This window comes from Symphalangus syndactylus, chromosome 13 (assembly GCF_028878055.3).
Source record: "Symphalangus syndactylus isolate Jambi chromosome 13, NHGRI_mSymSyn1-v2.1_pri, whole genome shotgun sequence".
NCBI lineage: Eukaryota > Metazoa > Chordata > Mammalia > Primates > Hylobatidae > Symphalangus > Symphalangus syndactylus.
The window spans coordinates 116689365-116831182 of NC_072435.2; the positions used below are offsets into that span (position 1 = coordinate 116689365).

Sequence of the window (141818 nt, forward strand, 5' to 3'; positions counted from 1 at the left end):
GCAACAGGCAGTGGTGATCAAATATGGGAAAATAATATGCAGGTGATACCAGATTCTTGCCTTTGGGAAATGCAGACCCAGGTCCTTTTGTCTTTAGAGCTCACTGGCAATTCGAGGTGTTTCAGGTAGAAGGAACAGCATCAATGGGGTGTCAGCTAGTGTTTAACAACTGGCTCTCTGAAGAAGCAAAATAAAACACACACACACCAAATCTGATGGTCCGTTTCCATGATGTGAATACCCCCAGCTGGGCTGAACTGACATCACTGAACACAGTGGAAAGTGATGACTGCAGTTGTCTCTCCTGGGAGCTTCAACACAGTACAGGCTGACAAAAGCGGACAGGGAGTAAGGGCAGGTGGTGGGAGTGGCCTCTACGCCAGAGAAGGGAATGGAGAGGTCAGGCTGGCTAGAGAGTGGGGTTGAGTTGTCCACGCCCTTTAATGCCAGGATGAGGGCTAAAGGGTCAAATGGAATGGGTGACTTCATATGCAGAAGTTTTTACAAGAGAAGAGAACTCAGTTTGGCCAAGAGGAGTGGGGTCGTCTGTTGGTAATCACGTAACAGTGATCGTTCAGTCATGCGGAATGCTTTCAAGGTACTGGACACTGTTCATTTTTTATTTTTAGTTTTTGAGGCAGGGTCTCACTCTGTTGCTCAGGCTGGAGTACAGTGGTGCAATCTTGGCTCACTGCAACCTCTGTCTCCCAGGTTCAAGCGATTCTTCTGCCTCAGCCTCCCCGGTAGCTTGGATTACGGTTGTTTGCCAATTTTTGTATTTTTAGTAGAAATGAGGTTTCACCATGTTGGCCAGGCTGGTCTCGAACTCCTGACCTCAAATGATCCACCTGCCTTGGCCTCCCAAAGTGCTGGGATTGCAGGTGTGATCCACCACACCTGGCCGCTTGCAGGGTATTGGATACTGTGGATATCACCTCATTCATTCTCCTAACAACCCAAAAGAAGAGGAACTGAGGCAAAGAGAAGTTAAGCAAGTTGCCCAAGGTCATACGGCTAATAAATGGCAGACCAAGGCTCCAACCCAGGCATTCTGGCTCTAGAGTCTGTGTTCCTAACCACTGTGCTCTAGCACCTCAGAACCTTAGTCTCTTCATCTGCAAAATCAGCACTGAGGTGACAAGGCCAATGAGCAGGTTGGAGTTACCCAGAACAACAACAACAACAACAAAAGTAATAGTAACAGATATTTAGTCAAGGCTTAGATTCTGGCATCACGGGGATCTGGGTTCAAATCCTAACTCTGCCTTGGCTGATTAGGTTCCCTATCCTCTTAAAGCCTCAGTTTCCTTATCTGTAAAATGGGGCTACCATGAAGCTGTTAGATGTTAAATGAGAAAATGAATGAGAAAATTGCATGTACTGTCCACAAAGTTGAAAAGATAATAGGGGTGGGAAGGAGAACAGTCCGAGTGTGAATGCAGGTGGGCCCTGGGGCATTGTCTGGACTGAAGGACAAGGGTCAGTTGAACTGCCAAAGAGCTCTGAGACTGGCTGAAGGGACACTCGTCTTGTGCTGGCTGCTAAGACCAAGGGGAAGCCTGTGCCTCGCCCGAATTTTAGCCTTGCAAACAGCTGCTCACCCAGTAGGAGAGAATTGTGATAAAACTCACAGCCATCATTTATTGAATATCTACTATGCCCTGGGACACAGCAGACTATTTTAGAGAATTTACGAAGGAAACACAGTGACATCTGTTGGACACCTTGCAAACTACCAGCTCAGGACAGTTAAGTTTGAATGTTAGATGGAGGGAGCTTCCTTTCCACAATGACATGATTTTGTGAAGCTGAGCGTATGGCAGTTGTCATGATTAAAAGCAAGTGCCATGCAAAAGTTACTGTGTAACAGGAAATGAGGGTGATAGCGTCCAATCTAATTTCAAGGTTTGAGTAGCTGTGGGCAGCCCAGCAGGCACAGGCCTCCCGTTAGTACATCCTTACAAGAAGTTAAGAATGAGTGAAAATATATATATATTTTAATTTATGTGCATTATTTTTTTTCAAGCAGCTACTAAGTTGATAGGACATACTTAGTAGTTATCTTGGCCTACCTACTGCACTTACTAAACATAACTGTTCATTTTTAATTTTTAATTTTCAAAATTTTTTGAGACGGATTCTTACTCTATCACCCAGGCTGGAGTGCAGTGGCGTGATCTCTGCTCACTGCAACCTCTGCCTCCCAGGTTCAAGTGATTCTCCTGCCTCAGCCTCCTGAGTATCTGGGACTACAGGTGTGTGCCACCACACCCAGCTAATTTTTGTATTTTTAGTAGAGATGGGGTTTTACCATGTTGGCCAGGCTGATCTGGAACTCCTGACCTCAGGTGACCCACCTGCATCGGTCTCCCAAAGCTCTGGGATTACAGGTGTGAGCTACCGTGTCTGGCCGTTTCTTTTCTTTTTTTTTTTGAGACGGAGTTTCTCTCTGTCACCCAGGCTGGAGTGCGGTGTCATGATCTCAGCTCACTGCAACCTCCGCCTCCCGGGTTCAAGTGATTCTCCTGCCTCAGCCTTCCGAGTAGCTGGGATTATAGGCGCCCACTGGCAAGCCTGGCTAATTTTTGTATTTTTAGTAGAGACAGGTTTTCACCATGTTGGCCAGGCTGGTCTCGAACTCCTGACCTCAAGTGATCCGCCCACTTTGGTCTCCCAAAGTGCTGGGATTACAGGCTTGAGCCACCGCACCCGGCCACTGTTCGCTTTTTTGCTCAGTGATTCTCTAGTCCATTGCCTTAACCACTCACCATGACTACAGCTCTTATTTGCAGTGACTCTCAAGAATGCAAACGCCATTCCTGACCTTGAGTTAATTCAGCTTTGTCCCCTGAGTTTGGGGGAAAGGCAGGCTGGGGGCTGGAACTTTCTGCTTGTGTACCTATCTCTTTAGACTCTCTGGAGGCTCCTCCTCAGTCTCTGTCATTCCCTCTCCAACCAAATCCACCTGCTGTCCCAGACTCAAATGCTCAGCCACCTAACTGCCTGAGGACCCAGCAGTTAATGAGTTTACATGCTGGGGGCAGGAGTCAGGCCCCACCCTCCTTGGTTCCTCTGGCTCCCTGGAAAGGGAAAGTCACCAAGAGGCGGCTGCAGGCAGCAAAGAAATAAGCAGGAGAACCTCAAAGCCACAAAGGGACAGCACACAGCATCTTCCCTGTTTAGCCTGGACTTGAGAATGCTGTCCCCAGCAGTAAGCTGCCCAACCTCAAAGCAACTTGCGCGGGGGTTTACAAAAAAATGCACTAGGCCGGACATGGTGGCTCACGCCTATAATCCCAACACCTTGGGAGGCCGAGGTGGGTGGATCACTTGAGGCCAGGAGTTTGAGACCAGCCTGGCCAATATGGTGAAACCCCATCTCTACCAAAAATACAAAAATTAGCCGGGCATGGTGGTGTGTGCCTGTAGTCCCAGCTACTCAGGAGTATAAGGTAGGAGGATTGCTTGAACCCAGGAGGCAGAGGTTACGGTGAGCTGAGATCGCACCACTGTACTCCAGCCTGGGTGACAAAGTGAGGCTCTGTCTCAAAAATAAAAATAAAACATAAATGCACTGGAGGAAAGACGGTACCACTCTCAAGGCGGGGGCTGCCAACTTGTCGTGCACAGCCAGTCTGCCTGGCTCAGGGGGACTTAAAGCCCAGCTCTGAGGGACTCTGAGCAGTCATTTAACCTCTCTGAGCCTCTCTTTCCTCCCCTGCAGAAGGGGGATTATAAAGGTTCCTAATTCATGAGTTGTTCTTAGAGTGAAATACATTACTGGCCAGGTGAGATGGCTCATGCCTATAATCCCAACACTTTGGGAGGCTGAGGTGAGAGGATTGCTTGAGCCTAGGAGTTCGAGACCAGCCTGGGCAACAAAGCAAGACCCCCCCATCTCTATGAAAAGTAAATAAATAGGCAGGGTGCAGTGGCTCACTCCTGTAATCCCAGCACTTTGGGAGGATGAGGTGGGCTGATGGCTTGGGCTCAGGAGTTTGAGACCAGCCTGAGCAACGTGGCAAAACCTTGTCTCTACAAAAAAATACAAAAACTAGCCAGGCATGGTGGCACGCGCTTGTAGTTCCAGCTACTGGAGAGGCTGAGGTGGGAGGATCACGGGAGCCCCAGAAGTATAGGTTGCAGTTTGCCAAGATTGTGCCACTGCACTCCAGCCTGGGCGACAGAAGGAGACCGTCTCAAAAAACAAACAAAAAAGATAAATATATATATGAAGCTGGGCATGATGGTGCGTACCTGTAGTCCCGGCTACTTGGGATGCTGAGGTGGGAGGATCGCTTGAAGCCAGGAGTTCTAGGATGAAGTGAGCTATGATCATGCCACCGCACTCCAGCTTGGGTGACAGAGTGAGAATCTGGCTCTTAAAAAAAAAAAAAGTAAAATGGAACAGGTGAAGTTATTTTAATTTTTAAAATAAAAAGTTATTTTTATAAATAAAATTTTAATTTAAACCAAATTATTTAAAACTAAATATAACATTATGTTAATATATAATATATAAAAATATAATTTTAATTAAATCTAATGTAAAATTATTCTAAATGTTAACTTTTTTTTTTTTTTTTTTTTTTGAGACAGTCTCGCTCTGTCGCCCAGGCTGGAGTGCAGTGGCATGATCTCAGCTCACTGCAAGCTCCACCTCCCAGGTTCACACCATTCTCCTACCTCAGCCTCCCAAGTAGCTGGGACTACAGGCGCCCGCCACCACGCCTGGCTAATTTTTTGTATTTTTAGTAGAGATGGGGTTTCACTGTGTTAGCCAGGATGGTCTTGATCTCCTGACTTCGTGATCCGTCCGCCTCAGCCTCCCAAAGTGCTGGGATTACAGGCGTGAGCCACTGCGCCCGGCCCAAATGTTAACTTTTAAATTGTCTTTTTTTTTTTTTTTTTTTGAGACAGTGTCTTGCTGTATCACCCAGGCCACAGTGCAGTGGCATGATCTTGGTTCACTGCCACCTCTGCCTCCCAGGTTCAAGCTATTCTCCTGCCTCAGCCTCCTGAGGCTATTTTTTGTATTTTTATTAGAGATGGGGTTTCACCATGTTGGTCAGGCTGGTCTTGAACTCCTGACCTCAGGTGATCCACCCACCTCAGCCTCCCAAAAGTGCTAGGATTACAGGCGTGAGCCACCGTGCCTGGACTAAGTTTTCTTAATTAAAAAATTTAACTCAATTTTTTTTTAAATTATCATTTCAAGAAGTGACATTAGCCATCTTTCAAGTGCTTGGTAGCCACATGTGGCTGGTGGGTGAGGGCAGGGCTTTTTTTTTTTTTTTGAGACGGAGTTTTGCTCTTATTGCCCAAGCTGGAGTGCAATGGCGTGATCTCGGCTCACTGCAACCTCCACCTCCCGGGTTCAAGCGATTCTGCTGTCTCAGCCTCCTGCATGCATCACCACGCCCAGGTAACTTTTTATTTTTAGTAGAAATGGGGTTTCATCATGTTGGCCAGGCTGGTCTCAAATTCCTGACCTCAGGTGATTCACCTGCCTCGGCCTCCCAAAGTGCTGAGATTACAGGCGTGAGCCGCTGTGCCTGGCCACAGGGCCTGTCTTTATTTAGATGTTTGCTATTTTGTCCATTGCAGATTATTTTACATTAGTTAAAAAATATTTTTTGAGGCCGGGCATGGTGGCTCACACCTGTAATTCCAGCACTTTGTGGGGCTGAGGTGGGAGGATCTCTTGAGTCCAGGAGTTTGAGACCAGCCTGGGCAACATGGCAAAACTCCATCTCTACCAAAAATACAAAAAAAAAAAAAAAAAAAAAATTAGCTGGGTGTGGTGGTGCACACTTGTAGTCCCAGCTACTCGGGAGGCTGAGGTAGAAGGATGATTTGAGCCTAGGAGGCGGAGGTGGCAGTGAGCCTAGATCATGCCATTGCACTCTAGCTTGGGCAACAGAGCCAAACCCCGTCTCAAAAAATAAAAATAAATAAAAATGAAAAAAAAAATCAGGATTGCACACATGAAATGGGTGAATTGTATGGTAAGTTATCTCAATAAAGCTAAAACAATATTTTTATTGCTTTACATACCATCAAACTCGCCCTTTTAAAATGTGCAATTCATTGGGTTTTAGTACAGTCACAGAGGTGTCCGATATCACCACAATCAACTGTAGAACGTTTTTATCATCCTAAAGAAACCCGGCACCATGGAGCGGCCACTCCCCATTCCCTTCTCCCACCCAGGCCTTGACAACCATGAATCCACTTTCTGTCTCTATGGATTTGCCTGTTCTGGACATTTCATATAAATGGACTCACACACTATGTAGTCTTTAGTGACCACTTTTTCACTTAGCATCATGTTTTCAAGGCTCATGCATGTTGTGGCATGTACTGGAACTCCATTCCTTTATATGACCAAATAATATACCATTGCATTGGCTGGATGTGGTGGCTCATGCCTGTAATCCCAGTGCTTTGGGGGGCCAAGGTGAGCGTATCACCTAAGGTCAGGAGTTCGAGACTAGTCTGGCCAACATGGTAAAACCCCATCTCTACCAAAAATACAAAAATTAGCTGGGCGTGGTGGTGCATACCTGTAGTTCCAGATACTCGGGAGGCTCAGGCAGGAGAATTGCTTGAACCCAGGAGGCGGAGGTTGCAGTGAGCCAAGATTGTGCCACTGCACTACAGCCTGGGCAACAAAGCGAGACTCCATCTCAAAAAAAAAAAAAAAAAAAAACAAAGAAAAAAAAATATATATCTATACCATCGCGTGGTCAAGCCACATTTTTTTTATTCATTCATCAGGTGATGAATATTTATGTGTTTTCCACTTTTTGGCTCTTGCGAGTAATGCTGCTATGAGCATTCATGCACAAGTTTTTATATAGACATCTGTTTTTACTTCTTTGGGGTTTTGCATTAATTTTAATTTTTAAAATATATTGCATAAAAATATTATTCACCTTGATGACTGGGTTTTTTGGCACTCCCTTAAAATTTGCACCTGGGGCTGCCAGGCATGGTGGCTCATGCCTGTAATCCTAACACTTTCGGAGGCTGAGGTGGGTGGATAGCTTGAGTCCAGGAGTTTGAGACCAACCTGGGCAGCATGGCAAAACCCTGTCTCCACAAGAAATACACACACAAGGCCGGGCACAGTGGCTCATACCTGTAATCCCAGCACTTTGGGAGGCCGAGGCAGACGAATCACTTGAGGTCGAGTTCAAGACCAGCCTGGCCAACATGGTGAAACCCCAACTCAACGAAGAATACAAAAAAATTAGCCAGGTGTAGTGGCGTGTACCTGTAATCCCAGCTACTCCGGAGGCTGAGGCAGGGGAATCGCTTGAACCTGGGAGGCGGAGGTTGCAGTGAGCCAAGATCGCTCCACTGCACTCCAAGCCTGAGTGACAGAGTGAGACTCTGTCTCAAAAACACACACACACACAACCCAAAACACACACAACACACACACACAAAATCAGTTGGGTGTCGTGGTGCGTGCCTGTAGTGCCAGCTACTTGGGTACTTGGGTGGCTGAGGCGGGAGGATCACCTGAACCCAGGAAGTCAAGGCTGCAGGAAGCTATGATCGCGCCACAGCACTCCAGCCTGGGTAACAAAGTGAGAACCTAGCTCAAAAAATAAAAAAATAAATTTGCACCTGGGGCAAGTGCCACACTCATCTCAACTCAGTCTCACCTTGCATGTTTTGTGCCTTGCTGGCTGTATGACCCTGTACAAGTTACTTAACCGCGCAGAGCCTCGATTTCCTCCTCTATAAAATGGGGATAATCTCTGTACCTACTCACAGTTGGTAGCAGAATGCAATGAAGTGAATTTGCCCTTACAGAGCCAGCACTGTTCTTGGCACATGGTAATCTTAACATATTTTTTCCTACAGGGAGGCCTGGTGTCAGGCCGGGAGTGGGGTAGAAGGGTCCCAAAATGGATGGAAGGGTCCCAAAATGGCCGTGAGCGTCCTCTGCCCTTGAGAAGAGCTAGCCCAGCTGTCTAGAGCTCCCTGCTGCTGCTGCTCTCGTAAGCAGCAAGCATTTTTGGCTCTCCTGTCTCAGCATGATGCCCCTACAAGGTTCTTTCGGGGGAGGGACCCAATGCTGCACTCTTGATGGCCTCCCTGGCTCCCAGCACCTTCCATCCCAGCTGCTCAGGGCCCCTCACCTGCGCCTCCCCCACTCTCCCCTCTGCCCACTCCCATCGCAGGCCATAGCTCCCTGTCCCTCTCTGCTGCCATGAGGCCTGCACTTTGCAGGGCTGAAGTCCAAAGTTCAGTCCCTTCGCTAAGCACACGGATAAATATGAACCTTGGAGAATTTCCCCAGCTCCAATGTAAACAGAGCAGGCAGGGGCCCTGATTCACGGGCCGCTGGGGCCAGGGTTGGGGGTTGGGGGTGCCCACAGGGCTTGGCTAGTGGGGTTTTGGGGGGGCAGTGGGTGCAAGGAGTTTGGTTTGTGTCTGCCGGCTGGCAGGCAAACGCAACCCACGCGGTGGGGGAGGCTGCTAGCGTGGTGGACCCAGGCCGCGTGGCCCTGTGGCAGCCGAGCCATGGTTTCTAAACTGAGCCAGCTGCAGACGGAGCTCCTGGCGGCCCTGCTCGAGTCAGGGCTGAGCAAAGAGGCACTGATCCAGGCACTGGGTGAGCCGGGGCCCTACCTCCTGGCTGGAGAAGGCCCCCTGGACAAAGGGGAGTCCTGCGGCGGCGGTCGAGGGGATCTGGCTGAGCTGCCCAATGGGCTAGGGGAGACTCGGGGCTCCGAGGATGAGACGGACGACGATGGGGAAGACTTCACGCCACCCATCCTCAAAGAGCTGGAGAACCTCAGCCCTGAGGAGGCGGCCCACCAGAAAGCCGTGGTGGAGACCCTTCTGCAGTAAGGAGCCCTTCCCCGTCCCAGCTCCCAGGAAGAGCCTAGAGGGGCCCCTAACGAGCCCCCCTTCTGAGTTGAGTCCTCATGAGCTTTGGCCTTTAGCCTAGTTGCTGGGAAGGGGGACAGGGCCCATGAGAGCCCAGGGGTCCTTGCTTGGAGGTTTGATCCTCCAGCCCCTGAACTGCTCCTCTGCAGAGTCCCAAATCCCATGAGCCGAGGCCTTTAACCCAGTCCTTGGGCAGGGGGGACATTTCCCAGGGGGGTCCAAGACGGGAGAAAAAGCAGGTGAGTTCACAACTCAAATGCCTGGAGAACTGGGGGGTGGTGGAAATTTTTAGCCACTATGATCATTTATACTCTCCAGACCCTAACTCCTGCACTGAGCCCTCAGTGGGTAGGTTCTGGGGATCAGGAAGCACTGCCAGGGAGGAGGGCCGGAAGCTGGGGTTTGGGGGCTTTCCTGGCCTCCTAGGGACTCATGCATTTAGCCAGGGAAGCCCAGGTCTTTCTTACCTGAGGCAGACAGAGCCTCGAGGTGGGAGCTTCTCCCCTTTGCTGTATGGCCACAGGCACCCCACCTCACCATTAGAGGCTCCCCATTCTACATCCCCATCCGCTGGCGGACTCCCCGTCTCCTGGAGAACTGGGTGGGTCCTGAGCTCGATGCCTCCCCTCTCCTCAGCAGAGCAGACCTAGTTACTAATTACCCACGTGCTTTATTATTTCTCTTTTGTTTTATAAATTTATAAACGGCAAAAGGCTCTGATAAGGTCTGTGATCATTAACTTGTAGGAATGGTGGCCTGGAAAGATCTGGGCCAACCCACCTCCCAGCTAGTGGGGGTGGGGGATGGGGGTGCGGGGGAGAAGGAAGGATGGCCTGGGGGCTGCAGGGGCCACCCCTCTCCAGCGGTTCCCTGACCTCCACCCTACAGCGCCTGCTTGAGGAGGTTCACTACTTCCTGGGCGCTGTGCTGAGGTTTCACGGGAATAATTTTCCTTCATGGTGATGAGTCCTGGGCAGAAGCTATGAGTGACTCTGCTTCTTCACAAATGGGGAAACTGGGGCTTAGAGCCGGGAAGGAGCTGGACTAAGTTCACCCAACTGAGGCCCCAAACCTACTCTGTCTGGTGCTCTCAATTGCTATGACCGGGGACCAGAGGCCTGCAGGGGGTGGCCAGGGAGTCAGAGAGAGATCGAGCCCCAGAGATGCTCCAAAGGGGCCCATCTCTTTTCTGTCCAAGGTCCTGATCCCAGCTGGGGTGGGGGAGGGCTGGTGAATTCCTGCTTTCCCAGAGGCCTCAGGGAGCCTCCCGAGGGCCTGGACAGGGGGCAGGGGAGCAGTCAGGGCCCACTGACTTGGCAGGAAGAGGAGGGCAAAGGACTCCAGAGCTGCAGGGGAGGGGCAAAGAGTCAGGCATCCCAGACCCAGGGCGAAGGCAACCCGACGGGGTGGGGCTGGGCCTGACCTGCCCAGGGCCCCAGATGGGATTGGGGGCTTTGGGGTGAGGGTGGGGGCAGGGGATGCTTTCTTACCTGGCTGAGTGAGCTCTCTCGGTCAGCAGCCCCCTTTGGTGGGATGGTGGGGTTGGGGGAGGCTTCATCCACAGCATTTGAAGGGGAAGCAGAGGTCAAAGTGCTTCCTAGGGACCAGCAGAGACCTGGAAGCTGAGGCAGAGAGTGTAGAGAGAGGCCATTGCGGGAGATGGAGAGAGAAGCTGGGAGAAGCAGAACGGAGGAGCCAGGGGGCGGGGGGCTCAGACCCAGCTGGGAGAAGGGGCACGGGAGAGAATGAGGCGCCCCAAGCTTGCAAGGAGGCTGGAGTGCTTCCCGCCTGCCCCGATTGGGTTTTCTTTAATGCTAACAGCATGCTATTTACTTTCCATTTAAATTTGAGATGTTGCTATAAATTATCAACCAGCTCCTTGTTCCTGCAGAGTTTATAACTAACTACCTGGGTTACTTATTGTTCAGGTAACAAAAGGGATCGGAAAACGCCCTGAGTGAAGAAAGTGGGGCCTCCAGCGTCAGGGTCGGGGAAGGAGCCAGGGAGAGAGGGGCGGGGGACCCCTATTGAAGGCCCGGGCCATCGGGGAGGTTGAGGCTGGGAAGACGGTACAGAGGCAGAATGTCTAGTAGAAGCTGTTTCCCGGGAGAAGTCAGTGTCTGGGAAGAAGCCGGGGTGGGTCCTGGGTCCCAGGCCTCCCTGGGGTGCCCCATGTTTGGGGCCACAGCAGGAACCTGAGCTCTTTCTTCAGATCTCCCCCTTAGTTCCCTGAGTGACCTTGGGCAAGTCTGTTCCTCTCCTTCTGCCTCAGTTTCCCTCCCTGGCCAAGGAATAAAATCCAAACTCCCTGCCATGGTTTCGTTCCCCTCCCTCCACCCCACCAAATTCCCAGATCTCTTCCCAGGTCTTTCTCTTTCTTGCTGCCTTTGCTGCAGTCATTGTGGCTTTGCTGTTCCTCAGCACCCCAAGCCAATTCCCACCCCAGGGCCTTTGCATGTGCTCTTCCTGCTGCTCAGAACCCCTTTTCAGATCTTCCCATGGCCGGTTCCTTCTCCTTCAGCTCCCTGATTGCTCCATCCAAAAGGGGGCCCCACTCCCCATCACTCTCTTCCACTGCTGTCATTTACTTTCTCCGGTTCCCTGTCATGACTTGTGATCATCTGATTTATCTGTTTGTTTTCTATCTCCTGCCACGAAAACAGAAGCTCTTCAAGGACAAGGCCTGCGTTGCCTTATTTACCACTTGTACCCACATCCTGCCTAAGTGGCTGATGCGCAGCAGGAATGAGTGAGTGACTGGGATACTCTGACGCCCTGAAGACATCTGCTGCCCTGTTGGTCAGGGCCCAGCAGCCTGAGACGTGGCCAAGGGACAAACTGGGACCCAGGTTTCCTTCCTGGGTGTCCTCCCGGGTCCTTTCTGTCCCTGATCAGCTCAAATCCCAACCTGTTTCTTTTTTGTTGTTGTTGTTATTTTTGAGATGGAATCTCGCTCTGTCGCCCAGGCTGGACTGCAGTGGCGCGATCTCGGCTCGCTGCAACCTCTGCCTCCCGGGTTCAAGTGATTCTCCCACCTCAGCCTCCTGAGTAGCTGGGATTACAGGCATGCACCACCATGCCTGGCTGATTTTTTGTATCTTAGTAGAGATGGGGTTTCACTATGTTGGCCAGGCTGTTCTCGAACTCCTGACCTCAGGTGATCCACCCGCCTCGGCCTCCCAAAGTGCTGGGATTACAGGCGTGAGCCACTGCCCCCGGCCTTCAAACCCCAACCTTGAAGTGCTCTGATCCTGCCCATCAGGCAGGATCAGTGCACTGAGACTCAGTAAGCCAGTAGCCAAGGGAGGACAGAGGATCTGACGTCCCCGACAAAAGCCAGACTGCCTGCATCCTGATCCCAGCTCTGCCCCTTTTTAGCTTGAGCACATGATGATTTTATTTTTCTGAGCCTCAGTTTTGTCTGCAGGGTAGAGATGACAATAACCCTTGTCCACAGGGTTAAGTGGCATGGCACATGTAGAGTCCACGTGTAGTAAGTGCAATACACAGCAGTTATTATTAGTGATCCCATTTTACAGATGAGCAAATTAAGGCTGAGAGAGGCAGTGCCTTACCAAACGAAACTCTTCCAAAGGACTGAAGGCAGGCCAAGACTTAGACCTGCATCCTCCTACCTCACGCTCCATACAGCAACCTCGAGGTCGCACTTTCCCCTCCCCAGTCATTCCTGCTGTTCAACTTGACCATCAACTTACTTCCATACCATGCTTCAGAGTTCACAAAGGGCTTACAAAATGGGCTAAGCTCATTTTTCTCTCCCCATCTCTGAAGTCTGAAATATCATTAGCCCCGTTTCACAGATGAGGAAACTGAGGCACACGAAGGTTAACCAAAGAATCAAGGCCAGATCTAAAGCCCCCACACTGAGAAGTCAGTTCCCCCTCCAGATGTGGAGAGGAACACCACAACCTTGCATGCCCTGAAACCCCAGGGGCCAGAGGGCAAGAGGCTCAAAGCCTTGGACATCCGATTGACGCCGGAATGGGTAGGAGAGAGAGGAGGAAGATGTGGGCGGGTCTTCACTTCTCCTGGGCTCTGCTGTGTGGGGCCAAGAGTCTCCAGGGCTGCATTGTTAAAATGATGATGATGACAATATTATTGCACAAATTCAGCACTTACTGTGCACCAGGCATTGCCCAAAGTTCATCCTCCCTATTTGAAGCTCATTTAACTTTCCCAGTAGCAGTGTGGGGTAGGGGTGGATTTACCCCGCGTTACAGGGCAGGTGTGGGTCATGCAAGAGCACGCGTGGCCAGGTTGCAGTGGCGGGATTTGAACCCATGTTGGTTTGACTCAAACCCCTTAGAGTCAAAGCAGGAGATGCCTGGAGACTTGTCCTCTTAGTTCTTTTTTCTTTCTTTTTTTTTGAGACGGAGTCTTACTCTGTTGCTGGGGCTGGAGTGCAGTGGCACAGTCTCGGCTCATTGCAACCTCCGCCTCTCAGGTTCAAGTGATCCTCCTGCCTCAGCCTCCTGAGTAGCTGGGACCACAGGCATATGACACCACACCCAGCTAATTTTTGTATTTTTAGTAGAGACAGGGTTTCACTATGTTGGCCAGGGTGGTCTCTAACTCCTGACCTCATGTGATCCACCTGCCTCAGCCTCCCAAAGTGCTGGGATTACAGGCATGAACCACCGCGCCCAGCCTTGGCCTCTTAGTTCTGAGCTAGGACAGTTAGAGAAGCTGCCCTCAAAAAGAGTCAGGCCCTTGGAGACTGTGTGTGTGTGTGTGTGTGTGTGTGTGTGTGTGTGTGTGTGTGTGTGTGTGTAAGAGACACACAGAGAGACAGACAGAAGAGAGAGAGTGATAGCAAAGGAATGGGGGGTGGGGAGAGAGAGAGAGAGAGACAATGATTCAGTAGGTTCTAGAAAAAAGTGGCACAGGTGGCTTCTCCCAGAAAAGGGAAAGACATGCCCTCTTGGTTCTCTGTCTCCTAACTGGCATTTAAAATTCACTTTTTTGTTGTGGATTTTTTGCCCAACTCTACTAGGAATTTTTTAAAAGTGGAACATTCGTTATCAGCTCACTTTAACAGTTTGCTTTCCATTTTCACATTCAAAATCCTGTCTTCTGTTTCTAAGGGTTGCACATGTATTTGTGCAGGGTGGCTGCCCTTTGTTTTATTTTCAAGTTCAGCTTAAATTTGACCTGGCATAGGAGAATGAGAGAGAGAGAGAGAAACAGACAGACGTGGAATCAGATGGACAGGGGCACATAGCAAATCTTTGGTTTGAGCCCAGGAGAGGCTCTCAAAAGGTGAGAGGAAGACTGACCCTATTCTCTTTGTGGGAGAGAGAAAGGAAGGAGGGAGGAAGGGAGGACACAGGAGGACACGGCACAGGAGGGTGGTGGCTACAGATGGGGGAGGGGAGGCATCGGGCAGCCTGGCTCTAGGATCAGATAAACATGTTTGCCACGGAGCACCAGGCTGGACTTTGTACTGCCCTTTCCCTCTGAGCTCTGACTGGCACTCAGCGAAGCGGGGAGGTGAAGGAGAGAGGATCCTAGGAGCCCTGGAAGGAAGGGAGAGAGAGAAGCTAGGGAGAGGCCTGGTAGGGGGTGGTCCTGGCAACATGAAATATTTTTGAGTCCCAACTAGATCACCTTGCACAAGTGAGTGAGCCTTTCTGAGCCTCAGTTTTCTCTCTGCAAAATGGGCACAGCGTCTACTTCCTAGGGTTATAAGATGTAAGTGGCCAGCCCTTAGCACGGTACCTGGCTCAAAGTAAACTTGAGTAAATGTCAAGTAAAATTTCAGAATTTTTTTTTTTTTTTTGAGACAGGGTTTCACTCTGTCGCCAAGGCTGGAGTGCCGTGGCGCGATCACCACTCACTGTAGCCCCGGCCTCTCGGGCTCTAGAGATTCTCTTGTCTCAGCCTTCTGAGTAGCTGGGACTACAGGCTTGTGCCACCACACCTGGCTAATTTTTCTATTTTTTGTAGAAACAGAGTCCCATTATGTTGTCCCAGGCGGGTCTCAAACTCCTGGGCTCAAGGAATTCTCCCACCTTAGCCTCCTGAGAAGCTGGGACTACAGGTGTGCACCACCATGCCTGGCTAATTTTTTTTTTTTTTTTTTTTTTAATAGAGACAGAGTCTCACTATGTTGTCCAGGCCGGTCTTGAACTACAGGGCTCAAGTGATCCTCCCACCTCGGCCTTTCAAAGAGCTGGGATTACCAGCGTGAGCCATCATACCCGGTTTACAATTCAGTTTTAAATATTATATATGCCAAGGTGGGAGGATCGCTTGAGCCCAGGAGTTTGAGACCAGCCTGGCCAACATAGCGAGACCCTGTCTCTACCAAAAAAAAAAAAAAAGTACAAAAATTAGCTGGGCATGTTGGCATGTGTCTGTGGTCCCAAGTACTTGGGAGTCTGAGGTGGGAGGACCAGTTGAGCCCAGGAGTTTGAGGCTACAGTGAGCTATGATCATGCCACTGCACTCCAGCCTGGGAGACAGGGCAAGTAGCCTCTAAAAAGAAAAATAAATAAGTAAAAATAAATATTGTCTGGGCGCGGTGGCTCACACCTGTAATCCCAGCACTTTGGGAGGCCAAGGCGGGTGGATCATCTGAGGTCAGGAGTTTGAGACCGGCCTGGCCAACATGGTGAAACCCTGTCTCTACTAAAAATATAAAAATTAGCTGGGTGTGGTAGTGTGCACCCGTAATCCCAGCTACTTGGGAGGCTGAGGCAGGAGAATCGCTTGAAGCTGGGAATCGGAGGTTGTAGTGAGCTGAGTTCGCGCCACTGCACTCCAGCCTGGCCACACAGCAAGGCTTTGTCTCAAAAAAAACTAAATAAAAATAAAAATATCATGTATGCGTATATAGTATATTATCTATTACGTAATTTACAAAGTACACAAGGACAACAGAGAAAACTGTCCTTCTCACTCCTGTCCCCAGCACCCCGTTCTCCTCTGGAAGGAACCAGAGTCCCCAGTTCCTTGCGTGCCCTCCGGTATTTTACACGTGCACAGATATGTAGAAATCCTCTTTTACCTCACTTCAAATTTTTCATAAATAGCAGCACAGCAGACACACCAGATAAACTCCGCTCCATCTGGGCACACAGAGCTTCCTCAGTGGGGTTTTTTCAGTGGTTGCATTGAACAGATGCACCTCCATTTGGTTAATCAGTATCCTTTTGCTGGGCTCCTTGGTCGCTTCCAATCTTTTGCTATGGCAAGCAACGTGGCAAGGAACTGCCTTCTACTTGTGCCATTTGTCACCTGTGCCAATATTAGAAGCCTCAAATTCTAGAAGCGAATTGCTCAGTGAGGCAGGGGAGAGCACAGGCTGTGGAATCACGCAGACCCACAGGTGGCATCAGGTCCCTTGAGTCTCTCTGGTGGGAGAATCTCAGCCCACAGAGTAGGATTCCAGTGTTCATATGCATTTTTGGTACTATGAGGCCTCTGAATGTCAACCCTGTCACCTGGGACTCTGTTGAAAAACCAGCCGCAGCCGGGTGTGGTGGCTCACACCTGTAATCCCAGCACTTTGGGAGGCCGAGGCGGGCAGGTCACGAGGTCAGGAGATTGAGACCATCCTGGCTAACATGGTGAAACCCTGTCTCTACTAAAAATACAAAAAAATTAGCCGGGCGTGGTAGCGGGCGCCTGTAGTCCCAGCTACTCGGGAGGCTGAGACAAGAGAATGGCGTGAATCCGGGAGGCGGAGCTTGCAATGAGCCGACATCGCACCACTGCAGTCCAGCGTGGGCGACAGAGTGAGACTCTGTCTCAAAAAAAGAAAAGAAAAGAAAAACCAGCCGCCTGTTCTGGTGCTGTGGGGAAACTGGCCTGGCCATAGCCAAGGGTGCAGATTTTCAGGAAGCTTTTTTTTTTTTAAAGATAGAGTCTCACTCTATCACCCAGGCTGGAGTGCAGTGGTGAGATTTAGGCTCACTGCAACCTCCACCTCCCACGTTCAAGCAATTCTCCTGCCTCAGCCCCCCAAGTAGCTGGGATTACAGGCTCCCACCACCATGCCCAGCTAATTTTTGTATTTTTACTAGAGACAGGGTTTCACCATGTTGGCCAGGTTGGTATCGAACTCCTGACCTCAGGTGATCCGCCCACCTCAGGCTCCTAAAAGTGCTGGAATTACAGGTGGGAGCCACTGCACCCAGCCTCAGGAAGCATTTTGACTTTGTGATTTTTTGCCCGAAAGGCTGTCTTAGAACTGAATCCTTTCAGGTGGATGGGACTCTGCTTGCCCTGTGACCTTGGGCAAGGGATAAAATGATGCAAATTCTGTGGGCCTCAGTGGCTTCTCTCTCTCTCTATATATATATATATATATGTGTGTGTGTGTGTGTGCACGCGCGTATGTATGTGTGTATATATGTGTGTGTGTATATATATGTGTATATATATATATATATGTTTGTGCCCTAATCACTGGCAGTAAATGCACTTTTTTTCTTTTCTTTTTTTGAGACAGGGTCTTGTTCTGTCACCCAGGCTGGAGTGGGTGTAAAATTGGAGAATCCATATTTCTTTCCTTGTTTCCAGATTCAATGCTTTCCTTTTTCCAGCAGGTCTCCTTCATCCATCCATCCATCATCCATCCACCCACCCATCCACCAATCCATCCATCCATTCATCCAACCAACCATCCATCCATCCATCATCCATCCACCCATCTGTCCATCCACTCTACCCTACCATCCATCCACCAGTCCATCCATCTACCAATTCATCCACCCATCTGCTCATCCATCCATTCACCCATCCGCTCATCCATCCATTCACCCATCCATCCATTTACCCATCCATCCATCCATTCACCCATCCATCCATTTACCCATCCATCCATCCATTCACCCATCCATCCATCCATCCGTCCGTCCACCCATCCATCCATTCACCCATCCATCCATCTATGCACATATCTTCATCTGTGTTGTGTGTCTGTGTATCCATATTTCTAAACCTTCATCTGTTCCAGTGTCTGTGTCCGTAGACCTGTGTCCACATGTTTGTCATGTGTGTGTGTCTAGAAGTCTCTGTCCTCATGACCATGTGTCTGTGTCCCTGTGTCCTGGCATAAATGACCATACCTCCCTGTCCCTGAGTCCAAGTGTAGGCCCCTGGGCTCCATAACTGCTTTCATGTACAGTCCCCACCCTCAGGGCTGACAAGGTTCCGGCACCCAGGACCCCAGCTCCACCTATGGGGAGAGACACCCCTTGCTGAGCAGACCCTGTCCTTGCCCTCCTCCCAGGGAGGACCCGTGGCGTGTGGCAAAGATGGTCAAGTCCTACCTGCAGCAGCACAACATCCCACAGAGGGAGGTGGTCGACACCACTGGCCTCAACCAGTCCCACCTGTCCCAACACCTCAACAAGGGCACTCCCATGAAGACGCAGAAGAGGGCTGCCCTGTACACCTGGTACGTCCGCAAGCAGCGAGAGGTGGCGCAGCGTAAGTAATGACCCTACCCTGTGTCTTCCCTGGGAGGGCCCACGACTCTCCCCTAACTCATAGGTGGGGGCTGGAAGCTTCACCATCCCCATTACATAGACAGGTAGATGGAAAGGAAGTCAGTGGGATTCAACCGGCATTTATTACCTATTCCGCACCAGGCACTCTGTGGGACGGGAGTAGGCTTGGTCCTGAACATCCAAAGATGAATGAACTGGGTCCCTGCTTTCTTTTTCTTTTCTTTTTTTGAGACAGAGTTTTGCTCTTACTGCCCAGGCTGGAGTTCAGTGGCGCGACCTCAGCTCACTGTGACCTCCTCCTCCCAGGTTCAAGCACGGTGGTGTGCCACAATCTCAGCTACTGGGGAGGCTGAGGTGGGAGGACTGTTTGAGCCCAGGGGTTCGGGTCCAACCTGGACAACATGGCAAGGTTCCTCCTCTAAAAAAGAAAGGAAATATAGGAAAGGGAGGAAGGGAGGATGGAAGGAAGGAAGGAAGGAAGGAAGGGAGGATGGAAGGAAGGAAGGAAGGAAGGAAGGAAGGAAGGAAGGAAGGAAGGAAGGAAAAGAAAAGAAAGAAAAAGAACGAGAGAAAGAAAGAAAGGCAATACACATTCGGTTTAAAAAAAAGAAGAAAAACAGAATTTATAAGAAAAATTAGATGCCTTTCTCCTAAAACGGCCACTGGAATTCCCAGACTCTTGTGTATCCTTCCAGAGAGATTTTCTGCACATAGTAGCAATAGATATGTTATTTTCTTGCACTTTTTCTGATTAACGGGAACATACTAGACACACTATTTTACACGTTGTGTTTTGTCTCTTGGCAATAAATCCTGTACATCTTTTCATCTCGGCACTGAGAGATTGATGGATCTCATTTTTATAAGGGCTGCTGGCTGTTATTTGTTTAACTGGCCACCTACTGAAGGACTTTTAGGGATTTTGCAATCTGCAAATACAACCAACTGCAGCAAAAAACATCCTTCTTTATATAAGTGTGTGTTCACATGTGACTGTCTGTAGGATAAATTCCTAGAAGTGGAATGCTGGAACACAGAGTAGCTGCTTTAAAATCTTGGGTACATATTGGCATAGTTCCTTCCAAAGAAGTTATATCAATTTACACTTCCACCAACAGTAAAAATCACTGTTGAAAAAAAAAATGTATGCAGGCCGGGTGTGGTGGCTCATACCTGTAATCCCAGCACTTTGGGAGGCTGAGGCGGATGGATCACTTGAGGGCAGGAGTCTGAGACCAGCCTGGCCAACATGGTGAAACCCCGTCTTAACTAAAAATACAAAAATGAGCTGGACATAGTGGCACACGCCTGTAATCCCAGCTACTTGGGAGGCCAAGGCAAGGGAATCCCTTGAACCCAGGAGGCAGAGGTTGCAGTGAGCCAAGATCACGCCACTGCACTCCAGCCTGGGTGATAGAGGGAAGCTCTGTCAAATAAATGCATGTATGTATGTATGTATGTATGTATGTATGTATGTATGTATGCAGGCATGCAATAGACAGCTCTAGTCCTTACTCTATAGCTACCCCTCATCCCAATTATTGGGGTGTTCACACTCTACTGTGCTGTAATACACACTTGGAAAAACAGTACATTTTAATACTATTTTAATTTGTATGAGAAGAAACAATAAAGATTTATTTTGAAAATCTGTTAGAACTAGATTTAGTTTCTGAGAGAAATCGTGTTCCCCTAAAACCATCACTAGATGAAATTTTACAATATTCGATAAAATGCATTAAAAATTTTCTAACAGTTAGAAATGTCATCAAGGACTTCAGCCTAGAGCTGAGAAGAGATGCAAACTGTGGCCCAAATAGCTTTCCCTGGGGGATTTTTAACTTTTAAGGAGAAATTGGAGAATCTGAGATGCAGAGTCAATATATGACTGAAGTATTAGGACTCTTTCAGTAACAGGGGACAGAACCCCAACTCAAATGGATTTAAACAGAAAAGAGAATGTATCAACTGAAGCAATGTGAGGAGTCCAGGGCTGCTTCAGGCATGGCTGGATCAAGGGGCTCAAATGAGGTTCCCACAGCATTTCTTGACTCTTTTCTGTTTTGTTAGCTTCATTCTCAGACAGACTCTCCTCATATAGGCAAAGATGGGTTCTGGAAGCCCTGGGCTGCCATCCTACCAGCTTAGTAACCTCGGAAGGAAAAGAGCTCTTCTTTTCAGCTACTTTCAGTTGAATGACTCTTTTTATACTTAATAATGTAAACTTTTATTTATTTCATTTTTTGTGATGAGGTCTTGCCATGTTGCCCAGGCTAGTTTTGAACTTCTGGACTCAAGTGATCCCTGCCTCAACCTCTTAAGTAGCTGGAATGGCAGGCACGCACCACTGTGTCTGCTCTAACAGAAACTTTTACATGACGTCTAACATAAAAAGTGCACAAATCCAAAGCACACAGTTCAATGAATTTTCACAAAGTGAACACACGAATACAGATAAAAAATAGAATACTGCCAGCTCCCAGCTTGGTGTGGTTGTACCCACCTGTAATCCCAGCACATTTGGGAGGTAAAGGTGGGAGGATCATTTGAGCCCAAGAGTTCAAGACCAGCCTGGGCAACAGAAGGAGACCCCATCTCTACAAAAAATAAAAATAAAAATAAATGAGCCAGGTGTGGTGCACCAGGTGTGTAGTCCTAGCCACTTGGCCCACTGCTGCTTCTTGGCACTGAGATGGTGAGGGCCCTGCTGCTGCTGCTGCTGCTGTGCTTCTGATTCAGAATCTACCTTCCTCTCTTCTCATAAAGTGCTGTCCTAGCACTTGTGTGTCCCAGTCCTTCGGTGGCCTGCTCAAGGATAATCCAGTAGACTAGTTTCCAGTAAAGTGATACCAGCCGATGGCGGCTGGCTGGGTCTCTTCCTCTAGCTAACATTTGCATTTTAAGCCTGATTTTCAAGTCTGGAAAGCTGAATATAATTCTGAATCTACTGAGGACATATGGCTAAAGTTTTTGCTCTCCTGCATGACCCTGGAAAAATATGTAAGCTCTCTGAGCCCCAGCTTCCTCATCTGTAAAATGGGGATAGTAAATGTGCCAAATCAGAACAAAGGCTAATGCTTACCTGCAGTCTTGTATTGAGAAGGATGGTGAGATCATATCTTGGGTTGGTAGGAAAGCATTCAGGGATTGATTAGTGATGTTTGCCTTGAACACAGATTAAGAAAGTGATGGCATGTGTGCTGTGTGTTTGTCATCACTGGATTAGATGATTTCTAAGTTCTAGCTGTAAGCTCCTCTGGTTCAGCACTCTGGCAATGAGAAAAAGTCAAGGGCAAGGTCAGGGGAACAGACCTGGGAAGGTGAGAGTGGCCAGTACCCCACTCATGGCTTTCTGTGCCTGCAGAGTTCACCCATGCAGGGCAGGGAGGGCTGATTGAAGAGCCCACAGGTGATGAGCTACCAACAAAGAAGGGGCGGAGGAACCGTTTCAAGTGGGGCCCAGCATCCCAGCAGATCCTGTTCCAGGCCTATGAGAGGCAGAAGAACCCCAGCAAGGAAGAGCGAGAGACGCTGGTGGAGGAGTGCAATAGGTACAGCAGCCAGTGGGAAACAGTGCTGGTTTGGTCTGGGCTGCGGCAAGGCCAGGAAAGGGGAAGGTGACTCTAGGTCCTGTAAAAGGCTGTCCAGTCGCCAAGAACTCCTGATGTTGGCTTAGCCTGGCCCAGAAAATTGAGAATACTTGAACCTAAACCCATTCCTCGCAGCCCCCTTGCACCCTGGACACCAAGCAACCCCTTCCATGGATGCTCACCTAATTGATTCCCTCTACAATCCTATGGCTCTTTTGCCCACTTTATTAATGGAGATACTGAGGTCAGAGAGACTGTCACTTGCCCAAGGTCACACAGCAGACCTGGCATTGGAACCCAGATCTGCCAGCCTCAAACCCTCCAGCAGAGCTCAACTTCTCAGAACACTCCCCCTCATGCCCAGGACAGGGTTCCTCTGAGCCTGGCCTGGAGGCTCATGGGTGGCTATTTCTGCAGGGCAGAATGTATCCAGAGGGGGGTGTCCCCATCACAGGCACAGGGACTGGGCTCCAACCTCGTCACAGAGGTGCGTGTCTACAACTGGTTTGCCAACCGGCGCAAAGAAGAAGCCTTCCGGCACAAGCTGGCCATGGACACATACAGCGGGCCCCCACCAGGGCCAGGCCCGGGACCTGCGCTGCCCGCTCACAGCTCCCCTGGCCTGCCCCCACCTGCCCTCTCCCCCAGTAAGGTCCACGGTGAGTGCTATGTGGGGACAAGGGACACGTGAGAAGGTGGGAGGGTTGGGGAGGACTGTCCCAGTGACAGCAGTCACTTAAACCTCTTACTCTTAGCACTTCAGTTTGGTCCCATTCCATTCACGCCACTCCTTATCACTCTACTTCACTCTGTTCATTCATCCATTCCACTCTATCTCCATTCCATTCACTCTACTCCTTTCCACTCTATTCAATCCATCCACTACTACATCCACTACAATTAACCCCATTCCATCCACTCCATTCACCTCCACTCCATCCACTATCTTCGACTCCACTCCATCCATTCTACTCCATCCACACAACTCCACTCCATCCACTCCACTCCATCCTTCCATCCAACTTTATCCCATCCACTACATTCAACTCCACTTCATCCACTCTACTCCTACTACCTTCAACTCTACCCTTTCCACTCCACTCCATCCATTCCATCCAACTTCATCCCATCTACTACATGCAACTTCACTCCATCCACTCCACTCCATCCTTCCACCCAACTTCACCCCATCCACTACATTCAATTCCACTCCATCCACTCTACTCCATCTACTACCTTCAACTCTACCCCATCCACTCCACCCCATCCATTCCAGCTAACTTCATCCCATCTACTACATGCAACTCCATTCCATCCACTCCACTCCATCCTTCCACCCAACTTCATCCCATCCACTACATTCAACTCCACTCCATCCACTCTACTCCATCTACTACCTTCAACTCTACCCCATCCACTCCACTCCACCCATTCCAGCCAACTTCATCCCATCTACTACATGCAACTCCACACCGTCCACTACACTTCATATCATTCCACTCAACTCAACCTAAGTTGATTTGGGTTAATTCAATTCAATTCATTCATTTCAGATTGTATCAATTCAATTCATTTCAATTCAACTAAATTCAGTCAAATTCAGTTCAGTTGTCTTCTACTGAGCACCTACTGCATGTCAGGTATAGCACTCGGCAGTGGGGGGAATGGAGCTAATAAATGCAGTCCTAGCCTTCAAGGAACTGGGAGCAGCTGACCCAGGGCTTGGTAAAAGGTAGAAACACAGGCGGATTTGCTGGCTGCATAAAGGCAGACAGGCAGCTGGCCTAAGCAAACCAATGGAGTTTGAAGTGATGAGGGCTACGGAGGCAGGGGAGGGCAGGGCAGTGGGGTGCTGAGGCAGGACACTGCTTCTCTCTCCAGGTGTGCGCTATGGACAGCCTGCAACCAGTGAGACTGCAGAAGTGCCCTCAAGCAGCGGTGGTCCCTTAGTGACAGTGTCTACACCCCTGCACCAAGTGTCCCCCACAGGCCTGGAGCCCAGCCACAGCCTGCTGAGTACAGAAGCCAAGCTGGTGAGCGTCCCTGCTTGTAAGGAAAACCCAACCTCATCTTTCCTTGGCAGGGAGATTCTGGAGCAGTCCCTAGGGAGGCCCTGTGGGGACCCTGGCCCCCCACTCCCCGACTCAGCTTGGCTTCCCCTCGTAGGTCTCAGCAGCTGGGGGCCCCCTCCCCCCTGTCAGCACCCTGACAGCACTGCATAGCTTGGAGCAGACATCCCCAGGCCTCAACCAGCAGCCCCAGAACCTTATCATGGCCTCACTTCCTGGGGTCATGACCATCGGGCCTGGTGAGCCTGCCTCCCTGGGTCCTACGTTCACCAACACAGGTGCCTCCACCCTGGTCATCGGTAAGCTGGTGGGGATGGGTGGGCACCTGGGTGGGAGGCTCATGGGGCAACCACAGAATCCAGGAGCTGGAAGAGCCACTGGGACTCATTCATTCATTCATTCATACAACATGTATTTATCCAGTGCCTACTCTGGACCAGTCACTGTGCTACATCAGTGACACGTGGGTGAACCAGACAGACCCAAATCTCAGCAACTCAAGCAGGGAGGCAGGCACTAAGCAGAATACATCAATTCTGTGACACCTCAGAAGGTGAAGGGTCTATGGGCACATTACAGCAGGGTAAGGGGGACTGATGTTTTCTAAGTGTTATATGAAGAAAAATTAAGCCCAGAAAGCCCTTATTTGCAGGTACAATTATGCAGAAGCCCAGTACATAAGATAGATAGGGAGCTGCTAGGAGAGGGGAGCAGAGAGCTAACCCCAGGGCCTTTGCACTGCTGTGGGACCCCAGGGCTCCAGGGAACCTCAGTTTGACAACTTTTGAACAAGTCACTGCCTGCCTCTCCCACTAGCCTAGATAAAGAGCGGAATGACTTGCCAGAGCCACTTAAATTAGTGGCAGGTCCCAGTGGAGGGCTGTTTCCTGACTACCCTGCCCCCTCCTCCAAACCACGGGCTCTAGGAAGGAGAGGTGGTGCCCTTGGGAGGTCTTGGGCGGGGGTGGGATATAACTGGGGGGCCCAGCTGATTCCCGCCCCTTCCACTCCAGGCCTGGCCTCCACGCAGGCACAGAGTGTGCCAGTCATCAACAGCATGGGCAGCAGCCTGACCACCCTGCAGCCCGTCCAGTTCTCCCAGCCGCTGCACCCCTCCTACCAGCAGCCACTCATGCCACCTGTGCAGAGCCATGTGACCCAGAGCCCCTTCATGGCCACCATGGCTCAGCTGCAGAGCCCCCACGGTGAGCGCCCTGTGCCCCACACAGCGGGAGATGATGATAGAGGTTGGCTGTCAATGGATGCAGGGGAAAGGGGTGCCTGGCAGGCACTGCAGTCTGAGTGTGTCTCCGGGACAAGTGTGTTTCCGTGACTGAGGGTGTCTGCAGGCCACAGTGTGTTCCCATGTGAATGCACGTATCCGTGTGTGTGCACATGACTGCTTGTGTGAGCAGATCCCTAGTGCGCGTCTGGGTGTGTATCGGTTGTGCATGCGTTTGTGTGTGTGTGCCTGTGTTTCTCTGAAACTCTTAGGGCCGTATGAATTTCTAAAATCTATTCAGATTTTAGAAAGGTAATCTGGGGCCAGGCATTGTGGCTCACGCCTGTAATCCCAGTACTTTGGGAGGCCAAGGTGGGCGGATCACTTGAGGTCAGGAGTTCAAGACCAGCTTGGCCAACACGGTGAAACCCCGTCTCTACTAAAAGTACAAAAATTAGCCAGGTGTGGAGGCACGTGCCTGTAGTCTCAGCTACTTGAGAGGCTGAGGCAGGAGAATCGCTTGAACCTGGGAGGCGGAGGTTGCAGTGAGCTGAGATTGTGCCACTGCACTCCAGCCTGGGCAACAGATATGCCAGCTATCACAGAACACTCCCAGCAGGGTTTGAGACAGCCCCCTGTGATCAAAGCACTGCTATTTCTGCAGCCAAAGGTAGGATTTCTACAAGGCAGTTTAAACACTCATAACCTCATGTCAGGTTCAGGCTGGGTTTTGCCACCAAATGAGCTCTAGTGCCAATCTTAAGGAAATCTTTTGGTTTCAGACCTTTTTGGAATTTGGGACTGGGTTAAGAGATTTTGGGCATGTATATGTCTATGTGTACGTGGTTGGGAGTGTGTGTGTTACATTTTTATCTGAGTCACTGTGAGAATATGTGGTTTATGTGCCTTTTCCTAGAGTGTGTGTGTCTCTTGTGGGGTCTGTGTGTCTCCTGCGGGGTGGGTGGAGGTGCTGTAGGCAAAACATGGGGTTATATTTGGAAAGGTGGCCTGGAGATGGAAGTACTGCTGTCCTCTGCCTTGCTCTTTGACAGGAGCCACCTGAACTTAGTACACAGCACCAGAGTTTAGCACAGTAGCACCTGTGCTTAGTACATAGCACCTGTGTTTAGTATAGTAGCACCTGTGCTTAGTACATAGCGCCTGCATTTAGTACAGTAGCACCTGTGCTTAGTACAGTAGCCCTGCACCCGCACCTCCCGTTCCCTTTCATACCTGCTGTCTCCAGGTGACAAGAGAAGCTGGAGCTGGTTTCTGGCCTCCTCTAGGCTCCCCTGCTTCAATCCCAGCTGAGCAGTTCCCTGTAATGAGGAGAGGGTCTGTTCCTCTATCCGGAGCCCCCACTTTTCAAAGTCAGCCCTGGATCTCCAACTGCTGCCCAGCCTGGCTGTTCAGCAGGCCCCATGCCCCCCTTTCCCCAGTCTTGAGGCCTGGGACTGGGGCTGTCAGGCACGTCTGCCACGTCTGCCCCTCTCTCCCCTGCGGCCAGCCCTCTACAGCCACAAGCCCGAGGTGGCCCAGTACACCCACACGGGCCTGCTCCCGCAGACTATGCTCATCACCGACACCACCAACCTGAGCGCCCTGGCCAGCCTCACGCCCACCAAGCAGGTAAGGTCCAGGCCTGCTGGCCCTCCCTCGGCCTGTGACAGAGCCCCTCACCCCCACGTCCCCCGGGTTCAGGAGGCTGCTCTGCTCCCCCAGGTCTTCACCTCAGACACTGAGGCCTCCAGTGAGTCTGGGCTTCACACGCCGTCCTCTCAGGCCACCACCCTCCACGTCCCCAGCCAGGACCCTGCCGGCATCCAGCACCTGCAGCCGGCCCACCGGCTCAGCGCCAGCCCCACGGGTGAGAGGCCCTGGCTCCGCCCCCTCCCTTACTGTCCCTGCCCCCCTTCCACGTTGGTCCCACCCCTTTCGTTGCTGTCCGTCACTGTGGGGCTGTGCATGCAGCAGGCCTAGGGCTGCTGTGAGGAAGCACTGGCAGGCATGGCGGGGCGGGGCGGGGCGGGGCGGGGGTGGGGGGGGGGCCTGGGGTTCCCCGCCTCCCAGACACCGCCTATGTGCCCATGAAGCCCAAGAGGCACAGGCGACCCCAGGAAGACGGGGCCCACCTTACAAGAACATCTCAGGGACTGGATTGAGGAAAAAGATGAAGTACTCATTAGAGGCAGTGGAGGGTAATGATAAGGACCAGGTCTGTGAGCCAGAAGCGACTCTTGCACGTGTTTGGTTTGGCTTGGCTCAGGGTTGAACATTCTTTGAATTTGTTGCCAACATTTCAAAATCAGGAATTTTCACATAGAAATCCGGATTTCTGGCATCTTTTGGAAAATTGGAAAAATTCATATTCCCATGTAACAGTGCACCAGGCCTCACTGCATCCACTCACATCGGCTCCAATGACCCCTGGCGGTGGGGCAGTCACCTCAGTTTGTAATCCATGATGTCATTGTCAGGAGTGGGCACTTTGGAGTCAGGTGGCTGGGCTTTGCAGCCTGCCTTTTTGCAAGTTGCCCCCTTTCTATAAGGTTCCTGGACCCGGCCCTGGCAACTGTCATGACAGCCACTGAGGCCATTCTGTGTCCTGGCATTCACCCCAGGAGGCGTGTCCATGATCACCCCCATTTTACGGATGACAAAATGGACACTCAAGGAGGGGAGGGACTTGCCTCATCTCCCACAGCTACCAGATGGCAGGGCCAGGACTCGAACCCAGGTCCAACCTCAAAACCCATTCTCTTAACCATTGCCATCAGCCAGGGTTCTCCAGGAACACAGAACCAACAGATTTATTTGAAGGACTTGGCTGGTGTCTGTGGGGGGTGGCAGGCCTGAAATCTGTTGCTGGCAACTCTGTGGACTGAATTCTGCAGCCTTGAGGCAGAATTCCTTCTTCTCTGGGAAACCGGTTTTTGCTCTTACGGCCTTCCACTGATGCAGGAGGCCCACCCATATTTTCAGGGTAATCTCGTTTACTCAAAGCCAACTGATTGTGGCGTTAACCACATCTACAAAGCACCTGCATTCACAGCAGCGCCTAGATTAGCGTTAGGCTCAGCCTAGCCAAGCCAACACGTACAACTACCTACCTCGGCATCTCACCGGGGCTTCTCCAGTATTCCCACTAAGAGGTACTGAGGCCACTCCCTGAGCGGCCCCGGACCCTGGCTGGGAGGCTCCCTTTGTTAAGAACCGAGGGTAGAAGTATGACTTTGGGTTCCTGTTATCTGCTGTGATCCAGGAGGTGTGGCCCTGCCTCCCCATCCCGAGTACCCCTAGGGACGGGCAGGTGCGGTGGGTGCCTGGTGGGTGGCCAGCAGCCTTGTTTGCCTCCACAGTGTCCTCCAGCAGCCTGGTGCTGTACCAGAGCTCAGACTCCAGCAACGGCCACAGCCACCTGCTGCCGTCCAACCACAGCGTCATTGAGACCTTCATCTCCACGCAGATGGCCTCTTCCTCCCAGTAACCATGGCATCTGGGCCCTGGGGCCTGTACTGCCTGCTTGGGGGGGTGATGAGGGCAGCAGCCAGCCCTGCCTGGAGGACCTGAGCCTGCCAAGCTCCTGTGGCCCTTCCTGGACAGCTGTGCCTTGCTCCCCACTCTGCTCTGATGCATCAGAAAGGGAGGGCTCTGAGGTGCCCCAACCAATGGAGGGCTGCTCGGGTTGCACAGGAGGGGGTCGTGGAGAGCTAAGAGCAAAGCCTGTTCCTGGCAGATGTAGGAGGGACTGTCACTGCTGCATGGGATACAGTCTTCTTACTTGGAACAGAAGGGGGCAGCCTATGACTTGGGCACCCCCAGCCTGGGCCTGTGGAGAGCCCTGGGACCGCTACACCACTCTGGCAGCCACACTTCTCAGGACACAGGCCTGTGTAGCTGTGACCTGCTGAGCTCTGAGAGGCCCCGGATCAGCATGGCCTTGTTCTGTCACCAATGCACCCACCGGGCCACTCCATCCTGCCCCAACTCCTTCCAGCTAGTAACCCACATGCCATTTGTACTGACCCCATCACCTACTCACACAGGCACTTCCTGGGTGGCTACTCTGTGCCAGGGCCTGGGACTCCAATGCCTGAGCCCAGGGAGGCCAAAGCTAACAGGGAAGGCAGGCAGGGCTCTCCCGGCTTCCCCTGTCCCCAGCGATTCCCTCTCCCAGGCCCCATGACCTCCAGCTTTCTTGTATTTGTTCCCAAGAGCATCACGCCTCTGAGACCAGCCTGGCCTCTTGCCTCTACTGGGAAGGCTGCTTCAGGGCTGGGAAGTCGGCCTTACTCCTGTGGGAGCCTTGCGACCGTGCTAAGTCCAGGTCCTGGTGGGGCAGCTCCTCTGTCTCGAGGGCCCTGCAGACCCTGCCCTTGTTTGGGGCAGGAGTAGCTGAGCTCAGAAGGCAGCAAGGCCCGAGCAGCTGGCCAAGCTGAGGTGCCCAGGAGAAGAGGTGACCCCAGGGCACAGAAGCTACCTGTGTGGACAAGACTAACACTCAGAAGCCTGGGGGCCTGGCTGGCTGAGGGCAGTTCGCAGCCACCCTGAGGAGTCTGAGGTCCTGAGCACCGCCAGGAGGGACAAAGGAGCCCGTGAACCCAGGGCAAGCATGGTCCCACATCCCTGGGCCTGCTGCTGAGAACCTGGCCGTCAGTGTACCGCGTCCACCCTGGGATTCAGGAAAAGGCCTGGGGTGACCCGGCACCCCCTACAGCTTGTAGCCAGCTGGGGCGAGTGGCACGTTTATTTAACTTTTAGTGAAGTCAAGGAGAAATGCGGTGGAAATTTCTTGCTTGTACACAAATCATTCAGATGGGGTTTGGGAAGGTAGAGGGAAGCTGGGGCAGGCCAGGGGCCTGCGAAGAGGAGATGGGCTCCAGCACCCACGGTCTCACACCCCACGTCTCTGCTTTTCTTGCTCTGCTGAGACTCTAATGACAAAGCCAGATTTCATCTTAACCTCAAGCTTCTACTTTTTAAAAAAATTTTGTTTTGGAGACAGGGTCTCACTGTCACCCAGGCTGGACTGCAGTGGCATTATACAGCTCACTGCAGCCTTGAACTCCTGGACAAAAGGGATCCTCCCACTTCAGCCTCACAAGCAGCTGGGACCACAGGCGCTCACTACCACGCCCAACTAATTTTTGTATTTTTTTTTTTTTACAGAGATGAGGTTTCGCCATGTTGCCCAGGCTGGTCTGGAACTCGGCTGAAGTGATCCACCTGCCTTGGCCTCCCAAAGTGCTGGGATTACAGGTGTGAGCCACCATGCTTGGCCATGAGCTTCTACTTGGTTTTTTTTTTTTTTTTTTTTTTTTGAGATAGGGTCTTGCTCCATTGCCTAGGCTGGAGTGCAGTGGTGCAATCTCGGCTCACTGCAACCTCCACCTCCTGGGTTCAAGCAATTCTCCCGCCTCAGCCTCCTGAGTAGCTGGGATTACGGGCATGTGTCAACATGCTCAGCTAATTTTTGTATTTTTAGTAGAGACGGGGTCTTGCCATGTTGGCCAGGCTGGTCTCAAACTCCTGGCCTCAACTGATTCACCCTCCTTGGCCTCTCAAAATGCTTGGATTACAGGCATGAGCCACTGCACCCAGCCACACGCTTCTACTTCTTGCAGAATGCCTTTGTCCCATGAAACCTAGTCCATGAGTGCTATGACACTTCCTGAAGTCTTGGGTGGGGTGAATGCACAAATCCTGGGGGTGTAGAGAGGAGGAGGATGTTTACTTAAAATGTCTCAAGGTTCAGCATTGACAGGCAATATCCAAATCACTCTAAGTTTTGTTTTGGGTCCTCTGACAACTGAGTTTCCATAATCTGGTCGGCTCAGAGACACCATCATGTGTGGTATATTCACAAATGCAAAGAAAATTCTAGAAAGCCGGAGGTGAAAAAGCTCTCCTTTTTCAGACAATTCTGTGAAGTCTATTTGGGCTAAGGAGAGAAGAACAAAAGTTTCTTTGGGCCTTGGCCTCTTGGGGATCCCTTCTCTCATTTTCTAAAAACTGTTTCTCACACCAGGCTAAGGAGGTGGTGGGGAAGGTCTCCGTTCCCCTGCCCACCTCAGACAGTTCTAGGGAGATGGAGGTTTCACCACTTGGCCACTAGTCTCAAATAACAGAAGGTTCCTTTTTTCCTGAGGTCATGAAATGTTCTGGAACCACAGCCCCCCCGCCAGCCCTCCGTGGGAGCACAGAGGGGCAGGCCTTGATTGGGCTTCTCACCCTACAGCCACTTTTTTGGCCCAACTCTCGAGCAAGCCCTCATCACCATCAGGGTCCCATGGGCAGTCTGGGTTTGCCAGCTCAGTCCTTGAACTTGGAGAGGGAGGTGGAGCTTGGAAATGCCTTGTCCCCGGGGGGGCACCTTGTCCTTGGAGCTGGCTGAGCCCTGTGCCCACGGCTGAGTTCAGTTTGCAGGTACAGCTGTGGCACTCTTTGCTGGTGGGAATGGAGAGGACTCGCTGGGCTTCTTTGCCTTTTTCTTCTTTTTCTTTTTGGTCCCAAGTGACACCTGGTCCCCGTTGAGCTCGCCTGACTTCTTCTGCTTCTGGACTGTGGCCATGCTGGTGGGGGTGGTGGCGGCTACAGTTGAGTCGACACTGGCCACCTTCTTGGCTTTCTTTTTCAACTTCCTTTTCTTCTTTGCCTCCTTCTCCACCGTGCCAGGGCTGTGGATGGCTGACTCCTGCAGGATGTCGGACGCCGACACAGCTGCCTCCCGGCACCGCCGCCACTCCTCGTCACTGTCTTCACTGCTGCAACGAGAGGGCATCCTTGGTTAGCTGGAGTCAGGACACAGCCCCAGAGCCACCTCTCGCTGTCCTCCCTCGGTCCAGGTCACCAGAAGGTGGCCGCAGAGGGAGGCAGGTAGCAAGTTCAGGCTTGGGAGTGGGGCCAACCTGGCTTCCAATACTGGCTTCTGGGTGTAGCAGCCTTGTGACCTCCTTAAGTGACTTAACCTCTCTGACTGTATCATCTATAAAACGGGGATCTTAACAGAGTCCAGGCCTCCCAGGGATGTCCCAGGAGGCAACTATGATCAAGTGAGGTGTCTGGCCCAAGACGGGTGCTCAAAAGCAGTAAACATCCAAAGCCGCCGCCAAGAGGGCTTTCCCATAGCCCCGGAGCTCACAGTTTCTCCAGCTGCCTGACAGGGCCGCTGCCTTGGCCTGGTCCTGACTGGAGTCTGCTTGGCTATTCTGGGCAACCCACCAAGACAGAAGAGGAGAAAAAAGGAGGGGACGCGAGGAGAGGTGTGAGTTCTCACCTGGAGCTGGAGGGCTGTCGCTTTCGGCGGGGTTGGGGAGACTCTTCCTTCTCATGGCCTCCAGGGACAGACGTGAAGAAAAGGCGGAAACCTAAGATTCAAAGGGGCAGAGTCAAACAAAAACAAAACAAAAAGAAACAGAAAAGAAGTAAAAAATAAAGAAAACAAAAAAGAAAAAAATTTTAAAAAGAAAAACAAAAGAAACAAAGAAAAGATAAAGAGAAACAAAACAGAAAAAAATTTTAAAAAGACACAAATTTAAAAATATTTAAAAAAGAAACAATAACAAAAAAACCCAACCAACCAAACAAAAAAAACAAAGGGGCAGAGTCAGCACCCCCAGATGCCAGCCCCTCATCCCAGGTGCCAGGTGCTGAAGTTGCCCCGCCTCTGCCCTCAGGAGCTCCTGGTCCAGAGGCAAAGACCCGGGAATCAGTCGTCTAACTACAAAGTGATTCTGCATCTGCCAAGAGTCATGCTGATGCCTGATGGAGCCAGTGGAGAGTGCGCTGGAGCAGGAGCCAGCAGCCACATCAGCTCAGCAAGCCCTCAGAGGCTTCTGGAAGTCAGCACTTGAGTTCCTGACCTAAGGCAGCCTTCAAAGTGGCAAATGTGTTGGTACAGGACAGACGCAGATGGGCGAGGCTGTGGAGGGCAGCAGAAAAGTGCTCCTGCTCAGGGTGACACAGACGAGGCCACCTCAGGCAAATGACTTCGTTTCTCAGGGCCTCAGTCTCCTTGTCTGTACATGGGGTTCAATCATAATACCTGCCTCACCACAGGGGCTGAGTGGATGAAAGAATGGTGCGGTGGCTCATGCCTGTAACCCCAGCACTTTGGGAGTCTGCAGCGGGAGGACAGCTTGAGGCCAGGAGTTTAAGACCAGCCTGGGCAACATGACAGAACCCTGTCTCTACAAAAAATACAAAAATTAGCCAGGTGTGGTGGTGCACGCCTGTAGTCCCAGCACTTTGGAAGGCCAAGGTGGGCAGATCGCTTGAGGCCAGGAGTTCAAGACCAGCCTGGGCAACATAGTGAGATCCTGTCTCTAAAAAAAAATAAATAATTAGCCAGGGGTGGTGGTGTGTGTCTGTGGTCCCAGCTACTCAGGAAGCTGAGGTGGGAGGATTGCTTGGGTCTGGGAGGTTGAGGCTGCATTGAGCTATAATCGCTCCATTGCACTCCAGCCTAGGTGGCGGAGCGAGGCCCTATCTCCAAAAAAAAAAAAAAAAAAAAAGAATATACCTAAACTGTTTCTCCCAGCACCAGACACACATTAGGTGCTTAATAAATGATAGCTTCTATTAAGTATAACCACTCACCATCATCCTCTGAAGCGACTTTCTGCACCTTAGCTTTTGTTGGCTCCTTTGCTGCTTCTGAAATGGTAATGAAGCTACGGGGAGAGGAGATGGTTGATTTAAGATGAGATTTTTGGATAACAACAAAAACAACTAAAAAAAATTCTTTTTGAAATGGAGGGGATGGGGCATGTGATTGTAAATGCAAAAGCGAAAGTGTGCTGGCCTCGTAAGAGGGCTGATGGTCTGGTTATAACATGCTGACCAGCCTCTGCCACGCGAACTGCAGTGCTTCATTTCTTTAAAGCCCACTTTACTCCAGTAAGTGTTAAAGAAGTTTTAAAGACATAGTAAAACAAAATGAGGCCAGGCATGGTGGCTCACACCTGTAATCCTAGCACTTTGGGAGGCCGAGGCGGGCAGATCATGAGGCCAGATCGAGACCATCCTGGCTAAAAAGGTAAAACCCCATCTCTACTAAAAATACAAAAAATTAGCCGGGCGTGGTGGCGGGTGCCTGTAGTCCCAGCTACTCGGGAGGCTGAGGCAGGAGAATGGCGTGAACCCAGGAGGTGGAGCTTGCAGTGAGCTGAGATTGCGCCACTGCACTCCAGCCTGGGTGACAGAGCGAGACTCCATCTCCAAAAAAAAAAAAAAAAAAGAATTTAACAAAATGAATGCAATTTCAAAAGGGCAAAGAGATATAAGGCCAAGAGGAACAGAAAGACCTAGAATTATGGTCAGGAAGTCCTATACACTTGTTAGAGAGAGGGCATACATTTTGCTCTGAGCTTCCTAGCAGCAAGCATGAAAAGGGAAATACGATCAATCCAGAAAACTGGTTCAGAGGACAGCTTCTGGAGCAGAGCAGACCTGTTTTAAAAAAATTTTTTTTTAATTAAAAGAAATGGGAGATAATTGTAGACATGCAGTAGTAACAAATAATGCAGGGGTTCCATAGACCCTCCATCCATTTTCTCTCAATGGTAATGCTGTGCCTCACTATAGTACAATATCATAACTAGGAAACGGAAATTGATCCAATTCATGGACCTCATTCAGACTTCAGAGACCTGGGTTTTGAATCCTGGTTTTGTCACTTATTAGCTATGTCCCTTAAGCGAATGACTTTATCTCTCTGAGCCTCTGTTATCCACCTGTCAGTGGGAACGATGAAGGTCCCTACCTCTTAAGGTTGTCACAAGGATTGAAGGGGAAAATGGATATCAAGCACTTGTGGCACACAAGTAGCTGCTCAGTAAATGGTAGCTATGATGATGCAGATGATGACTGTCATCAAGAAAAGCTTCGGCCTTCACAGGATCTCTAACATAAAAATAAACCACATTTCTCTAGAGGCACAAGGCTAGGAAGCATGTGTCTGGTGAGTGCAGATGCAGATGCCACTGTGCATGGCAGAGAACAAGGCTCTCAGCAATGCCCTTGAGGCAGATGCAGCAATGCCCTGGGTGCTTTCCCTAACCTCCCTTCCTATATGCCAAAGGCACCCCCCAAGCCCTGTTCAGGAAAAGCAACCCGGGGAGAGGGAGTAGAGATGATGCCACCCAGGCACCTGTTCTTGACCCCACACAGTGGTTCAATGGTGGCCACCAGGGGCATTTGGCAATGTCTGGAGACATTTTTGGATGTCACAACTGGTGGGGTGAGTGCTACTATCATCTAGTAGGTAGAGGCCAGGGATGTTGGTAAACATCCTATAATGGGAGGAAGGATAGACCCCCAGGACAAATGCTAGTCAAAGATGTCAACGGCGCCAAGGTTGAGAGGCACTGACCTAACGCTAGGGACCAAATGCAGTATCATTTATATTTCTTTTTTTTTTGAGATAGGGGTCTCACTCTGTCACCCAGGCTGGAGTGCAGTGGTACAATCTCAGCTCACTGCAACCTCTGCATCCTGGGTTCAAACGATTCTCCTACCTCAGCCTCCCAAGTAGCTGGGATAACAGGTGCACGCCACCATGCCCAGCTAATTTTTGCATTTTTAGTAGAGATGGGGTCTCACCATGTTGGCCAGGCTGGTCTCGAACTCCTGTCCTCAAATGATCCACCCACTTCAGCCTCGCAAAGTGCTGGGATCAGAGGCATGAGCCACCACGCCTGGCCTAAGGTATCATTTAGATTTCTTTGGAGAAACATTAAAACGCTGCAGGGAATATCCTAACCATAGCTGACTGGCATTTCTACTGCGGAAACATCTCTGTGGCTCAGTGCAATGCCAAGCAGGCCCTGTTCAGCCTGAAGCCAGAGAGTCACAAAGGAAAACTGTTCCCACAGGCTGAAATGCAGCTGCCTTCCTAAACACCTCCTCTACATTCTCCAATTGACGGGAACCCTGTGGGGTTCAGGCTGCGGGGCTCTGGCCCATCATTCTGTCTCAGGAGAATAGCTGGTTCACACCTTGGGAAGGCTCATTTGTCCTTTTTGATATCTACTTTGACTGGAATGACAATGGCCCCAAATCCTGCCTCATCTCCCTTTCAAAACCCTGCCAGGGCTCTGCCAGTCAGGAACAGATCTAGACCAGTGTATCCCCAGACCTGTTCCACAGGTTGTTGACTGGTCTTCCATGAAACAAAGGCACTGTGGCCAAACAAGTTTGAAAAACACTGGGCTAAACAGTTACACAGGTCTCTTCACTACAGGAATTCTCAGAGCCTTGAATATACTACTATGGCTTGCAGTCTGCAAGGACATGTGGAGGTATGTAGACTGCAGTGTTTCTCACACTTCTTTGCTGTTGGACATCCTTTTTTCTAGAGCCACGCTTTGGGCTAGTGCTAGAATCCAAATGTTTGTGTCCTACCCAAATTCTTATGGTGAAATCCTCACCCCAGCTGGGCATGGTGGCTTACACCTGCAATCCCAGCACTCTGGGAGGCCGAGCCAGGTGGATCACTTGAAGTCAGGAGTTTGAGACCAGCCTGGCCAACATAATGAAAACCCATTTCTACTGAAAATACAAAAAATACAAAAAATTAGCCAAGCATGGTGGGTGCGCACCTGTAACCCCAGCTACTCAGGAGGCTGAGGCATGAAAATCGCTTGAACCCAGGAAGCGGAGGTTGCTATGAGCCGAGATCGCACCACTGTGCTCCCGAGGGAGACTCTGTCTCCAAAAAAAGAAAAGAGAAAGAGAAATCCTCAACCCAAGGTATTAGGATTAGGAGATGGGGGCCTTTGAGAGGTGATTAGGTCGTGAGGGTGGAGCCTTCATGAATGAAATTGGTGCTCCTATAAAAAAGGTCTGAGAGAGAGCCCTCGCCCATTCCACTATGTGAGGACGCAGTAGGAAGGCGCCATCTGCACTGGGAAGAGGGCTCTCCCCAGACACTGAATCTGCTGGTGCCTTGATCTTGGACTTCTCGGCCTCCAAAATGCGAGAAACCCATTTATTTTCTTTATAAGCTACCCAGTTTATGTTATTTTGTTATAGCAGCCCATATAGACTCAGACAGGTTGTATTCCTTGACACCTACTTTAGGAATGCCAACCTGAATCCTTACCGACTGGGTTATCAACCAGTGCTGAGAATGTAAGATAGAGACCTGGCACAGTGTCTAGCACACAGAAGGCACCCAAGAAATAGGAACACGGTCCTTCCTTGCCCTCTTGTGGCGGGAATGAGCTTCTCGATGTTCCTCTCTTACTCTCATGGTTGCAGGATAATGCAGGGGTTAAGAACCTGGCACAGTGGCTCACGCTTGTAATCCCAGCACTTTGGGAGGCCAAGGCAGGCGGATCACTCGAGGTGAGGAGTTCGAGATCAGCCTGGTCAACATGGTGAAACCCCCTCTCTACTAAAAATACAAAAATTAGGCTGGTATGGTGGCGGGTGCCCGTAATCCCAGCTACTTGGGAGGCTGAGGCAGGAGAATCGCTTGAACCCAGGAGGTGGAGGCTGCAGTGAGCCAAGATTGTGCCACTGCACTCCAGCCTGGGCGACAGAGAGAGACTCTGTCTCAAAAAACAAAACAAAACAAAAAAATGTGGGCTTGAAGTCAGACGCACTTGGGTTTGAGGCCCAATTCTGTTCTCTCCTGGGTTCTGAATCCTGGCTTTGTCACTTAGTAGCGGCGTCCCCTGGGCAAATGACTTTGCCTCTCTGAGCCTCAGTTACCCATCTGTGGGTAATGATAGTGGGAATGATAACAATCCCTACCTCTCAGGGTCATCAGAAGGATTAAATGAGGAAATGGACATCAAGCACTTAGCACAGAGCCTGGCCACAAACAGTTGCTCAGTAAATGGTAGCTACGATGATGATGTGACTTCAAGCAAACATGTCTCCTTGCTGACAGCCTGTTTCCTCACCTGGAGAATAAAGGTAACAACGGGACCCACATGATAATGTTGTTTATGAATGCAGGGAGATGACATATGCCAGGTGCCTGCCACTGTGCCAGCATGGACACCGTGAGCTCCCAGCCAATGTGAGCCATTACCGTTCATATTAACAAGGGCAGGAGAGGAGAAACTCCACCTTTGTTTACCTGTCCAGCAGGGCTCCCAGCTTCTTGGCTACGTGGGCTCGGAATCCAGGGGTGGTCTGAAGCTCGTTGCCATCTTGTTCATGCTCATCCACCTTATGCCTATGACACACACAAAGAGACCTCACTTTCTGTCCGCTCAGAAGCTGTCCCCATGAGTGCAGGGACCATGTGTGTCTTGTTCACCTGGAAATGCCAGGTGTGTAGCCTAGCATCTGGCATACGCAGGGGATCCGTATTTGTTGAATGAATAAGTGAAACTTGAACCCAAAGTGCATAGTACCTGAGGCTTGGTTGGGAGGTTGACAACTGGTTATTTGCAGCACCTGTGGAAAAAAGAAAATTAGGGCATTTATAGAGGAAACGATGACAGCAACAATAAATGCGTGCCAGGCACTATTTTCAGCAGCTTAAAATACATATAACTCATATATATACATACATATGTAACTCATATATATTATGTTTATATATAACTTAAAATAGTTATATACCCATAACTTAAAATAGTTACAGATATAATTTGGTTATATATGTATTAATATAGTTACATATTTTATGTAAGTACATTTTTTATATATATATAACTTAGTTATATAACTTAAAATAGTTCTATATATAACTTAGTTATATATACATAAAACTTAAAATAGTTATATATGTAACTTAAAATATATATAACACATATAACTCAGTGAATCTTCCCAACAACCCGATTGGAGGGGTTACAATTATCACATTTTGCAGAAGAAACGTCAAAGAGATGTAAAATAACTTGGCCAGAGTCAAATACCTAATAAGTGACAGGGCTGGGCTGAGGGCCCAGGCCAGCTGACTCCTGAGCCCCCTCTTAACCACCACGCTGTGCTGAACAGGCAGGTCTAAGTGTGATTTGACTGCACAGTGTAATGCCTGCCTGGCTGTGTGCTAAGTGCCGTGGAAGAGAGAGAAGATGGCTCTTTTGCAGATCACATTTTTCAAGCCAAAACAGTGGGGATACCTGGCCTTTTGGTCATTCCCCCAAACCAGATACTGAATGCCTTTTATTAACCAGGTGTTGTCATTGCTGAGCAACTTACTCGACTATCACCCTCTGTAGGAGCTTACATTCTAGTTGGTGGAGAGAGATGATAAACACACATACCTAAACAAAAGGTAAAGTTGGATAATGGTAAGTGTATGGAAAAAAAACAGAAACGAAGTAGGCGAGAGAGGTGGGGAGTGTTAGGCTGGGGATTGTTATATAAAGGTGGGCAGAGAGGGCTTCATTGATAAGGCAACATTTGAACAGAAATTTGAGAGAGGAGAGTGAACCAAGTGGACATGTGGGACACAGCCTTCCAGGCAGAGGGCAAGCATCTGCAAAGGCCCTGAGACTGGAGCCTGCCTTATGTGTTTAGAACCAGCAAGGAGGTCAGTGTGACCAGAGCCCAGCCAGTAAACCGGGAGCAGCAGAGATAGAGAACTCAGAGGGGCCAGATCATGAAGGGCCCTGATTTGGGCCAATGGGAGGACCTGGACTTTGAGGAGGAGGAGCTCTGGAACTGAGCAGAGGAAGGACATAAACTGATCTGGGTTTTGACAGAACATCTTTGCCTGCTGTGCAGCGTGAGACTGTTGGGGCAAAGGCAGGAACACGGAGTCTGCTGCAGTAATTGATGTGGTGAGAAGTGGCTGGACTCCAGATAGATGCACTTTTAAGATGAAGTCAAGGCCGGGTGCGGTGGCTCACGCCTGTAATCCCAGCACTTTGGGAGGCCGAGGCAAGTGGATCACGAGGTCAAGAGATCAAGACCACCCTGGTCAACATGGTGAAACCCTGTCTCTACTAAAAAATACAAAAATTAGCTGGGTGTGGTGGCACACACCTGTAGTCCCAGCTACTTGAGAAGCTGAGGCAGAAGAATCGTTTGAACTTGGGAGGCGGAGGTTGCAGTGAGCCAAGATCACGCCACTGCACTCCAGCCTGGTGACAGAGCGAGACTCCGTCTAAAAAAAAAAAAAAAGATGGAGTCATTAGGATTCACTGATGGACTGACTACAGGGTGTGAGAAATGAGTGAAAGTTAGCTCTGAGGTTGCTGACTTAACTAACAAGACAAAACGTGCTTGTATATTTAAGGGGCCAACTGAAAGAAGTGGACACTTGGTAGCTCCGGGCCCAGTGGAGGGCCATGTTGTATGAAACAGCTCCATGGGGGCACTGCTGTGTGTATGTCATCACCCATACACGTTGCATCTGTGTCCTAGTACCTTGCGGTCTATGTCACTGTACTCCAGAGCACAACACAGAATGCTAAACACGCCCCATGCTCCTGGAGGTGGGTAATGTGGGGGCCTGGATGGACAGTCTTTAAAGACCTGGTCTTTCGTCTTCAGCACATCATCACTCGGAAGAAGGGCATCTCTTCCATCATGACTGCAGTGTGATGCAGGTGAGGTACCGCCAGGGGACGGAAACAGTATCACAGAGGAAGACAGTTCAGCTGAGTCCTGGCTCTGCCACCAAGCTGTGTGATGCTAGGCAAGTCATTTGATCTCCCTGAGCCTTTGTTTTTCTCATCTATAAAATGAGAATACGACTACCAACCTTCTGGAGTCAGTTTTGTGGACACTGTTTCCATACCCATCCCCTTCCTGGATTTGTAAGCTACTTGAATACGTGGTCTGCCTCTTTTTATCTTTGTATCCTCAGATCCTGCCATAGTATCATGGTTTGAATTAATTGTCGGAAAGAATAAATCAAAGTATATGCTACCTAAAATTAAAGTGGTTTGAGTGACCAGTTCATCACTGGATTTAAGAGCTGTCTCTAGAGGTTACATAAATAAAACAGTGACCTATATTTCCACATAGTCATGGACCAAAGGGTGGGAGTTTTGACCACGATAGACACTTGTCCATGGCAGAGTGGCACAGCAGCAATGAAGAGCATGGACTTGGAGTCAGGTAGGCCTGGATTTACGCCTGGTTCTGCCACTCACAAATTGGACAACCTCGGCCAAGTTATTTCACCATTATGAGCACCAGTTTTCTGTAAAATGGGGCTAATACACCCTTTTGTGGCATTGCTGGGAAGATGAAAATAGACAACAAAGTGTTTAGAACAGGGGCAAAAAGTAAATTCTCAACTCCTGGTAACTATTACTAGATGCACTCAAGAATGTAATCTAGGCTGGGTGTGGTGGTTTATGCCTGTAATCCCAGCACTTTGGGAGGCCAAGGTGGGTGGATCACCTGAGGTCATAAGTTCGAGACCAGCCTGGCCAACATGGTGAAACTCTGTCTCTAATAAAAATACAAAAAAAAAATTAGCTGGGCCTGGTGGCGGGTGCCTGTAATCCCAGCTACTTAGGAGGCTGAGGCAGGAGAATTGCTTGAGCCTGGGAGGCAGAGGTTGCAGGGAGCCAAGATCGCACCATTGCACTCTAGCCTTGGTAACAGAGCAAGACTCCGTCTCAAAAAGAAAAAAAAGACCAGGCTCGGTGGCTCACACCTGTAATCCCAGCACTTTGGAAGGCCGAGGTGGGTGGATTGCCTGAGGTCTGGAGTTCGAGACCAGCCTGGCCAACACGGTGAAACCCTGTCTGTACTAAAAACGCAAAAAATTAGCTGGGCGTGGTAGCAGGCGCCTGTAATCCCAGCTACTAGGGAGGCTGAGGCAGGAGAGTCACTTGAACCCAGGAGGCAGAGGTTGCAGTGAGCTGAGATCGTGCCATTGCACTGCAGCCTGGGCAACAAGAGTGAAACTCCATCTCAAAAAAAAAAAATGCAAAACAAACAAACAAACAAAAAACTAGAAGCTGGGCACGGTGGCTCACACCTGTAATCTCAGCACTTTGAAGGTCGAGAAGGGAGGATCACTCGAGCCCAGGAGTTCGAGACCAGCCTGGGCAACATGGCAAAACCCCATCTCTACAAAAAATACAAAAAGTAGCTGGGACTATACATCTGTAGTCTCAGCTACTTGGGAGGCTGAGGTGGGAGGATCATCTGAGTAGGGGGAGGTCGAGGTTGCAGTGAGCCATGATTGTGTCAGCCTCGGTAACAGACTGAGACCTAGTCTTGAAAAAAAAAAGAGCAAGAATTAGGCAGGAGGAGGAAAGCAGCCCATGTGGAAAGACCAACCACATATTTGCCACCATGTATTGGGCCTTTAAGATGTGCCAAGCACTGTAGATTGCATTATCTCAGTTACTTCTCAACCTTATGGGGTGGGTACTATCACTACCCGCACTGTACAGATGAGGAAATTTAGGTACAGTGAGATTCAAGTACTTTGCTCAAGTTCCCCCTGCTAATGAGTGAGATGGAAAGGCAGATCTGTATATAGAACTTGCAGAGAAAACTGTGGTTATGGTACTAGGGGGTGAGGAGGGCAGACTATGGTCTGGAAGCTACCTACAGGAAGTGCAGTATGGCAGGAGGGAAGGAAGGGAGAGGAAGGCAATGGATCACCAAAGGGCTTGTAAGTCCTTTTAAACAAATCCAGCGGTTCTTAACCTTGCTTTGCCATAGCCTTCTCTAACAGCCTGGTGAAGCCTGGTTCTCTTCTCAGAGTAATGTTTTAAATGCATGAAATGCAACATATAGGATTACAAAGAAAACCAATGATACTGAAATTTAATTACATGATAATAAACAACCAAACTTGTGATGTATGTGCTTCTTACATCTTAGATCTAGAGATAGGTCTAAAAATTAGAGTGGCACATTTTAAATCAGGGATGAGTATAAATGACTGTTTTCCCAATATCTTATTATCAATAAAATGATATATTGATATCTGTATCTGCAAAGATTGTAATGAGATATGAAAATCTGTTACTTCTGTTGGGATAAAGTAACGGTATTGCCAAAACTACTGTGGCTTAGTGCTTGCATGACGGAAAGAGATGCTAAAATTCAGTCAGAGATGAATAGAAAGCAAAGATGCAACATTTTTTCATTCCAAATTCAAGAACCCTTGGGTTCTATCCATGATTAGGCCCCTTGATGTTGCGGGGTTCTGTATTTATTCCCAGGGGACTAGGGAGTCACGGTCAGAGTGACGTGCTGGGCACTGCTCTTGGCAACAACCTCCAGGATGGGAGAATGCGTTGGAGGTGGGGAAAGGCTGGGTGCGAGAATATCGGGAGGGGGCTGTTGCAGTTATCTCGAAGAGACGGCGGCCTTCCCAGTGTGGGGCAGTGAGGATAGACCCAAGGAAGCAGAATCAAAAGACATTTGGGTACCTCAGTTTCCCCAACTGGGATAATGAAATACCCTCCCTACTGCACCTGCCCATGCTTTCAATCTGCACTACACCCAGTCCCTGGAGCTCTCTCGGGGAAGGAAGTCGAGTCCCAGTGACTCTCTCCTCAACATCCATCCTCTCAGGCTCCAGGGGAAGATCCCATGCCCCTCAGCCAGTCTCCCCAAATATAGTACCCTACCGGCTCTTGGCTTCACTGCCACGTACGGGCGTTGCTCCAAGCCCCAGGCCGGCATTGCCGCCTCGCGGCACCGCTCCAGCTCCTCCGCATCGTTACTGCTGTTACTGCTTTCCGAATCGCTCACTGTGCCAGTGGGCGCCGCCATCTTGAACCACCGCAAAGGATTATGGAGAACACCGCCGTTATCAAGCCTCCTGCACGACCTCACGTGAGAGGAGAGGCGCGAGGCATTGTGGGGATTGTAGTTCCAACACTTGGACCGCCATTGGCCATGAACTGTACTGGGTTGGGGATACCAGGTGGGAATGGGGAGGTGGGCGGTTCTCAAAGGCAAGAGCTAGAAGGGCCTAAGAGATTGCCTTCGCCAATCATTTCTTGATGAAGAGATCTCCAGAGGGGAAGGGAATCTCCTAAGGAGTTAATGACAGACCCAGGATTAGTTCCCAGGTTTTGATTCGATGTCATTTATTCTAGTAATTTCCCAGTCCAGCTGGGCCTAAGAAACACCTTAAGAGAGCTGGTTAAACCGCAGACTTTTGGGTCTTACAAAAAATACTAACAATCAGAATCTCTGATAGGTGGAATCCAGGAATCTGTATTTCCTTTAATAGCCTAGGGCCTTACTACTTAAGAGTGTAGTCCATGAGCCAGCAGCATTGGTAACACCTGGGAGCTCGTTAGAAATGCAGAATCCAGGTCGGGCGCGGTGGCTCACGCCTGTAATCCCAACACTTTGGGAGGCTGAGGTGGGCAGATCACAAGGTCAGGAGTTTGAGACCAGCCTGGCCAACACAGTGAAACCCCATCTCTACTAAAAATAGAAAAATTAGCTGTGCATGGTGGCCCGCACCTGTAGTCCCAGCTACTCAGGAGGCTGAGGCAGGAAAATCACTTGAACCTGGGAGGTGGAGGTTGAGGTGAGCTGAGATCGTGCCACTGCATTCCAGCCTGGGCAACAGAGTGAGACTCCATCTCAAAAAAAAAAAAAAAAAAAAAAAAAAAAAAAAAAAAAAGAAAGAAAGAAATGCAGAATCCTGTCCGGGCATGGTGGCTCACATCTGTAATCCCAACACTTTGGGAGGCCGAGGTGGGCAGATCATGAAGTCAGGAGTTCGAGACTAGCCTGACCAACATGGTGAAACCCCATCTCTACTAAAAATACAAAAATTAGCCAGGTGTGGTGGCTCCCGCCTGTAATCCCAGCTACTCTGGAGGCTGAGGCAGGAGAATTGCTTGAACCTGGGAGGCAGAGGTTGCAGTGAGCCGAGATAGCACCATTGCACTCCAGCCTGGGTGACAGAGCAAGACTCTATCTCAAAAAAAACAAACAAACAAAAAAAAACAAATGCAGAATCCTTGGTGGTGTGCACCTTGTAGTCCTAGTTTCTCTGGAGGCTAAGGCAGGAGGATAGCCTGAGTCCAGGAGTTCAAGGTTGCGGTGACCTCTGATGGTGCCACTGCACCCTGCCTGGGCTACAGAGCCAGACCTTGTCTCTAAAAAAAAGAAAGAAAGAAAAAAAGAAATGCAGAATCCTGGGCTCCACAAACCCACTGAATCAGAATTTGCATTTTAACAAGATCTCTTGGTGATTTGTGTGCGTATTAAAGTTTCAGAGGCACTGTCCTGGGTGATTCAGATGCATGGTTTGGTCTGAAAAACACCCTAGTTTTCTAGGTGTTTACGTTCTAGGGAACTTAAAAACAATACTGACTCCCAGGACCCATCCAAGATCAAAAAATTAGAATCTCTGTGGTTAAAATACCTCACAGTGAAGGATGAACAAAATCACTTTACTTTTGTCTGTGGAATGCTGTTTCATGTTTTATCTTTGAAGACAGGTATGTCAAAACTTTACTAAAATAAACTCTCTGGCCTTGAGCTTTTCTATTTCAAAAAAGAGGAAGGTGACTGATATGGTCTGAATGTTTTTGTTCCTCCAAAATTCGTATGTTAAAATTGATACCCTAAAATCAATAACAGAGAGACTGACTCTCCAAAATAAAGCGTTTATTCAAGAATTGCAAGGAATTGCAACTTGAGATATGCACGCTATAGTGGACTATAGGCACATTAAAAGAGGTTGTGGCAAGGAGAAAAGACCAAGTCCACATAAGCTTCTTTGAAACAAGTACCGTTGATTACAGGAGCCTGTTGCAGGAGTTGGCGTTAGCTTATTGTGGAGACACTCACTGTTAGGCAAATATTCTTGTGCAAGTGGCTTATCTATAATACTGTGGATTTGAGGAGCTTCTTGAGATAATTTTTGTGACAGGCATTTGTTAGGGTTTGACATAAGTGACTCCATTTTGATACTGATAATTTCCAGAAAGTCCTCACTCCCAAGGTGATGGTATTAGGAGGTGGGACCTTTGGGAAGTAATTAGTGAAAGGGTCTTGTATTGGTTCGAACCCCGAGAGCGTGGCCAACAGACAACACGAGGCAGTGTGGAGCAACACGCTCTTTTAATGAGCACCTGTGTGCAGGTGGGCTGAGGCTTAAAATGGCATCAGCACCAAATGAGGACGGGACAGGGGTTTTATAGTCTCCTGTAAACAGGAAGTGTCTCAGTCTGATGTAACGTCTACGCTGTACCCGGACGACCTCTCTCTCAGTCTTCAGTGGGTACGTGTCTTCCGGCCAGCTCTCTTCCTGCTTCTGCTATCTTGCTGACGCATGCTGCTGGCGCAAGTGGCCTTGCGCCTTGGGACTGGGCCCAAGGAGGGAGGGGTCATTCATTCTCTTAAGCTTTCAGGCCCCACGGAGAATCTTTCAGTCACATAATGGGTCTTGAGCCCTCATGAACTGGATCAATGCCCTCATAAAAGAGACCCCAGAGGCCGGGCACGATGGCTCACACCTGTAATCCCAGCACTGTGGGAGGCTGAGACGGGTGGATCACAAGGTCAGGAGTTTGAGACTAGCCTGGCCAAGATGGTGAAACCCCGTTTGTACTAAAAATAAAAAAAAATTAGCCGGGCACAGTGGTAGGTGCCTGTAGTCCCAGCTACTTGGGAGGCTGAGGCAGGAGAATCGCTTGAACCTGGGAGGTGGAGGTTGCAGTGAGCTGAGATCATGCCACTGCACTCTAGCCTGGGTGACAGAGTGAGACTCCATCTCAAAAAAAAAAAGCGACCCCAGAGACACCTTTGCCCCTTCTACCATGGGAAGACTCAGTGAGAAGCTGCCATCTATGAATCAAGAAGAGGCCCTCACCAGACACCAAATCTGCCAGCGTCTTGACTTGGACTTCCCAGCCTCCAGAGCTGTGATAAATAAATGGTTATTGTTTATGAGCCATCCAGTGTATGGTATTTTGTTTTAGCAGCCCAGATGGACTAAGACATTGAATTTTTCATTCTTTTTTTATTTTAAACAAGAATTTTCCCACCACCTACAATGTGGGCTGTGCTGGGCATTATGAAGGACACAAAGACGGGGACTGGAACAGCCTGTCTACCTCCTGGGAAGGAGGCACTTTTTCTGTCCCTGAAGGCAAACAGAGGTGGGAAATACACAGATTATGATTGCTAAATTGACCAGAGGCTGTTGATAACCAATTGCAGGGTGCATTTTCTATGCTATGGTAGGTGAGTAGCCCACCAGAAAACTAGGCAAAACGGGGGGGCAAAAGGAAACTTATTATTGCCTGGAGTAAACCTGATCACATGACGTCCTTTGATAATAAAGATGCTATTATTTTCCCACAGTTTCCTGACTATTATGTACTGTTTGTGTATGGGTTTTAGGAGTTGAGGTGATTTTTTTTTACACTGCATCATCCTCATTCTCCCATTCTTTGTCTCTTTTTGCCTCAGTTTCCCCAGTCCTCATTTCTTAGAGTTGAGAAGCTCAAATGATCAAGCAATAACCATTAGGACAGCATTAGGCCCTGTGGAAATAAAGAGCCCCCAAATGAGAACTAACAAAGGCGATTTATTCCCAACTTCCTATAGCAAAGGAACCAGCCACCCATCTCTTGCTTTTGACAGAGATTTAAAGACAGGCAGGAAAATGGGAAGGCTTCAGGGATGCCCTGATTGAGGCTGTTGGTATGGGGAAGCTGGAAGTGCACTCACCAGAAGCAGGGCTAACCATGTGATTGGTCCGAGGAGCTTATTTGGGTTTCTTGGGTTGGTCATAAATAGGAAGCAGGATGGGAGTGGGGCAGGGAGGTAGAGACGCTGCCAGTTATTCCCCAAGTCCTGATGGTTTGGGGTTGATTGCTGCAGAAGGTTGTGGGTCAGAATTCTATTGTTATACGTCATGTGACCACTGTCTATTTGTATATTTAGTCTCTCACACCCCTCCTCATCCTCCTCCTGGTGGGGCTGGGATAATTCTTTTTTTTTTGAGACGGAGTCTCGCTCTGTCGCCCAGGCTGGAGTGCAGTGGCGCAATCTCGGCTCACTGCAAGCTCCGCCTCCCGGGTTCACGCCATTCTCCTGCCTCAGCCTCTCTGAGTAGCTGGGACTACAGGCGCCCGCCACCACGCCCGGCTAATTTTTTTGTATTTTTAGTAGAGACGGGGTTTCACCTGGTCTCGATCTCCTGACCTCGTGATCCGCCCGCCTTGGCCTCCCAAAGTGCTGGGATTACAAGCGTGAGCCACCGCGCCCGGCCGGGATAATTCTTTTTTTAAACAGATTTACTTATTTTTATGTTTTAGTTTTTAGACACAGGGTCTTGCTCTGTTGCCTGGGCAGGAGTGTAGTGGCGTGATCACAGCTCACTGCAGCTTCAACCTCCTGGGCTCAAGTGATTCTTCTGCCTCAGCTTCTCGTGTGCCTGAGACTACAAACGTGCACAACCACACCCAATGAATTATTTTTTATTTTGTAGAGACGGGGTCTCCCTATGATACCCGGGCTGGTCTTGAACTCCTCGGCTCAAGCGTTCCTCCCACCTCGGCCTCCCAAAGTTCTGGGATTACAGATGTGAGCTACTGCGTCCGGCCTGGGATAACTCGTTGTAAAACTGGTGAAGACCTGGGAACTTCCCAGTAGACAATGGGACAGAGTGATTGCCAGGATGAGTTCTGGAGTAGATGGCAGAAATGTGTAGAGAAGTTTCCCAGAGAAAACTAACTGGCTGGGAACAGAGCCTCTCCTTTCTTCTTAGAGAGGATGAGAGTGTCACTGTCTTGAATGCTGTAGCTCCCCAGACCCAACCAGTCCTGCAGGACTTGGCCTTGGAATTCCAGCTGCTGCTGCTTTTTAGGAAGCCCCTGCTGGTCTTCAATCTGCTGCTTCAGACCCAGGATGAAGCTGTTGGGGTCGATGGCATAGGCGTAGCTCCCACCATCAGGATTCTTCACGAAGACCTGGATCTCGGGGGGGATGGTCTCCAGCAGATAGATGTGAGTGTGGGAGAAGATCCCATATTTGGCTAAGGAGCACCTGCTGCTGAGAAGCTGCCTCTCACTGCCAGGAACCTGGAAGGACAGACGCTGCAGGCCAGAGTAGCCCCTTGTCCTCTGGATTTTCTCTTTAACCTTCCTTATGGGCTCATAAGGGTTCACGATGAGGTTGAAATCTGGGTAACCCCTCTGCTCCACTGTCAAATGGATGTCTCGTGCCCTCTGGAAGGGAGAGGGAGAAGGAGAGGTGTTAAGTCCACACTTCTCTGTCTGATGTGCAAACGTTCCCTTCATCTGTCCTTATCTTTACAATAGTAGCAGCAGCAGTGGCAGCAGCAAATGTTTAGGGAGAGGTAAGCACTTTCCAGGCTGTATACTGAGCACCTTCCATACCCTTAATGCATTTTATTCTCAGAGCATCTCTATTAGTTGGTTGGTTCTACTGTTATCCCCATGTTATTGATGAGGAAACTGTTTGAGCAGGGTTAGGTAATTTACTGAACACCAATCACATACGTAGTAAGGAGCAGGGCAGATATGTGAAGTGAGGTTGGTCAGACTCCAGAGTCTGTGTTCTCACCACCTCCAGAGGCTATACTCCAGGGCCTGAGAGCCCCAGGTGGCTGGAGAGCACCTGGAAAATGCTGGAGAGGGTCAAGCCTCTAGCTGATTCTTTCCAGAAGAAATATAAGCCTCGGCTGGGTGCAGTGGCTCACGCCTGTATTCCCAGCACTTTGGGAGGCCGAGGCGGGCAGATCACTTGAGGTCATAAGTTTGAGACCAGCCTGGCCAACATGGCAAAACCCATCTCTACTAAAAAATGCAAAAATTAGCCGGGTGTGGTGGCGTATGCCTGTAGTCCAACCTACTTGGAAGGCTGAAGTGGGAGAATCTCTTGAACACAGGAGGTGGAGGTTGCAGTGAGCTGAGATCGCCCCACTGCACTCCAGCCAGGGCAACAGAGGGAGACTCTGTCTCAAAAGAAAAAAAAAAGAAAAAGAAATATAAGCCTGGCATTGCCAAGTTTTCTGATTTGTCAAGATAAAAAATATTTGCACAATGTTTTATGTGTTTTTTTTTTTTTTTTTTTTTTTTTGAGACAGGGCCTTGCTCTGTCACCTCAGGCTGCAGTGCAGTGGCGCAATCTTGACCTCCCAAGCTGAGGCGATCCTCCCACCTCAGTCTCCTGAGTAGCTGGGACCACAGGTGCATGCCACCACATCTGGCTAAGTTTTTTTTGTTTTGTTTTTGTTTTTTGAGACGGAGTCTCACTCTGTCGCCAGGCTGGAGTGCAGTGGCACGATCTTGGCTCACTGCAACCTCCACCTCCCAGGTTCAAGTGATTCTCCTGCCTCAGCCTCCCTAGTAGCTGGGACTACGGGCATATGCCACCACACCCAGCTAATTTTTGTATTTTTAATAGAGATGAGGTTTCACCATGTTGGCCAGGATGGTTTCGATCTCTTGACCTCGTGATCTACCCACCTCGGCCTCCCAAACTGCTGGGATTACAGGTGTGAGCCACCGCGCCCGGCCAAGTTTTGTATTTTTAGTAGAGATGGGGTTTCACCATGTTGCCTAGGCTGGTCTTGAACTCTTGGGCTCAAGGGATCCACCCACTTCAGCCTCCCAAAGTGCTGTGATTACAGGCGTGAGCCACCACCCCCAGTCTACAATGGCTTTATATTCAGGAAAAATCCAGAGGCGTATATGTTCCAGCCCATGGGTGGGCCTCCTCATTTGGCTGGTGGGTCCCTGTTTATACTCTCTGTACCTTACTGGAGCCTCTGATTCTGCTTCTGCCTTCTGCTCCAAGCAGGTCTCCTGTTCCTGTACACATCTTGCTCATCCAGCCTCCCATCCTTTGTCCCTCATCATCCTTTGTCCTCTGTTCTGAGTGTCTATATCTCCCCCTGGCCTTTAGGGCTCATTTCAACTCCTAACTTTTTTTTTTTTTTTTTTTTTTTTTTTTGAGACAGAGTCTCGCTCTGTCGCCCGGGCTGGAGTGCAGTGGCGCAATCTCGGCTCACTGCAAGCTCCGCCTCCCGGGTTCACGCCATTCTCCTGCCTCAGCCTCCGAGTAGCTGGGACTACAGGCGCCCGCCACCGCGCCCGGCTAATTTTTTGTATTTTTTAGTAGAGACGGGGTTTCACCGTGGTCTCGATCTCCTGACCTCGTGATCCGCCCGCCTCGGCCTCCCAAAGTGCTGGGATTACAAGCGTGAGCCACCGCGCCCGGCCGACTCCTAACTTTTTTAAGGAATCTTCTCTGGTGACTTCAGTTAACATTTATTCTGCTTCCAGACCCCCAGAGCCCCTGGTTCTGCTGTCTGTTAGCAGAGTGACCTTAGTTAATTAACCTCTCTGAGCCTCAGTTTTCTCTTCTGTAAAATGGCAATAATAGTAATGATGATAATAATAATAAAGATAGTGATAATACTCGACCTTCTTACTTTACAGAATTGCCCGTGAGGATCAACTGAGACAGACCTTGGACAAGAGCTTTGCAAACTAGAAAGTGTGACGTTAATAAAACAGATTTGTGATCTCTGCCTATACTATAGGTTTGGCATCACATAATAATATGACTCAGTGTTTTTTGTTTGTTTCTTTTCAGAGTATCTTGTCTCCTCTGGTAATTCTAGCAGTTTTGTGTGAGTTTCTTTCATGCACTTGCTTCCTAATAACATAGGGTGAGTTCTTTGAGAGTGAGAGTGGTGTCTTTTTTCTCTTCTTTTTGAGGCAGAGTTTCCCTCTTGTTGTCCAGGCTGGAGTGCAATGGCACGATCTCAGCTCACTGCAGCCCCCGGCTCCCAGGTTCAAGCAATTCACCTGCCTCTGCCTCCGGAGTAGCAGGGATTATAGGCACCTGCCACCACGTCTGGCTAATTTTGTATTTTTTTAGTAGAGATGGGTTTTTTCCATGTTGGCCGGGCTGGTCTTGAACTCCTGACCTCAAGTGATCCACCTGCCTTGGCCCCCCAAAGTGCTGGGATTACAGGCATGAATCACTGCACCTGGCCGAGTGTCGGGGTCATGTCTTATTTCTGTACCTGTGTTGTCCCCCGGTCCACATCCCCTACCCCATCCCTGAGCACAGCACTGGCACAGAATGGCTGATTGAGCTGACTTGGCTGGACCCAACTCACGCAAAGGATGATCAGGAACATGGAACTGATTCTCCCGTAGATTACGGGAAAAAGAAAGGAAAGGAGAACAAGAATTTGAAGGTAAGAAACCCGAGGCCCTGAGAGCCAAAGAATTTGTCCAAGTTCACAGAGCCCATGGGTGGTGCAGCTGGCCCTTAAACAGTGACTGTAAAATTCTGTTCTCTGTCGGCACAGAATTGAATGAGTAAATACTGAGTAGTTTATCTATCATTCTGAGCTCCAAGCCCTTGACAGCCCAGAGAGGAGCCATTACCTTCACGTTCCAGCTGGAGATGGGGTTCTTCCTGTTGTCATAGCAACAGTCCTGTTTCAGGCACTGGCAGGCCCTCTGAGCGACGATGTCCCATCTGTACCCTTCTGCCACATTGTGGGTGGGGTCGGCTGGATCCAGGATGATGGGCCTGTAACACAGGAAAAGGGTGCCCAGGCTCGTAATGGTTTGGAGGCCTTCAAGCCAGAAAGAAACCTTCTCAGCAATTATTTAGTCCAGCCACTGAGAATCATGATGTCCACATCCCAGGGATGTTCAAGAGGGCCCCAAAACACCGCAGGAGAGTAACAGGATGGAGACAATGCTATTTCCAAGAATTCCTATCTGGGCCAGGCACAGTGGCTCATGCCTGTAATCCCAGCACTTTGGGAGGCTGAGGCGGGAGGATCAGTTGAGGTCAGGAGTTCAAGACTAGCCTGGCCAACATGGTGAAACCCTGTCTCTACTAAAAATACAAAAAATTAGCCACGTGTGGTGGCATGCACCTCTCATCCCAGTTACTCGGGAGGCTGAGGCAGGAGAATTGCTTGAACCCAGGAGGTGGAGGTTGCAGTGAGCCAAGATCACGCCATCACCCTCCAGTCTGGGCAACCAAGTGAGACTGTCTCAAAAAAAAAAAAAAAGAATTCCTCCTTGGGAGAGTGCTTTAGCTGTTTGCAAGGAATATGTGGGGGAGAATGAGGCCCCAAGAGGCATGCTAGAGGAATAACAGATGCCCTTTCAGGAAGGGGGGCCCTGTACGTTCGGAGCAGGCTTTGCAAGTTTAAGGTTAGAGCTGCTGAATTGCTTTGGATAATAGAAACACCACCGCCACCAACTACTGACATTTATTGAAGCACAAGGCCAAACCCTATGCAGATTAACCTATTTTAATCCTTACAGAAGTTCTCTAAGGTAGGGACTGTTATTTTTATTGTTGTGGTTGTCCCTGATTTACAGATTTCCCTAAGTTCTTTTTTTTTTTTTGAGACAGAATCTCGCTCTGTCACCCAGGCTGAAGTGCAGTTGTGCAGTCTCGGCTCACTGCAACCTCCCACTCCCGGGTTCAGCCAATTCTCTGCCTCAGCCTCCTGAGTAGCTGGGATTACAGGTACCCGCCACCACGCCCAGCTAATTTTTGTATTTTTAGTAGAGATGGGGTTTCACCATCTTGGCCAGGCTGGTCTTGAACTGCTGACCTCGTGATCCACCTGCCCCCACTTTCCAAAGTGCTGGGATTACAGGCATGAGCCACCATCCCCGGCCTAGATCGCCCTAAGTTCTTACAGCCAGTAGATGGGGCTCTTACCCATCTACCTCCTCAACAGAGCAGAGGTTGGACTGCCCCCAAAAGTCTCTCCTTTCTATAAATATTGAATAAATATTTTAAAGAATATTGGCTTGAAGGGGATCTTGGGCTCGCTTATTAACTTGGGGTGACTACAAGTCCATGATTAAGACCAGCTCTTTGAGCGGGGCGCAGTGGCTCACGCCTGTAATATCAGCACTTTGGGGGGCCGAGGTGGGCAGATCACTTGAGGTCAGGAGTTCAAGACCAGGCTGGCCAACATGGTGAAACCGTGTCTCTACTAAAAATACAAAAATTAGGGCATGGTGGCAGGCGCCTGTAGTCCCAGTTACTTGGGTGGCTGAGGTGGGAGGATAGCTTGAACCCAGGTGGTGGTGGTTGCAGTGGGCCAAGATCATGCCACTGAACTCCAGCCTAGGTGACAGAGCAAGATTCCATAAAAAAACAAACAAACAAAAAAACAGCCCTTTGTACCCCAGGGCTTGGGAGGGAACTGCGACTTTACCTGTGTAATAGAATGTGACACAGGCTACTGGAATGAACTGGACTTTGGGCTCCAGGCTGGCTCCTCCCAACACTGACTGCACCCTAAAACAGTCCTGCCTGAAAGTGCCAGGCTGTCCTATAGGGTGGGGTCACTGATCTAAAGTGGCTCATTCTGTTAGCTGGCAGGTGACCAAACACATGGGGCCTGTGTTCTGTGACCAGTAATCAGAATGGTTCTCTCTGGGGTTTTTGGACATGGGAATGATGGAGATCCCTTATACTGGGAGGCAGAGGGGAGAAGGACAGGTGTGGAGAGAGAAGCAGAGGCTGAGGGGAAAAGTGCTGTGGTTCATGAGAGAGAGTCACAGAGAGAGAGGGAGTCTCAGGTCCTGATGCTTTCTCGATTTTTCTGGGCATGGTTATAATAAATCCTCTTTTCATGAGCAGACCTGGCTTTTCTTCCTTACAAAAGAGACCCAATACTACATAACAGAACACTAAATACTGTGATGTTGCTTACACAGGCCCAGAGCTTCTAACACAGGGAGTTGTCTGGGTTGGGCTTCCCCTGAAGCAGATCCCCAGATAAGGATTTGGCTTATTTAGAAAGTGATCCCAGGAAGCACGAGTGAGACAGTGAGACAGATAAACAAAGGCAGACAACAAAGGGTGGGTATTGAAGTAATTACTACTGTGGTCAACTGGAGGCGATCCTTGGGAAAGAGTATGGAATGGGGCCCAGTGCGGTGGCTCACGCCTGTAAGCCCAGTACTTTGGGAGGCCAAGGCAGGCGCATCACCTGAGGTCAGGAGTTTGAGACCAGCCTGGCCAACATGGCAAAGCACTGTCTCTACAAAAATACAAAAATTAGCTGGGTGTGGGTGGTGGGCGCCTATAATCCCAGCTACTCAGAAGCCTGAGGGAGGGGAATCGCTCTAACCCAGGAGGCAGAGGTTGCAGTGAGTGGAGATTGCGCCACTGCACTCCACCCTGGGTGACAGAGCAAAACTCTGTCTTAACAAAAAAGGTATGGAATGAGACCCAGATTCCTTCCATCTTTTGGGTGAGGGAGCTGTGGTATTTATCCACCAACTCCCACCAGATCTGGTGGAGGGCTGTTCTCAGAGTGGGTCTGCTGGCAAAGGGATGCAGGTGCTGACAGCTGGAAGTGGAACCAACCTTCCCTAGAACAGTAAAGGCCGAGAGGATATGAATGGGACGCTGACAGCACACGCTCCAATATAAGCATTTACTCAGCATGTGCCAGAGGCTAGATATTGTGGATCCTTAACACAGATTTTCTCCAACCCTTACATCAATCCTGTATCGTAGGTTCCAGTTTACTCCTGTCTTATGGATAAGGGATTGAGGCTCAGAGTGGTAGGAAAATGGCTGAGCTGGGATTTAAACTTGAATCTCCAAGATTCTTTCCATTTTCCCATGCTAGCTCCTTCAAAGCACTGAAATGGTCTTCAGAGAGCAAGAGGGCCAAGCTAAGGTGGAGGGTGGCTTAGGAAACAAGGAACAGGCTTATACCTGCCCCATGGCCCCCAGTGACTTTGATAAGCCACCAACTTGAGATGCCAGCTGTGTTGGTGTGGGAGGTTAATGCTCAACTATGGTGGCAGCCTTACTGCTTAATACATAAAACCCTATGCCACGTTACGCTAGCCCATCTCTCTTTTTTTCTGTAAGATTTGATGGGCAAACAGTGGTCCAGTACCTCTCTTTTTTGAGCTGTTTTCTGACACAATCCTCAATGATTGCATTCTGGAGTGTGTAGTACTTGGTCCAGTAGATACAGATGACTTCATACTCCAGGAGCAGCTCCATCACAGTGGTGAAGCCTTCATCCAGCATGAAATTCTCATCTTCTTCAGTACCGATTTCCCAGGCATAGATGGTTAGAAGTTCAAGAGCATAGAGAGGGGGCAGATTGGCCCTGGGGGACCTGGCTTTCACATACTGTTGAAAGAGATGGGAAGACAGAGAGAGAGAGACCCTAAGATTCTGTGTAAGGATGGCGTTGGACCAGAAGCTGAGAAATCCAAGTTCTAGTCCTGACTCTGCTGCCTACTGGCTGTGTGACCTTGGCCACGTCACATTCCATCTCTAGACACAGGTCTCACCATTTTAGAATTAAAGGGCTGAGTTAGTCCATTGGGCTTCAATATGTGCTAAACAGATGTAACTCCTGGAATGAAGTTATGAACAGGTACGAGCAGATTGTGCTCGGTCACAAACATTCTAGCCTAAGCAGTCCCATTTAAATCTATTTTAATGTATTGAGCTGCTGAGAAATGTTTCTTTAAAGAAAGGAAAGATTTCCTTAGATAGAGGGAAAAAATGGTAATAGGTGAGATTCTGTAGTGAAGATTGGGGTTGCCTCTCTAGCAGACATTCTTTCCTTCCCCATTGCATGGTGGCCATGATGTTTGGAAGGGGTTGACCCCCACCCGCAGCCCCAGGATGGGCCCTGACTGGCACAGGCCTGTTAGCATAAACCTTTCCCACTTGCAAGTGATTGCTTCAAGACAAGGCATGCCATCTAAGTTGGCGCAACTGGAGTAAAGCCTAGTTCTTTTGTTCAGTGGTTGAAAGAAGAGAAGTCCTGCCATGTGTGAATATGAGGGCAGGAATGGTTGTGGCCATTTTGCCACCAAGAGGGAAACAAGCCAAAGGACCAAGTTGACATATAGAGGAATGAGAAGCTGAGAGAATTCCAGAGAAACAGAGCCAGTGCCCTTACCAGTGCCTGAAGCTCCCCCACCCCCGCTACTGTTTAGGGGTTTTCATACATGAGCTGATAATACCCTTTATTGTTTAAGCCAGTTTGAGTTGTTTTTTGTGTTTTTCTCTTACTTGCAAAAGGAAGCATCTTAACTGACACTGTTCACTTCCTGTGTTAAGAATCTCACTGAGGCCGGGCACAGTGGCTCCTGCCTGTAATCCCAGCACCTTGGGACACCGAGGCGGGTGGATCACTTGAGGCCAGGAGTTCGAGACCAGCCTGGCCAACATGGTGAAACCCTGTCTCTACTAAAAATACAAAAATTAACCAGGCGTGATGGCAGGTGCCTGTAATCCCAGCTACTTGGGAGGCTGAGGCGGAAGAATCGCTTGAACCCAGGAGGAGGAGGTTGCAGTGAACCAAGATCATGCCACTGCACTCCAGCCTGGGCAAGAGTGAGAACTTGTCTCAAAAAAAAAAAAAAAAAAAAAAAAGAATTTCACTGATACATTGATATTTAGCCAGAAAGTGAAAATTTTGGTCAAATATTCAGTAGTTTGATTTGTGGAAGTAAAACTGACATATTTTCCTATGGCCATCATATATGAACATTAGCTCACATCCCAAAGTCAGAGGGAAGAAAAAGGCTTTAACACTTTGGCCTTGAAACAAACACAGAATCATCTTGTATAATTCTCATCTCCCAAATAAATGAAACCTTGGGCCTTTCCTATAGGTCACTGACTTACTAACAAAAAAACTTTATCCCTGACTTTAGAAATTCAATTTTGAATTAAAATTTATTTATAAGGCCGGGCGCAGTGGCTCACGCCTGTAATCTCAGCACTTTGGGAGGCCAAGGCGGGTGGATCACGAGGTCAGGAGATAGAGACCATCCTGGGTAACACGGTGAAACCCCATCTCTACTAAAAATACAAAAAATTAGCTGGGCGTGGTGGCGGGTACCTGTAGTCCCAGCTACTTGGGAGGCTGAGGCAGGAGAATGGCGTGAACCTGGGAGGCGGAGCTTGCAGTGAGCCGAGATTGCGCTACTGCACTCCAGCCTGGGCGACAGAGCGAGACTCTGTCTCAAAAAAAGAAAAAAAATTATAAGTTAATTAATTTGTTTTGTAACTTTTTGCGAATTCATCCTTAACACTCAATTTTGCAAACCATAACTAATAACATTATAATTTTGTTAGAAATTTAAACTCATGGTAATATAACTTATTTTCTTCAATATTAGTGAAATGTTATATTCTTAAAACTTAGATGATATATAAAATGTAGGACACCTGTAATCAGTAAGATATAAGCCTTAGTGAATGGATAAAAAAAAAGACCCAGCTCAACTTGCTTCACCTCCCGGGCTCAAGTGATCCTTCCTCCTCAGCCTCCTGAGCAGCTGAGACTACAGGAACCCACCAGCACCCCCAGCTAATTTTTGTATTTTTGTATTTTTTGTGTAGAGACGGGGTTTCACTATGTTGCTCAGGCTGGTCTTGAACCCTTGGGCTCAAGTGATCCTCCTACCTCAGCCTCCTAAAGTGCTGAAATTACAGGTGTGAGCTACCACATTTGGCCGGTAATTGTTTTTTCTTTAAATCCCTGTTATATTTTATTTTATTTTTATTTTTATTTTTTGAGACAGAGTCTCTCTGTCTTGCCCAGGCTGGAGTGCAGTGGCGTGATCTCGGCTCACTGCAAGCTCTGCCTCCCGGGTTCACACCATTCTCCTGCCTCAGCCTCCCAAGTAGCTGGGACTACAGGCACCCGCCACCACGCCTGGCTAATTTTTTGTATTTTTAGTAGAGATGGGGTTTCACTGTGTTAGCCAGGATGGTCTCGATCTCCTGACCTCGTGATCTGCCCCCCTCGGCCTCACAAAGTGCTGGGATTACAAGCGTGAGCCACCGCGCCCGGCCTATTTTATATTTATTGGATCAAATCTTTCCTTCTGCCGTCTGATTCCCTTGTAACTTCTCTGCAAGTTTTATATAATAAATGATTTTTGTCTCTGAGTTCTGTTTTGCAGTTGGAGTTTCCGTTATCTCGGGGGAAGATTTTGTTTCCAAAACTGACTGAGCTGCTGCCTGAGAAATGTCCCTGAGGGCTGTTTACACTCACACATGCCCTCTTTTCGACTCCTGGGATGGAATTAAAGAAATCCTTCCTCTTGTTAGTCCTTAACCTGCTGTGACGAATGGCCACAGTACCCAGCGAAGTTGACGTCTGCCAGGCCTAGACTGTAATTGAAGGGTAACAAGAACTTGTGGGGTGGGTGTGGTGGCTCGTGCCTGTAATCCCAGCACTTTGGGAGGCCAGGGTGGGAGGATCGCTTGAGACCACTTCGAAACCAGGCTGGTCAATATAGTGAGACCCTGTCTCTACAAAAGAAAAATTAAAAAATTAGCTGGGCATGATTGTGCATGCCTGTAGTCCTGGTTACTTAGGAGGCTAAGGTGGGAGGATCGCTTGAGCCAGGGAGGTCTTGATCCAGGGAGGTGGAGGCTACAGTGAGTGGTGATCACACCACCGCACTACAGCCTGGGCAACAAAGCAAGATCCTGTCTCAAAAAAATAATAATAAAATAAAATAAAAATAACTAGTTTAGTGTAGAGTACCTATTTTTCTCCTTCCTTCTCTGTTTCTTTCTCCTCTCCTCCTTTTCCACCTTCTTCATTGACGGTTTCACTTTATATTTCAAAAGACTAGCATTCTCTCCCTCTCTACCTGCTTCCATTTCCCCTGGGTGCAGTTTCCTGACATGAAAATCAGGACCTGCCTTTCCTCCCCACCCTCTTCCCTCTCCTTGCCCCCGCCATCCCGGCAGCCCCCTCACCTGCTGGTACCAGTGTTTCACCAGGCGCAGGAGGCTCTTCAGCTTGGTTGGCCGATGTTTCACGAAATTTCTCTGCAGCTCGCTGAAGGATGGGGAGAAATTTCCAGGACCACCGCAGGCCTCGATCAGGCTCACATAGACCTCAGGGGGTGGCTGGGAGTTGGGAAGAGAAGGCCCTGAGGAGTGAGGGAGTAGAGGGAGAGATTGGGGATTGAGGAAGCCGGAGGGTGGTAAGTAGTATTTTGGCAAGAGCCTGCCTTTACATTGGAATTATCCCTCCAGGGACACTTGAGACCTCATATCTTCAGAAACCAAAGGTTTGCCTTGTCTAATTGTCCTTTTTGTGAAATTCTTACTCTGGAGAACCAACATTGGGCTTTCTATGCATCGGGGCCCTCCCTGGATGTCCTCAATGTCCCTCATTCTCTTTTTATTATTATTATTATTTTTATTATTATACTTTAAGTTTTAGGGTACATGTGCACAATGTGCAGGTTTGTTACATATGTATCCATGTGCCATGTTGGTGTGCTGCACCCATTAACTCGTCATTTAGCATTAGGTATATCTCCTAATGCTGTCCCTCCCCCCTCCCCCACCCCACAACAGTCCCCGGGGTGTGGTGTTCCCCTTCCTGTGTCCATGTGTTCTCACTGTTCAATTCCCACCTATGAGTGAGAACATGCGGTCAGGGAAGCCTTCCTTCTTAATAAAATAAAAAAAAAAAGGCACAGATACACCATGGAATACTATGCAGCCATAAAAAAGGATGAGTTCATGTCCTTTGTAGGGACATGGATGAAACTGGAAACCATCATTCTCAGTAAACTATCGCAAGGACAAATGTCCCTCGTTTTCTTTAATGTCTGTTTTGGATCTCTTTCAATACTCATAGGGAGGCTGGGTGCGGTGGCTCAAGCCTGTAATCCCAGCACTTTGGGAGGCCGAGGTGGGCGGATCACCTGAGGTTAGGAGTTTGAAATCAGCCTGGGCAATATGGTGAAACCCTATCTCTACTAAAAATAGAAAAATTAGCCAGGCATGGCATGGTGGCGGGCTGTAATCCCAGCTACTCGGGAGGCTGAGGCTGGAGAATCACTTGAACCCTGGAGGTGGAGGTTGCAGTGAGCCGAGATCACGCCACTGCACTCCAGCCTGGGCGACAGAGCGAGACTCCGTCTCAAAATGTATATATATATATATAAACTCATGGGGAGAACCAGTTCCATGGTACACATCACTGAGACATCCCAGCACTCTCTTCCTTGCTAAAATCAGATCCTGTCTCTTATACCTTCTCCAAAGAACAACTCCACGTAGCCAGCCACTACAGCTGATAGGAGTTAGCACATGAGATGAAACCTCTAGGATCTGGACTTGCAGCATGTAGGTTTTACCTCAAACACCTAGGACTCTGCCCGAGGACAAACAACAGGGGCCAGTGAGTTAGTGCTCCCAAAGCAGCCCCCAACCAGTGAAGGCTGGGAAGCTGGTGAGTAAGCACGCCAGCATCCCACTTGGGATCCCGAAGAGGCTTGCTCCATAATGGGACTGCGAATTCTCCCAGGACATGAAGCTCAGGGTGGTGACTTGCCCACGGATGCAGGCTGTATTGAATTCTTGCCTTTCCCATCTCAATTCCATACTTTCTTACCAGTGTTTCCTGGGATGAATACCCAAATAAACTGCTTGTCCTCACATCCATGTCTTAGGATCTGCTTCTATAAAACGCAGTGACAGACCCCCACTCCCACTTTTAGCTCCTTCCCCTCACTGGGTGTCAGAGCCTCCTGAATGTTCTCTCCCGAGAAAGTCACTTCCTGAACACCCTTTCTGTGGTTACCCAGGCCACCCCATTCTTTTTCTCTGCACATTTACACCATTTGCAATCATGTTTTTTTTTGTTTTTTTGGTTGTTTTTTTTTGAGACAGAGTCTTGCTCTGTTGCCCAGGCTGGAGGGTAATGGTGTGATCTTGGCTCACTGCAACCTCTGCCTCCTGGGTTCAAGTGATTCTCTGCCTCAGCCTCCTGAGTAGCTGGGATTACAGGTGCCCACCACCACACCCAGCTAATTTTTTGTATTTTTAGTAGAGGTGGTGTTTCACCATCTTGGCCAGGCTGGTCTTAAACCACTGACCTCATGATCCACCTGCCTCGGCCTCCCAAAGTGCTGGATTACAGGCGTGAGCCACCACGCCCAGGCTGCAATCATGTATTTATCTCTGCAATTCTTTGGTCAATATCTGTATTCCAAGTTGAGCGATATGATAGCCAGAGTTGGGTTAATCCTGTGCACTGCAATAACCCAGCCCCAAGCATAGGACACAGATGGAATGAATAAATGTGGGTGTGTGCACATGGCCATGAGTAAAGGTGAGACATTGGGAAGTCTCCTGGGGTGGGCAAGTGTGTGAGTCGGGTGAGCTTCCCCTCCCCTTACCCAGGGCTCTGTAGGCAGGCACAATGGTGACCGTGATGGGCTCCGCAGTCCCCCTGGTCTGGATAGTGAGGACGAGAGCATCGGGGACTCTCTGCTCCACCCTCAGGTCCTCGAGCCCGAGGTCCAGCAGGTCCTGGCTTTGCCACATGGTTTTCCATATCAGCCTCAGAACATCTTGGTGATGCTTGGCTGCCTCCTGGAAGCTGTGGAAACAGCTCAGAAACGCCACCAGCTCCACCTCTCTGGTGCTCCTGAGAATCGTGCCATTCCCGAAGGAGCCCACCTGCAGAACACAGAGCCCCGTCACCCTGAGGCCCACTGCCATGTGCCAGGCAACCCCTGCGGCCCTTCACATGCACGGTCTTACTGAATGCTCACCACCCGCTGAGGGATGGGTTGTGGGTAGTACTAATACCCACACTTTACAGGTGAGAAAACTGAGATGTCTGGAGGATCTCCAGACATGGGACCGAGAAATGGGGCAGCCTGAAAAAGATCTTGACTCTTCCCTGTTTCTTAGCTGGGTAAACATTCTGACTTCTAAGACCTTCATCTCTAAAATGAAAGCAATGGCGGAACATGAGTCACTGGGCTATTGGGAGGATCAGATGAAATAATGTATGCTAAGGGTTTGGTGGGGTGCCTGGCACACAGGAAGTCAGCAACACATTTGTCTTTCTCCTCATTAGTCACTTGCCCCAGGTCTTGCAGTTTGCAGCCCTCAGAGCCCAGCCTCTTTTTTTTTTGAGACAACTCCTGTTGCCCAAGCTGGACTGCAGTGGCTTGATCTTGGCTCAAGCGATCCTCCCACCTCAGCCTCCCGAGTAGCTAGGACTGCAGGCCTGCGCCACCATGCCTGGCTGATTTTTGTATTTTTGTAGTGACAGGGTTTTGGCATGTTGCCCAGGCTGGTCTCGAACTCCTGGACTCAAGCGATTTGCCCCCTTGGCCTCCCCAAATGCCCAGCTTCTTATCTACTACACTGCATTGCTTCTGAGACCCAGTCTTCTTATCCACAGAGTAAGGCCAACTCCAGAGGAATGGCAGCGTCTACTCCGTAGGGTTGTTTGAGGATTTTGGGGGTGGTGATGGGGCTGAATGATTTCATGACATTATAAAGCAAGGAGCAAATTTGCCTGGTGGATTTAAGAGCCATAGGCTGTGAAATGGAGCAGCCTGAAAAAGATCTTGACTCTTCCCTGTTTCTTAGCTGGGTAAACATTCTGACTTCTAAGACCTTCATCTGTAAAATGAAAGTAATGGTGGAACAAGAGTCACTGGGCTACTGGGAGGATCAGATGAAATAATATACGCCAAGCGTTTGGTGGGGTGCCTGGCACACAGGAAGTCAGCAATACATTTCTCTTTCTCCTCATTATCCAGCTGACTTAGACAATCCCTTCTGCTGCCGGGGGGTCAGTTTCCCCGTTAGTAATGGAAGGAGGTCGAGAAGGGATTTTTTGATGTTTTGAGATTCTAGATGAGCTCTCCAGGCCCTGTCGCCTCTGGTATGCAAAGCCCTACAACTCTCTGGCCTCCTCTCCTCATTCTGTATCGGGAGGTGGAATTGCTAGGGAGGAATCAGACTCCCAGTAGATTACTTTTCCTGGTGGATGGAGTCAGATTCCAGCTGTTCCCTGATGATATAACACACCCTGTGTGACATGAGCACGGATGCTGGATGACACAGGGTGCCCTGTGTCTGCCACCCCTGAGAGCCCTGTATACCTATTATTCCTTTTAATCTTTACTTCCCAGCCAGGCACGATGGCTCATGCCTGTAATCGCAGGACTTTGGGAGGCCAAGGTGGGCAGATCATGAGGTCAGGAGTTCGAAACCAGCCTGGCCAACATGGTGAAACCCCATCTCTACTAAAAATACAAAAATTAGCCAGGTGTGGTGGTGTGTGCCTGTAATCCAAGCTACTGGGGAGGCTAAGGCAGGAGAATCTCTTGAACCCAGGAGGCAGATGTTCTGGTGAGCTGAGATCTCGCCACTACACTCCAGCCTGGGCGACACAGCGAGACTCCATCTAAAAAAAAAACCCTTCACTTCCTGTATTGAGGTGGGTACTAGGAGAATTATCTCCAATGTACAGATGAGAAGACTGAGGCAACGAGGAGCTTGCCGTGGTCTCCCAGCCAGGAGGCAGCGGAGTCAGAGAAAGGCCAGAACTCAAGTAGTGGGTGGTTCTTCCACCTCTTTCTTCCTCGTGACCCAAGGCTGTAAGCCAGGCCCTGCTTCCAAGGGACCATGGGCATTCAGACCCAGCAACTTCACCCCCTGGGAGAGGGTTGGAGATGGCACCCTGTGTGTGAATGAAGGACACATTCCCCCTGAAGGCCAGTCTAGACTTCCTTTTCTTTTTGAGACAGGGTCTTGCTCTGTTGCCCAGGTTGGAGTGCAATGGCACGATCTTCACTCATTGAAGCCTCGACCTCCTGGGCTTAAGCAATCCTCCCACCTCAGCCTCCAGAGTAGCTGGAACTACAGGCATGCACCACCATGCCCACCTAATTTTTTATATATTTTTTGTAGAGTCGGGGGTCTCACCATTTTGCCCAGGCTGGTCTCGAATTCCTGGGCTCAAGCAATCTTCCCACCTTGGCCTCCCAAAGTGCTGGGATTACAGGCGTGAGCCACTGTACCTGGTGTAGACTTCCCTTTCTGCCTTTCCCACTGGTAAGATCCAGGCAGAGAGAAAAGAACACCTCCAGAACAGGCTTCCTGATTTGCTTCGGTTTTAAACCTATTTAAGCACAATTCATTTGAAGACGAGCATTCCCTTACATGGAACAGCTCCGCTCACTAGATTTTCAGAGGGTGGGGAAAGGGAGGGTTTAGACTCTAAATAAGATATATTGTTCCTCATTAGTCGTGGCTCACTGGGGTTTGCTACCATTTAGTGGTTTCAAGAGGAAAAGTGGCTATGATGTGCAGGAAGAATTTGAGGCTTGGGTAAATAGCATTTCCTGCCGTAAAAACTCATTCTTGGCCGGGCGTGGTGGTTCACATCTGTAATCCCAGCATCTGGGGAGGCCGAAGTGGGTGGATCACTTGAGGTCAGGAGTTCGAGACCAGCCTGGCCAACATGGTGAAACCCAGTCTCTACTAAAAATACAAAGATTAGCCAGGCATGGTGGAACACACACACACACACACACACACAAAATAAACTTATTCTTGTAGTATCCTCCTCTTACCAGACATTCCTTATTCCCTCCACTTTATTCTCAAGGTTGTTGGGGAGGGGGTGGTCTGGGAGGGTCTGCCGGAGTCAGACTTGAGTCCCAGGCCCAGAAGAAAGCTTGGCAAGAATTATAATGATGCTTCTGTTTCTGAGCATTTACCATGCATGAATCATTCAGCCTGCATTGCACCACTGGCTTGGTGAGGGAGAGATGATGATGATGCCCCAATCACAGATGAAAAGCTTGTGGGTTTGAGAAATAAGAGTGGGAAGGTCAAAACCACACAGCTGGTAAGGGAAGAAGCGAAGAGTCTGTCTAATATCAAAATTTGTGGTTTCTCACTTATAAATTGTATGGCCTCAGGCTTCATATGCTGGGGATAGGTGCAAAGAACGGATAGGGGCCCAGGGCTTCTAGATCCCTCTGTGAGTTGGTTGCCCCTAGAGAGAGAACTTGAGCACTGGGCTGGGAGTCAGGGGTCCTAATTCTAGTCTTGCCTTTATCACCAACTCACTGTGTGACGTTGGGGTATCTCTCACCCTCTCTGTGCCTCGGTTTACTTAATTATTTAAGTGAGTCACTGGTGAGACTGTCTGATTCTCCAGAGTATTTCTAGCTCTGACTCTCTTGAATTTTGATCTTAGCTAGCACAGGAGGTGGCATGAAACAGCTGGAGGAAGGGCTTGGGGAAAAATCTCAGTGAGGAGGACTTGGGTCCCTTGAGTCAAGTTCAAATTCCAGCTTCAACACTGTGTGACCTTGGGCAAGTCACCTCACCTCTCTGAGCCTCCATTAAAAAATCATTTTAGGCCAGGTGCAGTGGCTCACTGTAATCCCAGTGCTTTGGGATCATGAGATCAGGAGATCGAGACCATCTTAGCCAACACGGTGAAACCCCGTCTCTACTAAAATACAAAAAATGAGCCAGGTGTGGTGGTGGGCGCTTGTCGTCCCAGCTACTCGGGAGACTGAGGCAGGGGAATTGCTTGAACCTGGGAGGTGGAGGTTGCAGTGAGCTGAGATTGTGCCACTGCACTCCAGCCTGGTAACAGAGCAAGACTCTGTCTCAAAAAAAAAAAAAAAATCATTTTATTGGCCGGCCAGACATGGTGGCTCACACCTGTAATCCCAGCACTTTGGGAGGCCAAGGTGGGCATTTTCTTGATCCCAGGAGTTCGAGACCAGCATGGGCAACATTGGTGAAACCCTATCTCTACAAAAAATACAAAAATTAGCTGAGCATGGTGGTGCATGCCTGTAATCCCAAGCTATTTAGGAGGCTAAGGATCACCTGAGCCCAGTTAGATTGAGGCTACAGTCAGTGGTGATTGTGCCACAGCACTCCAGCCTGGGTGACAGAGCGAGACCGTCTCTAAAAAAAAAAAAGTCATTTTATAATCAAAAAGTTAAAACATATAGAAAAATAGATGATACAACTAACACTCATATACCCAACTAGTTGATTCGACAAGTCTAAATTCCTGGCTGCATTTGCTTAATCTAAGCCACGTTAAAGTAAATTACAGGCACTAAGGAACTTTGTCCCTAAAATACTTCAATGTTCGTGTCCAAACAAAAGAGAACATTCTCTCTGATAACCACAAAACTACTGTTACACCTAACAAAATCAACAATGATTTCCTATATCAGATATACATATACTCTCTGATATCCAGGCCAGTTGTACCCAAACTGTATTTTACAGATGGTTCATTCACACCAGGATCCAACCAAGGACCTTGCATTGTATTGGTTCTAAGCCTCCATTTTGCTAATCTGTAAACTGGGAAAAGAATAGTACCTATCTCACAGGGTATAAGAATTAGAGATAGTGTATGTTAAGAGGTTAGGCCAGTGAGCCCCCAGATGTGAGCTATTATTACTAGACTCATTCTACTCAAGGCAGTGGTGCAGTGGGGTGTAGACAGCTAGGTGAGATGGGGTATTCTGAGATGTCATCAGCATGGGCTAGGAATAAGGAGGACAGGGGTCCCCAGCATCCTCAGGGACGTGGACTCTGATACTGGGTTTTGTCTTGCATGGGGGCTGGAGGAGCCCAGTCTTACCTTGATTACCTTCAGCACCCGCACATCCTGGTCCAGCCCATGCTTCCCCTGGAAATGCTCCTGCCTCAGAAACTCCTCCACGGTCCGCACAGCGTCTAGCACCTCTTCCTTCCACTCCCGGTGGGGCTGCAGCCACTGAGCCACGAAGGAGTCCAGCCTGGAGGCTGGTGTGCTATACAGTTCCTGCATCAGTGCCATCTCTGTCCCGAGAGTACCGCTGCTGGGCGGATATATAGCCAGGCTCCTACCCAGCTCCCTGGCACACACCTCCTTTTTTAAGGTAGCTCCTCCTCAGCCGCCCTCCAGTGCTCTGTGGGATGAAGGACACTAGCAGAGAGGAAACCAGGTGTGATGGGCTGACTCCGGGTCCCCCTTCTTGGAGACCCCCTTGCTGCAGTAGGGGCACAGGAGGACTCTGGGCTGAGGCTGGAACGTCTGGGGCCACCTTAACAGGCCGGCCGTCTAGTCAATCTCTCTGTCATCAGTTTCGATTCTTAACTTTTAGAGTTCCCTTTTATGATGTTGGGAAACTGAAATTGGATAGTGTTTGACCCCAGAGGAGGCAACTTGCCCAGTAGGTTGGGGTTGGATAGTTGTTAGTCAATTCAACTGCTTAAATCTGTCTAAGGAAATTGAGACTTGGGAACGGAAGGGACTCACTCACGTTCAGGTGGAGGGGTGAGAATCTGGAGCCCAAGAGAACAGACTGGGAATTCTAGTCTACCTGTGCCAGACTCTAGCCTCTCTGACCCTCACTATTCATAGAGTGGGTTTTTTGTTTTTTTGTTTTTTGGTTTTGTTTTTTAGACAGGGTCTTTCTCTGTTGCCCAGGCTGGAGTGCAGTGGTGCAATCTCAGCTCACTGCAACCTCTGCCTCACAGGTTCAAGAGATTCTCCTGCCTCAGCCTCCCTAGTAGCTGGGACTACAGACATGTGCCACCACGCCCAGTTAATTTTTTTTTTTTTTGTATTTTTAGTAGAGACGGGGTCTCACCATGTTGGTCAGGCTGGTCTCAAACTCCTGACTTCAAATGATCCGCCCACCTTGGCCTCCCACAGTGCTGGGATTACAGTGTGAGTCACCACGCCCGGCCCATAGAGTGGGTTTAACAGGTATTATGATTCACGCCCTGAACCAAGAAGTTCATGCATTGAGCCAAGAAGACAAAATAAGATGAGGTTCCTGTTCCAAGGGGACTCCCAGAACAGCAGAGGAGACACAGAAAAAAGAGACTCCAAAAGTCCAGTGCGATGAGTTAAGTAGGAAAAAAGCATGAAAACATGAAGCCAGCAGATGAGTTTCGTTTGGTGTTGGCAGACACCTGCTTGAGAGGAATCTTAAAGACCAGGGATCCGGGCCGGGCATGGTGGCTCATGCTTGTAGTCCCAGCACTTTGGGAGGTCAAGGTGAGAGGATCACTTGAGGCCAGGAGTTCAAGGCCAGCCTGGGCAACATAGCTGGATGCCTGCAACTCCCCAAACTCTGAATGATATTAAGTGCTCCAGGGCTTAGTCCTGGGTCCTTTTCTCTTCTTGCTCTAGACTTACTCCCTTGGTGATTTCAACCAGTGTTTAAATGTTTTTACTCTGGCAACTCCCACATTTTAATTTTATTTTTATTTATTTGTTTATTTTTGAGATGGAGTCTCACTCTGTCACCTAGACTGGAGTGCAGTGGCACAATCTCGGCTCATTGCAACCTCTGCCTGCTGGGTTCAGGAGATTCTTTTGCATCAGCCTCCCAAGGAGCTGGGATTACAGGATCCCGCTACCGTGCTTGGCTAATTTTTTGTATTTTTAGTAGAGACAGGGTTTCACCATGTTGCCCAGGCTGGTCTTGAACTCCTGATCTGCCTTCCTCGGCCTCCCAAAGTGCTGGGATTACAGGCGTGAGCCACCACACCCAGTGACTCCCACATTTGTATCTTAAATCCATACCTCTTCCCTGAAATCCAGACTCATGTATCCAACTCCCCACCCCACATTGGCTTTGAATTCCGGTCTGCCCTTTGCCACTTGTAACTTCTCTGCTTCTGTGGTGAGGATGATTGCAAGGGCAAGAACAGATGTAGGGAGATGGTCAGGACACTGAGCAGTGGTGCAGGTGAGAGGCAGTGGTGGCCTGGAGCAGTCGCTACAAAAAGTTTTTTTTAAAAATAGCTAGGTGTGGTGGTGTGCACCTGTAGCCCCAGCTACTTGGGAGGCTGAGGTGGGAGGACCACTTGAGTCTAGGAGTTTCAGGCTGCAGTGAACTGTCATGGCGCCACTGCACTCCAGCCTGGGTGACAGCATGAGACTCTGTCTCCAAATAAAAAATAAAAAAGACTAGCACTCCAGCCAGGAGGATGAGGGTACAGCATAGAGGCTGAGAAGTGTAAATAATGCTAGGATATGCCAGGGACTCAAGTGTCCTGTGTGCCTTGGCATGAAAGGGTGAGATGGGAGAGGTTAGAAATGTACCCAGACAGGTGGGCAGGATTGAATCTTGGAGTGCCATTCACTCATTCATTCACTTATTCATTCACTCATTCAACAGATACTTATTGGGCACCTACTCTGTGCCAGGCAGGTGCTGTGGATACAACAGTGAACAAACAGTAGTGAAAAATCCCTACCTGCAAAGAGTTTTCTTTCTGGTAGCGGAGACAAACAACAAATAGGATAAATAGGTAAAATTATAGTAAAGAAGATGGTGATAAGTGCTAAGCAGAAAAACAAAGCAAGGGAAGGGATTAAGAGGTCGTGTGTGTGTGTGTGTGTGTGTGTGTGTTGGGGGCGCGTATTTAGGTGTTCAGTCTTACATAAGGTAAGTAGGGAAGGCCTCCATGAAAAGGAGACATCTGAGCAAAGACATAAGAAGGTGAAGAGTTTGGGAGGCCGAGATGGGCGGATCACAAGGTCAGGAGATCGAGACCATCCTGGCTAATATGGTGAAACCCCATCTCTACTAAAAATACAAAAAATCAGCCGGGCATGGTGGCAGGCGCCTGTAGTCCCAGCTATTTGGGAGGCTGAGGCAGGAGAATGGTGTGAACTCGGGAGGCGGAGCTTGCAGTGAGCCAAGATCGCACCACTGTACTTACTCCAGCCTGGGGGACAGGGCGAGACTCCATCTCAAAAAAGAAAGAAAAAAGAAGGTGAAGAGTGAGCCGCGTGTATAACAGAAGGAAGAGGACTCTTCATGGCAGAAGGAGAAGGAGTGGAAAGTGCAAGGACCCCATGGTGGTACTGCCCGGTGGCAAGTATAGGGAACATCAGTGTGCCCGGAATGGAGTGATCAAGAGCAGACAGTGGAAGGGAATGCAGTTTAAGTAGTAAAGCGTGGCAAGGCAAATAGATACAGGATCTTTTTTTTTTTTTTTTTTTTTTTGAGACGGAGTTTCACCCTTGTTGCCCAGGCTGGAGTGCAATGGCACAATCTCGGCTCACTGCAACCTCCGCCTCCCAGGTTCAAGCGATTCTCCTGCCTCAGCCTCCTGAGCAGCTGGGATTAAAGGTGCCTGCTGCCAACGCCCAGCTGATTTTTGTACTTTTAGTAGAGACTGTGTTTCACCATGTTGGCCAGGCTGATCTCTAACTCCTGACCTCAGGTGATCCACCCACCTTGGCCTCTCAAAGTGCTGGGATTACAAGCGTGAGCCACCGCGCCCGGCCATAAGATCTTTTTAAAAAGATTTATTCCATAAACAAGGAGCAGGAGTGGATAGGATCTTGAGGACGACTGTTAGGAGTTTGGCTTTACTCTGAATGAAATGGGGAACCACTGGGGAGCATTTTTTGTTGTTCTGTAGGAGTCTGACACCATACATTGGAGAGTTTTGAGTGGAGGAGTGACACGGTCTTTCATTTTAATGGGATTAATCACATTGGCTGCTGGGAGGAAATTGAATTAGAAGCAGAGGATGGAGTGGAGGTGAAAGTGGAGGCAGGAGTATGGTTAGGAGGCTACTGCAACAGTGCAGACAAGAGGTCAGTTGACGCATCAGAGTGGTAGCAGTGAAATAGCATGTTTTAATTTTTCTGATTTTGTAAAATTTCAAACAAACAAAGTGGAATAATACAATGAATGAACCTCCATGTACCATCACCAGTTTCAACAATGATCACCTTATAGACAATCTGGTTTCAATTCTACCCCCATCGCTAGATTCCCTACTGTGTTATTTGGAAGTGAATCTGGACATCATGTCATTCCGCTGGATATATTTTGACTCTAAGGCTGACAGGTCTTGCTAATGGGTAGAGTATGATGAGAGAGAAAGATCAGAGTGAAGCAAGGTCTAAGTCCGGGGCTTTTGGCCTTAGCAACAGAAAGGTTGAATTGCCCTTAACTGAGGTGGGATAGGCTGGGCATGGAGATCAGGAAGGAACTCAGTTTGGGAACTGAAGTTTGGGGTGTCTGTCAGAGACCCAGGTGGAGATGTGTGGTGAGGAGTTGGATATGCGAGTCTGTATTACAGGGAGGAGGTCTGGACCTGAGATACAAATGTGGGGGTCACCGGCATAGGGATGTTTAAAGCCATGACACTGAATGAGATCACCAAGGGAGTGATGACACAGCAGGAAGAGGAAAAGACCCAGGACTGAGCCCCAGAGCACTTAATATTATTCGGAGTTCAGGGAGTTGCACGAGTCCAGCAAAGAAGAAGGAAAAGATGTAGCTAGTGAGGTGGAAGAGAAATCAGGAGTGATGGTTTGAAGGCCACGTGAAGATATTGTTTTAAGAAAGAGGAAATGGGATGGGCATGGTGGCTCACACCGGAAATCCTAGCACTTTGAAAGTCAAGGTGGGAGGATTGCTTGAGCCCAGGAATTCAAGATCAGCCTGGGCAACATGGCAAAACCCCATCTCTACAAAAAATACAAAAATTAGCCAGGTATGATGGTGAGTGCCCATAGTCCCAGCTACTCAGGAGGCTGAGGTAGGAGGATGGCCTCAGTCCAGGGAGGTCGAGGCTGCAGTGAGCTATGATCATGCCACTGCACTCCAGCCTGGGTGACAGAGTGAGACCCTGTCTCAAAAAAAAAAAAAAAAAAGAAGAAGAAGAAGAAATGGAAATGATCCACTGGGTTACATGAATGCCAGATGAATCTGCTTTTTGTCCTGAGGGCAGTGGCAAATTTAGGGGAGTGGCATGTAGTGGAGTTAAGATTGGTCTGGCTGCTTCCGTGGTGAGGATGAACCGCAGAGGGCAAGGGCAGATGCAGGGAAATGCACCAGGACGCTTCGCAGGGGTGCAGGTGATAAGCAGTGAGGCCCAAGACAAGGCTGGAAGCAGTGCAGGTGGAGAGGAGGGGCTGGATTCTAGGTCTATTTTGGAAGAAGGGTGGGCAGGACTTCTTGTTGACTATAGGTGAAAGGCAGGGAGAAGACAGGGAGACTCCCAGCTCTCTGGCTTGCGTCCTTGAGTAACTGTTGGGGCCACCATTCCCACAGAGAGAAGGAGGAGTAGGTATGGCTGTGGGGAGTTCGAGGGGTGCATTTTGGATGATGATTTGGTAGTACCCAAGGATGAGAAGCGAGTGACCTGCTCCATGTGAAGACTGTGAAGACATATTTGATTTCCCTCAGTATACACATGGTCACTGGTACCTTGGGGAAGAATGAATCACACCAAAATGAACTAACATAGCGACAGAGTCTCATTCTGTCTCCCAGGCTGGAGTGCAGTGATGCAATCATAGCTCACTGCAGCCTCGAACTCCTGGGCTCAAGCGATCCTCCCACCTCAGCATCCCAAAGTGCTGAGATTGCAGGCATGAACTGCTATGCCTGGCCAAGCCCCAAATTTAAGTGATGAGCAGAGGAAGAGAAATTTAGGCGGTACCTGCTGGGGTGACCAAAGAGGTGAGCACAAAACCAGAGTTAGAAAAAGTCACCCACATTGCTGAATGCTTCTGAGAAGTTAAGAAATACAGATCCGAGAAGTACCCAAGAAAACCACTGGTGATCAAGTTGGGTGCAGTTTTAGGGGAGAGGAGGGAGCTGAAGCCGGATTAGGCTGGATGGGGTGGGGGGCATGGAGACCAGAAGTGCAGATGATTCTTTCAAGGAGTTTGTCCATCATGACATATTCCATTTTAACATTTCAAACTGGCGAACCCCAAGTGGAAAGCATCATGTATTTTAATAACATAAATTCTAAAAGTTCTTATATTTCCAATGTTTGGTAGTACCTGATCCTTGAGCAATACCATATTATGAGGATTTAAAGAGCAGTGACAATTTCACAAAGCTAAGTCAACAATCGGTTAAGACTCCAAACATTTGCCATATGGTTATGATGACTGACAATGAACTTCAAGGCAATATAGAAGTTATTCAAACAATAAACATTCAGACCTTAACCTATTCGTTTTTTATTCGACTTCGTGAAATCTCTGAGGGTTACATAGCTTTCAATTATTTGATCATTAATATGTTGGATGACATTTGAGGATTTCTTTTTTTTTTTTTTTTTTTTGAGACAGAGTCTCACTCTGTCGCCCAGGCTGGAGTGCAGTGGTGCAATCTCGGCTCACTGCAAGCTCCGCCTCCCGGGTTCACGCCATTCTCCTGCCTCAGCCTCCCGAGTAGCTGGGACTACAGGCGCCCGCCACCACGCCCGGCTAATTTTTTTGTATTTTTAGTAGAGACGGGGTTTCACCGTGGTCTCGATCTCCTCTCAATGCAGAGCATGAGACAAGGGGTGCATGAAGGTGGTTTTTTCTGGGAAATGATCTCAAGGGGTAAGTGTGGGGGATTAGGAAGCAGAGAAGGCCAATCTGAGGAACTCTTTTCCCTTCCCTTCCCTTCCCTTCCCTTCCCTTCCCTTCCCTTCCCTTCCCTTCCCTTCCCTTCTTCTTCTTCTTCTCTCTCTCTCTCTCCTTCTTTTCTTTTCTTTTTGACGTTGTCTTGCTCATTCGCCCAGGCTAGAGTGCAGTGGCATGATCACAACTCACTGTAGCCTCGACCTCTTGGGCTTAAGTGATCCTCCCACCTCAGCCTCCTGAGTAGCTGGGACTACAGGCACAAGCCACCATACTTGGCTAATTTTAAATTTTTGTTGTTGTTGTTGTTGAGACAGGGTCTCACTGTGTTGCCCAAGCTGGTGTCGAACTCCTAGGCTCAAGTGATCCTCCCACCTCAGCCTCCTGAGTAGGTAGAACTACAGTCACCATGCCTGGTTAATTTTCAGAAAATTGTTTGTAGAGACGGGGTCTTACTATGTTGCCCAGGCTGGTGTCGAACTCTTGGGGCCAAGTGATCCTCTCACCTTGGTCTTCCAAAGTGCTGGATTACAGGAATGAGCCACTGCACTTGGTCTCAAGGAACATTAAATTGATTACACTGTGGGCATCTGGGGCTTGATCCCACTCGGGACCCTCCTAGGAACTGTGTAGAATGTGCCTTAAAATTGTCCATCTAGGGCAGTCACAGTGGCTCATGCCTGAAATCCCAGCACTTTGGGAGGCCGAGGCGGGCAGATCACTTGAGGCCAGGAGTTTAAGACCAGCCTGGCCAACACAGTGAAACCCCGTATCTACCAAAAATGTTACAGGCATGGTGGTGAACACCTGTAATCCCAGCTACTTGGGAGGCTGAGGCAGGAGCATAGCTTGAACCCGGGAGGCAGAGCCTGCAGTAAGCCAAGATTGTGCCACCACACTCCAGCCTGGGCGACAGAGCGAGACTCCATCTCAAAATAATAATAATAATAACAATAATAATAATAATAATAATTGTCCATCTAGGCCAGGTGCAGTGGCTCATGCCTGTAATTCCTAGCACTTTGGGAAGCTGAGGCAGGAGGATTGCTTGAGCCCAGGAGTTCGAGACCAGCCTGGGCAATGTAGGGAGATCCTTTCTCTGCAAAATATTTAAAAGTTAGCTGGGTGTGGTGGCGTGTGCTTGTTGTTCCAGCTACTTGGGCAGGGTGGAGGGCGGGGCTGAGGTAGGAGGATCTCCTGAATGTGGGAAGTCAAGGCTGCCCTGAGCCCTGTTCGCTCCACTGCACTCCAGCCTGGGCAAGGGAGTGAGACCTTGTTTAAAAAAAAAAAAATTGTCCATCTGAGAGGTAGAAGAGGGGCCACTGGTTCTGGCCTTCCCTTTGGTTACGGGTTGCTCCATGGGGTGTTAACTCCCTTGAACTTGCAGGTTTGCTCATGCATCCTAATGGGTGAGTGGGCACCCACAGATGTTTCTTACGAGGTGGTGGAGAATGCCTTGATAGAAAGCAGGGCCATGTTTCCTATTCGTGGAGAGAGACTATAGAAGAAAATGGCTCACAGGCCATGTGTGGTGGCTCATGCCTGTAATCCCAGCACTTTGGGAGGCTGAGACGGGCAGATCACCTGAGAGGTCAGGAGTTCGAGATCAGCCTGGCCAAATGGTGAAACTCTGTCTCTACTAAAAATACAAAAAATTAACAGGGCGCAGTGACGTGTGCCTGTAATCCCAGCAACTAGGGAGGCTGAGATGGGAGAATTGCTTGAACCAGGAGGCGGAGCTTGCAGTGAACCGAGATCGCACCACTGCACTACAGCATGGGCAACAGAGCGAGACTCAATCTCGCAAAAAAAAAAGGCTAACAACGCATAGCATAATGCTGCCAATTTCCTCTCCTCCCTGTATACACACTCCTCTGCAAGGCTGGCTTTGCAGCTCCTCCCCACAAGAGGTGGAGTTTACTTCTCTATTTCCTTCAAATCAAGGCTTGGCCATGTGACTCGTTTTGGCCAGTGGGACATTAGCAAACGCGATGCAAGCAGATGCTTAAAAAGTGCTGGCCTAGGGGGACTTGCCCTTTCTCTTGCTCCTGTCAGAGCCCAGTGACCACATGCACAAGCTCAAGTCAACCTATTGGGTAAGGAGAAACCTACGGTGAAGGCAGCCCTATTTTCCCAGCTGAGATATATATATATATATACACACACACATATATATATACACATATACATATGTATACATAAACACACACACACACACACACACATATATATAGTTTGTTTGTTTTTTCTTTAGACGGAGTTTCGCTCTTATTGCCCAGGCTGGAGTGTAGTGGTACGATCTCAGCTCATAGCAACCTCTGCCTCTTTGGTTCAAGTGATTCTCCTGCCTCAGTCTCCCGAGTAGCTGGGAGTATAGGTGCCCGCCACCACATCCAGCTATTTTTTTGTGTGTTTAGTAGAGACGGGGTTCCACCATGTTGGCCAGGCTGGTCTCAAACTCCTGACCTCAGGTGAACCACCCGCCTCAGCCTCCAATGTGCTGAGATTACAAGCGTGAGCCACCGCGCCCAGCCTTCCCAGTTGATATTGAACCAACTGCCAGACATGTGGGTGGAGCTGGTGTAGCTCTCCTGTGGCAGGTGAGCCAGATCAGACCAGGAAAACTGCTCAGCCAAGTCACAGAATCATTGAACAGAAAAATGGGTGTTGTGGAGTGATTCACTATGCCCAGAACCAAGCCGGGTCCAGCTGCATTTTCTCGAGGCCCAATAACGAGAAGCAGAGAAACTAGAAAAGAAGAGAATTTATTGCTGTAACCAGATACAGGGAGATAATTCCACCAGACCAACTCAAAGTGTTACCATTTTCTTGGTGCTTGTATAGGTTGGGGTTATGTGCCTATGTGCCTATGTGCCATATGGCATTTGCCTAAGTCTATCGGTGACTAATTTTGTTTCAACTAGAAGGTCAGAGGCCAAAAAAAAAAAAAAGACTTGCTAAGTTCGATTAAGCTGTGAGAACCCCGGTACCTTTTATTTTTTGAGATGGAGTCTTGCTCTCTTGCCCAGGCTGGAGTGCAGTGGCATGATTTCGCCTCACTGCAACCTCCGCCTCCCGGGTTCAAGAAACTCTCTTGTCTCAGCCTCTTGAGTTGCCAGGACCACAGGTGCATACCACCATGCCTGGCTAATTTTTGTATTTTTAGTAGAGATAGGGTTTCACCATATTGGCCAGGCTGGTCTTTAACTCCTGACCTCAGGTGATCCACCCACCTCAGGCTCCCAAAGTGCTGGGATTACAGGTGTGAGCCACTGCGCTAACAGAGAACCCAGTACCTTTAAGGCCTGTCTATTGTGTGATTATTTCTGTCTTATCTCCTTTACAGCGTGGTCCGGATTGCTGCCTTAGACTCTCCAATGAATTTATTCAAACAGCTGCCTTTGTGCTGCTGTGTTTTGCTTATCTGGGAGGGAGAGTTTCTGTGTCTGTTCCCCAGGCATCTTCTTGCAGCTGCAGGCATCCCTGCCACGTCCGCTTCTAGCTTCCCTGTCCTCTTTGTGCTGCTCTGTGGAAATGGGTCAGTGTAACTGAAGTGCTATGCAGGTCTGCGTGTGTGATTGTCAGGGAGAGTTGGCCTGCCACATAAACCAGCTGGCACCCCCTCCGGCATCATCTGGACTCCTGGATCCACATGACAGTTAATTTTAGGTATCAGGATGCCCAGAGAGTAAAACATTATCGCTGGGTGTGTCTGTAAGGCTATTTCCAGAGGAGATTAGCATTTGAATGAGTACACTGAGGGCTGAAGATCTGCCCTCACTAATGTAGGTGGGCACCGTCCAATCCACTGACAGCCTGGACAGAACAAAATGTGAAGGAAGGGTGGTGAATTTGCCATCCTCCTTGGGAGCTGGGACATTCATCTTCTCCTGCCCTCAGATATCAGAGCTCCAGGTTCTCAGATTTTCGGACTCTGAGACTTATACCACTGGCTCCTCTGGGTCTCCAGCTTGTGGACGGCATATTTTGGGACTTCTAAGCCTCCGTAATCATATGAGCCAATGATTTGGTTTGGACCTGTGTCTCTGCCCAAATCTGATGTTAAATTGTCATCCCCAGTGTTAGAGGTGGGACCTGGTGGGAGGTGATTGGATTATGGGGGTGGAGTTCTCATGAATGGTTTAGCACCATACCCCCTTGATACTGTATAGTGAGTTCTTGTGAGATCTGGTTGTTTAAAAAGTGTGCAAGAGGATGGCAGGTGAATTGCTTGAGGTCAGAAGTTCAAGACCAGCCTGGCCAACATGGTGAAACCCTGTCTCCACTAAAATACAAAAGTTAGGTGGGCTTGGTGGTGGGCACCTGTAATCCCAGCTACTAGGGAGGCTGAGGCAGGAGAATTGCTTGAACCCAGGCGGTGGAGGTTGCAGTGAGCAAAGATCTCACCACTGCACGCCAGCCTGGGTGACAGAGCAAGACTCTGTATATATATAAAAAAAAAAAGTATGAAGGACCTCCCCCTTCTCTCTCTTGCTCCTGCTCCAGCCATGATTGTAAGTTTCCTGAGGCTTCCCCAGAAGCAGAAGTTGCAATGCTTCCTGTACAGGCTGCAGAAGTGTGAGCCAATTAAACCTCTTTTCTTTGTAAATTACCCAGTCTCAGGTATTTCTTTATAGCAGTGTGAGACCAGACTAATGCAGCCAATTCCCCTAATAAATCCCCTCTTCTTTATCTACGTGTATACCCTATTGGTTCTGTTTCCATGGAGAACCCTGACGAATACGGTCCAGTTGTACCTAATGTTAGCTTCCCCTGGACTCTTATGGGCCATTATATGCTATTTATTTTGTATTTGTATTTGTATTTTTAGAGTCAGGGTCTCACTCTTTCACCCAGGCTGGGGTGTAGTGGCACAACCATAGCTCACTGTAACCTCAAATACCTGGGCTTATGTGATCTTCCTACCTCAGCCTCCCGAGTGGCTAGGACTGTAGATGTGTGCTGACCACACCTACCTAACTTTTATATTTTTTGTAGATATGAGATCTCTGTGTTGCCCAGGCTGGTCTCAAACTCCTGGCCTCAAGTGATTTTCCTGCCTCGGCCTCCCAAAGTGCTCTGATTGTAGGTATGAGCCACCGCACCCAGCCCATTCTACTTATTTTTGCTTAAACTATTTTGAAGTAGGTGTCTGTCACTTGCAACCCAAAATGTCCTTATGTTCCAGGAGTGAATGGACTGGAGGGATAAATGGGCAGAAAATTGAAGGCATCCACTAGGGAGTGACTGGCAGGCTTGACCGTGGGGCCTGGGCTGGATAGAAAGGCAAGTAAACCAGGGTGTAGAAGAAATGGGTCAGTAGCCCAAGGTTTGAAACCTTAAGACTTCCTTCTCTGAATCTCTTCTTGGAGCTGAATGAAATTCACTGGGAGCCTCCTGGTCTCCCCAGTGATACCGGGATCTTGCTAACTCATATCAGCCTGTTTTCTATAGGCCTCTAGAATTCCACAGAATTGTGACCGCCTCCCTGTTTAAAGGTAGGGAAACTGGAGCCCCGTCCCTGATCATTACCATAATTCATCACCTTGCATTCTGGCAAAACAGCTCAGTTGGACTTCTGGGTCTTAGGGACTTTCTGCTTGTGATATCTGGAGCACCACGGAATAAAGCTGCATCCAGTTTTCAACCTACCCAAAGGACAGGAACTTGCACAAAAATTGTCTCAATGCCTAATATCACAACATTTTCTCCATCCTCCTTCCTGACTCTAAAGCAGGAGAGAGATAGCTCCTGGGATTCTGAAACCAACAGGTAAATGGCAAATGTTGTCAGGGATAAACATGCAAATTTATGCATAAAATATGAAAAATGCCAATGGTCAGAACTTAATCACATGGTCACACCCAGCTGCAAGGGAGGCTGGGAAATGTAGTCTTTAGCCTTTGGCAATGTGCCTAACTAAAAATTCTATTGCTATGGAAGAAAGGGAGAAAGGATATTGAGGGAAAATAGCAATTTCTGCCACAACATGCATTCTGTTTTTGCCATCTTGGCCCTGGTATAGAACTAAGAGTGAGGGAACTTCCAGGACTGGAAAGAATACAGCTCTTCAGAATTCCCTCTACTCCAACATGAGGATATGCAGGGAGAATTTGGAGGGAGCAGTCGAAGGAGCTAATAACAGCTGGTAGCTGTTGCATTTAGTGAGCACTTGTGTGTTAGGCACTGGGTGAAGAATTTCACCTGTGTCGTGTTGTTCCCGACCTCATCCGATACTTCATTCAGTCCTCCTTAAATTTGTCCATTCATTCAGCATGTATTTACTGAGCTCCTATTATGTGTTATCCACTGTGCCAGGCACAGGGAGACAGTGGTGATTAAGACGGTCCTCCATTCCTGGTGAGTTTACAGCAAAGCAAAGTAGTTGCAGCATGAGCTTTGGAGCCAGAGTGTCTGGATTCAAATCCAAGTGTATTCATTGAGTGAATGTGGAAGCCATCTAAACTATTTGTGTCTCAATTTCCCCACCTGGAAAATGAGGATGATAACAGTACCTACATCCTAAGGCTACTATGGTGCTCCAAAGAAGTGATAGACGAAAAGTACTCAGCCCAGTACCTGACACATAGTTGGTGCTCAATCAATGTGAGCTATTATTCTAATGAGAAGACAAATCTCAAATTGGAATTTTAATGAGTGTGAACAGAAAGAAGAGCAGGGTTCACTGTTAGCAGTGGCTAGAAATCTGGGAGCCATTCTTTTTTTTTTTTTTTTTTTGAGATGGAGTCTTGCTCTGTTGCCCAGTCTGGAGTGCAGTGGTACGATCTCAGCTCACTGCAACCTCTGCCTCCCGGGTTCACGCGATTCTCCTGCCTCAGTTTCCCTAGTAGCTAGGACTAGAGGTGCATGCCACCACGGCCTGCTATTTTTTTTTTTTTTTGGTACTTTTAGTAGGTATGGGTTTTTGCCACATTAGCTGGGCTGGTCTCAAACTCCTGACCTTAAGTGATCCACCCGCCTCGGCCTCCCAAAGTGCTGGGATTACAGGCGTGAGCCACGGTGCCTGGCTGAGTCATTCTTTTTCCCAGATTATTCAGTTGAGATATAACTCACACACAATAGAGCACACAGGTTTGAAGTGCGGTGGATGAGGATGATGGCACTTGCCACCAGATGCCCCTTCAGGACTGGGGCACTCATTTCCCAGCTGTTGGGAGTGTTGCTGCTAACAGCTCCCAGTTGAGTCCCTGCCAGAGCATTGCCCTCAGACAATAGGAGGTTGCTTCACTCAAGATCATATCCTTAGGCCAGGCGTGCCTGTCATCCCAGCGCTTTGGGAGGCCAAGGAGGGAGGGTTGCTTGAACCCGGGAAACAGAGGTTGCAGTGAGCTCAGATTGTGCCACTGCACTCCAGCCACTGCATTCTAGCCTAGGCGACAGAGTGAGACTCCGTCTCAAAAAAAAAAAAAAAAAGAAAGAAAACAGAAAAATAATGGTAAATATCTACAAGTTACAAAGAGTTCTTAAAACTGATAAGGAAGACAGACAGCTCAATGGGAAAACGTGCAAATTACATTAATAGATAGCTCCCAAAAGTTCAAGTTGAAAAGTCAATAAACAAATGCATTTTTTTGAAAGGTAGACTACAAAACCAGTATGCGTGATATGGCTCCACTTATGTAAGCTCTGTGTGCACTGTACGCATATAGATTTCAAGAAAGGCAGGAGAGGCTAGGCGCGGTGGCTCACACCTGTAATCCCAGCACTTTGGGGGGCCGAGGCGGGCAGATCACTTGAGGTCAGGAGTTCGAGACCAGCCTGACCAACGTGGTGAAATCCCGTCTCTACTAAAAATACAGAAAATTAGCTGGGCGTGGTGGTGGGTGCCTATAATTCCAGCTACTCGGGTGGCTGAGGCAGGAGAATCGCTTGAACCAGAGAGGTGGAGGCGGAGGTTGCAGTGAGTTGAGATTGCGCCACTGTATTCCAGCCTGGATGACAGACTGAGGATCCGTCTCAAAAAAAAAAAAAAAAAAAAGGCAGGAGAGAATAGTCACTGTTATTGGTATTCTCTCAGGGATTTCATGTGAATTTTATCATCTTCCTTATGCTTTTTGGCATTGCTTCAATTTTTTTAAAAAATAAGTCTATTGTGACACTCAGATAATCAGAAAAAATTTATTATTATTTTTTGAGACAGGGTCTCACTCTGTCACCCAGGCTGCAGCACAGTGGTGCAATCTCAGCTCACTGCGACCTCTGCCTCCCAGGCTCAAGCAGTCTTTCCATCTCAGCCTCTTGTGTAGCTGGGACTACAGGCATGCACCACCTCGCCCAGCTAACTTTTGTATTTTTTTGTAAAGACGGGGTTTTGCCATTTTGCCCAGGCTGGTCTCGAACTCCTGAGCTCAAGTAATCCACCCACCTTGGCCTCCCAAAATGCTGGGATTACAGGTGTGAGCCACCATGCCTGGCCAGAAAAAAAATTTAATTATTATTATGAAAATTATCTAATTTTGTGGACTAAGAGCACAAGTTCTAGTGTCAGAGACTTTTGTGCTTAAATCTCAGCTCCCCTTCCGCTTTTATCTCTGTTTTCTTATCTTCAAAATGGGGACAATGAATAATTGTATATTTTAATGCATATTAAAATAATTTTAATATTTAAGAAATTTAATATACATTTTAATGTATATTAAAAGAATTGCTGGAAAGACTACATAAAAAATGCAGCACACTTAGCATAGATCATGAACAGAATTAACAGTCAGTACATGGTGGTTTTATTATTATTATTGATGTTATTGTTTTTATTAATATCTGAAGCCCCTGAGCTCTGAAGCTTGTTGAAAATCATGTTTGTACTCTTCAGGAACCATTTTATTGTCCTTGAGGAACACGGCATTGGAACTAGGAAGTTCTGAGCAGGACACCACACTTCAGAAGGTAACAGATGGGCTGGGTGTGGTGGCTCACGCCTGTAATCCCAGCACTTTGGGAGACCGAGTTGGTAGGATTGCTTGAGCCCAGGAGTTCGAGACCAGCCTGAGCAACAGAGTGATACCCCCCACATCCCATCTCTACAAAACAGAAAAAAATTAGCTTGATGTGGTGGCACACGCCTGTGTTTCCAGCCACACAGAAAGCTGAGGCAGGAGGATTACTTGAGCCCAGATCAAGGCTGCAATGAGCTGTGATGGCACCATTGCACCACTCCAGCCTGGGGGACAGAGGGAGATCCTGTCTCAAAAAAACAAAAAAGATAATAGTATAGCCCAGTACGGCAACAACAAACAAACAAAATGGCTATCCCTAACATTGTGCGGTATCCTTAGACAATGAGGTTATTTCCATTTTTTTCTCTTAAAAAATGCTGGAGGCCGGGCACAGTGGCTCGCACTTGTAATCCCAGCACTCTGGGAGGCCAAGGTGGGCAGATCACCTGAGGTCAGGAGTTTGAGACCACCCTGACCAACGTGGTGAAACTTCGTCTCTACTAAAAATACAAAAATTAGCCAGGCATGGTGGCGCATGCCTGTAGTCCCAGCTACTCGGGAGGCTGAGACAGAAGAATCACTTGAACCTGGGAGACGAAGGTTGTAATGAGCAGAGACTGTGCCACTGCACTCCAGCCTGGGCAACAGAGCGAGACCCTGCCTCAAAAAATAAAAAATAAATAAAAATAAAAAATAAACAGTGCCCAACACCCTGCAAGCAACCTTTCTAATCCCAAAGGATTAGAGAGAAATCACCTCCTTGGGTTGGGTGGGAATCCATCATTTGGAAGTCCCATTTATTTCCCCAGGCCATGATGGAATATGGTAACACATGCATTTATGGGAGGACTTGATCTCCAAGGTATCGCTCCAGTCCTGTATCCCTGACAAAGGGCAACTCCACTCTCTCCCACTGGATTCCACTTTCTCAAGCCTCCCGAGGCCAGGCTGGCGAAGGGGCCCTGACTAGTTTCTCTGGACCCAACCTGTAGCTGTCTTTACCCAGAGCATTGAAAGCCGGGAGCATATCCATCCAAATGATTCCGCTGCTCTTCCTGGACTGGACCTGGAGGGACAGGGAGTCAGGGGCCCTGGTCCCCTCCCTGTGCCAGACCACAGTGATGTTGCAGGCCCGGCTCTTGCTACAGTGAACCAATTCTCTTCAGTGAAGCTGATGATACAGTCTCGTAGCTGTGCCTGGTCTTGGATGCTGGAGAAGCAGCTCGGGAAGAGAATCAGGTCCAGGTCGGAGCCGTAGTTCAGCATCGTCCCCTTCCCTGTGGAGATGCTCTGTGGAGGATGACATGGGTGAGTGTCACCCCTGCTGAGATCTGATGCTTTGCGGTTAGGAGTGAAGTTCATCCAGGTCCCAAAGGAGCCCTTGGTCTCCACCATACATCATGGTCTTTGCTGAGTATCATTACTTTTTTCATTGATTCAAAAAAATTAAATACCCGGTAAACACTTCAAAGGATGTAAGTAAAATGTAAAACTCCACTCCTCTTCAAGCCCTAAACTCCTTTTCCAGAGACAACCACAGTTACAAGCTTCTTGTATATCGCTCTGTAAATGTACAGCAAGACCTGTATCAGCCAACATGGTAGCCAAGAAACACATGTGGTTATTTAAATTTAAATTAATTATGCTGGGAGCAGTGGCTCACGCCTGTATTGCCAGCACTTTGGGAGGCTGAGGTGGGAGGATTGCTTGAGGCCAGGAGTTTGAGGCTGCAGTGAGCCATGATCACCCCACTGGTACTGCAGCCTGGGTGACAGAGACGCTGCCTCTAGTAGATAAATAAATAAATTTAAATGAATTACAATGAAATGAAATAAAACATTCAGTACTTTGGTCCTACTGACCTCATTTGAAGTGCTCAAGAGCTGCCCAGAAATAGTGGCTATTGTACTGGACAGTGAATATATAGAACCTTCCCACAGGGTGCAGTGGCTCACACCTGTAATCCCAGCACTTTGGGAGGCCAAAGCGGGAAGATTGCTTTGAGCCAAGGAGTTCGAGATCAGCCTGGGCAACAGGGCGAAACCCTATGTCAACAAAAAATCAGCCGGGAGTAGCGCTGCATGCCTGTAGTCCCAGCTTCTTGGGAAGCTCAAGTGGGACGATCACTTGAGCCCGGGAGGTTGAGGCTGCAGTGAGCTGAGACCGTGTCATGGTACTCCAGCCTGAGCAACAGAGCAAGACCCTGTCTACAAAAAAGAACCTTCCTATCATCAGAGAAAATTCTATGAACAGCTCTGACTGAAACATATTGTTGTGCATATATTTTGTATACATCTATGTCGTATGTGTAGAGGCATGTGTGTATGTATAAATGTTTTTGAGACTTTTAAGTTGGAAGTAATTACAGATTCACAGGAAGTTGTAAAGATAGGACAGAGGGGTCTAGTATGTCCTTTACTCAGTCCCCCTCAATGGTCACATCCTACACAACTATAGTGGAATGTCAAACCCAGCAAATTGACATCAACACAATGTTTGTATTCGTTTTGTGACATTTCATCACATGCAGGGATTCCTGTAACCACCACTGCAATCAGGATACAGAACTGATTCCATTACTGCCAAGACGGGCCTCATGCAGCTTCTTCATAGTACACCCACCTCCCTCCCCTCCTCCATCCTGAAATCAGGGAAACCATTAACCTCTTTTCCATTTCTGTTGTCTTATCATTTTGAGAATATTATATAAATGGAACTATACGATATGTGACCTTTTGAAATTGGCTTTCCCCCTCCCCACTAAGCAGAGTGCTTTTGATATCCACTGGTGTTGCATGTCTTTTTTGTGTGTGTTTTCTTTTGTTTATTTATTTTTTTGAGGCAGGGTCTCACTCTGCTGTCCAGGCTGGAGTGCAGTGGCACAATCTTGGCTCACCACAACCTCCACCTCCTGGGTTCAGGCAATTCTCGTGCCTCAGCCTCCCGAGTAGCTGGGACTACAGGCATGGGCCACCACACTTGGCTAGTTTTTGTAATTTTTGGTAGAGATGGGGTTTCACTGTGTTGGCCAGGCTGGTCTCCAACTCCTGTCCTCAAGTGACCCACCCGGCTCGGCCTCCCAAAGTACTGGGATTACAGGCGTGAGCCACTGCGCCCGGCCATCACTCTTGTTACAGGTTATTCAAGATTTGACTTCAGTCCCCAATCTGCCTGCCTGCTGTTGTTTAGTTTTTGGAGTCCTCAAGTACTTGCTTTCTAATGTCTGTCCAGAGTTTTAGTTATAATTTGTGAGATGTTTACTACATCTTGACTCTCACCGGAAGTTTATAATCACTTTTGAAATAAGTATATTTATAGTTACACGTGAAATAAAATATTTTCTAGTTCTTTATAAACATTGAAAATGTGATCATAATGCACTAAAATATAAATAGTGCTTATCTATGAATAGTAAGGGCATTCGTTTGAGGTTTTTTTGGTATTTTCCTATATTTTCGTGACTCGATGTATTATTTTTGTAATTAAAAACATTATGAAGCAATTTTGACTTCAGATTCCTCTGTAACCTTAATTTAGACATTGGATTCCTTGACCGGAGGACACAGAATAGTAGAAAAGGAAGAATATCGGTGTCAGGTGGAGTTAGTGACTAAGTACTGCAAGAGATGTCCTTGCAAACGTTGTCCCTGGTCCCAGAAGACTCTCCAAGACATTCGTGGTAGGAAATTAAATGGAACCAGTATATTTGACTCAAGAAAAATACAGCACTCTTGTCTTAATAAAGATGAATGAAAGCCAGAAGACTGAAATGCAATTAAGAAAACTTAGGGCTGGGTGCGGTGGCTCACGCCTGTAATCTCAGCACTTTGGGAGGCCGAGGCAGGAGGATCACCTGAGGTCAGGAGTTTGAGACCAGCCTGGCCAACATGGTGAAACCCCATCTCTACTAAAAATACAAAAAATTACCCAGGCGTGGTGGCGCATGCCTGTAATCCCAGCTACTCGGGAGGCTGAGGTAGGAGACCTGCTTGAAGATGGGAGAAGGAGGTTGCAGTGAGCCAAGATCGTGCCAGTGCGCTCCAGCCTGGGCGACAGAGTGAGACTCTGTCTCAAGAAAAAAAAAAAAAAAGAAAAGAAAACTTAAAGGCCGAGCACGGTGGCTCACACCTGTAATCCCAGCCCTTTGGGAGGCTGAGGCAAGCAGATTGCCCGCACTCAGGAGTTCAAGATCAGCCTGGGCAACATGGTGAAACCCCATCTCTACTAAAATACAAAAAAGAAAAAAAATTAGCTAGGCGTGGTGTCGCGTGCTTGTAATCCCAGCTACCTGGGAGGCTGAGGCTGAGGCACGAGAATTGCTTGAACCTGGGAGGTGGAAGTTGCAGTAAGCCGAAATTGTGCCACCACTGAACTCCAGCCCGGGCAACAGAGCAAGACTGTCAAAAAAAAAAAAAAAAAAAAAACAGAAAGGAAGAAAACTTGGTGCTTAAAAAGCTCAAGCAAATGTTGAATTATGTGCAATGTACTCCCTTCTTCCTAATACAGAAACAAAGTCCTTCTTGTTGCTTGTTTACCGATGTTTATTCAAATAGGATCTCTAGCTCTATAGATAACTTTGTTGTAGGCATTTTCTGTGCTGGTCAAAACCGGTGGAAATGGGTATTCTAGGGGCGTTTCCACCTCTGGAAATAGAGATGGTTGAGAGAGCAAGAGGAAAAGTAAAATACATTTTTTTCTTATACAGACAAATAGTCTCCATTTGAAACACATCCCTGTAGAGGTGGGAATAGGAACTTCACGATGTGAGTATTTGAGGTCATATGAATGGCGCGCCTCCCATCAAGACAGTGCATTTCTTTTTTTTTTTTTGAGACGGAGTCTCGCTCTGTCGCCCAGGCTGGAGTGCAGTAGCGCAATCTCGGCTCACTGCAAGCTCCGCCTCCCAGGTTCATGCCATTCTCCCGCCTCAGCCTCCCGAGTAGCTGGGACTACAGGCGCCCATCACCACGCCCGGCTAATTTTTCTGTATTTTTAGCAGAGACAGGGTTTCACCGTGTTAGCCAGGATGGTCTCCATCTCCTGACCTTGTGATCCGCCCGCCTCGGCCTCCCAAAGTGCTGGGATTACAGGCGTGAGCCACCGCGCCCGGCTAAGACAGTGCATTTCAATCAGTAGAAGAACTTTATTATAATATATGTTAAAATACTTGAACACCCTCAAACCCATTCTTAAGAGAATATGCATTCCATTTCTGGTTCTGATCGGGATTCCCCTTTTCTTTCTTTTCTTTGTGTTTTTGTTTTGGATCTGGAAAGCAAAGATGCAGCCAGAGCTCTACAGCAGAGGGACCTTAGGGCACATTCAGATGTGTGGGTGAGTCGAAAGCCAGAAGGGCAAAGTTGTATGTTTTTAAGCAACCATGGGAGCTTGAATTTCTGTTTTGAAGCTCACGGTTTGCTAGTAATGCTCCTGATTACTTGCCTTCAACTCCGTATTTAAAGATTCTTTTTTTCTGAGACACTGTCACCCAGGCTACAGTGCAGTGGCATGATCACAGCTCACTGCAGCCTCGACCTCCTGGCCTCAAGTGATCCTCCCACCTCAGCCTCCCGAGTAGCTGGGACCACAGGTGGATGCTACCACACCTGGCTAATTTTTTTTTGTATTTTTTGTAGAGACAAGTTTTCATTATGTTGCCCAGGCTGGTCCTGAGCTCCTGGGCTCAAGCAATCTGACTACATTGGCTTCTCAAAGTGCCGGGATTACAGGCGAGAACCACTGTGCCTGGCCTGAAGATTCATTAAAGCTGCATTTCCTTCCTTTTCAGTCTTATTCTCGGCAGCCATTGCCACTCCCAGGTGAAGTCTGATTTGCTTAAGATAATGTTAGATGTCTTTCATTCTAGCAAAATGAACCAAATCTAGACTTATGGTTAGGGCACTTTTGATTTAGGGTGATATGTTAAAGGTTGAACTATAGTTTAGTACTTTCCCAGGGGAAACCATGCTATAAATAGGTATTTGATTCCATGGTCAGCCTCTAACAAACCCTCTGAACCCAGAGAGTACCCTCTGATATTACCTAATTGCTAGGTAATTTCTAACAAAATCAGTCAGTGCCATTTTATTTTTTAATTAAATTAAATTAATTAATTAATTTTTTTTTTTGAGATCGAGTCTCACTCTGTCACCCAGGCTGGAGTGGAGTGGCGTGATCTCAGCTCACTGCAAGCTCTGCCTCCCGGGTTCATGCCATTCTCCTGCCTCAGCCTCCCCAGTAGCTGGGACTACAGGCACCTGCTACCATGCCTGGCTAATTTTTTTTTGTATTTTTTTAGTAGAGACGGGGTTTCACCATGTTAGCCAGGATGGTCTCGATCTCCTGACCTCGTGATCCGCCTGCCTCAGCCTCCCAAAGTGCCAGGATTACAGGCGTGAGCCACCGTGCCCAGCCAGTCAGTGCCATTTTAGATGGAAAATATAGATGATCTTTATGATTTTAGGGGTAAAGTGGGGCTTGTTAAAGAGGAAACAAAAGGCATAAATTTTATTTTAATTTCTTTAAAATTTTTTTTAAAATAATATATTAAAAAGTTAAAAATTTTAAATAATTGAGATGAGGTCTTGCTATGTTGCCCAGGCTGGCCTTGAACTCCTGGGTTCAAGTGATCCTCCCCCTTCAGCCTCCCAAAGTGCTGGGATTACAGGTGTAAGCCACTGTGCCAGGCCAAAAGGCATACATTTTATACAAATCTGCTATCCATAGTCCACTTGATTCCCTGGCACTTTGGGATCCAGACAGCTGGATCCCAAATCATCATCATCATCATTAACATCCAGATTTGTAGAATAGTTTACTGCTTAAGAGCACTTTTCTATGCTTTATCCCATTTATTGTCCATTAGAAACCAGTTTTAGAGAGGAAGAGACTGATGCTCAGAGAGACAAAATAACTCATCCCTTACCTATCCCACAGCCCCACAGTCCCACAGGGCAGAGCTGGGATTTGAACCTCGGGGGTTCCTGAGTGCTCACCTTTGCCACCTTCAGCATCCTGACTTCTTGGTCCAGAATAAGCTCATTATAGAAGCACTGATCCCTCAAGAACTGCTCAATTCTATGCCCGGCATCCTTCACTTCATCCTTCCAGTCTCCCTGGGGCTGGAGGCTGTTTTACGGAGGCAGACTGGAAGGATGTTTTACGAAGACATCCAGCCTGTCCCCAGGGGTGTCATACAGGTCCTGGAAGCCTGCCATCTCTGTGGGACCAGGAATGAATCGTCTCTGCCTCTGCCCAGCCCTGTAAGGGGCAACTCCCAGCCTTTGTCCAGCAGGCCATAGAACTGCAGAAGGGCAGGGAGATGGTGTGGGTTAGAGAGAGAGTTAGCTGCCCTTTTTTTTTTTTCCTTTTTTTTGATACAGAGTCTTGCTCTGTCACCCATGGCATGATCTCAGCTCACCACAACCTCCGCCTCCTGGGTTCAAGCGATTCTCCCACCTCAGCCTCTTGTGTAGCTGGGATTACAGGCACCTGCCACTACCCAGCTAATTTTTGGTATTTTTGGTAGTTTTAGTAGAAACGGGGTTTCACCATGTTGGCCAGGCTGGTCTCGAACTCCTGACCTCAGGTGATCTGCCCGCCTTAGGCTCCCAAAGTGCTGGGATTACAGGCGTGAGCCACCGATGAAAGAATCACTAAGTTTATTTTCCTCTTTTTAGGATGCAGAGAGGGCTAGGGGGCCCTCCAGGCATCAGCTGAGCCTCCCTCTGCTGGACTGCCTTAGTTCAGCAGCCATCTCTCCTGCCGGCTGAGAATGGAAACTGAAACCGAGCTTTGTTTTGTTTGTTTGGGTTGTTTGTTTGTTTTGTTTTGTTTTGTTTTAATTGGAAACAGAAACTTTGCTAAGCTTTGAAAGAGGAATTTTCTCTTTTCCTTTGAGGTTGCCAGAAAAAAAGGCTGGAGATGGAGCCAAGTGCCCCCTGGGCTTTCTTGAGAGGAAGGTTCTCAGGCTGGGAATTCCCCAGGGTGTCCTGGAGCTGGGCTGCCCCCACCTCTCCATTCCCTATTTCCTGCTGCAGGAGGAGACCTTGTCTCCCTATAGGAATTCAGTAGCTTCTGCCCCGGGATCAGGAGGTGCTGGCTCCTTGGGGTGAGGGGATGGGGGCTTGGGCTGAGCCCGGAGAATCCTGGGGCCTGGGATTGACTCTTTATTTTCTAAAAGCAAAGACATACTCGCCCCTTTACTACTTGTTTTGTTGCGTATATTTAGGCCTCCCTTATCCCCCCCACCAATAATCCACAGGAAGGAGGTCATCTTTTCAAAAATTGTCTTTAGGGGGCGCTGTTCTGTCAAGAACTTCATTTTGAAGAGCAAACTGACAGTTTGTGGTAGACACATTGGCCTTTAAAGATCTCAACTAGCGACCAGGCGCGGTGGCTCACGCCTGTAATCCAGCACTTTGGGAGGCCGAGGCGGGAGGATCACTTGAGGTCAGGAGTTTGAGACCAGCCTGGCTAACATGGTGAAACCCTGTCTCTACTAAAAATACAAAAAAATTAGCCAGGCATAGTGGCAGGAGCCTGTAATCCCAGCTACTTGGGAGGTTGAGGCAGGAGAATCATTTGACCCCAGAGGCGGAGGTTGCAGTGAGCCAAGATGGCATCACTGCACTCCAGCCAGACTCTGTCTCAAAAAAAAAAAAAAAAGGAATGTAAATCCCACACTGATACTCTGGAGGCCATATGTATGCACCTATAGGATGCATTTTAAAAATGCCCCAACAACGCATAAATATGTCACTGAGGTTTGTTAAGAATGTCCAGATTTCCAGCCTGGTCAGCATAGTAAAACTCCATCTCTACAAAATATACAAAAAAATTAGCCGGGCATGGTGGCATGTGCCTGTAGCTACTAGGGAGGCTGAAGTGGGAGGATCACCTGAGCCTGGGAAGTCGAGGCTGTAGTGAGCTGTGATCAAACCACTGCACTCCAGCCTGGGCAACAGAATGAGACCCTGTCTAAAAAAAATTAAAAATAAAAACGTCCAGATTCATGACAGCCTGCCTCTCATTCTGCTTCATAGAGTAAAAAATACTGAGCCCTGAAACACGGGCTTAGAAGATTCAAAAATGGCCTTGGAGAGGGAAAACCACCAAGTGGGAGATGCCTGTGAAGAGCTTGAGTTAAAAAATCTTTTTGAAAACTGAAAGTGGAAAAGAGTAATATTTATATATTACCACATAACATATACAAATGTATAGCTGTATCTAAATAAATGAATGAAATATTGGAAGTGCATATTTGATTTCCCTTAAGTTTATGTAATTAGGGCTATGCCAATATATTTTTATTTTTCATTTATTTATTTTTATGTTTTTCCCCATTGGTCCATGTGATTCTGAAACACACTTTTTAAATTTTCTCCCCGGCAGATATTTGTTATTAGTCCATTGGAAAAATTGATTGGATTTGGGGATCACCTTGCATTAGGGCATTTTTGGTATATGTACTCATATTTTAAAAACTGTGGATTCCAATATATATTCTTAATGGGAAACGGCGACACTTTTGTCAGTTTCCCTCTCTTCCACAAGATGATGCTCCACACCCACCTAAAACAATCACCATTTCTAGTTCCTAGGATCCTAGTACAGTAGAGACAGAGGGGATCTGCTTAATCCTTGTTTTTCAGAAGGCAGACAGGAGCCCAGAGTGTTTACCAGGGCTCTTTGACATTATGGTATTGATATTAACTCCAATAGCTATTACTTATCAAGCACTTTGTGTATACCAGGCTCTCTACACAGTTTATTTTTTTTGAGATGGGGTCTGGCTCTGTCACCCAGGCTGGAGTGCGTGGCACGATCTGGGCTCACTGCAACCTCGCCTCCCAGGCTCAAGTGATTCTCCCACCTCAGCCTCCTGAGTAGCTGAGACTACAAGTATGCACCACTACGCCTGGCTAATTTTTGTATTTTTTTTTGTTTTTTTGTAGAGATGGGGTTTTGCTATGCCGCCCAGGCTGGTCTCAAACTCCTGGGCTCCAGTGATCCGCCTGCCTTGACCTCCCAAAGTGCTGGGATTAGAGTCATGAGCCTCCACACCCAGCCTCTTTTCACAGTTTAGTTCCCATAATCCCCACAGGACTCTGTGATGCAAGTTCACACCGTGTTACATTATGAAGAAATCGAGTCTCAGAAAGATGATGTGACCTGCCCAGAGTCACACACCAAAGAAGTGGACAAGCTGTGATTCAAACCCAGGTTCTCTGATTCTAAATGCCAGAGGCTTACCTACAACATTATCCTACTGCCCAAGGCGCTTCTTATTTATTGAGCTCCTACTACGTGCTGGGCACTGGGTGAGGCTTGGAGAATACATAAATGAATAAGGCAGTCCCATTCTGCGGGCAGTTTGTTATGTGTCTTCTCTACTGGGAATCTTCACGGCGAGAAGCACATGGTCCCAGGGTCTAGCACAGAGCTTGGCACACACTGGGGCCTCAGTTAATGTTGACTGAGTAAATGAATGAATGACACCACGTTTCCTAGGAAGCAAAAGCACTTCGATCTTGTGACTATATTTTTTAGTCCATAAAAGGGACAGATGGTGGAGGACAGAGAACTTCCTGGTGACCTTCTGTTTGCTCTGTCAAGGTGTCTCTCTTTGAGTATGGTGGCTCAACCAGAGTGGACCATCCCAAAGGTCCCCGCTGGTTCTGCATTGCAGACACTCTGTGCCTGGTGGTGCGGGACCTCTTTCCCGGAGGTGCTTGCTTCTTCATTTACCCCAGTGTTTCTTAACATTTTGGAGTCTTGTGCGCACCAGAGAAAATGATGAATGCAAGGGGCCCTCCCTCTAAAAAACATGTTTATGCTTATATTTTGCATGCAATTTCAGGGGCTTCCTGGACCCCAAGTTAAGAATCTCTGCTGTGGGGCCGGACACGGTGGCTCATGTCTGTAATCCCAGCACTTTGGGAGGTTGAGGTGGGTAGATCACTTGAGGTCAGGGGTTTGAGACCAGCCTGGCCAATATGGTGAAACCCCTTCTCTACTAAAAATACAAAAGAATTAGCCAGGCGTGGTGGTGGGCGCCTGTAATCCAAGCTGCTCTGGAGGCTGAGGCAGGAGAATCGCTTGAACTGGAGAGGCAGAGGTTGCAGTGAGCCAAGATCGCGCCACTGCACTTCAGCCTGGGCGTCAGACTCTGTCTCAAAAAAATAAAAAAAATAAAAAAAGAATTTCTTCTGTGGAAGATGCTTTTTTTTTATTTTTCAAAATTTTTATTAGAGATAGAGGAGCGTCTCGCTATGTTGCCCAGCCTGGAGTCAAATTCCTGGGCTCAAAGGATCTTCTTGCTTCATTCGGCCTCCTGAATAGCTGGGATTATAGTGCATGCCACCATGCTTGGCTTCTCCTGTGGGAGATTCTTGAGGACCAAAAGACATCCTAAACTACAGTCACATCTCAAACCTTTTTATTGAATTCCTGTTTTTTGTGCGTCATGCTGGGTGCTAAGGGATACTGTAGGGAAAATCTGCAGCCTTCAGATCAGTCAGAAGAGAGCCCTGGGGCAGCAGGGCATCTAGTCATCAGCCTCTCAGCTCTCAAGTCACATGTGGGACTGGGATCCGGGTGTTTCCCACCTCCCCAGTAAGCCTGCAACTTTTTCTTCCATCTGATTCCCATTTTAGAGCCTTGCATAGGTTTCTTCAAGGGAAGCCTGGATAATCCTGAATCGCCTCTAATAACCACATTCTTTTTTTTTTTGAGACAGTCTCGCTCTTGTTGCCCAGGCTGGAGTGCAGTGGTGAAATCTTGGCTCACTGCAACCGCTGCCTCCCGGGTTCAAATGATTCTCCTGCCCCAGCCTCCTGAGCAGCTGGGATTACAGGCACAAGCCACCCGCCCTGGCTAATTTTTGTATTTTTTGTAGAGACAGGGTTTCGCCAGGTTGACCAGACTAGTCTTGAACTCCTGACCTCAGGTGATCCGCCTGCCTCAGACTCCCAAAGTACTGGGATTGCAGGCGTGAGCCACCGCGCCTGTCTGTAACCACATTCTTTAATTCTTGTTTCCAACAGGTATTCCCAGGAAGTACAAAAAGCAGTTCCACTCAGGGTTCTAAGTTCGAAGTTGCCCTTATCCCAACCATCATCAACAAAACGCCAGAATGATTTTCTTCCTCTTTTCGTTAATGGTAAAAATAAGATTTTGCCATTTGTTGGGATCATATGTATTGAGCACGTTTGCGGAATTTGTGACTCTGGGTCACAAAATAAGACTGGGTTTTTGGAAATGTGGGTGGATAAGGTGGAGTGAGAGGGGCGGGATAAGCTCATGGATGGTTGCAAAAGCCTAACCAGGGTTTGTGGAGCTTCTAAAATTTTCTAGATCCCTTTAAAGAAAAATGACATAGTGAATAAAAATTTCAGCTCAAAAGTGATGCTGTTTCTGACCTATTTTCCTTGTCTCTGAACAAGGTTTGTGTGTGTGTGTGTGTGTGTGCGCGTGTGTGTGTGTGTTTTAATAACATTTCTTACAAGACAGATCTACTGGCGATAAATTACTGAAGAGTTTTGCCTAAATGCGATTCTCCATTTCTCTCATTCTTTCTGCATTTATGAAATGGAAATCTATATTCTTCCAAAATGCCTCACCATTTTTTGCTTGCCTGGAAGTTCTTTATTTCTCTTTCACTTTTGAAGGATAATTTTGATAGGTACAGAATTCTAGGTGTGGGGGCTTTTTCTTTCAACACTAGCTATTTTACTCCACTCTCTTCTTTCTTATGTGGTTCCTGACAAGAAGTTCAATGTAGTTCTTTTTTTTTTTTTTTCCTGAGACAGGGTTTCACTCTGGTGCCCAAGCTGGAGTACAGTGCCATAATCTTGACTTACTGTAGCCTCAACCTCCCAGGCTCAAGTGATCCTTCTGCCTCAGCCTCCCGAGTAGCTGGAACCACAGACACACACTGTCAAGCCTGGCTAATATTTCGTATTTTTTGTGGAGATGGGGTTTCTCTATGTTGCCCAGGCTGGTCTCAAACTCCTGAGCTCAAGTAATCCTACTGCCTTGGCCTCCAAAGTGCTGGGATTATAAGTGTGAACCACTGCACCCTGCCCAGTGTAATTCTTATACTAGTTCCTCTATGAGTAGTATGTATATTTTCCTTTGGCTTCTTTCAAAGTTTTTTTTCTTTTTTTCTTTTTCTTTTTTTTTCGAGATGGAGTCTTGTTCTATTGCCCAGGCTGGAGTGCAGTGGCGTGATCTTGGCTCACTGCAACCTCCATCTCCTTGGTTTAAGTAATTCTCCTGCTTCAGCCTCCTGAGTAGCTGGGACTACAGGCACCCATCACCTCGCCGGGCTAATTTTTGTATTTTTAGTAGAGACTCTGTTTCACCATGTTGGCCAGGCTGGTCTCGAACTCCCGACCTCAAGTGATCAGCCCACCTCGGCCTCCCAAAGTGCTGAGATTACAGGCCTGAGCCACTGTGCCCAGCTGTGCTTTCAAAGTTTTTATCTTTGATTTTACAAAATTTGAATATGATATGATGAGATATTGACTTCTTTGTATTTATCCTGTTTGGTGTTCTGAAATTCCTGGATCTGTGGCCTGGTGTCCGTCAATAATTTTGGCAAGTTCTCAGCCATTATTAATTAAAATATTTCTTCTGCTCCTTTCATTTTTCTCCCTTTAGAATTCCCTTTACGAAGATGTTATGCCTTTTGTAATTGTCCTGACATTTTTTGATATTTTTTTCTGTTTTCCTCAGTCTCTTTTTCTCTTGCTTTTCAGTTTGGGAAGTTCTATCGACATTTCCTGAGGCTGACTGACTCCTTCCTCAACCACGTGCCGTCCACTGATGGGCCCATCAAAGGCCTTCTCCGTTTCTTTTATGGCATTTTTTATCTCTAGCATTCCCTTTTGATTCTTTCTTAGAGTTTTCACTTCTGTATTTACATCCCATTGGTTCTTGCATCTCGTCCACTTTTTCCATTAGAGCCTTTAGCATATTAATCATAGTTATCAGTCTGATAATCATCAAATCTCTGTATATTGCAGTCTGGCTCTGATGCATGCTCTGTCTCTTCAAACTGTGGTTTTTGCCCCTTAGTATGCTTTGAACATTTTAGGATGAAGATGAGAGAGTTGTTAATGTTTCAAAGAAAATAGGTACTGGCTGGGCGCAGTGGCTGACACCTATAATCCCAGCACTTTGGGAGGCCGAGGGTGGATCACCTGAGGTCAGGAGTTCGAGACTAGCCTGGCCAACTTGGCGAAACCCCATCTCTACTAAAAATACAAATATTAGCCAGGCATGGTGGCACATGCCTGCAATTCCAGCTACTCGGGAGGCTGAGGCAGGAGAATTGCTTGAACCCGGGAGGTGGAGGTTGTAGTGCACCAAGATTGTGCCACTACACTCCAGCTGAGATCGCGCCGTTACACTCCAACAAAACACACACACACACAAAACCCCAAAGAGAATAGGTACCTTTCATGATATAAATATCACAAAACAAATGTCCATCGTTGCTAAGTACAAATTTCGAGAACAAATAAACAAGTCATGAATGATGTATACAACCTGCATTAATATAGACGATGCCATATTTTGTCCATTGATTACACAACAGAGGGTGTAATGGGGTAGTTGCTGAAAGAATAGGTCATTCTGAATTGTTATAAACAGAACATTTCAATGGCTTTCAGATTGAACAAATGTATATGTATACACAAATTTTATATTTATTTATATATATACACACACACTAATACTATAGTTATATGTGTGTGTGGGTATGTATACTCAGAAATGCAGCAAAATTAAAAAAAAAAAACAAATTCACAGGTTTGAATGCCCAACTGGAGGAGAAAATGTAAAAAGAAGTAGGAAAGATAGTGAGAAAATGTCCTCATCCTTTTAGAGGAGCAGCACTTCAAAGGCGATGATGAAGAGCAGTTCAAAGTTCCCATTTGGGGAACATTGGTGATGATGCTGAGGACTTTCCCTCCAGCTACCACCTGACTCGCCACAGTAAATGAAGAATGAATGAGAACACACAGGTAGAGTCCTGAGATAAATGACTGTCCCACTGTCCATGCTGTATAATTATCCAATTAAAAATGGTATGACACAACTAAAACAGTGCTGAGAACAAACCTAATCGCCCCAAATGCACACAGTAATGATGAAAAAAATTTCAAATCTGTAGTATAAGGTCTTATCTCAAGGTCCTAGAAGTTAAAGAGCAAAATAAACAAAAAAGTAAGCATAAGGATGGACATATGAAACAGAAGAACAGAAATCAATGAAATTCAAAATAGGAAAATAATAGGAAAAATCTGTGAAACAAAGAATTGCTGGCTGGGTGTGGTGGCTCACGCCTGTAATCCCAGGATTTGGGAGGCCGAGGCAGGAGGATCACCTGAGGTCAGGAGTTTGAGACCAGCCTGGACAACACAGTGAAACCCCTTCTCTACTAAAAAATACAAAAAATTGGCTGAGCGTGGTGTCATGCACTTGTAATCTGAGCTACTTGGGAGGCTGAGGCAGGAGAATGGCTTGAACCCGGGAGGCGGAGGTTGCAGTGAGCCGAGACCACACCACTGCACTCCAGCCTGGGCAACAGAGCGAGACCCTGTCTCAAAAACAAAACAAAACAAAACAAAAAAAAGGGCGCTATGGTCCTCCAGAGTGGTCCGGTTGCTTGAGTCATGGTCAACAGATAAGATGAGCGAATGAGATGAATACCAGTGCCCTGGGTGGAGCTGCTTATCTACTAACAAGTCGGCTGTGCTAAAACCAGTGAAAAATATCATCTTGCCTTATTTATTCCTAACAAATGTAAGTGCCTGTAACCTTAGATTGCTTCCGAGTCACAGAACCAACAATATCTTAGCTCTTGGGAAGAACTCTGGATGATGGGTTAGGGGAACAAGTCACACAATATATCAAAACAATATTAACAGTTTTTCCGAGCTGCAGCTCTATATGCAAACTTGTACAATTATCACCTTATTATTTTTAAATTTATCTTTATATGTATATATCTCTGTGACTTACTTGTTTCTTGGTGTGAATAAATCTGTATATTCTTGGTTAATAGCGTCTACCAATTCACTTCATGTCCCTATCTTTATTCAATATGGGCTACTCTTTGGATGAGAAAAAATGATTGGTTGTACTTGAGTATATTTACCTTTCAAAAGGTAAGCAGGTTGGGTGATTGACTGTAGTTGATACCTCTATGATTCTGCATAAACTCACTTATAAAATAAACTCAAATCATAAAATAAATAATAAAAAATAAAAGTGGGTCTTGTTTTACACACTAACACATAGACAATACACATTCTTATTATTTCTTTTTTCAAAAGTTAATTTATGAATATAAATGACATATCCCAAGTTTACTAAACTAAATAAACATTTCATCAAGAGGAAAGACATATTAAAAGCAAAGATAGGTAAACTTTATTGTGTGAAAAGCCACAAAGGCATCTGCGTCCTTCTAGGTTTGCTCCAAATTTTTGAAATTAATTATTTTAGTAGCTTCTTAATTAGGTAGAAAACTGCATTACAGCCGGGCACGGTGGCTCACGCCTGTAATCCCAGCACTTTGGGAGGCCGAGGTGGGCAGATCACAAGGTCAGGAGATCGAGACCATCCTGGCTAACATGGTGAAATCCTATCTCTACTAAAAATACAAAAAATTAGCCGGGTGAGGTGGTGGGCGCCTGTAGTCCCAGCTACTCGGGAGGCTGAGGCAGGAGAATGGCATGAACCCCACGGGGCGGAGCCTGCAGTGAGCCAAAATCGCGCCACTGCACTCCAGCCTGGGCGACAGCAAGACTTTGTCTCAAAAAAAAAAAAAAAAAAAACAAAGCAGAAAACTGCATTACAACAAACTTTGCCATATTTTCCCCAGGAGTATACCTAATTGGGGTGTTTGAGGGGTATAGGATGTAATAGGAAATAACACATGTTCTTTAAAGGAAAAATTCAAAGGGAACCTGCTTGATACTAGAATCAAATATATAAATTAAGGAATAAAATAGAACCACAAAACACATTTATAACTGCATACGAAAAATACAGAGGATAATTTTTAAATACACTTAAGAGGACGGCATTCAACAGGCCAGTGTGAACATACCTCTAATGCAGGAACTCAGGTTCCCCATAAGAAAGACCAAAATCTGGCTGGGCGCGGTGCAGAGTGAGACTCTGCCTCCACCACGCCCGGCCAGAGGTTCCATTCTTGAAATTCCATCACCAGATATTTCTACCATTCCTAAGTGATCTAATATTTCTAGAACCGATAGGCAAACTCTTCAGAATTAGATAAAAGAGAGCATAAATAGATATTCAGTTATAAAAGTCATATTTCTCTAAAAGTTATATTTCTAAAAGTCATATTTCCCTAAAAAGTCATATTTCTACCATTCCTGAGAGATCTAATACTTCTAGAACCTATAAACAAGCTGTTTGGAATTAGATAAAAGATAGCATTAGTTGATATTAAATAAAAATCGTATTTTTTTCACTTTTTAAAATATATTTTTTATTAAAAATAAAAATATTATTTAATATTTTCATTAAATAAAAACCATATTTCTCTAACAATATAATTATGAAAGTTAATTTTTCCACTTATCTCTATATATTACTATGCATTTAGTTATCTCCCAATCTTTGTGAATTCACAGAGGAATTTATCTATCATTGTGTATGTAAATGGCTGGCTATTCACTGGGTCTTTAGGGGAAAAAAATTACTATGTTTTCACCAGTGCATTTCCTGAGGGGATGAACAGTTTGGGGGACTACATACATTTTTCTTTTTTTGAGACAGGTCTTGCTCTGCCACCCAGGCTTGAGTGCGGTTGTGTGATCACGGCTCACTGCAGCCTTGACCTCCCAGGCTCAGGTGATCCTCCCACCTCAGCCTCCCATGTAGCTGGGATGTAATAGACAAGTGCCAGGAGTGGTGGCTCACACTTGTAATCCCAGCACTTTGGGAGGCCAAGGCAGGTGGACTGCTTGAGCCCAGGGATTCGAGACCAGCTTGAGCAATAGGGTGAAACCTCATCTCTACAAAAAATACAAAGAGTAGCTGCACGTGGTAGTGCGCACCTGTAGTCCCAGCTACTCAGGAGGATGAGGGGGTAGGATTACTTGAGCCTGGGAGTTTGAGACTGCAGTGAGCCATGGCTGCACCACTGCACTCCAGCATGGGCAACAGAATGTGATCCTGTCTCAAAAAGGAAAAGAAAAGGCCGGATGTGGTGGCTCACACCTGTAATCCCAGCACTTTGGGAGGCCAAGGTGGGCAGATCACGAGGTCAGGAGATCGGGACCATCCCGGCCAACATGGTGAAACCCCGTCTCTACTAAAAATACAAAAAATTAACCTGGTGTGGTGGCGCACACCTGCAGTCCCAGCTACTTGGGAGGCTGAGGCAGGAGAATAGTGTGAACCCAGGAGGCCGAGCTTGCAGTGAGCTGAGATAGTGCCACTGCACTCCAGCCTGGGCGACAAAGCGAGACTCCATCTCAAAAAAAAAAAAAAAAAAAAAAAAGAGGGAGAACACAACTAAGCAAAAGGCCACCTAACAACCTCAACTGAATTGGAGGATGTTGCCTAGAGGAACCAGACTAACCAGATCATATTATTCAATATAATATTTTAGGGAAATTATCCCTAAATTGAGAACCTCTTCTATTTTTAGGTTTAATTTCATATATTTGACTCAATCATGTGAACACCACTGCAAAAGGAGTTTTGTGGTTTTTTTTTGAGATGGAATTTTGCTCTTGTTGCCCAGGCTGGAGTGCAATGGAGCGATCTTGGCTCACTGCATCCTCCACCTCCTGGGTTCAAGCGATTCTCCTGCCTCAGCCTCCAGAGTAGCTGGAATTACATGCATGCACTACCACACTTGGCTAATTTTGCATTTTTAGTAGAAAGGGGATTTCTCCATTTTGGTCAGGCTGGTTTCGAACTCCTGACCTCAGGTGATCCACCCGCCTCAGCCTCCCAAAGTGCTGGGATTACAGGTGTGAGCCACCACGCCCAGATGAGAGGATTTTTGAGATACAATTACACTGAATTGTGATTATTACAAACTTCCAAGGACAACTAGTCATACATTATGGTCCTAGGATCTTTTTAAAAATGTGATTTAGTAGATAACTTTAGAGAAAACAGCAGATGAAAGACCTCCAAGAATTCTCTCCTCCAAAAAAATCAGTGAGAAAACTGGCAAAAATTATCACCATTAACATTTTTAGACCTCTAGAAATTAGCCAAAAGCTTGCAGTAATCCAGACGGTGTTGATTAAAAACCAAGCAGAATCTCAATAAGAGCAGTGAGTTTTGTGGGAGTTTAATTTTCTCTAGTCCTATTTCCTACTCTGCAGTTCCATGGTAACCCAGAAAATTAAGGCCCACATTTGCCGTGACCAGCAACCTGCCAGCCACTGCAGGGAGCACAATAGGACTAGAGCTCCCTTAAAGCCTCGTTCCCAGAGAATTATCACTATTTGAAGTCATATTTGAAGTTTCTATAACATTCCACCTTGTTAGACTGTATTTGACCTGACTCGAAGTTTGTCCAAGGCAAAAAAAGCCTTTTCTGTGGCACAACTGTCAAAAACAATGAGAGGCAATTGTTTAACTTTGTGGCTGCTTGAAGTGGTGGATTACAGTTGGGGCAAACAATAGACTAACTAAAAAGCTTAAAAGAAAAGCTGGGAAGAGTCCTTCCAGCTGAAATGCAGACAAGAGAGTAATTCAAAACCACATGAAGAAATAAAGAGCATAGGTAAAGTTATGTAAGTAAAAATAAGACAGTATGTCTAAATAAATAAAATGTATGGGGTAGACATGGTGGCTCATGCCTGTAATCCCCAGCACTTTGGGAGGCCAAGGTGGGTGGATTGCTTGAGCTCAGGGGTTCGTGACCAGCCTTGGCAACATGGTTTTACCATGTTGAGAGGCTGAGGTGGAAGGATGGCTTGAGCCTGGGAGGCAGAGGTTGCAGCGAACCGAGATTGCAACACTGCACTCCATCCTGGGCAACATAGTGAGACTCTGCCTCAATAAATAAATAAATAAATAAATAAATAAATAAATAAATAAAATGTATGTAGTAAACATGTATGAATAATGTATTTTTCCTGTATCTGTTCTGAAGGACAACTATGTAAAGCAAATATAAATCTATGTTCTTGAGCACACAATGAATAAAGACGTGTTTTGTATGACAATACCAACATACAGAATGGGGCATGGAACATGTATAGGAGAAAAATGTTTATATGCTATTGAAATTAATTAATCATACTTAAATGTTATGAGTTAAGATGTTAATTGTAGTCTCCAGGGCAACTACTAAAACAAAAAAATTCCAAAAATATATATGACAAAAGAAATGGCATAGGGATTAAATCAGCACAATAGGAAATACCTAACACAAAATAAGATGGTAATGGAGGAATATCAAAAGCAAAAGACATCCCACATATAGAAAATTAGCAAAATAGAATATTTCAATCCTGTTAGTATTTTACTAAATCCTAATTGGTAATTAAATCAAATGGAGTTTCATTATACACTTCAGTTAACTGGCAGAGAGTGGTAGAACAGATAAAAATTGTGATCTACCTATATGCTGTCTACAACAGTCAAACTTTAAATTTAAGACACAAAGATGATCAAAGTAATAGAATAGGAAGAAATGCATCAAGCAAATATTAACCAAAAGAGAGCCAGAATGGCCTTATTAATATTAGATAAAATAGACTTAGGACAAAATTATTCCTAGAGATGAAGAAGAACATTTTATAAGGATCAAAGGGTCCATTCTTCAAGGGTATAATAATTACAAAATTGTTATAAAATTATAAATGTATAAATTATAAAATTGCATTTTGTACTTAACAACAGAGCTTCAAAATACATGAAGGAAAACTGACAGAATTGAAAGTTGAAATAGACACTTCAACAATCATATTTGGAGAATTCAATACCTAACTTTAAATAGTGGATAAAAAATGAGGCAGAAAAGTTCAACAAGGAAGCAGAAGACTTGAACAATACTAGCTAAGAAACCTAATGGGCATCTATAGATTGCTCCATCTGGCAATAGCAAGACACACATTTTTCTCAAGCACACATCAAACACTCCCCAAAATAGACCATATGATAGGCAAGAAAACAAATCTCAATAAATTTAAAGTGATTAAAATCATACAAGTTATGCTCTCGGGCCACAATGTAATAAAATCAATAATAGGCAGAAATTTAGGAAATTCACAAATATAGGTTAATCGAACAACACCACTTCTATGTAGCTTATGGGTCAAAGGCACCATGATAGGAATTAATAAAATACTTTAGATGGATGGATACAATAACACAAAATATCAAAACTTAAGGGATACAACAAAAGCTGTGCATTGAGGGAAATTTATATCCTATATTAAGTGTCTATATTAAATGCATTTAATATAGGAAATGCCTATATTAGAAAACTTGGAATAACTCAAATCGGTAACTTAATCTTCCACCTAAGAAAAAGAAAAAAGAAGCACAAGCTAAACCAAAGAAAGCAGAATGAAGAAATAGAGATTATAATGAAAATAAATAAAATGGAGAAAAGAAACATAATAGAGAAAATCAATGACCAAAATTTATTTGAAAATATCAAAAAAATTAACAAACTTTTAGCTAGACTGACCTAGAAAAATAGAAGACTCAAATTAATACCAACCCTACGAAAACATAAAAAGATTATAATACCATGAACAACTGTATGGCAACAAATGATATAACCTAGAAATGAAGAACTATCTAGAAAGGAACAAACCAACAAAACTGAAAAAGAAAAAGGAAATCTGAATATACCTATAACAAGGTATAGATTGAGTTATTTATTTATTTTTTTTAAAAAAGTTCAAAATCCCCATAAAGAAAAGCTCAGGGCATGATTGATTCACTGGTGAATTCTACCAAAAGTTTATAACAGAATTAAGTCTTTCACAAACTTCTAAAACATGTAGGAGGAGGGGTCATTTCCCAACAACTCATTCTATAAGGTTAATACCTTGATACCAAAACCAGACAAAGACATTGCAAGAAAAGAAAACAACAGACCAATATCTTTAATGAATACAGATGCAAAAAATCCTCAACAAAATACTTGCAAACCGAATGCAACAACAACAATAAAAAGGATGACACATGGGCCGGGCAGGGTGGCTCACGCCTGTAATCCCAGCACTTCGGGAGGCCAAGGCAGGCAAATTGCTTGAGCCCAGGAGTTCAAGACCAGCCCGGGTAACGTGGTGGAACCTCATCTCTACAAAACACACACACACACAAAAAATTAGCTGGGCATGGTGGCATACTACTGTAGTCCCAGCTACTTGGGAGGCTGAAGTGGGAAGATCACCTGAGTCTGGGGAGGTCAAGGCTGCAGTGAGCTATGGAGAGCCATTGCACTCCAGCCTGGGCAACAGAGTGAGACCCTGTCTCAAAAAAAACAAAAAAGCCTGCCTGCCTGCCTGCCTTCCTTCCTTCCTTCCTTCCTTCCTTCCTTCCTTCCTTCCTTCCTTCCTTCCTTCCTTCCTTCCTCCCTCCCTCCCTCCCTCCCTCCCTTCCTTTCTTTCTTTCTTTCTTTCTTCTCTTTCCCTCTCTGGCCCAGGCTACAATCTACTCGGCTTGCTGCCGCCCGCACCGCGGACTGCCTAGGATTGCCGGCGGCCGCGACCACTCCCTGCGTTTTCTCCTTTCGCTGCACGCACGCGTTCGCCATCTTGGCCACGCTGGTCGCCAGCTCCTGACGCCGAGTGCTCTGCCCGCCTCAGCCTCCCGAGGTACTGGGACTACAGACAGAGTCTCGCTCACCCAGTGCTCGGTGTTGCCCGGGCTGGAGTGCGGTGGCGTGGTCTGGCCTCGCGGCAGCCTCTGCCCCCCAGCCGCCTGCCTTGGCCTACCAGGGTGCTGGGATTGCAGCCCCTGCCCGGCCGCCGCCCCATCTGGGAGGTGGGGAGCGCCTCTGCCCGGCCGCCCCGTCTGGGAAGTGAGGAGCGCTTCTGCCCGGCCGCCCCGTCTGGGAAGTGAGGAGCGCCTCTGCCCGGCCACCCACCGTCTGGGAAGTGAGGAGCGCCTCTGCCCGGCCACCCACCGTCTGGGAAGTGAGGAGCGCCTCTGCCCGGCCACCCACCGTCTGGGAACTGAGGAGCGCCTCTGCCCGGCCACCCATCGTCTGGGAAGTGAGGAGCGCCTCTGCCCGGCCTCCCATCGTCTGGGAGGTGAGGAGCGCCTCTGCCCGGCCTCCCATCGTCTGGGAGGTGAGGAGCGCCTCTGCCCGGCCGCCCCGTCCGGGAAGAAGTGAGGAGCGCCTCTGCCCGGCCGCCCCGTCCGGGAAGAAGTGAGGAGTGCCTCTGCCCGGCCGCCCCGTCCGGGAAGAAGTGAGTAGCGCCTCTGCCCGGCCGCCCCGTCCGGGAAGAAATGAGGAGCGCCTCTGCCCGGGCGCCCCATCCGGGAAGAAGTGAGGAGCGCCTCCACCCGGCCACCCATCGTCTGGGAAGTGAGGAGCGCCTCTGCCCGGCCACCCACCATCTGGGAAGTGAGGAGCGCCTCTGCCCGGCCGCCCCATCTGGGAGGTGAGGAGCGCCTCTGCCCGGCCACCCACCGTCTGGGAAGTGAGGAGCGCCTCTGCCCGGCCACCCACCGTCTGGGAAGTGAGGAGCGCCTCTGCCCGGCCGCCCCGTCTGGGAAGTGAGGAGCGCCTCTGCCCGGCCGCCCCGTCCGGGAAGAAACGAGGAGCGCCTCTGCCCGGGCGCCCCGTCCGGGAAGAAGTGAGGAGCGCCTCTGCCCGGCTGCCCCATCCGGGAAGAAGTGAGGAGCGCCTCTGCCCGGCCGCTCCATCTGGGAGGTGAGGAGCACCTCTGCCCGGCCACCCACCGTCTGGGAAGTGAGGAGCGCCTCTGCCTGGCCACCCACCGTCTGGGAAGTGAGGAGCGCCTCTGCCCGGCCGCCCCGTCTGGGAAGTGAGGAGCGCCTCTGCCCGGCCGCCCCGTCTGGGAAGTGAGGAGTGCCTCTGCCCGGCCACCCATCGTCTGGGAAGTGAGGAGCGCCTCTGCCCGGCCGCCCCGTCCGGGAAGAAGTGAGGAGCGACTCTGCCCGGCTGCCCCGTCCGGGAAGAAGTGAGGAGCGCCTCTGCCCGGCCGCCCCGTCCGGGAAGAAGTGAGGAGCGACTCTGCCCGGCCGCCCCGTCCGGGAAGAAGTGAGGAGCGCCTCTGCCCGGCCGCCCCGTCGGGAAGAAGTGAGGAGCGCCTATGCCTGGCCGCCCCGTCTGGGAAGAAGTGAGGAGCGCCTCTGCCCGGCCGCCCCGTCTGGGAGGTGAGGAGCGCCTCTGCCCGGCCACCCATCGTCTGGGAGGTGAGGAGCGCCTCTGCCCGGCCACCCATCGTCTGGGAGGTGAGGAGCGCCTCTGCCCGGCCACCCATCGTCTGGGAAGTGAGGAGCGCCTCTGCCCGGCCACCCATCGTCTGGGAAGTGAGGAGCGCCTCTGCCCGGCCACCTATCATCTGGGAAGAAGTGAGGAGCGTCTCTGCCTGGCCGCCCCGTCTGGGAAGTGAGGAGCCCCTCTGCCTGGCCGCCCCGTGTCTGGGTAGAAGTGGGGAGCTCCTCTGCCTGGCCACTCCATCTGGGAGGTCTACCACGGAGGCCAGAAGCAATGTGGGGGCTGGACGTGGTGGCTCACGCCTGTGGTCCCGGCACTCTGGGGGGCGAGGCGGGTTGATCACTTCGGGCTGGGAGTTCAAGACCAGTCTGGCCAACTTGGCGAAACATGAAGAATACAACAGACAAACCAACCAACCAACTCAGTGACAACAAAACAGGTCTACCCTGGAGTCATACTCTAATTTTTTCTATTTTCCTCCCTTTCTGATCCTTTATCCCACTTTCTTTTTCTTCCTCTTCCTTCTCCCTCTTCTTTGTCAAATAGAGGATTGAGTTATTATCACTGATCCATATAAAGTCCCTCTCTCATTTATTTTAACTCCCACCCCCCATTTCTATTCCCCGACTTCCCATGTGCAACCTTCCTAATATGTTTGATACGCATCTTTTTGTTTGTATGTATTTTTGGAAAATGTTTATTGTTTTTGTATGCAAAAAAAATTAATAAAAAAAAAAAAAGATAAAAAAAAAAAAAAGAAAGAAAAAAGAGAGAATGATGCATGATGACCAAATGGGATTAATTTTAGGAATGCAAGGTTGGTTCCAAAAATTTGTATCAATCAATGTTAATATACCAGATTAATAAAACAAGGTTAAAAATGTATAATCGTCTCTTGCGCGCCTATGTCTTGATTGTGGAGCAGCCTCCCCAGGTCTCCTCTGCAAATGGGCTCCATGGCCCAGTGCCCCTGACCCCACCACCTGTGATCGTGTGCCAAGGCCGGAGAGGGGTGGCCTCCCAGGCCGCCTGGGTTCCACTTCCAGCGGCAGCTCCTGTGGCAGTGCCTTGGGGAAGCCATGCCCCACCCCCCAGCTTTCCCCAAGGCTGACCCAGGTCACTGTTGGGCCAGCTTATTTTTCGGGAAGTCCACCCTCCTGTTCATGGCCACGGTGTTGGAGTCGGTAGAGCACCCAGAACCCCCCAGGCCTCCAGCGGCATGACCACCTGGGGCCTGGCTTGGGAGACCCCAAGGAAGCAGCCCGGTGGCCAGTCCAGCACAGCCCCGTCCTGGACCCCCATCCTGACCTGAGCGGCCACCACCGGCCCCAGGCCTGTGGAGGCGCTAGGCCACCAGAGCCCCTCCCTGTCTCCCTCCCAGCTCCTCACCCTCTGGCCTAGGCAAGCTGCAGCAAGCTGACTTTCACATCAACACAGCAGACACTAAAAAGGAGTGAGAAAGTCCCGCTCCCTACTGCCCCAGTACTTGTGAGCTCTCCTGATACCTGAAACTGTGCACCTGGCACCAAGCGGAAAATAAACTCCAAGCAACCAGAAAAACAAACAAAAAAAAGCATAGTCATCTCAATAGACTAAAAAATGATTTGGCAAAATGCAATGCCCTATCATAATAAAAATAGTTGACAAACTAGGAATAGAAGCTAACTTCCTCAACCTTATAAAGGGCATCTATGAAAAACCCACCACTACCTTATACTTAATGGTAAAAGACTGAAAAATTTCCCCTGATATTAAAAGAAGATAAGGATGTCCACTCTCACCCTCTCCCGCGCCCCCTGCCCCCCGCCCTTTTTTTTTTTTTTCCTGAGACGGAGTTTTGCTCTTGTTGCCCAGGCTGGAGTGCAATGGCACGATCTCAGCTCAATACAACCTCTGCCTCCCAAGTTCAAGCGATTCTCCTGCCTCAGCCTCCTGAGTAGCTGGGATTATAGGCATGCGCCACCACGCCTGGCTAATTTTGTATTTTTAGCAGAGACAGAGTTTCACCATGTTGGTCAGACAGGTCTCGAACTCCTAACCTCAGGTGATCTGCCTGCCTCAGCCTCCCAAAGTGCTGAGATTACAGGCATGAACCACCGCACCTGGCCAACTCTCATCACTTTTGACCCAACACTGTAATAGAAATTCCAGCTATAACTACTAGGCAAGAAAAAGAAATAAAAAGCATACAAATGGGCAGGGAAGAAATAAAACCGTCCCAATTTGCAGATGACACTGTATAGAAAATCATAAGACATAAATGAAAAACTATTTGGACTAATAAGCAAGTTCAGCAATATTACAGGATATAAAATCAATAAGTAATAATTTTTCTCACCACAAAAATGATAAATAATTAAGGTTGTGGATATATCAATTAGCTTGATTTAATTATCCCACATTATATTTGTAAATCACAGTATCACTTTGCACCTCATAAATATTTACAATTATAAATTGTCAACTTACAATGAAATAAAAAAAATTTCTTGGTCAAGAATTACTGTGTCAAAGGATATGGTGCATTTTAAGGATCTTGATAACTAGCCAACTTGCTTTCCAGAAAGTTTATATGAGTTTATTCTTCCACTTGTCCATAAGAGAAGATTTCAAGGTTCTTTGAGCATGGTCCTATATTGAGAAATAATAATAATAAACCTTTGACAAGGCTTGGAGGCTGGATAAACAAATCAAGTGTATTTCTATGAACTTGCAATAAACAATCTGAACTTGAAATTAAGAAAAAATTCCTTTTGCAATAGCATCAGAAATAAATACTTAGAGGCCAGGCACTGTGGTTCGTGCCTGTAATCCCAGTACTTTGGGAGGTTGAGGTGGGCGGAAAATTTGAGGTCAGGAGTTTGAGACCAGCCTGGCCAACGTGGTGAAACTCTGTCTCTACTGAAAATACAAACATTAACCAGGAGAGGTGGCACATGCCTGCAGTCCCAGCTACTTGGGAGGCTGAGGCAGGAGAATCGCTTGAACCCGGGAGGCAGAAGTTGCAATGAGCTGAGATGGTGCCATGGCACTCCAGCCTGGGCAACAGAGCAAGACTCCATCTCAAATAAATAAATAAACAAACAAATAAATACATAGAATGAATTCATCAAAAGAAATACAACACTTTTACATTGAGAACTATAAAACATCATTTAAAGAAATTTTAAAATATCTAAAAAATGGAAAGACATATGTTCATAGACCAGAGTACTTATACTTAAGATGTTATATTTCCCTAATTCATTGACAGATTCAGCAAATTCCTATAAAGGATTCCAGCTGCCTTGAAACTGACAAGGTGATCCCAAAACTCATAAAGGAATAGAACCCAATGTAGAGAAAATAATCTTAAAAAAGAACAAGGACTCAGACTTCCCAACTTAAAAACTTAATATAAAGGTAGCATAATCAATCTGTGCAGAACCGGTGAAAGGATGGATGTATACATTAGTGAAATAGAATTGAGAGTCTGGAAGTAAACCCTCACATTTACTGTCAATTTTTAAAAGGGTGGAAGGCCAAAGACAGAATATTCTTTTCAACAAATGGTGCCAGGACAATGAGCATCCACATGCAAAGAATGAAGCTGGACCGCTAACTCACACCATACATAAAAGTTAATTTATGCCTGTAATCCCAGCACTTCGGGAGGCGAAGGCGGGTAGATCACTTGAGTTCAGGAGTTCGAGATTAACCTGACCAACACGGTGAAACTCCGTCTCTACTAAAAATACAAAAACTAGCCAGGCATGGTGGCACATGCCTGTAATCCCAGCTACTCAGGAGGCTGAGGCGGGAGAATCACTTGAACCCGGGAGGCGGAGGTTGCGGTGAGCCGAGATCATGCCATTTGCACTCCAGCCTGGGAGACACAGCGAAACTCTGTCTCAAAATAATAATAATAATAATAATAATAATTAAAAATGGATTAAAGGCTTAAGCCTTTGATAAAACATAAAACAAAAAACATAAAAGAGCTAAACTATATGAATCTCAGAAAAAAAGGGCATAAAACTTCATTTTCTTACATTTGGCAATGAATTCTTAGATGTGTCGCCACAAGTACAAGCAACCAGAGGAAAAATAAATAGGACTTCAGCAAACTTAAAATCTTTTGTGTTTCAAAGAACACCATCATGAAAGGGATACAACAACACAGAGTTGAATAAATTATCTGTAGTTCACGTATCTGATAAGGTCTATTATCCAGAAGAGATAAAGAACACTAGCAAATCAAAAATAAAATGTCTAACAAGTTTTCAAAATTAAAATAGGATTTGCATAGATACTGCTCTAAAGAAGATACACAAATTGGCAATAAATAAATGAAAACATGTTTAAAATCATTAGTTAATAGGGAAATGCCAAAACCCCTGAAATAGCACTTCACATCCACTAGCATGGCTATAATTTAAAAAGCAAACACAAGTGTTAGCAATGATTAGAGAAACTGGGACCTTCCCACATTGCTTGTGCAAATATAAAAAGGAAAAAAGACTTTGGTGATTCCTCAAACAGTTACTCACAGAGCTATGATATGGCTTAGCAGTTCCAATGCTAGATATATATCCAGGAGAAATAAAAATCATATGTTCGCTGGGCACGGTGGCTCACGCCTGTAATCCCAGCACTTTGGGAGGCCGAGGCGGGCGGATCACCTGAGGTCAGGAGCTCGAGATCAGCCTCAACATGGAGAAAACCCATCTCTACTAAAAATACAAAACTAGCCGGGCGCGGTGGTGCATGCCTGTAATCCCAGCTACTCGGGAGGCTGAGGCAGGAGAATTACTTGAACCTGGGAGGCGGAGGTTGTGGTGAGCCGAGATCGTGCCATTGCACTGCAGCCTGGGCAATAAGAGCGAAACTCCGTCTCAAAAAAAAAAAAAAAATTATATGTTCATACAACAACTTGAAGATGGGTGTTCATAGCAGCACTATTGATAGTAGCCAAAAAATGAAAGTAACGCATCTGTCCATCACTGATAAATGGAAAAACGAAATGAGTTATGCTCACACAATGGACGGACGGTATCGCACCATAAACAGGTGAGGTCAGGTATGGCCACAACACAGGTGAATGTGAATACTTTCTGTCTACTGAAGAAGCCAGGACACAGAAGACAGCCCATTTTATGATTCTATGTATATGAAATATACAGAATAGAAAAATCCGCAGACAGAAAGCAGATTAGAGGTTGGCACGGCAGGGTGTATGGAGAGAATGGGGTTGGCTGACGTGGGCAAGGGGTTTCTCTTTGGGGTGGTGAAGTACTGGAATTAGGTAGTGGGGACGATGGCAAAACCAGAATATACTAAAAACCACTGAATTATATCCTTCAAAAAGGTGCATTTATGCAATGTAAATTATATTTCATTATATATCAATACAAAAGAATATCACAACAATTTATTTTGTTTCTAAATATAATGCACTGAATAAACTACAACAATTGCTGGTGAATAAATTCAATGATTAAATTCCTGCAGGCACTTCAGTGGAGGGGGTTGTACAGGACGGTATTTGAGACTTAACCTTGTTCTTTAACCAGATCCGGTTTTGATGCAGCTGAACAGCTGTGGGGCCAGGGGGTACATTTTCTTCCCCAAGAATCCATCCCCATGTACATCCTTTATTGGAATCCATTATCTTATCACTAACTGTCCAGTGGGGCATTTGAGTGAAAGTGGGGTTAGGAAGAGGGATCCTGCAGTGTGGTGTGCATAAAATACCCCACAGACGGATTGTGTGGGAACAGTGGCTTTCTTTAGATGACAGTGTAGAAAGTCAGCACAACACAGTGACCAGAGCATGGGTGCCGGTGCCTGATGGCCTGAGATCAAAGCCACGTGTGCCTGGGACTGTCACTCAGCCCCTCTGTCCTCAGCTGTCTGTTCTGGGGTGAGAACATGTTACTAGGGCTTGCTTAGTACTACGATGTTATAAGGCTAAAGATAAACACAGACACAGCCTAGAGAAAAATGACGGGTACTTCATAAGCACTGCCTACCTAAGTGTTCAATGATTACACATCTGGAAAAATAAAAAAGACAAGCAGCATTGGTGACCCCCAGAGAGGCAACATGGAGGGTGACAGATGGGGGAAGGACAGGGCCCTACTATTCCACATGGGCTTGGGCATGACACTTGACACCTCCTGGATGGGCAGAGCCGGGGCTGTAACATTTACTTTATGGTTCAGGGCAGTGAAATTGACAGAGATCCAGTGACGTGCTCAGAGTAGCAACACTGATGAATCATGAAGCTCAGGCAGGGAATTTAGTTGGCTCCCAAGGGATGGAGATCCCTGAACACCTGAGACTGAGGCAGGAGATCAACAGGACTCACTTTCCAAGCAACTGTCACAGCCCTGCTGATGGAAACAAGATGTAGCAAAGAAACCAGCCCAAACCAGCTAGGACTAGGAATTCTATTGTATACGCTTGAGTCACTCCCACCAGGGCCATGACAGTTTACAAATGCCATGGCAATGACCCAGAAGTTATCATATGGTTCCGGGACTACTGGTTCTTTTATAGAAAATTGTGAATAGCCCACCCCTTAATTGACATATAATTAGGAGTAGGTATAAATAAAGCTAGCCATCATGCCACTGGTGCTACACGCCTCTGGGACAGCCCTGCTCTGTCTGTGGAACAGCCATTTTGGCAGACACTGTTGTCCACACAAACTTGCCGGCTTTCACCATTGGCTGGCTCTTGTTTCCTGAGCAAATCCAAGGACCCTCGTGGCCTAAGGTCCAATTTTGGAGTGCACCTGCATCAAGACCATTAGATCATGCCCTGGACACTGAACCAAGGAACCTCCTCACTCCTTTCCCAAATCCTCCTACCCCCACGGCTGCTGCAGGGAGACACTGTTGCCTGGAGGAGGTGCTTGGCTCAAGAGAAGGGCCCAAACCCTGACTCAACTCCCAGCTTTACATTTCAACCCCTGGCCCCAAGATGTGATGACTTTCCCCCAAATGAAGCCCTGCTGAATGTGTGGGGTCCAGATTTGTGTCTGTCTCCCACCACACTTGACTCTGTGGCTGCCTTGTGAAGAGACTTCCCTGTGGTCTGGCCACTGCCCTGAATGACCAGTAGCCTCCTTGACTCCCAACCGACTCGGAATGCAGGAGGTCCCCCACCAACTGCCCACGTGACCGTTGGACTTTGAATCAGATTCACCTTCAACTGACCAAAGCGGGCTGCTGGGCAGTGCAGATTCTTTCATTGAAAAAGCGGCCTGCTGGGCTGGGGCTTGGGCAGCGTAGGGAGTGAAGCCGGCAAGCTGCCAGGGTCTCAGTGCCTCCCCTTGATCAGAGCAGCTGCCCGAGCAGCCTGGACTCAGGCCTGGCTGAGAAGAGGCAGTGGCTGCCCCAGCTCTGAGTGGGTGCCTCCCTGCTCCTGTCCTTCCTCGCCAAGACTCAGGCCCTGCTATACAAACCACAGCAATGATGCCAATCTCCTGACAGCTTCAGGTCCAGGACGCCTTCAGTAGAGGAGCTGGCAGGTGGTGATGTCTGAGGCTCCTCCTGCCTTTGGCCAGATGCCGACGGGATGCTTCTGGGAATGGCCAGGAGGTTTTCTTGAGCCCAGATCACTTTTCTGGCATATTCTGGATTTGAATCTTTCATGATCTCTTCTTGTTGTATCTCTGAGCCATGAGCTTTGGAAAAATGCATTGAAAATAGAGCCCCCTGCGTAGCAGGACGAGTCCCAGACAAAACTCCTCAGACACTGGATTGAAGAAGGAAGAGGTTTTTTTATTCAGCCGGGAGTGTCGGCAGACTCGTGTCTTAAGAGCCGACCTCCCGGAAAAAGAAATTCCCAGCCCTTTTAAGGGCTTACAATTCTAAGGGGTCTACATCAAAGAGTCATAATAGATCAAGTAAGCGTGAGGAACGTGACTGGGGGCTACATACATCGGCTAACAGAACAAAAAGTTTGACAGTGCTTTCTCATACAATGTCTGGAATTTACAGACAACACCAGTAGTTTTGGTCAGGGGTTAATATTATTATTATTTTAACCACCAGGGCCAGGTGGCAGCGCCAAGGTTGTCTAGCTATTTATCTTCTGTTTTTTTCCAACTTTTTGCTTTCTCCCTTTTCTCCTGTCTTACCTGTTGATACGGTGCAGGCAGGAGACAGTGGGCAGGTGTTCACCTTTCCCAGGTCACACTTGTCTCCAGCAGCTGCCTCGGGGAGCAACTGAGTCAAAGCTGGCTTAGCAGGAGGCGTCCTGAGGTGCTGTGAGCACTTCACATAACACCTGGATGATTGCGTGGGGACGTTACTCTAATGAGACAATTCAGGAGGGCAGCTGAGCTCAGTGACTTAGAGCAAGTGGCAGGTGCCTGATGTCCTGGGCTCAGATCCTACCTAGAAGCAGAACCAGACGAAGCCAAAAGAAAAATGACTGACACTTCATAAGTGCTAAAAAAGTGCTCAAATACATAATGTCTGAGGGAATGAAGGAGACACGTCGTAGTGGTTGCCTCCAGAGTGGCTACAAGTCACGAGTCACTTTCCAGCCTTTCCATGGGCAGGACCTTCTAGCTCCTGAAGAGGATCTGTTGTCATCCCTCATGACCCCCACAGGAGCCCCGTGAAGTGGGCAGAGCAGAGCAGGGCTGTGACCCACATTTTACAGTTGAGGACACTAAAATTGACAGGGCCTAAGTGACATACCCAGAGTCACAATACTAAGGAGGGACGAGGCCGAGCCAGGAACGTAGGTGGTTTCCTGGAGACGGAGATCCCTGAAGCCCAGATTCCTCTAGATCATGCCCTGGGTGCCTGACCCAGGGCTTCCCTCACCCCATTTCCCAAATCCTCTTGCTCCAGGATTGCTTTGGAGAGAGGTGATGTCCTGCAGGAGGTGGCTGACACAGCCTCCTGCATCTATGTTGTAATCCTTGACCCAAAATATGATGCAGCTGACCCCAAATGAAGACCCTTTGAAGGATCAGGGTGTCCAATCTGCACCACTCCTGCCCCAGCACCTTCAGACCATGAGCCACCTCAAGGTGAGGTTTCTGGATGTTCCAGCGGCCACCCTGAATGACTAGTGTCCTGCTTGACTCCCCACCAGCTCAGAGCTCAGGACTCCCGCGCCAGCCACACCCGTAGGACAGAGCCTCCCAAAGAATTCGCTTCACTGTAACTGACAAACTCTTATGAGCAGGGAAGGCGAGTTAACTGGGGAGGAGGGCTGCTGGGCTGGTTCTCCGGTGCCTCTATCAATGAAGACTTCCAGCTCCCTGCCTCCCTTTCCCTTCATGGACTGAAGATCTGAGCAGCTGTCTGAGCAGCCTGGACTCATGCCTGGCTGGGAAGAAGCAGTGGCTGCTCCAGCATATACTGGGCACATCCCTGCTCACATCCTTCCTTACCAATACTCAGGCCCTATAAGCTCCTCCTCCCTCCCTAGATCCTGCAGGGGCAGGGGCAGGGGCAGAGTCCGTCTCCTCCTAGAGGGATCTGTGTATTGCCACAGCCTCAAGACACCCACCCCAGGCTCCTCTCTGAGGACAACCCAGGGCCTCTTTCCCTCTGTCCCCAAATGTGCATTCCAAGAGCCCGATGGCACCTCCCTTCTCACCACTCTCCCCAGCTGCACCCAGACAGCCAGGGGTCCTGTCCTTCTCAACCCCATGCAGATCCCACGTGAGAGTTCGGCTGCTTTCCTTTCCAGACATATCAACATCGAGACTGCTGAAGATTGCATCAGATTTTGACAAACACTCTCCAGAGCCTTCGGCCTGACATTCCCCCTTCCTTGCAGTGTCTGTTGCTAGGGTGGGGCCAAGAGTCCCCTGATCTGATGAAGGCAGCGAGCATGAGTCCCCACATCTAGTCTCTGGAAGAGTCTGGAGGAGGCTGGCATTCTACCTTCAACATCTGGTAGAAATCAACCTGTGCCTGAAGTTGGCTTTGTGGAAAACAGAATTTTGCTCTATTTTGTTGTGAAATGGATGCCTGTTTTACCTATGGTATGGTGCACAAGCAGGAAGTGTATAGCCTCGCTGCTCTTTACAGCCACGTGTCTTCCCAACCCCAGTTCAACACACAGAAAGTCACCAAGCACCCTGGCAGCCTGCTGTGGGTGGGGAGGGGAATCACACCCAACATCAGGTTTCAAGACAAAAACCACTTACTCCATGTATTTTTTGAGCATACTTAACCCAGAGTGAGGGGGGCAGCATCCTCAGAAGGCGCGGGACAAATCAGGAGAGGCTGGAGAAGCCAACAGTGGGGCCGGGGGGCTTTCTGTAAGGAAGTCTCAGGGCAGGGCCAGAAACCGGAGAGAAACTTCTCAGGAGCACTAGGCTTCCACAGTCGGAAACACGACCACAGCACAAAGCGTAGAGCCCAGAGCAGGGCATCAAGGCCTGCCTCTCTTTAGGCTGCTGTTGATTTCTCTTTTCTTGTACAGAAAATATTTTAAAAATAAAACTAGTTGTTGGGGAAGCCACCAGCATTAAAAATGAACATTTCTCAGCACAATCCCAAATCTCTAATATTCAAAAATGAGCTGCCACTCAATGAGGTGAAGCAGCCTCCAGTCTAACTAGTCCTCCTCACAACCTGTGAGGCTCCAGATCACCCCTAGACCTGGGTGAGATCTGCACATCAGGGCCAGCCTATGTGTCGGTACAGCATCTGCCACACGGACACAGGCACAGGGGTCGCTGGTGAGGCACAGGAGGGGGGCGCAGGGGGTTGGAGGGGCTCTCCGGGCTGGGTGTGCAGGACCCAGAAGGTGCCCTGGAAGGTGACCTGGTGCCGACGTCACCGGGTCAGATCCACGGGGCACTCAGGCCTGGTTGCTGCTGTCTGCTGAGGGTGCTGTCTGTCCACAGAGAGTGCCTATAAATGTCCTGCAGCAGCCAATTAACCCAGGCGTTCACCTGGGCAGCCTTCGGGAGTCTGGTCTCTGGATCGTTGAAAAAGATGCACGAAAATGAGGAGGTCTCTGGGTCTCCCGGATGAAAAGGCAGAGTCCCCTGCACCTGGGCCCTGAGAGACCAGGAGGTCTGATGACACAGGGGTGGGAGAGGTGACCCTGCCCCCCACTAGGACCCTCAGCAGGATGGGGTCAGGAACCGGCACTTTCCTGTGGACAGCTTCCTGGAGCTCTTTGTTCTTTTCCTCTAATTATCATTTTCTCTGTCGAATCACCCAACCCAACTTGCCTGTGTGCTTTTTAACAAAACAGAAACTCATTCTGCTGTGGCAGGACAATCTCAGGGCATCCTCCCCCTGCTTGCATGGGCGCTCAGCGTCCTCTCATCTGCCCCTGCTGGGTTCCCCTTAGAAGCCGCTCCAGTGTTCTCCCGGACGGAGTTCACTGATTCGGTGGACACATCAGTAAGAGAGGGAAGCAAAGGTACCATGCGCACTTCCTGGCTTCCCCTCTTCCTGTTTGTTGCCCCTCCACACTCACACACCTCCATTTCTTCTGCCTATTCAAGCTTTATGTCCTCTATGTTTTCTCCTGCAAGGAAAATGGGAGAATGTCCTGACTTCTGGAAGAGAGGAATTGTGCATGTCAGAGCCCCCCAGTGCAGACAAAGCCCTGTGACGGGTGTCCAGGGCAGACCCAGACTTTACTCGGGATCCCCTTTTGCAGGAAGAGCCCAGCTCTTCCTAAGGACAACCCAGCTCCCTGCCTGGAGCACTTGAAGCTGCTCAGCAGGATTCAATGCTGCGGCCTGGGGTCAGCTACCAGGGCAGGGCCAAGACAGTGGGAGGATGCCTGGGAGAGGTTTTATCAGCAATGCAGACCCAGGACCTCAGCCGCCTGGGTGGGACCAGGTCGTTCAGGATGACAATCCTAACAGAGGGAAGAAGGAATGGGGTAGGGCTCCAAAGAGAAGCTCTTGACAATGGAAGGGGGGATGAAAAGGAAAGAGAGGATGAAAGAAAATGAGACAGGAAGTCAATGACAGGCATGCTGTTGCCTCCATTCTCAGACCCTTTGAAATTCGCACATACCCGGCTGCGTGGACTCCTGCAGGAAGGGGAATGGGGTTGCCTTGAGAAAGGGAAGCGGGGAGAGTTAGGGTACAGGTGGGAACCTGGGTTTCTGCTGCTCCTGGGATGATGGGGCCCAATCCCAGGAGTCTCCTGGTCCTCATCTCTAGTTACCTCCTCCCAGGACCTGGTTCCCTTTATATCTACAAGGAGGAGTGGCCTCTGATCTCCAACACACTTTTCTGGTCCTCACATTTCATAACTGTGACCAGGAAGGGTGGCCTGGGCCACCCTTGGTCTGGCCTGATCTTGAGATCCTGTTCCTCTGAGAGTGTCTCACCGTCTCCATAACTTTCTGTGCATGACATGGACTCCCCTCTGTCCTCCCCACTCAGAGCCTGTTTCCATTCTCCAGAGTAACACCCATTTCCTTTCTCCTTGTCACCTGCCACCATTCATATTGTTCTGCAATCACCGATGCAGTCACCGAGGGTATACTGCCACCACCTCCGATTCATTCATCAGTTCACCCAACGGACAAACCCAGGGAGAGCCTCCCACCGGCCTGGAGTTATGTTGGGTCCTATGGGAGAGAATTACATCCAACTCACTGTGTCAAGTGTTTTCTGGGCCTGGGATCACTTTGGGTACCTGGGGAGACATTGGATCTTCACAACAATTCCAGATCCCGTGAGAGAGGATGGACACAAGCTTAGGGGTCATGTAACTTGTGAAATTGCCTTCGTTTATAAGTGAGGTAGCAGGGAGTCTACAACGGGGAGGATCGTGGCCACATTCATTGAGGGAGCATTCAGGATTTCCTCCAAGTCGTGGGAGGATGGGGAGGGAACCTGGTGCCTGGAAGGGCTGAGCACAGGGAAGAGGCTGGATTATGGGCAGCAGGGCAGTGCTGTCTGGCCAGAGCAGTGGGCATGAGAGTGCAGAGAGCCCTTTGTCTGCTGCCAAGGACTCTGCCCTGGGCCTGGAGGATTCCAGGGGTCAAGTCATTGAGGCTGTGATACTCAGAGTGTGCAGCAAGCCCAGCACCCCTTCACACGTCCTCTCCAATGGGGAAGGTCTTGAGGGGCAGCGGGACTGGGGCCTCTCAAATGGAAGTAAATCCAGGTTTTGTTCCTCATCCCAGGATTTGGATTTGGGTGGCAGCTGGGGGCCAGAAATATGCTCAGGGATGTTTTCCTCTTGCTTCTCTTGGATGCCAGGGCATCTGTCGTTATCCCAGGGGAGAATTCTTTACCTCGTCCAGCCCAGGGAACAGGCTTTCAACCAGGAATAGACCAGGAAGCAGCAGCCACAAGCCTGGAATTGCAGAGGGAGAGGGCCAGCCTCTCCACTCACCTGCACTTGCTGGTAGGTGTTTGGCCCCCGGTTCCCATGGTGACTGAGAAGGAGTCATGTGCCCTAGATTCTATCCATTGCAGGTAGATGCCCAAAACCGAACCCAAAATCTCTGTGCACATTTCCCAGAGGTGCTCCCAGACATCACCAAAGGCTTTGAGGTCTCTCGGAGGCAAAGGCAGAAAAGATGTGGTTTTCTGGGAAAGATCATTTTTCAATATCACAGCAAGAAAAGATGATGACAAACACTGCACACTCAAAGCCCAGAGGCACCAAACCTCTCCCTATTGAGTCAGCGAACAATGACAAGGACAAAGCAGCCTTCCTTACACGTTTGCTTTCACTTTCTAATTTCATCCCCCACTTCCTCAGTCTCTAAAGCAGCAGGCCAACCCCGAGCACTGCAGGCACCTTCCTCCACTGGGTCCCTCCTGGGGTTTTTCCAAATCCGGAGTGCCTTCTTCATCCCTGCTTCAATCATGTCTTCTGTTGACAACGGAGTCTCTAGAGACAAAAGTGGGAAGACAACTATTCTAGAGGAAGTCCCCATCCCTCCTCCGCCAGCTGAGGTCAAGCTGGATCGCACAAGACCACCCTGTTCTCTCTCTTGGTCTGTTCAACCCTCCTTTAACTCTGTGGAGTCCAGAGTCTCCAACAAGACAGAGCTCACAGGGGCAAACCCTCAGGAGAGAGCACCCCCTTCATCTTCCCACTTCTGCATTTCTGCTGGAATATCAGAGCTCTTTCTTCCAGTCCCATTCACCTGAAATTCCAACTTTGACGCACAGGTTTCTTAGATGAGTTCCATGAACAGACCCCATGCCAGGCTCACAGCAGGTTCCCAAGAGTGTGTTCTGTGTGGATGGAAATGTTCTCTGTGCTGTTGAATATGGTGGCCGCTGGCACAAACTCTGTGGGGCACTGGAAATGTGGCCAGTGTGACTGAGGATTGGAATTTCTCATTTTATTTTGATTAACTGCACTAATGAATGAATGCGTTATACACAGCAGCTCCAGGTTCGACACCCATGCTGGATGGTGCAGCTCTAGAGATACAAACATGAGGAAGACATGACTCCCTCCCTGAGTGTTTCCTTGCAGTGGGGTTGGGTGCTCTGATCCCATCATTCATGTGTGGCTTCTGAGGGCCTTTGCAAGGAAACAGGATTTTTTTAGCACCTGCACAAGGGCCAGGCACTGTGTGAGATATGGGGATACAACCGTGAGGACCGTGTCTTGGCCCAGAGGCAAGCCATGGGGGAGGGGGGTACACTTGTACACAGAGAAGTGAAACTAACCCTATCTAGACAGGATCAGAGCAGAGAGACCCCAGGGTCTGCAGGAGCCCACCCTCACCACCCTCTGACTTGGGTCAGATCCTAGGAAGACGACTTGTTGAGTTGGAGGGTCCAACAGGCTGAACAGTGTGACGAGGCAACCTTTGCCCACTCAAGCTAGAGCCCAGCCCAGGGTGTTTTCATGAGACCTTCACGTGGCCTAAGACAGGCTGCCCAGGGCTGAGCACTGTGATGAGAGGAAATGGGGAGGGCACATGCCCGCCCTTGCACTGAATAGCTGCAATGCGGCTTCCCATGAGTGCGAGGACTCAGAGTTTGGGCCTGAGAACTCCAAGACCATTTCAGAGAAAATCTCAAACCGATGTCCTCTGGGCCGTGAAACGGAGGATCAAGGATGACCTGGGCTCGGGGATCAGCCTCCATCGCTTTGCTGAGCTTGCCCTGAACGGGAGCCAGTGTCCTCGCTCCTGCCAGGCAGCTACAGTGGGAGCAGCTGCCCTGGCCAGGTGGGGCCACACTGCCTTCAGTTTCAATGCACTTCTGAGCCAGGCAATCTTTGGCTAGTGCCGTCTACAGAGGGCGCTTGACAGGCAACTTCCAGAAGCAGGTGGAAGATGGAAACTGGTTTCTGTCCAGCCCCAAAAAGGTCAGTCTGGGAACCTCTGTGTGTCTGGCCTGATCTTGAGATCATCCCTGCTGAACTATGTCCCCCAGTCTGGCTCAGAGGACTGGAAAGCTGATTCCTACTCTCTGCCTCTCACCAACTTCCAGGATGGAAAGGCCTGCTTTGTCACACAGCATGATGAAGACGCCAGTCCCCAGCTCCTGTCACAGCTTCAACAGGAAGGAACTCCCCTCTCTTGAGAAATGTCAGCGATGTCCACGCAGGGTCACTCCAGCCAGGACCGTCCCCCCTGCTCTTTCCCACTTAGAAGGAGTAGGAAAATCATAGGACTCAAGGGATGATGATGTCATGAATCTCCTGACATTAAAACCCTAGAATCCATCCTCCCCCAACCCCACCCTCACCGGGCCTGGGGACCTTTGTGACTTCCTTCTATCCCTCTGCAGGGGGATATCTTCTCCCTCTGCAGGCCCAGCCTGGGGCCCGAGCCCTGCCTTCTCCTGCGGAGTCCACTGAGGGGCCGCCTCTGGATTCCTGGAGCCCTTGGTCTTGTCGTCACTGCTTTTAGCATTGAGGGCCTCACCTTGGGTTTTTTCTCAAGCACCACTGGGAAACTGTGTTCTAGAGAGTAAGAAATGTCTAGGACAGCCTTGTTATGAGAAGCATGTTTCTGTAGGTAAAAGTGACCCTTTTCAAATGGAGCAGTCTCATCTTTTTGTTTTGTGGGGATAAATATTAAGAGCTCAATTGCAGGCTAATGGATTTCTATGATGATACAAAGCATTTCACGTGGTGTTCACGATCCAAACGGTTCCTCAAGCCATAATATGCCTCATTTTACATCTACACTTGCTTAAGCAGGAATCCTGTGTCCTTGCAAAGGCCCTCAGGAGCCAGCAGACACCTATTTCACCCAGGAGGTTCGGCAGGAAACCGGGTGGGGATTTGTCATTACGCTGACTTGATCTTTCCCCACCTTGCAATGCACAACCTACCATGTCCTCCTCCTAGGAACAGAGCCACGTCCCTGCCCTGACGCTCAGCCGCTGATGAAGCCCCTTTGTCATTTTATGTAGTGCGTGTGGCCCCACCACACAGAAGCCGTGGCTGGCAGAGGTGGTGACGGGGGGCAGATTTTCCACATTCTTGGCAACATTATCTGCAGCGAAACTTTCGATTTCACTTGAGAAGGTTGCGGTGAAACTTTGCTGAGCGCATGGAGGATGCTTTTTTCCCTGATTTCTACCAGAACTGGCTGCGCAGTGGCTGCAGGATTACCGGGAAATTTCACAGTGGGGTGGAGCCACAGGACTCCAGTGCAGGGGGCTGCTGGTGTCCCTGGCCCAGGCCTTGCTGACACTGGGGGGCGTTGGAAGGGCCTGGGCAGATGGGAAGAAGCTCCCACTGGAGCCAACATGAGACCTTGCAAGGAAAGGCTGGGAACGGGGAGTGGCGACCATGGGGTGACCTCAGAGACAGATGCTGACAGTGAATGAATATTGCTGAGGAGGATAAGGCCGTCGGAAAAAGCTGCCTACTCCATGATTCCAGGCCTATACGATTCTGGGAGAGAAAACTCTAGACAGTGAACAGGACAGTTGTTGCCAGGGCTTCAGGCAAAGGGGAGACAGATTGGCAGGGGAAACATAGGGAGTGTTCAGGGCATGTAGCTACTTCATATGGGTGGTGAATGGCATTCGGAGTTTGTCACAACCCAGAGAGGGTATAACACAGTGAACCTCCATGCAAACTCCTGACTTCAGTTCGTAAGAATGTATCCGTATTGGTTTGGTCATTTTTACTGCTGGGGGCACATGGCAGCATATTCAAGCATATTCAAGCTTATGTACATGGCATTTGAGGTCGGGGCATAGAAAAACACTGAGGCACTGTGTGTTACTTATTTGTGCATGAGAATGAAACTCCTTGACCCTGCAAACAGGACAGGGAGCGGAGTGTGTGGTGGGATAGGGAAGGCTGAAAACAGCCTCCTGAGCATGCGGTTCCAGTGCTTTTCCAAGGCCACAGGTGTCTCACGACCTGACCTCAAAAAGGCCACCTAGCGGATGTTTGTGGTTTAATAAGCCCTTTCAATAAATACTTGGGGGGCGGATGCTGGTTGAGGGGACTCTCTTAAAAGAGCTGCCCTCTGGCCCCACTCAGCTGGAATTGTCTGAGAACTCATTCTTGGCATTCACTGCAAGCTATAAACTCTGGAGTTACGAGTAGACCACACCACTGGAAAATGGAGTTAAGAAAAGTGTGGACAAAGGATCTGAGACCTTTCTGTGCTGTTTGCTCCATTGTCATGTTAATTTCAAACTGTTCTACACAATGACTATTGTAGTCAAGGTTGGCAACACTGTTTTGAGTGGATGTTTAACACTCAGCTAAATGTGTCAACATAAGATTGAGATGTTGCTTTCTAGTAAGAGGGCATCAATCTTTAAACTGTAAATACATCTTTACTTCTCCAGTTGCAGGAATAGCAATGACTTCATTTTAAATGTGTGTAGATGAACTGCAAGAGGACTAAGGCATAACAGTGTGAGAGTTCTGACTTCAATACGGGACACAGAACCCCCTAGAATCTTGATTGAATGAACTTCACTGACTTTCCACAGCACCTTCAATGGATGGTTTTCTGGGATGAACTCAATTGTCTGCCCAGTTGTGGGTTTTTCTGACCCACTGCGTGGGGCCAGCAATAGATGGTGCTGACTCCTTGGTAACCACTGTCAGATCCTGGAGGCAACAGCCTCCCAAATGTATGACAATAAAGACAGCTGTTGACACCTTGTTGACAGGATTTATGAGAAATTCATACAAATTGATTCACACTTCAACCTTTTGACTCTGTTGGGATCTTGAGAGATGTGGCTGAGCCCAGAGAAGAGCTCATCTCAGATGATGTTTAACACTCACTTGAATATGTAACATTAGATTGAGATGTTGCTTTCTATGAAAAGTGTCGCAACTTGGGTACATAGTATGTTTCTTTTCTAGTTGTAAGACTAGCGATAGATTTAACAATTTAGATTTTTCACAGATGAACTCAAAGAAGACCATAGCATAACAGTGTTAGAGTTTTGTCTTAAATATGGGACACTGAAGCCACCAGAAACAGGATGATCGAATGAGCTTAATTGATTTTCCACAGTACCTTCAACTGATGGTTTTTCCCACTGCACAGAATGGTGTGGCCAGTTGTGGGTTTTTCTGACCCACGGCCTGGGGTCGGCAATAAAATGTGCCGACTCCTCAGGAACATCTATCCTGGAGTCAACGTTCTCCCAAATTATTACAAGAAAGACATCTTGCTGGGAGAATGTCATAGAGAAACTTACGGCAATTGATTCACAGTTCAAATTTTTGACCTCCTTTTTCACTATCTGCATAGGAATCCACCTGAATCCGAGTGGGGCTCTGGGAACCCCCTGCAGTGTGTGTTGCACTTAGTAGTCAGCAGACTGTGTAGGCAAATACCTCCCTTCAGAGGAGATGATATAGAGAGCCAGCGGGTACCAGTGAGCAAGAGCAGAGTGCGTGGAACCTCACTGGCTGGGTTCTGATCCTGCTGAGGAGCCGTCTACTGGGAATGTTGTATAGACCTGTCTGTGCCTCACTTCCCTGTTCTGAGATGTTCAAATATTAATGTGGTGTCTGTTGTCTTATAAGGCTAAACATGATTGAATTCAGGTGAAGCCTTGAGGAGACTGGTGCTTCCTAAGTGCCCTAATGTGTTCAGTCACGAACTGCCTAGAAGAACAAGCCAGACTCTCGGTAGTGGTTGGATACAGACAGGGAGCCTGCAGGGCTTTAGGAAAGTGAAATGCAGAAGCTCACTTTATTCTTCACATGTGGTGATCTTTTTCCTCTCACAAAACACATCTGAATCGCGCACCCGTGGCTCACCCCTATAACATCTTGGAAGATGTGGTTGATCCCAGAGAGAATCTCAAATCATAACACAGCCTCCTTCCTCCAGGTTTTCATCCCTCACCCAAAATACGACAGTTTCCTCCAAATCAAGCCTGTGTGCAGGCTGTGTGACCTCCTCTCCCAGCATCTTAACACTGTCGGCTGCCTTGTGCTGAGCCTGACTGGCCAGTTAGTTGACTACTCCAAGTGCCCAGTGGTCAGCTTGCCTCCCAAGGTGCCACAGGACTCAGGACATTCCAACCAATGGCCACATGATGGCTGTGCCGGGATTGAACTTCCCTTCCAATGAATGAGTGGGACAGTGACCCCCATTGTCTGACTGTCTGTAATTTCCACAGCAATGTGATCAGGGTGAACTCAGCCTGCCTAAGAAGGGGCACTGGCTGCACCTGCACAGAGTGGGCACCTTCCTGCTCACATCCTTCCTCACCAGGACTCAGTTTCTACAAATCCTCATGCCTCCCTAGGACATGCAGGGTGGGGGACAGTCCCTCTCCAAATTCTGGAGGAAAAAGCCATTATTTGCATGTTTCAAGCTCATAGTTTTACAGTTCTGTCTACTTTGAGAATTCTTCCTCATCCATTCCCTCCATCCGTAGGGAAAGCACTCTAATAAATTGGACTTTGGTTCTATGTTTGCGGGTCAGGAGTTGTGGTCATGGGTCAGGAGTTGTGGTACTTCAGTACCACGTTTGGCCAGGATTGGGACTCATAGTATACCCGTGTCTCAGGTGATCGTGGGAAGAGTGCTAAAACGGATGGGCCCAGTTGGACCCACAGTTGGTATTGAGAAGCAGATGCTCTCTAATTGCAAGGAGAGGGGAGGAAGTGCTGTTATCTGAGGACAGGAATGTGGGCAGCCCCAAAACAATGCAGATCCAGACAGGTCCTCTAAGAGGGAGCTGCCTGTCCACAGCATTTCTGTTTCCCATCTTGGAGGACTCTATGGATAAGTCCCTCAAATTGCCGACTGCTAACGCGAACTCTTCCACTCACAGGGTGACAGATGGAAGAAAAGGCAACATGCTAATCAGCGCATGGCCTTGGTGACAGGTCACCCTGGGATGATCAAATACACAACACAGCCTGGCTCTGGGTTCTGACCGTTCCGATCCAGACATGTGTATTGTTACAGGTACAAGGGTGTGGTTTCTAGCACCTGTTTTGTTTCAAAACAGGATCACTCCCTCCACATTATTATTTCTATTTATAAAAACAAATTGTAGGAGAAAAGAGATCTGCCCCGTCCTATATAGTTGACGGTGTGGACACACAAAGTGAACATTTGAGAATAAAAAGTTCCTTCTATTTTTTATTGTGAACTGGGTAATGTGCTGATGTAAGAAAATCTGGAGGAAGCACATCTCACATGTGCCTGTGAAAATTCAATCATCATGCTGATGAACTACAGAAGGATCTGCTACTGCCTTCTGCATTAGGAAAGACATGCTTATGTCTCTCTGGTGTTACTGAGTCACCACACGTTTGTAGGTGTGCTACTTTAACAATTTCTTAAGATTGAATAAAAAACACACGGTGGAAATTCAATTCAACAAATTGAGTGTCCCTCACTAAGAAACACTGTGAAACTATAGAAATGGTTCTCTTATCACCCAGGTATATTACCTTTTTTCTGCATGCTACGAAGTCTATGTACTTAGTTATGTCTCAGTCTCTGTGACTTCATTGAGCAATTTCACCTGGATGCAGAGGGTGGGATGATAGATAATGGAGACTCCGAAGGGTGAGGGGGCAGGAGGGAAGGGATGTTGGGAAATTGCTTAATAAAGTCAATGTTCATTACTCTGGTGATGGATACCCTAAATGCCCCAACTTGACCACTGCACAATCTATGATTGTAACAAAATTGCACATGTATCCCATAAATTTGTACAAATAAAAAAGAATAAATAACATTTTATTTATAATAAATAAAATACTATTTATTCATAATTTTTTCATTTGTAATAAGTAAAATATTTTATTTATAGTAAACCACATATTTTATTTATATTATTTATGAATTCTCATTTATTTATTTGTATAAATAACTAAATGGCACTCACACAAGGTCCATCTTGGGAGGATGATGGGCCCTGGCTCCAGGAAGGTTTCCTCTGAGTCCTGCATTCCCCTCTTGGACCCAAAGGGAGTGGATCCCAGTCTGGAGAAGTATAAGCTGGTGGACAACCCTGGAGTTCTGTGACCAGCAGAACCCTCCACAGGGTACTGGGAGGCCATAGAGATGAGGTTTCCTCTCTCTGTGCCCAGAGAGAAGCAGGGTTGCTAGGGTCAGAGCCTGGCCTGGACTTGTGCCTAGGGTTTGCCTTGCTTTCAGTGGCCCTGGGCCCCCGAGTTAGAATTACAGGTTTCTGCTTGGGTGACTCTCCAGGGATGTGACTCAAAGGAGGGACAACAGTGCCTCCAAAGAGACAACTGTTCCTGGTCCCTGGGTCACCATGGAGTCCTCTGGTTAGGGGAGCCCCAACTGTTCAGGCCAAAGCTTCCCCCATAGGGTATGTGGTGCTCGGGCCTCTCTCCTTCTGGCTGTGCTGCTGAGTGACACAAAGTTGGAACTCAGATCTGGGGTCGCCTGTCTGTTTCCAGAGCCCATGAGTGCCGCTGAAACGGCTAACCTCAAGGAGCTGGGCTTGTGCTGCCCAATGTGGAGGACAGCTGCTCAGTGTGGGGCCGAACACTGTTCCCAGTGCTGGGGGTGTAGGAGGCAGCTGCAGAGCCAGAGGCTGTGGGTGAACCAGGGGGATGAAGGAGGGACAACAAAGAACATCTGGGTGCTAGTGGGGGTGACCAAGATGGAATTTGTAGATGATGAACCTCCAAAGCTGGTGTGTTTTGGGCTGCCCTGGCAGGTGGGCCCTGGAGCAGAGGTTGGGGCTGGAGCTAGGCTACCAGATCTCCAAACTGGAAAGAGCAGTCAGAGGTGGGGGCTGCATGCTGCTGTCCATCAAGGACTCCCACTATGGGCTGAGTGGTGGCTGAAAGGTTACTGGGAAGTTTTATAGTTGGGGTGGAGCTGCAAGACCTCAGTGCAGGAGGCTCGTGGTATTCCTGGTGGAGGCCTTGCTGCCACTGGGGTACGTCTGAAGGGCCTGGGCAGATGGGAAGAAGCTCAAACTGGGGCCAACATAAGGCCTTGCAAGGAAAGGCTGGGAAGGGGGAGTGGTGTCCATGGGGGTGACCTCAAAGTCAGGTGCTGGCAGTCAACGTGTATTGCTCAGTGAGATAAGTCAGTCTGAAAAAGCTGCCTTCTCCATGACTCTGAGTGCATAATATTCTGAGAAAGAAAACTATACAGACAGTAAATTGGACAGTTTAGTCTTAAAAAGGGGACACTGATCCAACTAGAATCGTGATGATTGAATGAACTCCACTGACTTTCCACAGTACCTTCCATTGATTGCTTATCTGGATGAACTTGGTTGTGTGGCTGGTTGCGGGTTTTTCTGACCCACTGCGTTGGTCCAGCAATAGAATAGACTGTGCTGACATTTCAGGTACTACTTTCTGATCCTGCACAGAACATGCTGCAAAATGTATTACAAGAAAGACAACTATTGACATCTTGCTGCCAGAATTCCATAGACAGATTCTTAGTAATTTAGTCGGAGTTCAAACTTTGAAACCCCTGTTCAAGCAACTCCATAGGAAGCCACCTGAATCTCAGTTGGGCTCTAGGAAGAGCTTGCAGTTTGGGTTGCACTGAAAACCCAACAGACTGATTGGGTGGACAAAAATCTGCTTTTATATGAGGCAACAGAGAGAGGCAGCATATCCCAGTGAGCAAGAGCACAGCGCCTGGAGCCTCACTGACTGGGTTCAAAGCCCGCTGAGGAGCTCTGGGTACCTGGCCATGTTGTATAGACCTCTCTATGCCTCAGTGCCTGGTTCTGAGAGGTTCAAAAGTTAATATGGTCTCTGTTGTGCTTGAAGCCAAACAATGATTGAATTCAGGTGAAGTCTTAAGTAGACTAGCTCCCTCCAAGTGTGCTAAAGTATTCACTTGTTCCAAAGAACAAGCCGGACTCTTGGTAGTGGTTGAATGCAGACAAGGAGCTTGCATGGCTTTAGGGGAGTGAAAGATAGAGACTCACTTCATTCTTTACGTGGGGTGATCCTTTCCCTCTCATGGAACATATCTGGGCCAGGTGCACGCGCTTCATACCTATAACATTTTGGAAGATGTGGTTGATCCCAGAGGATCTCAAATCCTAACACAGCCTGCTTCCTTCAGGTTTCCATACCTGACACAAAATATGACAGTTTCCTCCAAACCAAGCCTCTGTAAAGGACAAGTTCAATGGTGTGCCCTCCTCCCCCAGCATCTTCACAATGTCGGGGGCCTCATGGTGAGCCATCCTGGCCAGTTGACTACTCCAAGTGCCCAGCTTGGCTCCCAAGCTGCCTCAGGACTCAGGATATTCAAACCAACTGCCGCACGATGACTGTGCCGGAATGAACTTCCTTCCACTGACCGGGCCTGGATGAGCAGGAATGGGAATTAACTGTGGATGTGGCATTTGGGCAGGTGCTTCAGTGGGAGAATCAGTGAAGACAGTGACCCCCACTGTCTCACTGACCATAATGCTGATAGCAATGAGATCAGGGTGAACTCAGGCCTGCCTAAGAAGGGGCACTGGTTGCACCTGCACAGAGTGGGCAACTTCCTGCTCACATCCTCCCTCGCCAAGACTCAGTTTCCACAAACTCCTCATCCCTCCCTAGGCCCTGCAGGGGTTGGAGAGAGTCCCTCTCAGAGAAACCTGTCTGTCCACAGCATTTCAGATTTCACATCCTCAAGGACTCTATGTAGAAGTCTCTCAAATTCCCAACTGCTAACGCAACCTCTTCCACTCACAGGATGACAGCTGAAATGGAAGGGAAGATGCGAATCGGCGCATGGCTGTGGGGACAGGTCATCACGAAATTTTCAAGTGAACAACAGCCTCACTCTGGGTTCCCATCGCTCCCATCGAGACATGTATTTTTCACGTACATGGGTGTGATTTCTGAGCACCCGTCTTGCTTCAGAAACAGAGGTGCTCTCTCCACATTATTATATTGTGTTTGTAAAAACGAGTTACAGGAGAAAAGGGACCTGCCCCATCATATAGAGTTGATAGTGTGGACACACACACAGTAAACTTTTGACAAGAAAAAGTTCCTTCCATTCTTGATTGTTAGATGGGTAATGTGCTGATATTGTAACAAGGTTTTGGGAAGGCACATTTCACACGTGCTCGTGAAAATCCAATCATGCTTATGAACTACAGAAGGATCTAAACTCCCATCCCAGGTTACCCTGGGATGATCAAATACACAACACAGCCTGACTTTGAAACTAACAAGAAAAATAACCACCATCATATCCCTTACTTTCCAATCTTTATATGTAATTTTCCACCACCGGCTGCAACCTGCAGTTCACTATTGCAAATAACGTTGGCAGTGTGCATCCTGGTGGGAATGTACACTGATGCCATCAGTTTGGAAAGAGACCTTTAGCTGTTTAGGAAGTTCAACATTAACTTTCCATTTCTCCTAGCAATTCCACCCCTGGAAATTCTCCCAGAAGAAATGACAACATATGTTCACAAAAGACAAAAAAAAAAAAGTTCTCAGCAGAATTTTTCAGTCAACAAACAGAAACATCTCAAGTGTCCATCAACTGGTGAATGGATAAACAAAATGTGGCACATCTATGTGATGGAGTACTACTCAGCAATAAAAAGGAGAAAAGAACACGCTGAGACCAGCTCTGTCATGGAGACCTTAACCCAGTGGCACTAGAGGAATTAAACACACACACACAGAAATATAGAGTGTGGAGTGGGAAATCAGTGGAGTCCCAGCCTTCAGAGCTGAGAGCCCTGAACAGAGATTTACCTACATATTTACTGACAGCAAGCCAGTGATAAGCATTACTTGTATAGATTATAGATTAACTAAAAGTATTCCTTACAGGAAACAAAGGGATGGGCCAAAACAGAGGGATAGGCTCTGGCTAGTTATCTGCAGCAGGAACACGTCCTTAAGGCACAGATCGCTCATGCTATTGTAATCCTTGACCCAAAATATGATGTAGATGACCCCAAACAAAGGCCCCTTGAAGGATCAGGGTGTCCAATCTGCGCCACTCCTGCCCTAGCACCTTCACACCATGAGCCACCTCCACGTGAGGTTTCCAGATGTTCCAGCGACCACCCTGAATGACTAGTGTCCTGCTTGACTCCCCACTGGCTCAGAGCTCAGGACTCCCAAGCCAGCCACACCCGTAGGACAGAGCCTCCCAAAGAATTAGCTTCACCTTAACTGACAAACTCTTACGAGCAGGGAAGGCGAGTTAACTGGGGAGGAGGGATGCTGGACTGGTACTCTGCTATCTCAATCAGTGAAGCCCACCAGCTCCCTGCTTCCCTTTCCCTTCATGGACTAAAGATCTGAGCAGCTGTCTGAGCATCCCCGACTCAGGCCTGGCTGGGAAGAGGCAGTGAATGCTCCAGCACATCGTGGGCACCTCCTTGCTCACGTTCTTCCTCACCAAGACTTGGGAGGTGCTGCCAAACATCACCAAAGACTTCAGAGTTTTACTGACGCAAAGGCAGGAAAGACATGGTTTTCCAGGAAAGATCATTTTTAAAAAACCACAGCAAGAAAAGATGATGACAAACACTGCACACTCAAAGCCCAGAGGCACCAAACCTCTCCCTATTGACTCAGTAACGATGACAAGGACAAAGCAGCCTTCCATACACGTTTGCTTTCACTTTCTAATTTCATCCCCCACTTCCTCAGTCTCTAGAGCAGCAGGCCAACCCCAAGCGCTACAGGCACCCTCCTCCATTGGGTCCCTCCTGGGCTGTTTTTAAACCTGGAGTGTCTTCTTCATCACTGCTTAAATCATGTCTTCTGTTGACAACGGAGTCTCTAGAGACAAAAGTGGGAAGACAATTATTCCAGAGGAAGGTTCATCCTTCCTCAGGTGCATCTGCTGGCACAGCTGCTGGGTCACCAGGAGAATAGACCCTTCCTCCACCTCAGCTTGGAGCATAGTGATGACTTGTGACTCTCTTTCCCAATAGAACTTCAAATTTCTGAAGACGGGGCATGTGCTTGAGCATTTGTACTCATGGTTTTGTTTGAGGGATGATAGCCGGAACACAATACCTCTAGGCATGGAAAGGTTGTCACTTGTTGCAACAAACAGGCTTTCAACTCACGGAAATGCATTCCCTTGTTCACTTTCCCTCTGAGAGTGGCCATGGCTGGACTCTTACAAGAAGCAAGCAGCTGTCCCGTCTGTGCAGCTTACCTAGAAAAACCAGTGTCCCTGGAATGTGGATGCACCGTCTGCCTCAAGTGCATCAATTCACTGCAGATGGACCCCCATGGGCAGGATCTATTTTGCTATTGCTGTTCCATGGTGTCTCAGAAGAACAAAATCAGGCCCAGTCGGCAACTGGGGAGGTTGTTTCCTCACATGAAGGAACTGGAGATCAAACTGAAGAAGATTCTACAGATAAACGCAAGGATGCAGAAGTTCCACGGTAAGGAATCTGTGTACCCTGTCCCCTTCCTTCGACCAGACCAGAAAAATCACTGTGCAATTGGCTTCCCATTCCATATGGTGATTAGCTGCTGTCTGGCACCTAAAATTGACATGTTCCTCCAGCATCAGTGATTCTCAACCCTGATAATGTATAGAATCACGTGGTGATCCTCAAGAAAAATTACGACGTCCAGGTCGTGGCCCAGACAAGGGATTTCTCAAAACTTACTGTGCTCCAATTACCTGGGATCTTGTTAGAATGCAAATTCTGAACTGGGAGATCTCAGGATTGGTATCCCTTTGTTGGGAACTTTGCTGAGTAGCAAAAACATAGAGCAACTGCATTTGAATTTCTTTCTAGCTGAGGTTCCCAGGACTCTGACATTAAGATTGCCCCAATAATTCTAACGTGCGGTGAATGTTGGCACCCATGGCAGTAAGCGACCTCACCCCAGGGTTGGGAAGAGCTTGGAATCGAGCACCTGTGGTGTTTGTTCCTGTGAGTGTGGGGTGAGTTGCAGACTGTGGTCTCCTCATCTGTGCCCCACGGGCTTCAACAGTGGCCCTGGCTCCACAAAATACTATCAGACTGCATCACTCTAGAGGGAAGGGACATTTAAATGAAGAGATTGTGGTCAGCCTGGGCAAAGAATTACACCTATAAATGGTAGTGGGCTCCTATGATGTCCCGACATTACTGGCTTCTGCACGGTATCTTCCCTGACACTCATGATCTCCACTCATCCACCTACCAACACCTGACTGTCTCTCTGCTGTAATATGGAGGACAGATTCACTCTGTCCACATCTTGTTTGGAGCCCGCTTCCTCCTTCCTTGTCCATTTCCACTCAACTCATTTCATTCACTAATTTACCATCAAACAACAATCAATACCCTGATGTCTTATCGTAATCTATAAAATCCACATTGGCGATCATATTCATTTTTTTCACTTGAAGGAAATATGTTCTATAGATTTTTTTTTCACAATGTTCTAGACAATTAATTTTCTTTTCTTTTTTTCTTTTTTTCTTTTTTTTTTTTTTGAGACAGAGTTTTGCTCTGTTGCCCAGGCTGGAGTGCAGTGGCACAATCTCGGCTCACTGCAACCTCTGCCTCCTGGGTTCAAGTGATTCTCCTGCCTCAGCCTCCCCAGTAGCTGGGATTACAGGCGTCCGCTGCCATGCCCAGCTAATTTTTGTATTTTTAGTAGAGACAGGGTTACACCAGGTTGGCCAGGCTGGTCTTGAACTACTGACCTCAGGTGATCCACCCGCCTCAGCCTTGAAAAGTGCTGGGATTACAGGAGTGAACCACAGCACCTAGCAGGGTTTTTTTGTTTGTTTTTTGAGATGGAATCTTGCTCTCTCGCCTAGGCTGGAGGGCAGTGGCATGACCTTGGCTCACTGCAGCCTCCGCCTCCTGGGTTCAAGTGATTCTCCTGCCTCAGCCTCCCAAGTAGCTGGGACTACAGGTCCCACCATCACACCCAGCTAATTTTTGTATTTTTAGTAGAGATAGAGTTTCACCGTGTTGGCCAGGCTGGTCTTGAACTCCTGACCTCAAGTGACCTGTCTGTTTGGCCTCCCAAAGTGCTGGGATTACAGGCCTGAGCCACCACGCCTGGACTGACAATTTTCTCTAGGCCAGTTTATACTGCTTCCCTTCCTTTCTTCCTCCACCATGAACATTTGTGGCCTCACTTGTCAACCACATACCCAATGCCTTAAATTATACACCTTTGTCTTTGCTGCCCCTTTTCCCTACAATCAGTCAACGATGGCTAACAACTTTCAAATACCTTTCTCTTGGCTCTTAAATTTACCATTGTTTTGCTTAAGGCCTCACCTCCCATGTAGGACGGAAACCATTCTCCCATCTAGGCCCCCTTCCTCCCCTTGGCCTTAGATCCTCTTAATGTCCAGGACTGGTACCTGTCATCACACCGTCAGCTGCAGAGATAGCCCATCTGCTGTCAGAACTGTGCGCAATTAATTTGTTTACAAACGTGGAAAACAAAAGCCTGGAATTATGCTCTAGGGACTATTTAAATTGGAGCTATAAAATGTGGAAACAGAAATATTTCACTTAATATTGATCACTTGCATCGTCTTCATTCATTTGTACATGCATCAAGGTGGTAGAAAGAGGGTAATGATGTCTGCCTTCACAGACCCTCCACTCTAAATGAAGAAAAGTCCAATGAAGCAAACACATGACCTAGAGTTAAATAAAAATTTCTACTGTGAATAAGAGTCAGGTATCACCGGCCAGGCACGGTGGCTCATGCCTGTAATCCCAGCACCCTGGGAGGCTGAGGCCAGTGGATAACCTGAGGTTGGGAGTTCGAGACTAGCCTGGCTGACATGGTGAAACTTGTTCTCTACTAAAAATAGAAAAATTAGCCAGATCTGTGGCACACGCCTGTAATCCCAGCTACTCGGGGCTGAGGTGGGAGAATTGCTTGAACCCGGGAGGCAGAGATTGCAGTGAGCCGAGATAATGCCATTGCACTCCAGCCTGGGCAACAGAGGGAAACTGTCTCAAAAAACAAACAAACAAACAACAAAAAAAAAACAGGTATTTCCGCAAAGCATACCTATGAGAATTTGAACTAGTCAGGGAAGTTGCCTCATAAAAAGTTTTGAGTTCAGGATAAGAAGCAGAATTAAAGAAACTAAAGTCAAGAGATATTTGGGACTTTGAAGTAGATGGGAGGAGACATGGGCTTGGCTTCTGTCCATTTGCTGAGCGACCTGTTTTTCTTTTCACAGTGGATGTGACCTTGGATGCCCACACGGCCAACAACTTCCCCCTCATTTCCGATGACTCAGGAGCATCCGATGTGGGCACATCGGACCAAATTGGCAAGACCTTGCTGAGAGATTCCATTCATCCGTGTGTGTCCTGGGCTGCCCTCGCTTCACCTGTGGCCACCGCTACTGGGAGGTGGGTGTGGGAACAAGCACAGAATGCGACCTGGGAGTCTGCAGAGAATCCATCCACTGAAAAGGGAAGATCCAACTGACCACAGAGCATGGATTCTGGACTGTGCCTCTGAGGGCTGGAGGCCGCCGCTCTGTCAGCACGGTGCCCCCGACTCTCTTCTTCGTAGACTGGATACGGGCATGCAGAACGCGTCCTTTTTTTTGATGCTGAGGGTGGATCCCACGTCTATACATTCAGGAAAGTCTCTGCTGAGGAGCCCCTGAGCCCTTTTTTGGCTCCTTCAATTACACCTAACGGCGATCAGGGTGTCCTGAGAATCTGTCCTGTGATGACCCCGGCCACTGTGATGCTTCAGTCCATCCTGAGGAGGCCAAATAAACCCTCGCCGCAAAGAAACGGGGTCAGAAAATTACTTGGTGGGTAGACCTAGGAACTTTCTGCTTGGTAAAAGCATTATACAAATCATAGGAGAAAAACATGGGACATTTCATGATTATAATTAATGTAATTTGATTAGATTATACATTGAGCCCTGAGTATTAATTATTGTCACCATCCAACTCATTGAATCTTATGTTTTATGTCTTGTTTCCTATAGAAATGTCCTATATTCTGGGATCCATTTCCAAATGCTTTCCTTTTTATTTCTGTCAGTTCAAATTAATGTATTATGGAAGTTATGAGTTAAACATTTGAATACCACCTAATGGATTATGTGATTTTCTAAATAATAGAAGTGCAATAGATTTTATTTCTAGTAAAAACGTGTGTGTGCGTGTGTGTGCGTGTATTTAAACAGAGAGCTGGGGAAATGCCTACGTCCTATCCAGAACTGAAAAGACAACTTGTCACCATCATTGCTCAGTGTAGGTGACATTTTCTTGGATGTGCGTTCATCTACATTAACAATGAGAATCCCCCTCGGTAGGATGTACTGTTTTGTCTCAAGTGCCCTCCTGGTAATACCTGACCCTGATTGGCCGAGTCTTCCTCCTCCCTTTTCCCGCTCCTGGCCATACCTGACCCTGACTGGCCGAGTCTTCCTCCTCCCTTTTCCCACGTGGAGTCCTCAGTGCTGTGCTCATCCCCCTGCTGACACAGCCCTGGTCACTGAGGAGATACATGCTGGGGGCCAGGCCAGTCTTGCTCTTATCCCAAGTCAGTTCGCCACAGGAGGGATCTGCTGCACCTAGTGCTGGCTTTTTCAAGTGCTTCCTTTGCATATTCTAAATCAGCTCAAAATGGATTAGAGACTTCAGTGTAAGACCTGAAATCATAAAACTACGAGAAGAAAACACAGGGGAAAAGCTTCCTGACGTTGGTCTGGGCAATGCTGTTTTTGGATACGACATCAAAAGCACAGGCAGTGAAAACACAAATAGACAAGTGGGATTGCGTCCAACTAAAAAGCTTCTGCACAACAGAGGAAATGACACAATGAAGAAGAAGCCTACAGACTGGGAGAAGATATTTGCAAACCGTACATCTCATAAGGAGGCAATATCCAGAATATACACGGAACTCATGCAACACAGTAGCAAAAAACAAATCACCTGATTCAAAATGGGCAAAGGACCTGAACAGATATTTATCAAAAGAAGACATATAAATGCCCAACGGGTATATGAAAAAGTGCTCAACAGCACCAATCATCAGGGAAATGCAAATCAAAACCTCAATGAGACATCACCTCACACGTGTTAGAATGGCTATTATCCAAAAGAGGAAAGATAACAAGTGTTATTGAAGATGTGGGGAAAAGGGAACGCTGTACACTTTTAGTAAAAATGTAAATTTGTACAGCCATTATGGAAAATAACACCCATCCACAGATGAATGGATGAGGGAAATGTGTCTACACAATGGAATATTATTCAGCTCCAAAAAAGAAGGAAATCCTGCCATTTCCCACAGCCTGGATGAACCTGCTATGCTAAGTGAGATAAACAAGCACAGAAAGACTAATACTGCATGATCTCGGCCTGGTGCAGTGGCTCACGCCTGTAATCCCAACACTTCGGGAGGCTGAGGCAGGTGGATCACCTGAGGTCAGGAGTTTGAGACCAGCATGGCCAACATGGTGAAATTCCGTCTCTATTAAAAATACAAAAATAGATTGTGGTGGTGCACGCCTGTAGTCCCAGCTACTTGGGAGGCTGAGGCAGAATCGCTTAAACCCAGGAGGCAGAGGTTGCAGTGAGCCAAGATGGCACCACTGCACTCCAGCCTGGGTGACAGAGCGAGACTCTATATCGATAAAAAAAAAATACTGCATGATCTCACTTATATGTGGAATCTAAAATAATCAAACTCATAGAAGCAGAGAGTAGAGTAGAATAGTGGTTGCCAGGGACTGAGGGTGGGAGAAAATGGGGTGTTGTTTAATGGGTATAAGTTTCAGTTACACAAGATGAGTAAGTTCTGGAGATGTAACGTACAGCGTGTAACAACACTCTATTGTATACCTGAAATTTCTTAAGAAAGTAGATCTTAAGATCCTTAACCGGCCGGGCGCGGTGGCTCAAGCCTGTAATCCCAGCACTTTGGGAGGCCGAGGCGGGCGGATCATGAGGTCAGGAGATCGCGACCTTCCTGGCTAACACGGTGAAAACCCGTCTCTACTAAAAATACAAAAAGTTAGCCGGGCATGGTGGCGGGCGCCTGTAGTCCCAGCTACTCAGGAGGCTGAGGCTGGAGAATGGCGTGAACCCCCGAGGCGGAGCTTGCAGTGAGCCGAGATAGCGCCACTGCACTGCAGCCTGGGCAACAGAGCGAGACTCCGTCTCGGAAAAAAAAAAAAAAAAAGATCCTTAACCACCCCACCTCTAAAAAAGAAAGTGGTAACAATGTAAGATGGTGGGTGTGTTAGTTTGCGGTGATCATTTCACAATGTGTATTAAATATCCGGTTGCCCACTTTAAATATATACAGTGTTTACTTTTCAAGCATACTCAGATAAAGCTGAGGGAAAACAGCCTTTCTGGGGCCATTGTTTGCAGACCGCTGAGTTAGAGCATTCTGTGATGGCTGGGTCCATTTCACTTCAGCATGGTAAGAGGCACGTGACAAAAACTGGCATGAAAGCGGCTGTTGGAACCAAGGGGCAGGAAAGGGCTGCCCTATAGGATCCGCCAGAAGACAGACGGGCATTCCACGAAGTGAGCAAATTCCGGAGGAAATAAAGGATTTCCGTTTTAAGGGGTTGGGAGGCAAGAGAAAAGGCTGAGAGGGTCTGTGTGTCTGAAATGGGGTCTCTGGGTGAGAAAACGTGTGAGATAAAGTGCAAGGCTGGAAACGCGTGCACGTGTGCAGGAGGCGGGGATCTGCTGCACCGAGTGTGCACATTTGCACGAACCGTGGTGGCGTCTGCGGCTGTGGGTGGAGAGAATCCTGGAGCACACATCTGAGAGAGGGAGTGTGGGTGAGAGTGGGAGGGTGTGTAAGCGCGTGGGTCGTGACAGGTGAGGGGCTTGTGTGTGCAACTGTGCGTCCTGCGAGAGTGAGGAGGTCTCGGACTGAGGAACTGCGTTCGGTGCTCAGGGGTGAGTCCCCACGCAAGAGCCTGGGGAGTCAACCAGAAAGACCCGCACGCGGGGCGGGCCCAGCGACCTCGGGCGCCATCTGCTGATTAACAGACGCCACTACCTGAGAAAGGCCCCTCCAGTCCCCTCATTGCCCAGCTGCGGACCCTAAGCGGAGCAATAACCGTCCTGCCAACCCACGTCAGCAGAAGAGCCCTGTGGGAGGGCGTGTGTTCACTTCTGCTCCTCTGGGCAAAGATGCCCAGGTCAGAAACACCCAACCGACCCTCCCACCACCCAGAGACAGCCCCACCTGCACAGCTTAGAGCAGGACCACTGACCTGGCTCTCCGGTCATATTTGCTATTGAAGACCAGAATAAAGTATGTTTATCAGGATTGAATGCATGAGTCATGAATGAATAAATTCATTCTCCTTACATGTCGGTTCCTATTGAGAAATACGGTGGCTAGAATTTATTTCCTCCGGAAAGAGGAATAAATGTGGAGCCCCTGGGTTTGGTGCTATTTATTACACATTTCTCTGATGTTGTAAGAAAAGAAAGAGAGATCAGAAGAAATATCACATTTCAGCCCGGAATTTATGTAGCTTGCTGCCGTTCTAGGTGATTTACTTAGACTGGCTTCTGCATTTTGACAAATGAGGAAATTGGGAGAATTAAAGCCTCCGGTTTTAAAGCCTGCTGCTGGGTCAAGTAGAAGTGTGACTTTTTTTTTAGACACAGTTTCGCTCTGTTGCCCAGGTTGGAGTGCAGTGGCACAAT

General features: G+C 48.1%; 3 protein-coding genes, 1 long non-coding RNA gene, 2 other non-coding genes and 1 pseudogene across 17 annotated transcripts; 2 read left to right on the forward strand and 5 right to left on the reverse strand.

Moving 5' to 3' along the window:
- Positions 1–7519: 7519 nt before the first annotated feature.
- On the reverse strand, positions 7520–27139 carry LOC134732072 (uncharacterized). The gene is made up of 4 exons (XR_010114999.1): positions 27001–27139; positions 26504–26589; positions 21472–21658; positions 7520–10532 (listed from the first exon to the last, which is right to left on the reverse strand). It is a non-coding gene; the product is annotated as an uncharacterized lncRNA (long non-coding RNA).
- Positions 8316–30058, forward strand: HNF1A (HNF1 homeobox A). Of its 4 annotated transcripts, none has more exons than XM_055237759.1 (10): positions 8316–8867; positions 18170–18369; positions 21754–21940; positions 22397–22638; positions 23861–24012; positions 24146–24347; positions 25062–25253; positions 26778–26899; positions 26972–27137; positions 28630–30058. In XM_055237759.1, the coding sequence occupies exons 1-10, from the start codon at positions 8542–8544 to the stop codon at positions 28755–28757; spliced, it is 1917 nt and encodes a 638-aa protein (XP_055093734.1). In that variant the 5' UTR covers positions 8316–8541; the 3' UTR covers positions 28758–30058. The 4 variants fall into 4 exon arrangements, with proteins under 4 accessions (XP_055093734.1, XP_055093735.1, XP_055093736.1 ...); XM_055237760.1 differs by having other exon boundaries at positions 26993–27137; XM_055237761.1 differs by lacking the exon at positions 25062–25253 and having other exon boundaries at positions 26993–27137.
- On the reverse strand, positions 29989–43963 carry C13H12orf43 (chromosome 13 C12orf43 homolog). Of its 6 annotated transcripts, none has more exons than XM_055237804.2 (6): positions 43792–43963; positions 38641–38683; positions 38361–38459; positions 33869–33942; positions 32547–32637; positions 29989–32034 (listed from the first exon to the last, which is right to left on the reverse strand). In XM_055237804.2, the coding sequence occupies exons 1-6, from the start codon at positions 43934–43936 to the stop codon at positions 31686–31688; spliced, it is 801 nt and encodes a 266-aa protein (XP_055093779.1). In that variant the 5' UTR covers positions 43937–43963; the 3' UTR covers positions 29989–31685. The 6 variants fall into 6 exon arrangements, with proteins under 6 accessions (XP_055093779.1, XP_055093780.1, XP_055093782.1 ...); XM_055237805.2 differs by having other exon boundaries at positions 29989–32031; positions 43792–43960; XM_055237807.2 differs by having other exon boundaries at positions 29989–32031; positions 32547–32604; positions 43792–43953.
- A 1819-nt stretch (positions 43964–45782) lies between these two features.
- Positions 45783–68262, reverse strand: OASL (2'-5'-oligoadenylate synthetase like). 4 transcript variants are annotated; one of them, XM_063614690.1, is made up of 6 exons: positions 67638–68080; positions 62380–62662; positions 59939–60114; positions 56088–56329; positions 52573–52720; positions 45783–47056 (listed from the first exon to the last, which is right to left on the reverse strand). In XM_063614690.1, the coding sequence occupies exons 1-6, from the start codon at positions 67833–67835 to the stop codon at positions 47003–47005; spliced, it is 1101 nt and encodes a 366-aa protein (XP_063470760.1). In that variant the 5' UTR covers positions 67836–68080; the 3' UTR covers positions 45783–47002. The 4 variants fall into 4 exon arrangements, with proteins under 4 accessions (XP_063470760.1, XP_055093749.1, XP_063470759.1 ...); XM_055237774.2 differs by lacking the exon at positions 45783–47056 and adding an exon at positions 48606–49371 and having other exon boundaries at positions 67638–68262; XM_063614689.1 differs by lacking the exons at positions 45783–47056; positions 52573–52720; positions 56088–56329 and adding an exon at positions 48606–49371 and having other exon boundaries at positions 67638–68113.
- A 60051-nt stretch (positions 68263–128313) lies between these two features.
- On the reverse strand, positions 128314–128414 carry LOC129461374 (small nucleolar RNA U13). Its single transcript, XR_008650522.1, has one exon. It is a non-coding gene; the product is annotated as a small nucleolar RNA U13 (small nucleolar RNA).
- Positions 128415–129082: 668 nt separating this feature from the next.
- On the forward strand, positions 129083–138216 carry LOC129460141 (ret finger protein-like 3; annotated as a pseudogene).
- LOC129461366 (small nucleolar RNA U13) lies at positions 132194–132294 on the reverse strand. Its single transcript, XR_008650515.1, has one exon. It is a non-coding gene; the product is annotated as a small nucleolar RNA U13 (small nucleolar RNA).
- Positions 138217–141818: the final 3602 nt, after the last annotated feature.

Coding starts and splice junctions, on each gene's coding strand:
- HNF1A (XM_055237758.1), top strand. CDS start 8,542: ATGGTTTCTAAACTGAGCCAGCTGCAGACGGAGCTCCTGGCGGCCCTG. Junction 8,868..18,169: donor GTGGTGGAGACCCTTCTGCA/GTAAGGAGCCCT, acceptor CCCTCCTCCCAG/GGAGGACCCGTGGCGTGTGG. Junction 24,013..24,145: donor TGAGTACAGAAGCCAAGCTG/GTGAGCGTCCCT, acceptor TTCCCCTCGTAG/GTCTCAGCAGCTGGGGGCCC.
- OASL (XM_055237774.2), bottom strand. CDS start 67,835: ATGGCACTGATGCAGGAACTGTATAGCACACCAGCCTCCAGGCTGGAC. Junction 60,115..62,379: donor GCCTGCCTACAGAGCCCTGG/GTAAGGGGAGGG, acceptor CTCACTCCTCAG/GGCCTTCTCTTCCCAACTCC. Junction 52,721..56,087: donor AAACAGCTCAAAAAAGAGAG/GTACTGGACCAC, acceptor CCTGTGTTACAG/GCCCATCATCCTGGATCCAG.
- C13H12orf43 (XM_055237804.2), bottom strand. CDS start 43,936: ATGGCGGCGCCCACTGGCACAGTGAGCGATTCGGAAAGCAGTAACAGC. Junction 38,684..43,791: donor GGCAGTGAAGCCAAGAGCCG/GTAGGGTACTAT, acceptor TTTTTTCCACAG/GTGCTGCAAATAACCAGTTG. Junction 38,460..38,640: donor ACCTCCCAACCAAGCCTCAG/GTACTATGCACT, acceptor TGTGTGTCATAG/GCATAAGGTGGATGAGCATG.